Raw genomic sequence first — 144,179 nt, forward strand, 5'->3', positions numbered from 1 at the left:
ATAGTGGTCTCCTTTGTAGATGTGAAAGCTGGGGTATACAATGAGACTATTCGATCGCTTCAACACATTCCGTGTTTTCAACATGACAATGAGCATATTAAATATATTTGTAAATCATGTGATGTCCCCATCTGTAGTGAATGTATAATTTTTGAACACCGAAAACATGACTGCGAGCTAGCATCAGAAACCCGGAAAAGAAATGAGGAAAATTTCAACGTTTTGATGACATCTTCAGAGGAACGATTAAAGATATTGCATACGGCACAGAAGACTGTCAGACGTGAAGTAGAAAAACTCGAGAAAGATATAGACATGTTAAATGAACGAATAAACAAGGCTGTTAAACAAAGACCTGATAATGCGACAGATTTTAAGATTAAAGCAGAGCGCAAATTGGAAGCAATTGTTCAGTTCCACAGAGATAAGCTGGCTTTAATAGAAAAAAAACTTGTATCATTGAAAGAATCATACTCCTTCTGCAAAAATGTCACTGAATATGGAAGTGATATAGAAGTTTTTACTTTACAAAAAGATATGATTAAGCGTCTTTCGAAGCTAAAACTGACACAAGAAGTGGAAGATTATAACCATAAAGAAGTTAACCTTCCAGTTTTTGAGGTCATTTCCGATGTAGATTGTTGTCGTATGGTGCTTAGGCAGAATAGCGATATCCTGCTCACAAGCCAGTATATTCAGTGGAACCGAAATCACCCAGGGATACCAGCAGACAGAGACGATGATAGATGTATAAATACATTCAAACAATTCTTTTCGATTGTCATGTGGTGTGTTTGTTTATATCTAGTACACAAACTTGATAAACTTTTCAGATAAAACCGATTAACTGATTAAAATCTCCAACAAGGGATATATACTAAAACAAGGATGTACATTGTCCAAGGTCCAAAGTGAATATCCAGGACAACTATGTTCTTAAAATTCTTTGCATAAATCCTACCTGAATCAAGTTGCCATATTTACTATAAAACAAGTGATGTGAACAGGAATTGGACTGCTTCTTTCTTTAATTCAGTTTTCATAATGATCATTTAAAAAAACACACAACATAATGCTATATTTATGGTGTTGAATTGAAATTACATGCTGTCACATAGTGATTGTGCTTCGATATAAAATGGACAAAATATAGGTAAACATTTTAAAAAAAAAAATGTCATTCCTTCTCAATGAAGCCTGTGTTTAAAAACTGTGGAATATTCTACCTCCACTGACATTCATCAATAATGCAGGTGTAGTTTTTACCTGAGACAGCTGTTAAAAGGATTAAAATGTGCAGAAAAATTACTTTTGACACACTTGGCGTGCCATAAGGTATTATATTATATGCAGATCAGTGCATTTAGGGAATACGGAAGTTCACAATCTGCATCAAGCAATTGAACTATGATCAACCGACCATCGTTATCTGCTGATATTGTTATTCAGTATTTTCGACAACTGTAAGTAAAAGTTAGGACGCTGCTTAATATTCACGTTGATGCTTACTTTTCTTTATAATGTTATTAACAGTACAGCTATGTTTAAAGGTAAGAATTTGACTCGAGTTACACTATAAAACTTTGACTCGAGTTTAAAACAAAGTAGAATGATAGAAACTATGTATTATTATGCCTCTGATATTAAAAATCTTAACATGTCATTGGCTGAAACCACTATTTTATGTAACTATATCATGTCTCTTACTAACCTAATTTTGTCAACATGCCCCTTCGACGCGGTGTGTTATTGGTTTTAAATGTCGCGGCCATTTTTTCTTTGTTGTACGCTCGATAAAGTATCTCATGAATGCATACGTTGCAGTAATTCATTATTATTGTACATTAAGATAGCATCAAGAATGAATAATGTTATTAATAATCAATGTATACTTTTAAAAATCATCTACAGATAAATTCGTTAGGTAGACACCTAGAGGGTAATAATATGGGGTATTGGAAAAAAGGGCTCTGCTTTCGCCTCGCCCGATATGATTTTTTCTTTCAAGATCCCTATAAATTTAGTATCCGTATTACCCTTAACTTAAACTATTCCATCTGGAAAGTTTTGATAAATCTTACAACTGTGTCACTGTAACCTATCAACCGTATCCAAACGTCTCCGGTGATCCCTGAATACCAATATACTACAATGTACCATATCATGACGATTGATTCAAATGAAAATGCCATTTTGATAAAATGAGAATTACATAAGAGTCCTGGAAGAGTTTACAGGTAAATAGAAACGGCTGCTTTCTTCTTTCAGAAAATATCAAGGTACTCTACCCAGAATACATCCCTACAGTACTCACACAGGTTAAGGTATTGATGACGCAGTGTTAAGTATTTTGATTAAGATAACAAGGTGGAGTTTCTGTACAATTTGTTTCAGATTTGTCGTAAAGAACCACTAACACTTATATGATTTGTTGGGGAAAGAAAACTAACAAGAATATCTCATATCCATATTCTTGGATGCAAGTGTACTGGTGTGAATGATGTCAGGTGAATTTCCCTCAGCTTGAATAAAGGCATGTTTTGACATAGAATACAAGCGCACGTGTCGAACAATCCCCGTATGTTTGAAAACATAACAAATGTATCATAATGTTCAAGTACATTGGCTATGCATTGTATTTTAATTTTAAAATCTTTTCCTTTGTTCAAACGAAGACTGACACACATATTTATATGTTTATTTAATATCTAATATTTATAACATTTGAATAGGAACATTCTAATAAAATCAAATAACACAATATACAATCTTACCTGACCGCAACAGCAGCGTCACTCGAAGGATAGGTTTAACATTTTTAGCTCACCTGACCCGAAGGCTCAAGTGAACTTTTCTGATCACCCGTTGTCCGTCGTCCATCTGTCTGTGAACTTTCACATTTTCGACTTCTTCTCCAGAACCACTTGGCCAATTGCAACCAAACTTGGCACAAAGCATCCTTGGGGCAAGGGGATTCAAGTTTATTCAATTGAAGGACAACGCCTATTTCCCAGGAGAGATAATAATAAAATAGCAAAAATAAACTGACATTTAAAAAAAAAATCTTCTCCAGAACCATTGGATCAATTCAAACCAAACTTGGCACAAAACTTTCTTGGGTGACGGGGATTCAAGTTTGTTCAAATGAAGGGCCACGTCCATTTCCAAGGGGAGATAATAGCGAAATAGTGAAAATACATTGACGAATTTTAAAACTCTTCTATAGAACCACTGGACCAATTTCATGCAAACTTTTCACAAACTTTTCACAAAGCATCCTTGGGTTAAGGGGATTTAAATTATTTTTTAAAAGAGGTGCCATGCCTCCTTCAAAGGGGAGATGATAACAAAATTGCAAAAATAGGGTGGGGTCATTTAAAAATCTTCTCAAGAACCACTGGACCAGAAGAGCTGAAGTTTACATGAAAGTTTCCTGACAAAGTGTAGTGCAGATTCAAATTTGTTGAAACCATGACTCTTTGGGGTAGAATGAGGCCACAATAGGGAATCAAAGTTTTACATACAAATATATAGAGAAAATCTTCAAAAATCTTCCCCTCAAGAACCACTGGGCGAGAAAAGTTTACATTTACATGTAACCTTCCTGACATAGTGCAAAATCAAGTTTGTAAAAGTAATGCCCTGGGTGGTAAGTTGGGGCCACAATAGGGATCAAAGTTTTACATGAGAATATAAAAGGAAACTCTTTAAATATGTTGGTAACTCATGTGAGCGATGTGACTCATGGGTCTCTTGTATGTCTTGAATTCTCTTCTATTTTCAAATGAACTTTCTGTAGATTATTTATTGGCGATTTCAGTATCAGGTAGGGCTTAAGTGACCAATTACCAGAAAGCAAATGTTAGTAACAGTAATGACATATGTTTATTTACAGTTTTTGAAATAGAAAGTGTTTGAAAACACATTGCATGGAATAACTTATCTCCACAGACTGTAATTGTGAATATAGTGTTTACCATAAAGGTGCTGGTGAAAAATTAACCGACAATCGATGTGCGAAAATACTGTACATTTCGCGTGCCATAATTTATCGGTATGTTATCTGCTGTATTGCTTGTATGATATCGCAAATCCAAAACAAACCGTGATCTACGTTCGGTACTGACTAAAACCCGGTCTCGGTCCCGGTCTTCGGTCTCGGTCCCGTGACTAAAACCCTGTCTTCGGTCCCGGTCCCAGATACTTTTATTCGATAAAAACAGAATATATCAGGATATTTGAGCCCCATTTCTCAATAACTTACGTATGATATCTCATGCCTGCATTCTGATAGTAAATTGATCATATTATTTTCTTGTTTCGTAAAAGAATATGTGAAAACTCCGGGACCGGTGGGACCGAGAAATAAAAACAATGCTAAAAACCGGTCCCGGTCTCGACATTTTCCCTCAGTAGCTGCTTTAATCTACCTTTTCATAAAAAAGATAAGGACGTGATACTAAATGGCATCCCTTTGTATACATATATTTCTGATTTATTGTGTGTGTAGGTTTTTTATTCCAATATTCTTTATATTTATGTCCGAACCGAACTCAACTATACATGTACGTGACATTTTGTCCCAAATGATCGCGTTACACTACCTTTTCATAAGAAGATAAGGATGTAGAAGGGAAATAATATATATGTACTTATCCTGGTGTATTTGTTTGTAATTTACAGTTAGTTTATTTGTTCATTTATTTTATTTCTTCTATTCCTGTCAAAATCAGTTTTCAAAGATTCCTGTTTTGTATTCCGAACCCGATCTCTTTATATGGGTATATATTTTACATATATTTGTATATAACCAATAAATAATAAGTATAAAATATTTCTTCCTTTCTTATTTGATACTTAGTTTTATTTTATTTTATTTTTTTTTCATTTGTGGTTCTTTTAGATACAATGCTTTAAAAAAATCCACCTAATATATTTATAGTATCTATAAAAGTGTGTCATACATAGAGCACATGCTCACCAAAAATGTCAGATTCTGTATACTTATACAGAAAATACCCTCTGAGTTTAGATGATCTTCAAATAACCTATGGTATGTTTTACTGTAATATTATGTGGTAACTATATTTATTGTAAATAGCAATATAGGTATATGTACAAACATATATGCATTAATTATGCTGCACAAAACTGTTTGTTTCCTATTTTCCAAATATCTTATATTTCAAAGTGCATAAATTTGACATAAACTCACTTTACAAACAATGAAATCTACATTTATAAATATGCAAGACATACATGTAAATTCATTTAAGAAATAAATTTCAGATTCAAAAGTTATGACTAAGGTTAAAGATTTTCAAAAGTAGGTCAAATCTGAAAGGTGAAGAATTGCATGTAAAGAAAGGTCTTGTCACAAGGAGTACACATGTGAAATATGAAAATATCAACATGCATTCAAAAGTTATGCCGAAGGTGCAAGTTTTTACTGACAAACAGACGGATGGATCAAAAACTATATAAATGCGCCCCAAATATCCGATTACGGGGGTATAACATTTGCTTTTCAAAAGCATTATTCTTATATTCAGAATCTTTCTGGAAAGGGGCGGGGGAGGGGGTTGTTGACAAGAGTGCACATTAATTTTGTTTCGCTATCAACAACAATTATTCATCATGTTTCAATAATTATAATAAAATTTAAGGACAATATTTGGTTGGGTTTTTTTCCATTTCACTAATGAACATAATTTTTAAAGTACTTCATACATCATACATTCTGGACTCATATTTTGCACGTGCACTCTACTTTGTATTACTCTAATATTTACATAGAGGCTTTATTTAACAAATTAATGTGATTCTCACGATACACTCGTAAATGAGAGAGAGAGAGAGAGAGAGAGAGAGAGAGAGAGAGAGAGAGAGAGAAGAGAGATGAAGAGAGAGAGAGAAGAGAGAGCGCAATAACCCGCGTATACATGTACATATACAGAGACCCGGTTCGGAATACACCAACATTAAATTTGAAAATTTTATCAATCGTGTGGTCAGGTGTTACATATATATTATTTCTCTTCTACATCCTTATCTTTTTATGAAAGTGTAATATAACGCGTTCATTTGGGAGGAAAAAAATCACGTAGTTGAATTCGATTTTGACATAAAAAGGAAAACTGGAATAAACACAAACATACAATAAATCAGAAACATACATGTGCATACAAAGGAATGTCATTGAATATAACACTCTTATATATTTTTTAATAAAAAGGTAGATTAAAGCGGCTATTTAGAAAAATAAAAAATATCGAGACCGGGACCGGCTTTTAGCACTGTTTTTACTTCTCGGTCGCACCGGTCCCGGAGTTTTCACATTATTTTACGAAAGACGACAATAATATTATCAATCAACTATCAGAATGCAGGCATGATATGTCATATCTAAATTAATGAGAAATTGGGGCTAAAATATTCTGATGTATTCTGTTTTTATCTAATAAAAAAATCTGGGACCGGGACCGAAGACCGGGTTTTAGTCACGGGACCGAGACCGAAGACCGGGACCGAGACCGGGTTTTAGTCGATACCTCTACGTTCATATTAAAATACTAAAATGCGCGTCAAATAATCCCAACATAATGTATATATTTTAAAGCATTTTGACTTGGGGTTTAGATTGTGTTTACAAGCACTGATGCTTACACTGTATATCGGTTCTATTTCATATCATACAATTAAGGTAGCTCATTACACTAATTTTTTATTCAATGGCTCGTTAAAACACCTCTTCTGAAGTATGATTTCACCATCGAAAGAGTGATACAAGCTCTCACGTATTTTATATGAATTTTTTGTTATTTATCCTGGAATGATATAACAGGTTCTTTGTTTGTAAATAAGATACTCTAGAATCCAAAGTTTGCTGTGATTTGATGCATTATATGAATATCTAAGAAAACATGCCTAAACGACTCGGATAAACGGGTTCTAATTTCTAAAAAGTTGTATGGTCCGAATTTCGATAATTTATTTTCCACCTTGTTAAACCGCTATTAAATCATCGCATGTACGTATTTATGAGGCTGTATGACATGTCATATATTATTTCACCTGTTTTAAGGTGGATCGATCGTCATGTGATGTCATAGGAGTTTGCAAAAATCTTAATGAATTAAACTTTGCGCATGATAGGAATATATCTTTCTGAGGAATTTTATTCACTGGATATAATAAAAAATCTGGTAAACTATTATTACTGAAAAAGTTTATATTTTCCATAGATAATCAATTATTTGTGATTTTAAAAATGTTGTCAAGGGCAATAACTCCTATGCTGGAATTTCCTCTACTGGATGTCTATTATACATTGGTTTCCCTAATATCCACAATTAATCTATACATATTTATGAATTAACACTTTTTAAAAACTGTTGATATTTAAATTTTGTAATTTCAACAAGTTTTTATCTATATTTATTATTCTGTTTAACGAAAATGAGTGATTTTCTGATGTTGATGTATGCTTCTATTTTTTGTATGTCTGACATCTTTAAAAAGGTGGCAACATATATATTTTCTTTAGTTATTAATTAAATTAAGCTATATTGTTGATAAAAAAAATTCCAATTTTAACCATTAATATTGATAAGTCACATGAGGATGGAGCTACCTTAACCAGAATTACTTGATTTCAAATCGGTGTTTACTAACATCCGTCACTCGGCCATTTCAAGTAACAGTCACGTATACAGTTCAAACTTTTAGATCATCGGTGGTCTTATCTGTGTAAAACTGTGTATTTTGTTACAACAGTACCGTGCCATAAGTTTAAGAGAAATAAAACTATCAAATTCCTCATAGTAATTCTTTGTTTTACACTCTTTCAGCCTTAAAACATCATGTTGGGATTCCCCTGACGCGTGTGGGGCTATTTATAGACGCTTAAAAGACAATGTATAATTTATGCGTACCACATTATATTTACTTTTAAAATAATTTTCTCACTGTTTTTTTTTTTTTTAGTCCCCTACCGACGAAGTCGAGGGGACTTTAGGTTTGCGCTCCGTCCGTCTGTCCGTCAGTCCATTTTCCGCACTTTTTTGGTTGGACTTAGAAAAATAGCATGAATTATCAGTTTTCCGGACTTTTTTTGGTTGTGCTTGCAGATATTCATTTGATATTAGGTACATTGCTTTGCCATAACAAGTTACAGATCAAGTTTGAATTTCGTCTCGGTCCATTGATTTTTCATTAAGTTATGGCCCTTGGACTTAGAAAACTAGCATGGATTATCAGTTTTCCAGACTTTTTTGGTTGTGCTTGCAAATATTCATTTGATATTAGGTACATTGCTTTGCCATAACAAGTTACAGATCAAGTTTGAATTTTATCTCGGTCCGTTGATTTTCCATTAAGTTATGGCCCTTGGACGTGGAAAAATAGCATGAATTATTACTTTACATCCAAGTTTCTTATCTCTGTAGATAAGAATTAAGAATACTACACTCATTAAAACTTCTAGCATAGTAATACTACAATATAGCTAAATTATTCATGATCATCTACATGTCACAGTTTATTGACTTGGTTAAAGACCTAAACCTAATTATAAATTTGTCTTTTTTCTTGGTCTAGTCTCTACTCGAATAGTAGTTGATTTCCAACCATTCCTATCCTGGTTCCCCAATTTTCCCTTTTACCATAACCTACATAATGAACTTTGAATATTGTTGTGGTACAGTGATTTTTGCAACCGGTAGGGGACTATGTATTGCCATGCAATACTCTCAGAATGCTTGGGTTTGGGGGGGGGGGGGTGTTTGGGTTTTGTTGTTGTTGTTTTTACATGCAAATGTATTCAAGGGAAAGTTAATACCTTTAAAACTAATTAATCTGCTTGAAAGAATTAAGTACAAATATAATAAATAAACATCAGATCATACAGCTTTAAATGAAAATATATTTTTGAAAATTAAAAACGCTATTTGCAAATATTTTTTAAATCTATGGATAAAATCTTCAAAAAACATGTCATTAAGAAAAAAAGATAAATCAGAAAAATATGTTTAAAAAAGAAATTGAATTGAAATAGTCAAAATTCAGAAATATTACGAATTTTCAAATTTGAACTAAGGCCGATCGGAATCATAAACAAGAGGCCCATGGGCCACATCGCTCACCCGAGTCACCTTGGCCCATATCTGAAAACTTTCCATATATATTTGCATGTAAAACCTTAGTCCCTATTATGGCCCAAACTACCCTTTGCAAACTTGAATCTACACTATGTCAGAAAGCTTTCATGTAAATGTCAACGTCTTTGGCCCAATGGTTCTTGAGAAGAAGATTTTTAAAGCTTTTTCCTATATTTGTATGTAAAACTTTGACCCCCCCCCCCACTTGTGGCCCCATCCTACCCCCCGGGGGCCATGATCTGAACAAACTTGAATCTGCACTATGTCAGAAAGTTTTCTTGTAAATATCAGCTTTTCTGACTCAGCAGTTATTGAGAAAAAGATTTTAACTATATATTTGTATGTAAAACTTTGATCCCCTTTATGGCCCCACCCTACCCCCGGGGGCCATGATTTGAACAAACTTGAATCTGCACTATGTCAGAAAGTTTTCATGTAAAAATCAGCTTTTCTGGCCTAGTGGTTCTTGAGAAGAAGATTTTAAAAGTTTTTTCCTATATATTTGTGTGTAAAACTTTGATCCCCCTTGGGGCCCCATCTTATCCCCGGGGACCATGATTTGAACAAACTTGAATCTGCACTATGTCAGAAAGTTTTCATGTAAAAATCAGCTTTTCTGGCTCAGTGGTTCTTGAGAAGAAGATTTTAAAAGATTTTTCCTATATATTTGTATGTAAAACTTTGATCCCCTATTGTGGCCCCATCCAACCCCAGGGGCCCATGATTTGAACAAACTTGAATCTGCATTATGTCAGGAAGCTTTCATGTAAATCTCAGCTTTTCTGGCTTAGTGGTTCTTGAGAAGAAGATTTTTAAAGTTTTTTCCTATATATTTGTGTGTAAAACTTTGATCCCCCCTTGGCGCCCCATCTTATCCCCGGGGGCCATGATTTGAACAAACTTGAATCTGCACTATGTCAGAAAGTTTTCATGTAAAAATCAGCTTTTCTGGCTCAGTGGTTCTTGAGAAGATTTTTAAAGATTTTTCCTATATATTTGTATGTAAAACTTTGATCCCCTATTGTGGCCCCATCCAACCCCCGGGACCCATGATTTGAACAAACATGAATCTGCATTATGTCAGGAAGCTTTCATGTAAATCTCAGCTTTTCTGGAGTAGTGGTTCTTGAGAAGAAGATTTTTAAAGTTTTTCCCTATATATTTGTATGTAAAACTTTGATCCCTCCTTGTGGCCCCATCCTATCACCGGGGGCCATGATTTGAACAAACTTGAATCTACAATATGTCAGAAAGCTTTCAGGTAAATTTCAGCTCTTCTGGCCCAGTGGTTCTTGAGAAGAAGATTTTTAAATGACCCCACCCTATTTTTGCATTTTTGTGATTATCTCCCCTTTGAAAGGGACATGGCCCTTCATTTGAACAAACTTGAAAGCCTTTCACCCAAGAATGCTTTTGGCTATGTTTGGTTGAAATTGGCCCAGTGGTTCTGGAGAAGAAGTCGAAAATGTGAAAAGTTTAACAGACAGTGGACAGACAGACAGACGGACAGACAGACAGACAGACAGACGACGGACAAAAAGCGATCAGAAAAGCTCACTTGAGCTTTCAGCTCAGGTGAGCTAAAAAGTAGTCATAGAGAACATTGTAATCAGAAAACTATATTCCCCTGACATAAATGGTTCACAAATAAACGAATTTATAAGGGAAACAAATTTCTTTATGAACAGTGCATACAATTAGCAACAATATGATCATTTTAGCAATTTCTATCAATTTGGTGTGTCCAGGGGTCCGTGTTTGCCCAACTCTTTGTTTTGTATTCCTTATTGGATTGATCACTGTTCGTTAGCTTCACCTTTCTTCTGTAACTTTAAAATCCATAGATTTATTCATTTAAACTATGATGAATAACCTTATTATTTACGATTGTGCTTCAGAAAACAAAATCATACAGTTATTAATATATTTGTGTTCATTACGATGATTTAACTACCTGGGATTGATGGATTGTATATTGTTTAACGTCCCTCTCAATAATCTTTCACTCATGTGGGGACGTCACCATTGCCGTTGAAGGACTGCAAAAGTTAAGCCTATGCTCTGCGTTTATGGTCTCTGAGCAGGGGGAGGGGGTCTTTATCGTGGCATACATGCTGTGACATGGGACCTCGAATTTTGTGGTCTCATACGAAGGACCGTCCCATTTAGTCGCCTCGTACGACAAGCAAGGGATATTGAGGACAAATTCTAACCCGTTTTGATGTCAAAATTAAAGAAATGTTTTCTTACATACGATATGTATCCTTGATGATCAGGTCTTCCAACAATCTGTCGGAATTTCCACGAGCATGAATTGTGCTCCTTTATTAACTGACCAGTTTTTGAATTTTGTTAAAACAGGTAGTGGCAGTTCCATCACCAAACACTCGTCATCAGGTGTGAATGTCACGGGTCCTCGGAGATGACCTTAAAACCGGATGTCCCGTGTCGCAGTAAGTGTGGCACGCTAAAGAACCCTCACTGCTCAATGGCCTAAGCGCCAAGCAAAGGCCTAAATTTGAAGCCCTTCACCGGTCTTGGTGACGTCTCCATATGAGTAAATTTTTTTCGAGAGAAACGTTAAGCAAGATACAATCAATCAATCAATCAATAATTTTTATGAAGCAGAATTTATTCAAAAGCTTCTACATGATAAGAAATATTTTTTTGCTGTGTTCTCCACTTGACATTTAGATATATTGACGTTTTGTCTATTAAAACAATACTCATTGTCATGTATATGTTGACATGACATATCCCAGTGAACACACTACAGAGTCTTCCTCATCTGCTTTATATTTGGATATTTTGTTGAACGTAAATGTTAACGATAAACTAACGACTCAACTTTATATAAGACAAACGGAATGATTGCAGTTTCTCCATCTCAACTTCCCATATCTATTTAGAAACAGTCCATTATCACCTATATATTGTACTTGAGTCTCTCAACTGATTCGATATGCGAAAGCATGTTCTGTGTATGATCAATCTTTAAATAGAGACAGGCTACTGAAAATAAGGTGATGTTACAGAGGTTTTCACAATCTCGTTTAAAGTCAGCATTTTTGCGAAGTCTATGGACGTTGATCTTTGTTTTGCAAATACACGCTGTCATGAAGTCGAATGGTGTCTGAAGTATTTCACGCTGATTTTGACTACGGGTCACTCTCTTTACCTGATCACGGCGGGTGACAGGTCAACAGGGGATACTTACTTCTCCTAGGCTTCTTATTCCACCTCTGGGCTATGGTGTGTACAGGGGTCCGTGTTTGCCTTGTTAAAGTGACAATCTGATAAATTATTGTAAGATTTTAGGTTACTCAGAAAATCAATTCTTAATAATCATTAATAAAATGTGCACTGACATTTAGTCCTATTACAATATATTATGAAGCCAAAGGCTTAAGGGTGTATTCAAATTCAACTCGGGTTAAATTCTCGTATGTGCATGATACAATTTAGATTACCAGTGAAAATGTTAAAGAATATAACAAATCAAGGCATTTTTTTGTTTTCAGATTGAAAACCAATGGCTTCGATATCGTCTACAATTACTGATGAGTTTTTGACGTGCTCTATCTGTTTTGAAATTTTCAAGGATCCAAAAACACTTCCATGCTTGCATTCATTCTGTAAAGGTTGCATCGATGACTTCACAAAGAAAAGAGAGAATACAAATGAACACACCTGTCCAGTATGTCGAGAGTCATTTCAACTCTCTGATGATTTTGCAGGCAATTTAAAGACAAATTTTTGTCTGAAGAATCTTATCGAACTGGTGACTTCTAGCAAAGGAGTGAAGAAATTGTGCTCATTTTGCAGTTTAAATGGCAATCACATTGAAGCATCTTCACAATGTCTCACTTGCAAAGATTTGCTTTGCTATGAATGTTCGGAACATCGACATCGATCTACTACACTAACATTAAATCACAGAATTGTTTCACTTGCCGACGTGGCATCTGGAAAATATGATGATGAAATTCGCTCACAACAGCGCATTCCTTGTTTGGAACATAGCGGAGAGGACTTAAGATATTTTTGCGAAACATGTGACATTCCCATTTGTCGTGATTGCATCGTCCTTAGCCACCAAAATCATAAATGCATGGCCCCATCAGAAGCGAGAAAAAGAATGGATGAAAATCTTGGCACTTTTATGAGTTCTTTAAAGGAGAGGTTAGATAAATTTCAAGCTGCCAAAGAAAATGTAACAAGTGCTTTAGATAAACTAGAGACAGGAAAGCGGCAGATAAAAGAAAATTTGGAAAAGCAAGTAAACGACATAATAAACACAGTCATGGAGTCTCAAAAATCGGTAAAAACTGATTTTGATCGGATTGTGAAATCAAAGGAAAATATTTTACACGAAAAAAAGGAATGTCTTGAGAAAGAAAGGAAATCGCTTGAGGAAACGTACACGTTTTGCAGAAACATTCTAGATTGTGGAAACGATATTGAGATTCTCACCATGAAAACGGATATGAATGAATGCCTATCAAAGTTGCATTATTCCAAAAATGAAAAAAGATGCACCATTGAAGAGATTGAACTGCCAACCATTGAATCTAGCATTGACGGAAATGTTTTTAGCTTGGTGTTTCAAAGTGTGAAGATGAAGATGAGTGAAGATGATTCGAGTAAAAAGAACACAAGAAATGAAAATGCTGACAAGTGTACCGCGACCACTGATGGAAAAAAGAGAAATCCTGATCATGTCAACCCCAAATTATTACACACGTTTCAGGGAAAAGACACTAAAGATATTCACAAACCAAGTTACACAAGTGTGACATGGGTGGATGAAAACAAAATAGCAGTTATCGACCAAAGAAACCAAAAACTTAAATTTCTCTCCACGCAAAATGATAAAATTATATCAAAAGTCATCGCAAATTGTGTTGTGGCGAATTCTTTTAAGAGTGGAATGGCATGTAGAACATCTGAGGGCAAATTGTTTGTTTACAACAATTCAATGGACGAACAGACAACTTTCTCAGGAGTGTTAACTCTGATGACCTGTCATCCAAAATCACCTCAAATAAGCTGGATATCTGCATTAGATAAAATTTGTGTATTCGAAAAAGCCGAAGTCAAACAAATCGTCATCACCGATCCAAACAAAGCAGGCCTTTTAAGAAATCCCAAGTTCGGACACGTTCTAAGGAATGGAATGTTTGCTGTTTCGGACTGGGATTTAGATTGTGTGTTTCTAATCAGAAGATCTGGATATGTAGAGAGAAGAAAATATTGCAGTCCGGGTTCTATTTCTTCAGATTCAAATAATAATATTTACGTGTGTGATCACAAAGAGAGTCTCATTTTGGTCTTTAAATTGTCTGGAGAGACAATGCACACGTTTGATGTTGGATCCTGTGTCTATAATCCCAAAAGTATTGCCATAAACCAGGACGGTCGAATTTTGATCACAAATAAAACATCTGTCGTTTTGGTAACACTGAAATAATAATTGAATAGCTTGCTCCAATTAACATTTCGAACAAAAAATATGCCAGTGTTCAAAGAAGTACTTTCTAAACGTATGTATTTCATCTAGAATCTGTAAATAAATTCTGCAATTTTTTGTTAACACGACCTATCATAATTTGGGAAGTGCCTTTATGGACATGTGTGCCTGTTTTGGTTGTCATATAAAGTTTCATTAGAAGATGATTTGATTTGAAGATTTCGAAATGAATTGAATAATATTTCGACTGAGAGTAGCAGCAAGATGAATTTGTGAATCGCATAATCTCAATGTGTGGAATTTGTGAATCGAAGAAAATTACTAACCAAGAATAATCGAGAGAATGATTCTATGACAAGACCATAGTGATAGTTGTTATAGAATAATGAAAATGTTTACAGAATTAGAATTTAATACAGCGAAGGTACATAGTCAACACAATAATTTATTATGTAGTGACTTATAGACGTAATACAGAAATACATTGGGTCCATGATAAAACTTTTATTCGTGGAGATGTATCAATGAATCATCAGTCTTAACAATTCTGGCGTCATCATTGTGGTGACTTGCAGGGACTCCAGATACGACCATGTGTGAGGGAATATGAATTCATATAAAGTCAGTATTTACATTTGGTTTGGTATTATCATGAAAGTCTGCATGAAATCCTAGGGCATTTATTACAGCCGGAGTTGGCACACTGAAATTCATTCTAAAGGAATTTTAAGATGTTTTTGAGAAGGTATTAGTAATCAATAATTCATTCAAAAGATTGCATGGATTACTTCGACCTGACCTGCAGATGCTGTTGAGTGTATATTGAATTTAAGGACGAGAAACTTAATTCATGTTTTATGCAAATGCTGTAGCTGCAGAACTGTAGAAAAATATTAGGACGGATCAGAGAGCTACAGATCCATCCCTTGTAAAAACCTTCGATTTGCGGCGCACAAAAACATGCGCACGCTATATTCTTGTATTGCCGTCTCGTAAATTTAATACCAAAAATTCCTAACATATTTTCCTACTATGCTTGTGTCCAAACATACTTTCAAATATTAAAGATGTTTATATCTTTCAAGTGATTCGATACGTAAGAGCTTATTTTGCGTATGGTCAGTTTTTAAATCGAGGCAAGATACTGAGAAACAAGTTGATGGTGGAGGGGTTTCAACAGTCTCGTTTAAAGTCAGCATTTTGCAAATACTATGGTCTTTATAACGATCTAAATCGTCAATACAAACTATCCTTGGGTCAAATGCTGTCTGACATGTTTCATACTTGTTAGTCCGTTCTTAGCACACTGGTTTTGACTACGGATAACTCCGTTTATCTGATTAAGATATAGGACAGACGGATGGTGTGACCGGTCGACAGGGGATGTTTACTCCTCCTAGGCACCTGATCCCACCTATGGTGTGTCATGGCGTCCGTGTTTGCCTAATTCTCTATTTTTTATTGCTTATAGGAAATAGGAGATTGATTACTGTTGGTCATTTTCACCTTTCATATATGCTTAACTGAATATTCTTTACAAGACGTATGCGATTGATCACTGTTGTCTTCATTTATTCATACATGTACACAGAAAACCTCATAATAAATGTTAAATTGAATGTATTGTTTAGAGTATTTTAGTTTGAATGTGGCGAAGTACAGGAAAAAGAGTAATCATAGCTTGAATGGAGATTGTTATACATTGGAAACGTTTCCAAACTATATCTATGCCACTGAGATCCCGATTGGGGGTATAGATTTTGGTATTGTCTGTCATTTCATAACTATCATTTTGTTCAAAACTTTAACCCTGCTCATAACGTTTGAATGGTGAGGGATATGGGGATGCTTACTCCTCCTAGGCACCTGATCCCACCTCTGGTGTGTCCAGGGGTCCGTGTTTGTCCATCTATCTATTTTATAGGAGTTATGAGATTGATCACTGTTCGTTATCTTCACCTTGCATTTAACCATCGAGTTTGTATCTCTGCTGGTGGACAGTCTGTCACCGAGGATACTTGTCGCTCGATATATGTTCCTTCATGAATATACACAATAACGATACAATACTGGCTGACACGTCGCCCAGTATAAAAAGGTGTCACTCTGTGGAGTCTATAAGGGACACAGGCTCCTACAGATCGGTTGGTGTCCCTCGGATTATCCTTCGAGATATCAAAGATATGTCTTATGTACAATCGTCAGATTGTCAGCTTTGGTACAGAAACCAAAATTGTTATACCCAAATTAAACACTGTTATGTTCCTTTAAGAGATATTTTTGATAATTCCTTTTCAGACCCCATGTGTTCAACCTCAAAATGTTCTGCAAAAAATTGCAAAACTTGTGATATACTGATCACTAAAAATTCATTTAGTAGTAATCTAACTGGACGTAGTTTCTGTACCAAAACTTTTGATAATCTGACTTGTAAATCTTCTAACGTTGTCTACGCCATTGAGTGTAACCTGTGTGGCTTAATTTATGTGGGAGAAACTAAGGGTTCACTTAATAAAAGAATATCGGGGTACAGATTTCAAATTAATAATGGTGGTAACCAACTTCTTTACAAGCATTATAATGCACCGGACCACTCCATCTTGTCCATGCGGGTAAGGATTTTAGAAAACATTTACCATCACACAAACAATCCTACATTAAGCACCCTTTTTCGTAGACAACGAGAGGATCACTGCATCAGGACCCTAGGCACTGCATTTCCATATGGATGCAATGATAGTGTATATGATGTGGGAAATTTGACTAGTCCACAAGGAAATAATGTGAATGTGATGGGACTCTTTCCCAATACTCAAAGACGGAAACGCAGTCATGGACATCGTTCATATAAAAGACCAAGTATAAATGATGTCACGTTTGATTCACTTTTGCCTTACGTCAACAGACAATTAGGTCCACATCATATTCGTACAAAACTTTACTCTATTCCATTGAGAGTTTTACACACGTTATTTGAAGAAGCTATGGCTAGTCTATACCTGGATTTTTCAACACCTGAATATAGACTGAACTCTATGATTATGGATGTTACCTACCACAGGCTCTATAAACCAGCACGTACCATGGATGATATTCCTTCCAAATTATGCCGCCAGTTCCTTAAGCTCAAATTTACAAACAAAGGAATAGATGCCGTCAACATAAGCAACATTCTTCGTCATAAAAGGGTTCAGTCGTGTATTACAACTTATTTCAAGTTCAAGTCTACACTCTGTATTTCCTACAGCTATACTTCTACTATTGCATCCAAACTTTTTAATTATAAAGAAACTTTGCAGTGGCTTAGATATACACCATCTTATACGCAATCCACCAACATATTCTTGTTCTTCATCTTCTTTCAACTATAGTCCAGCTGGACATGTCATTACTGGTGATGTTGATATAGTTGAAAATGAGGACCTCAAATCACTTATTCTTAAAGATCCTAAATACAGAGAACCTCGGTCTTTTAATTGGCAACAGAACTTCATCTCTATTATGAGTTCTGTCGAAGATTATGCCAGACGATGGGCTAAATATGAAAAAGAAGAACTTGATACATTGTCAGAATGGGTTAAAAGCATGAGAGGGATATTAAAATCCCGCATTAGACACATGAAAACAAAAGTACGTACCATATATCCTTCTGTGTTTAGTAAACCAGAGGTGATAAAAGAATTAGATAGGTTACATGAGGAATATGTTTTGGTTTCAGCTGACAAAGCTAGTAACAACATTGTCTTTGTTTGTAAGGTTCATTATTACAACTGTATTTTAAACGAACTTGGCATTAATTCCACTTTTTGTAATCATACTTATACTCCAACTGCCCTTTCAAAAGATGAAATTCTTCAAAACCATGCTTCAATTTTAGACACATTTAATATCCCAGTCAATGAGTTACCGTATCTATACTGGATTCCTAAACTACATAAAACCCTTACAAACAAAGATACATGGCTGGATCCAGTAAGTGCTCTACCAAGCCCCTATCTTTGCTCCTCACGAAAATGTTAACAGCTGTGAAGGAGAAACTTCAAACTTACTGTGCGACTACATATTCCAGAAGTGGTGTTAATCAAATGTAAATTCTAAAAAATCTTCAAGAACTTTTAGTAAACTTGAAATCGCAGAATTTTTCCCAAATCAATAACAGGTATGTCTATTTGATATATCCCAGTGAACTTGTAATAAAATACATCATAATCTGCTTCTTACTTAGATATTATTATTATTCATAAAGAGACAAACTAACAACTGAACTTTTTAACAAACGGGATGACTTCAAGTTCTCCATCCTCAATTTCCCTTATTCATGTAGCAATATACAATTTTCACCTGTATATGATGTTTATATCTCTAAACTGATTCCATACACAAGAACTTGGTCTGCGTATGATCAGTTTTTAAATCGTTACAGGCTACTGACAAACAAGTTGATGTTACAGGGGTTTCTACAACAGTCTTGTTTAAAGTCAGCATTTCGCAAATTATATGGTCGTTATCACGATCTAGTTTGCCAATACAATTTGTCAGTGGGTCAAATACTGTCTCATGTGTATGGGGTCGTTCTATAATCACCGAATTTCACTACGGATAACTCCGTGTACCTGATCAAGATATAGGTCTCATGACCGGTTGACAGGGGATCCTTACTCCTCCTAAGCACTTGACCCCACCTCTGGTATTTCCTGGGGTCCGTATTTGCCCAACTCTTAATTTTGCTTTCCTTATAAGAAGTCATGAGATTGATCATTCTTCGTTATTTTCACCTTTTCAAATCTGGATTGCTTTTCTTTCCTTTGGTATAAAAGGTGAAGATAACGAACAGTGATCAATCTCATAATTCCTATAAGCAATACAAAAAAGATAGTTGGGCAAACGCCGACCCCTGGACACACCAGAGGTGGGACCAGGTGCCTAGGAGGAGTAAGCATCCCCTGTCGACCGCTCACACCCGTCGTGAGCCCTATATCCTGATCAGGTAAACGGAGTTATCTGTAGTCAAAATCAGTGTGCCAAGAACGGCCTAACAATCGGTATAAAACAAGTCAGACAGCATTTGACCCAATGATAGGTTGTATTGACGAACTAGATCGTTATAACGACCATAGAAATTGCGAAATGCTGATATAAATTGGTATAAAATATTTTTGACAAACGATAGAATTTGAAGGTTGGAGTTTTTGTGTCGTATGGGGCTTTAGTGAATTTTAAAGATATGTTTGGACACAAGTATAGTATTTGTAGTAATTACTCTGTTGTTAAGAAAGTTTCTTTAGTTATCATACCCGGAACGTTAGATATAGCCATCATTTGGGTTCCGGGTTACTAAATCTGCACTTCATTGTCTGCGAATGATAGTGATTACTATGTTGTTAAAAAGATTTCTTTAGCTATTGTACCTGGAACGTTGAATATTGTCATAGTTTGGGTTCTGTGTTAATAAACTAGTAATATTTTCATAAACCTAAACGCGTCAGAGATTGCTTGGTTAATGACGTCTTAAATATCCTTCATAATTGTGGACTTTTAAACATTTCGCAAAATGATACTTATAATCCAAATTGGCTAAATTAAAACTTACTTTACTCGATCAATTTAAACAAATATGGATTTCCGACTTTCAAATTTTATCAATAACTACGAACTATAAAATGTAAAAGGATGAACTAAATTTCGACAAATGAATATCCTGTCCAGAAAAATGCTATGATTTATTATAAATTTCGAACCTGTAATCACCACTTATTTATCAAATATGTTTGCTGGTGAAATGAACCCAAAGAAACAAGACTAATAGATGCGTGCAAAATTGGTGATTTTTCACCGCATGTTTAATTGCTGTAAGGAAAGCCATGTTTATCACCAAACCAAATATGTTTGAAATATATTATCACATTCAAGGATGAAAGGATATAAGGAATTCAAACAAGCGAACTTCTCAGAAAATTAAAACGTGCTTCCAGACATGACTACTCCAATCTTAAATTGCAATACGTGGTCAATCTCCATACTCACGCATACTTTTAAACACTTAACGATTTTTTTTTTTTTTACATGTACCATCACTTTTATGTAATATTATACAATTGTGATGAGATAAATAAAAAGTTTCACACCTATTGTCCTACTTATGGAAAAGGTTTGAAACTTGTATACAACTACTTACCCGATCGCAGTCACATACCATACGAAATTGTTATAAAACACTTTAACCTTTAAAACTGTGTGTTCTACCTGTACACCATAGCATATTTAGGAGACAGAAAATAGTCGTCAAAACACCATGTACTAGACCTTTAGAACTGAATCCAGAAATAGATATCTCAGACACTGCCTTGTCATTGACTTTGACTGTTCCCTTATTTTCCTCTTTTTCATTTTCTGAACAATTATTGGGGTATTTCCTCGACGTCAAATAGGTGGTGACACCTTCCAGGCCGGAACGAAACTTATAGTAAAAATCCCGGATCTCAAATTATGGTTTTAAGGGTATGTCGGAACACGAAATAGCCGGAACATAAAGTATTTGACCCCCGCCCTGGAGTCACAACCTCTGTCCAGGGATCATGAAAGAGGGTGTTGCACCGAAGCGGGAATTTTCCTTAATCGGAACTCCGTGCCAGCACTCGTGACGTAGAACTGACCTTCATCCATATCTATACTCTTATTGCGTATTTGCCATTTGAATACCTGTAAGATTCCCCAGTATTAAGGACAAACCTAATACGTTTTAGTGTCAATACATTATACATGTGGTCTAAACAAAAATTTTAAAAATTAAATTGTCTTTTTTTCTGAGTATCAGATACAATGTATACGGTTACCTGTTACAAGTGTACCAACTATTTAATATTCTACACTACTACAGTCCAGGAGCTCTTATACTCGTTATGTATGGCAACTGTTCATAACTCTGACCACAAAACAAAATATGGGATTTTATTACGCATTAATAAAGTTCGATGTACATGCACCTGATAACATTGATTCACCATTATAGCAATTTGCTACTGGAATACATATCATCTTATCCATTCAAACTGTTTAACGTTTATTTATCTTGTTTGGCCTTAAACATTTTCTTCCAAAGCTTTGCAAAGTTCACAACGGTTTTTCATAAAAGGCACCATGCCTTTGTCAAACACCATTCACTCAGAAAAAAACATACAAGTTCTCGTTAGCAACCTTGACTATTAAAAAACAGGTATTGCATGCTATATTCAGCGTGTTTATTGCGAGTCCTATTCACAAAATAAGCAGTGTCTAGGTTGGAAGCTTATTTCAAACTCGGCACATTGTAATAAACAGAGATTTGACACGAAACATTTAAATAAGTAGAAGTATGTTTCAATTAAGGACAAAAATCTAGATGGAAAACGTAATGTGATAAAAGATTTTGTTCGTGAGGGATTCGAACCCGGACGTTTTAAAAAAAAGAAAAACATCGTTACCTTTTCAAGTCGTTGACCTTACACACTGAACCACGCAGTAGACCATATATTTCTAAAGAAAATTAACGTACAGGTTAAGTTGAAAATAATATCAGTAAAGTCGTTTCGATTTTTTAAAATTTACAAAAGAATGCCCCCGTGAAACAAAATTTCAAAACGATAGTTTATTTTTTTAGTGGAAAACTTGAAGAACATGTTCGTGTTAAATTTATTTTATTTCATGGAGGCAGTTTTTCTGAAATTCGGGGACACCCCTCCATTTTAACGCTAAAAATCATATAAATCGCTTATTGCTTGATTTGAACTCGAATTTTTTGACTAATTTTTGTCAACACACGTCTTTTAAACTTATTTTCAAAAATGTTTGAATCAAGACATAAGTTCCAATTGGTTTTGTCATATATTTGAATAACAAAATTGGTCAGTTTTTGACAGTTTTGGACCCTTAAGGCCCTAGGGCTGCTAGAATCCTGCAATTTACAATTTAAGTCAATTTAAGTTTCAAAGATACATGTACATCATACTAAATATGAAAATAATTGGAATGGTAGCTATCAAGAAGTTAAAAATGTTCCATTGTTAAATTTGCAAATTTCGTAAACGGCTACCCGCTCCTTCAAAATATTCATTTGGTTTAGTATCAACAGCATTAAAGATGTTTTTTTAAAAAAATATGTTTTACACAAAAAATACTACATACAAAGTTTGGTTCCGCCCTAGAGTCATAACTACTACCCCTGGGGATCATAAAATCTGCAATTTTGGTAAAGGCATTCCTGCTCTACATCACTTTGGATTTAGTTTTTATTAAAGGTTTTCGGTTGTAGAGAAGGTTTTTGAAAATTGTTTAATTTTTGACAGTTTTTGCCTCGCTCCTTAGGCCTCAGAGGTGCAGGATTCCTGAAATTTGCTATCTAAGTCCTTCATGTCCCAAAGAGGCTTCAAAGAAAAAAAAATGGAATGGTAGTTATCAAGAAGTTAAAATGTTCAATTGTTAACGCACGACGGACAAAGATCAATTCTGTACTTGCTACGACATATTATTCACGTGTATTGTTATATGTATGTTGAAATGCATTGATTTTATATCCTCAAAATTGTATCTGTATGTCTACTCACCCTCTACTGTCTTATTTGTATATACATGTATTTGTAAATATTTTGTATTTATAACCGATGAGCTGTATAGCTTAAGGAAATAAAGAATCTGACTTAAAAAAAAAAAGTCACATGAGTTTACTCAGATGACCTAAATATTGGATGTCAATTTACAGGACATGTTTCATACAAACCGCGAACTCTGGTTGTGATTGATTGATTGTATCCTGTTTAACGTCCCCCTTGAAAAATTTTCCTCATATGGAGATGTCACCAACACCAGTGAAGGGTTTGAAATTAAGACCTATGCTCGGAACTTACAGCCATTGAGCAGTGAGGATTCTTTAGCGTGTCACACCTACTGTGACATGTGACATCCGTTTTTAGGTCAACTCCGAGTACCCGTGACATTCACACCTAATGCAGAGCGCTTGGCGATGGAACTGTCACTGTTTTTAACGACTTAGGTCTGTTGCGGCCGGGATTCGAACTACTCTGCCATCTTGGGAATATCAATTGGGATGATTCTTCGAATGTAGAACCCCTTTGCTACCCCCTTGCTTGTCGTAAGAGGCGACTAAATGGGGCGGTCCTTCGAACGAGGCCGCAAAAACCGAGGTCCCGTGTCACGGCAGGTGTGGCACGATAAAGATCCCTTCCTGCTCAATGGCAATAAGCGCCGAGCATAGGCCTAGATTTTGCAGCCCTTCACCACCGGCAGTGGTGACGTCTCTATATGAGCGAAATATTCTCTAGAGGGACGTAAAATAATATTCAATCAATCGAATGTAATTGTTGTAAAATGTACAATCTATCTCTTGCTTTGTTATTTATGCATATTTCTATGGATCATATATACAGAAATACAAGAATTAAGCGTCATTAAGTTCATAGCGAAGTCAGTATTCAACGTTAAGATTTATTGCACATCTGTTGACAACGGAAGTCTGAGTCAATTTTCAACGGGATCAGTATTCAAATCATAATCCACGGTTATTGTAACTCTGAGTCACATTGTGTTCGCGTTTATGGGGTGGGTTTTTTTTAACTCCAAAGCAAGAAACAACCAGGGATGTCTACTTTTCAATAATGTATAAAAGTGATTTCAGACTTCAAGAATTTCCTTTAAGTACCTGATCTCAACTAACTGACACCCTTTTATTTCAGTGAGGATAGATCCAATGTTTAAATGTCTAAAAGAAGATTATTTAAAATATACATGTATGATCTTCTTATAACTCTAAACCGAACCAAATGTTTTGTCATGTCTTGCATAATCTACACAATTGAACCTCCTGTATTATCAACGTATCTGTTAGTAATGTGACTCGGTTTAGAAATCGATTTTACGCAGACCATGGTGAACTGACATTCAGCAAGAGCAGACGTTCAACACCTGGTGCACTACTCTGCCATCTTGGGAATATTAGTTGTCATGATTTATCGAAGGTAATTGTTGTTTTTGTTGTTGTAAAATGCACAATTTATCTCTTGATTTGTTATATGTGCATATTTCTAAAGATTATTTATACACAGAAACACAAGAATTAAACGTCATTAAGTTCCTGTCGAAATCAGCATTCAACGTTTAAGATTTATTACGCATCTGTTGACAAAGGGCGTCTGGATCAATTTTCAATGCGATCAGTGTTCAAATTACAATTCACTGTCATGGGTCACATTGTGTTGACATTCAAAGCTAGAAACAACCAGGGATATCTACTTTTCAAAAATGTACAAAAATGATTTCAGATTTCAAGAACTTCCTTTAAAGGGGAATTGACACGATCGGAGCTGAACATTTTAAGAATTACCTTAATTATGCATTGTAAACAATAAAAATGGAAAAATAAAATTTTCAGCTCAATCGTGTCCATGCCCCTTTAACTTCCTGATCTCAATTAACTGACGTCCTTTTCTTTCAGTGAGGATGGATCCAATAGTTAAACGTCTAAAAGAAGATTATTTAACATGTGTGATCTGCTTTGAACTCTATAACGAACCAAAGGTTTTGTCATGTCTTCACACATTTTGTGAGGTGTGCTTGGATACATTGATACAGAAGTCCTTAGAGAAAAAACAGCTGCTATGTCCAATATGCCGGGAAATAATGCCATTAACAGAACAATCGGTGCCGGGTTTGAAAACGCACTTCGCATATAAAGATATGATTGAAGAAATAATAAGATCCAGAGGATCGCCATTGAAAGAAACATGCTCTTTTTGCATACTCCATTCGAAAGAGGTAGAAGCAACGTACAAATGTTTAACTTGCATGGATTTGCTGTGTGAGTTCTGTGCAAAAAACAGGCATACATATACTAGACAAACCGCAAATCATAAAGCTGTTCACGTCAGGGACTACTTGACGGCAAAGCACAAAGAGCAAATCAGTCATGAGATGCCCTGCGATCAACATCAAGAAAGATTGCGCTTCTTTTGTCAACAGTGTTCCATTCCAATTTGTGGGGAGTGTGCTCTTGTGGAACACAGATTCCATGATTATGTATCATTTGCAGAGGCAAGAGACATTGTTAAAGAGGAATTGAAGAAAGTTTTACAAATCTCGAAAGCAAAACAAGAAAAACGACAAGAAATTCACACGACTCTGGTATCTAAGTCGGAGGACATATCAACTAATGAATCGTTTTTATTAGACAAAATTGATTCAACTTATAGAGAAATTGAATCCAAGTTGAAGAATCATCGCCAAATCGTTGAAGAAGAAATAAAAAGAAAATCTAGACAGGAAAGGAAAAACGTTGATAATAACATTCAAGAAAATTTAGATATGCAGGACAATTTACAATCATCAGTCTTGTTTTGTGAAAACATGCTTTGCAAAGGAAGTGATACAGAGGTTGTTTTCTTCTTAGAAGAAATGAAATCGTGTTTGCTGAAATGCCCAGAACCAATGGAGAAAGAAGTTAACATTTCGCTTCAACGTTTGAAAATTGATTTAGATAGAGAATATAATGTTTTTCAGTTGGAGGATGTTGTCTTGGATGGAAACACATCTGGTGTAATGACGAAAGATGTAGACATGCCTTTAGAAATAGGCGTCAAAAACACAGTGTCAGATGAAGCGAGTTTAAAAAACACAAATGAAATGAAAGAAAAAAAGGCAACCAAACAATTGCTGACAGCACACATTCCCAAATGTTTGAAAATGTATGACCTATATGACAGAAATAGCATGGAAACACCAAGTTATACTTGCATCACATGGATTGACAAAACATCATTTGCTCTTGCAGATGAGCACAACCAAACAGTTGTTCTTGTTACAACTAATTCGAGAAATCTTCGAACCCATTCAGTAAAAGATATAAAGGCCATTGCAAAATTTGGTGATTTTCTTGGGTGTAAAATCCAATCTGGTAAAGTAACCATTTATTCCTATCCAGATTTTAAGTTAGAAAGAACTTTCAACGGAGCGTACGCTTTAACTTCGCGGTCATCAGAGTTGATATGGATAACAAAAGACACAATCGTAATATTCAACACAACTGATATTCAGGAAATGAAAATTTTAGACGAAAATGGTCGGCGTTTTCAATTTATTATGCCTCTTCATGCATGTTGTCTCCCCAATGAATCATTTGCGATCACAGACACACCTGCTAAATGTTTGTACCTGCTTGATAAGAAAGGTCAAATTTCATTAAGATACGTGCATTCAGGAGGCGTGGGTGCAGTTTCTTGTGATCGACACAATCGTATTTATATGGCATGTTATGAAACAAATGGCATCTGCGTTATCAACATACATGGAGAGTGCATAAAAAACATTTCCTTGACCTGTATTCTACAGAACCCTAGGAGTATATCAGTACTCAGTGAGGAAGGAATTCTTATTTCTAGTAAAAAGAACGTAGTTCTGATTGCACTAGAAGAATGAATTTTCAAACTTCATAGGGAACACTTTTATAAATATTGCTCTGATCCATAAACAGTTCTACATACATGTAGGAGAAATTGTGTACGTAATGTGATTGTTGGCTTATATGCTTTGTATTAAATGTCAAAAACAAAAAACAAACAAAGCAAAATCGGCAAACGAAACAATTAATCCCCTACTTTGAACTGTGTGACAACTGTTTCTCTATATAATTTACTATATACAGTGACATAATCGTGAATTATTATGAAGAATAGAATGTTTGTACGTGTTTATGAACAATAGACTTCATCCCAATTAAAGAAAGTTAATCGCTGGTGTCTTTTGAACTCTTTTATAACTTTGTATTGCTCTTTCAATTTGATTACATTTTGAATTTTTTTCAGAGGTTGATTAGTAATGCAACAAGGTTTTATGCAAATTTCCCTTTCAGAATAAACTCTGATTCGATAAAGTTCCAACTTTTTGAAAGCTGCTTGGTGTTCAGTTTAATTGTATATGATTTAGAACTTCCAGGTAGTTCGTCTTACGTCCCGTTATTTCGGATTTCAAACATTTCGGTTGAGCATCACTGAAGAGACATTATTTGTCGAAATGCGCATCTGGTGCATCAAAATTGGTACCGTATAAGTTGTACATTATGACCCCTAGGTCGAGGCCTCTGCTGGTGGACTGTTAGTCCCCGAGGGTCTCTACAGCCCAGTAGCTAAGTACTTCATTACTAGCTTGAAAATACGGATGTATATTTAATTGCTGTTATAAAATTTAGAAATTCATTTCAAAATTAAGGATTATCTCCCTCATGCATAGCTCTTATCCTTAGACGAATTTGACTCCACTTTTTGGCACGCTGTTTTTTGGCTATAATAGCTCTAAAACTTCATTGTTATTTCGGATTTCAAACATTTCGGTTGAGCATCACTGAAGAGACATTATTTGTTGAAATGCGCATCTGGTGCATCAAAATTGGTACCGTATGTTTTACATCAAATGATTAATTCATATACATAGATGCCACGAGCTGTACGTGAAATACCAAAAATCTTCACCTCTCATGACACTCAAGACCGTAATAGTGATGGTTCCGACGCCTATTGTGGCACGGGAAAACCGTTTTAAGATGCGTGACTCACTTCAAATACCGGGCGTTTAAAGACTTGACGCGGCACCTGGGTCAAGAATAGAATACGGACGTCCCGGATGATAAATGAGTACCTTTAACAACGATTAGAAAATAATTTTCTCCAAATCCTACGCATGTGACGAATTCATAATATACCTGATCAAGATATTGGGCTCACGGCGGGTGTGACCGGTTGACAGGGGATGCTTACTCCGCCTAGGTACCTGATCCCACCTCTGGTATATCCAGGGGTCCCTGTTTGCCCAACTCTCTTTTCTGATTTGCTTATAGGAGTTATGAGATTGATCAGTGTTCGTTATCTTTCACCTTTCTTTTCACCATTGAGCTTGTATTTCTGCTGGTGGATAGTCTGTTCCCGAGGATACCTGTCGCTCGATAAAAGGTGAAGATAGCGAACAGTGATAAATCTCATACCTACTATAAGCAATACAAAATAGAGAGTTGGGCAAACACGGACCCTTGGACACACCAGAGGTGGGATCAAGTGCCTAGGAGGAGTAAGCATCCCTTGTCGGTCGGTCACACCCGCAGTGAGCGCTATATCTTTATCATGTAAACGGAACTATCCGTAGTCAAAATCAGTGTGCCAAGAACGGCCTAACCATCGGTATGAAACACGTAAGACAGCATTTGACCCAATGATGCGAGGTTGTATTGGCAAACTAAATCGTTATAACAGCCATGGAATTTGTGAAATGTTTACTTCAATCGAGACTGTTGAAACCCCTGCACCTTCAGCTTGTTTGTCAATTTAAAAACTTACCATGTGCATGACTATACCCAGAACAAGCTCTTGCATATTGAATCAGTTTGAGAGCTATAAACACCATATGCAGGTGATAATGGAATATTGCTACATAAATATGCGAAGTTGACGATGGAGAAGCAGAAATCATCCAGTTTGTCATAAAGTTAAGTTGTTAGTTGGCCGTTAATGTCTACTTTCAAGAAAATATCTACGTATGAAGCAGAAGTGGACGACTCTGTGGTGTCTTTAAGTTCATAAGGATATATCGAATCGACATATGAATGAAAGTTACCATTGTTAATAGCTAAAACGTCGTCGATATATCTACATTTGTAAATGTCGAATTAAAGGCCACAACGAGAGATTTTTTTCTTCTCACGTAGAAGTTTTTGAATAAATTCTGCTTCATGGGTTATAGAAACAGGTCAGCTAACAAATGAGCACAATTCGTGCCTGTAGGAATTCCAATAGACTGTTGGAAGTTCCAATAGACTGTTGGAAGACCTTACTACCAAAGACTACGAAGATATTGTCAATGAGGAACTCCAGCATACTTTTTATTTCAACTTAAGAGTTGATGACTGATCACTGGATATGAATATTTCCGTTCTCAATTTTTGTTCAAGAAGCAACTGTCTATGATGTTAAAAAGTCTAGTCTATAATTTAACGTGAGGAATGGTCGTGTAAAGTGTTAAAAAGTGATAGGTTTTGATATTATTGATTTGGGGGAAATTTTGCAATTTCAAGTTTACTAAAAGTTCTTTAGAATTTTTTAGAATCCACATTTGACATATGTAGTCGCACAGTAAGTTTGAAGTTTCTCCTTCGTAGCTGTTAATATTTTTGTGAGGGACAAAGATACGGGCTTGTTAGAGCACTTACTGGATCTAGATATGTATCTTTGTTTGTAAGGGTTTTTATGTAGTTTAGGAACACAGTATAGGTACGGTAACTCATATTCATTTGACCCATTGACTGGGATATTAAATGTGTCTAAAACTGAAGCATGGTTTTGAAGAATTTCATCTTTTGAAAGGGCAGTTGGAGTATAAGTATGATTACCAAAAGTGGAATTAATACCAAGTTCGTTTAAAATACAGTTGTGATAATGAGCCTTACAAACAAAGACAATGTTGTTTCAAGTTTTGTCAGCTAGAAACAAAAGGTATTCCTCATGTAACCTATCTAATTCTTTCATCACTTCTGGTTTACTAAACACAGAAGGATAGATGGTACGTACTTTTGTTTTAATATGTCTAATGCAGGATTTTAATATTCCTCGTATGCTTTTAACCCATTATGATCTTATTTTCCTTTTCAAGATTTGCCAAAATAATTGATCGCTAATATTAAATGTAATGCTGTCCTTCTGTTCCATTTCACCTGTCGCCATATATTTATTTATTGTTTTACTACTGCATTGTCTTACTTTGTAGATTCATTTTCTTACAATAGCTGAGAATTAAACTTCCCATATCCTCTACCTCTATTACTTTCCTTGGTTTTGAATTGAAGCATAATTGCTGAATGGTCAGTTCTATACCCAGGAAGTATTTCAGTATCAGCTACTTTACTAAATATACATCCTGAAACAAGGAAATAATCTATTCTACTTTGAATTATAGGATTTGACCTTCTGCATGTATACTGTCTCCCTTCTTCATTTCAAATTCTCCAGGGATCAATAACCTCCAAATCTACCTGAATGTTTAATATTTTTCCATGTGCATTTGGATTGTTGAAATTTTTAACATTAAATGTGTCCTTTTCCTGATCCTGAACGACATTCCAGTCACTCAACATATTTTCTAACTTAACTATTTCAGTGTATGTGTTCTGAAAAAATGCTGGACTATCAGTATTTGGACCATACAGGTTGACTAACGTAAATCTTACATTATTTGCAGTAATATCTAGTATGATATATCTACCTACAGGATCTTTTTGTATAGAGTGAATTTGAAATTCAAAATTATTTTTAAACAGTATAAGAACTCCAGCAGAGCTACTAATATAACTAATGAAAAGGGATTTATAACCCCATTCAGACTATCATAACTTCTCAACATCTTCAATACTAGGGGTTTCTTGAAAACGAATAATAGATACATTTTTGCTTCTAACCAAATCAAAAACATCTCTACGTTTCTGACTACTTGATGGAAAACCTTTAACCTTCATACTTAAGATATTTAAGCTTTCAGCCTTTGACATGTAAAAATAGTTCTATACTTTTGATCCAACAAACTGTCAGTGTTATAAATAAGGATTAAGAGTTGACACATACATTCATTCATGCATACACTCATACTTTCACTTTGAAACACAAATACAGATAATAATGAAGTTTCAACTTTTTTAGGCATACCTTGCCTTTAGCCAAATGTCACACTCGTCCATCACAAGGCACCTCCTGTTATGTTCCCATATAAAGTGAGCAGTGTTCATACTCTAAGATTTCTGTTAATGTCATCCAACACATCCATATTGTGTCTTTTTCCGTTCTTATCTAATGCAAAGACATGACCGTTGAAAAACCACGCACTGTCCACCATGTGTTCTCTCTCTTCCGATCTCAGCTTTTGCAATAGTTTTGCATTCATGTTGGTAATGTGATCTACCATAATGAAGTTGTCCTTTAACTTTCCTCTTTTCGTAATGACCGCCTTTCTCACATCACTACTTACGAATTTCACAATTACTGGTCTTGGTTGATTCTTGTTGATGGAGGGGATTCGGTGAATTGCCAAAATGTCCCGCTCGTCTAAGTTGACCCCTGTTTTCCCAGCCACCAGTGTACAGAGTTCCTTTCAGATTCTGACCCTGATGCTCAGGCCATCTTAGAATCTTGACTTTTTAAAAAGAATACTGATGGTTAAAATTTGTCATACTAACTGCTGCATTTGCACGTCCATTGGTATCCTTCGGTTGCTTTTCTAGACTCGTAATCCCTTTTTTCAGCTTCATCACATTTTCCTTGTTAGTGTCATTGTCAATCTTTAAGATGTCCATTTTGTCGGATAACTGTTGTCTGGTCTTAGACAGTTCCTCACCATGCTGAGGTTTGTGGACTTCCAAGTCTGTTTTAAGTTCTTCCATAATCTCTTCCCTCGTCTTCTTAATCTCCTCTTTCATCTCACTCTTTAGTTCCTCTTTTACCTTCACAATTACACTCTTCATAATGTCTTTTATGTCCGCTTTGGTCACAAGTTTCTTAAATGTCTCTTAGATGGAGCTAAGGGTAACTTTAATATTGTCAGTCTCTGAATTTTCATTGTCTCCTGCAGAAGAAATCCTTCTCTGCTTGTTACCTTACGTGGTAGATTTATACTACCTCTGCTGTGACAGATGGCAATGCATCCACTGTATGTTGTTTGACATTGTGTTTACCAGTTCTTGTATCCTTTATCTCCTGTGTGGCCATTGTAATATTGAAACACTGTACTGCAAGTGCCTGGTCCACAGGTAGACTGGAGTGAACTTGGTTGAACATTATTCAAGATACACACAAGTTTTGGAAAGAGTTAAATAATTCCAAATTCCACATTCTTTTACATGGAAAAACAGCTCCCATCAAAGACAAACAGGTTATTAACACCTGACACAATCTTCAATTTATAAAGAACACTGTAAATAACTTAATTTCACAAGATAACAGGAGAGCCCTGTGCACACCTCCTCACTCAACAAGCATGACCTTTGAAACCTACGTTTTATAGTTAGCATTCATTAATGAATTAATTAATACGTTAGAACAATCTTCAGCTTGTACTAGAATACTCAATGTTGCAAGCAATTGTCCCTCACTGGCAGGTGACATCTCCTGTATAGGTTTAACGCCCAACTCTCTACAGAGTATGTTAAATATTGCATATGAATACTCGAGAAAATGGCGTGCAAATCTTTTTGTACTCTTCGTTTCCGAGCAAATGGCAATAAAATTAATCAAGACCAAATTTGGACTTAAGGTGACGATCCAGTTCCCTGTGTGGACTCTTGTAATCATCTAGGTATTATGCTCTTAAAGATATTGGATCCCCCTACCTTACCCCATTAACCTTAATTCATCTTTATAAATCCGTCGTCTTACTTTCCGTATTGTACGACTGTGAACTTTGGAATAATTTGTCAGCAACAGATTATCAACGTCTTCATGTCTTTCAACATTCCATGGATATGTAAATCCGCACAGAATCTTACACGTCAAACGAGATCCGATATCTGCGAAAGCCTTTTCAACGTCCTACCTATCAATGTGAAAATAGACGTAAGAAAAATCCTGTTTTTCGGACGACTGTGTCGTATGAACTGTGACGCTTTGCCAAAGACTGTTTAGTCCGGTTATTTTCCTTTTTTGTAAACCTTGGAAACTGCCAGCGAGGATTTGTTCCAGATATCCTCAATTGATTGTGTGTATATGATCTTCTTAAATTCCTATACGAGTGAGTATCTGACGGCTTCTTCCCTTCCAAATCATCTTGGAGGATTGATTGAATATTGTTTTACGTCCCTCTTGAGAATATTTCAATCATATGGAGACGTCACTAATGCCGGTGAAGGGCTGCAAAATTTAGGCCTATGCTCGGCGCTTATGGCCATTGAGCAGGGAGGGATCTTTACCGTGCCACATCTGCCGTGACACGGGACCTCGGTTTTTGCGGTCTCATCCGAAGGACCGCCCCATTTAGTCGCCTCTTACGACAAGCAAGGGGGTACTGAGGACCTATTCTAACTCGGACCAACTGTTATGAGATCCGCTTGTGCAAGTTCATATGCAAACTTCTCTCTAATTGTCCGCGAGAGTTCATGGATATTTGTCGCCTCTATGGCGCAACATTTAGTGACCTTTTTGTTCATATTGCCTTTCTTGCGTGACCACTTTAAGCATCCGTAGCAACTGGTGGAATGACATAGTCAATAGTTTCTACATCGAACTATCTGCTGAACTATGTGTTCTCACCGATTAAAGATAGTTTCCTTCCACTCTTCGCACACATTCTCCCCCCCCCCCCTCATTTTCGCCTCTCAATGAGGACTAATCCTTTCACTTTGGTGTTCCGAATGACAATGCAAAGACAAAAGACTGAAAGGTGAACGAACGGTGAACGCACGATGAGCACACGGTGAACGCACGATGGGCGCTTTGTGAACGGTGAACGCGAGCAATTGGTGAACGGCGAATGCAAGACTGTGAATGACGAACGCACACTGCACATATATATAGTAGGCGAACGGGGGAAATGGTAAAGTAGAACGTTTTAGGGACTGTATAAGTCTCAATTATCTGTTGAAAATTGAAATAAATTTATGGCTCCTTTATTTTTATAGCGAGCGAAGCGACGAGCCACTCGGATCACCTCGGTTGATTCCATTCCTAGATGTAGAGCCACTCGGATCACCTCGGTTGATTCCATTCCTAGATGTAGGGTACCGGAATTTGCCGAAGTTTGCCGAATGGCGACGAGCTCGCTCCAATGATTACACATTTGAATCACGTGGTTTGCTCTTAATCAGTTGAAAAATTATGAGTATTACCCGTAATGCTTCCGCAAAAATGTCACCGTTACTGCGGCATACTTCATTGACAACCCCGTAGATAAAACAAATAATAGTTTGGAAAGTACCACAAATGATTTTGAATTCCAGATAATATTCCCCATACCTTCGTACGTTTTGTTGTGGATAATTGCTTGGTTTGAAAGAAAAAAGTTTAAACAATCGCAGCTAATGATGACGTTACAATGCACTGTTTACATCTCCTGTGTTAAATGAATTGCCTAAAGTCATGTTGTAAGATGTTATGGGTCTTTGCTCGTCTCAACGGTCACACCGTAAACATATTAATGAAAATTGTTTCATTTTACATGCTTGTCTGAATAAATTATTATTTTCCATTGTTTAAAATTCAGTTACTCATTTGGAAATGATACGCCAATTGCAACTTATGTGAATCTATTGAAATTAATAAGTGTGACACTAAAGAAACAAAATTCAAACTATCTATTTGGCCTCTGCGAACACCCCGTTACATGGAAATGTAAAGGCGTTTGCTGTGATGGGTGTGACATTTTGCACCATCAGTCTTGCATTGAACTCTGCACACATGACTACGAATTACTAGAAAGATGTAATGTACAATGTATACGTAACAACATTCACCTTCCTTAGTTATAAAATCAATTTATCGAACATCGATTGCAGCATGGAGTCAGCTGGAACCGAATTATTCAGTCCACTAAAAACCAGTAGCCCTAAAAACCATGAGTGATTCAAGGAACACCAAAACCACAAGTAGTGTCAAGCCACCATCAACACCTATGGATGAAAACCCATTTTCAGTCCCCCCAAAAACCAAATATTAAAATTATGACTATAAACTACCGTAGCATAAAAGATAAGAGCCAAGAACTAGCCTTAGCCATTGACTACCTTAAACCAGATATTGTATGCGGGACAGTCCTGGTTAAAGGGCAACAAACCAAGGGGAAAATCCTTCACAAGACGCCATCAAATCAAGTGAAGTGTTTCTATCTAACTACAATGTCTACAGGAATGACAGGGGGATCCTTGGAGGAGGCGTATTTATACTAGTGGAAAAAAGCATCATATCGGTAGAACAACCAGAACTAGTAACCAACTGTGAGATAGAATGGGTAAAAATTAAAGCCGATAAAAACAAAGAAATGCTAATATCATCATTCTATATGCCACACAGAAATAAGGAAGACCTCACTGAGCTGGGAAATTCACTTGAAAAAGCAACATACAATACAAATACAAACACCGTCTTAGTAGGAGACTTTAACTGTCCAGATATTGACTGGAACAACATGTCAATCAAAGACGGATATAACAAGGAGATACAACAACTACTCATGGACATAACCAATACGGCGGGCCTTTCACAGATTCAAGACCAACCGACAAGGGGTGGTGATATATTAGACATCGTTTTTACATCAAACACGTGTGATAAAATCATCAGTTAGTGTTCCAGGAATCTCAGATCACGATATCATTGTTACAGATCTGGAGACAAAACCATACTACCACAAAACAACACCTAGGAAAATCTACATCTACTCAAAAGATAAATGGCAAGACCTTAAAACATCACTAATCAATCATACCGAGACAATATCAAATCTTCACTCGGAAGGGAAAAGTATTCATGAAATCTGGGATACTTTCAAAACAAAGATCCATCAAAGTCTAGACGAGCATATAGCATCCAAAGAATTAAAATCCAAACAATCGGCCCCATGGATTACACACAGGGAAAGGAAACTACTCAGAAAAGGCAAGACTACAATCAAGCAAAGAAAACGAAAAACTACAGACAATTCCAGAAAGAATGTAAATCAAAACTGAGGAAAGCCGAATGGAATTTCATTAATAACAACATACTAGAGGACTTAAACAACAACAATACTAAACCTTTTTGGAAATGCATCAAGTCGAGAGAAAAAAAACAAGACTCTTTCGGTATAGCTCCACGAAAAACTGGAAACAAACTGGTTACGGACAGCAAAGAAAAAGCAGAAATTCTTAATAGACAGTTCCAATCAGTATTCACCAAAGATGACTCTGGACCAATGCCACAAACGTCAAAGACGAGTAAAAATATCATCAAACCAATTAAGATCAATGTAGAAGGGGTTAGGAAATTACTAACTAAAGTAAACCCATCTAAAGCGTCGGGACCTGATAATATTCCAAACAGGATTCTTAAAGAATGTACAGAACAACTCGCACCAAGCCTATCTACCATCTTCCAACTCTCTCTTGACACCGGAGAGCTCCCAAAGGACTAGCGCGATGCCAACATCTCTTGCATATATAAAAAGGGAGACAAACATCAAGCCAAAAATTATAGACCAGTCTCCTTAACTTCTGTTCCCAGTAAATTATTGGAGCATATAATTTGTAGACATGTCCTGAAACACCTTGAGAGTAACAAAATACTAACATCATTGAATCATGGATTTAGATCATAACAACAATGAACAATCTTCTGACCAACTATGACAAAGAAATACAAACTGGAGTCGCCATTTCATACTTCTCTAAAGCTTTTGATACTTTTCCACACACCAAACTCCTCCATAAGCTCAGCCAGTATACAAGGTAATACTTTGTCATGGTTAACCTCGTTCCTGACAAAAAGAAACTGCGGACAGCAGTGGAAGGTGAAAATTCAAAGGAAGTAGCAGTGGAATCTAGTGTACCACAGGGGACAGTCCTCGGACCTCTGCTCTTTCTGTGCCACATCAACGACCTTCCTGACTCAGTAACATCCCAAGTCAGACTATTCGCAGACGACTGCCTCCTATACCGTCGCATCAATTGCTATGGAGACCAAGAGTAATTACAAACAGATCTAAACAACCTTCAGAAATGGTCCAAAGACTGAGGAAAGCGTTTTAATGCAAAAAGGGCTACATTATGAGCATCCGGCAAAAAACCCACAAAGTTCTACTCACTTGGAAACCATGTCCTAGAACAAGTTCAGGACAACCCCTACTTAGGCCTACAAATATCATCCGATCTGAAGTGGACAACCCATATGAATAAAATAACAAAAAAGCTCAATCGACACTAGGTTTCCGCAGACGGAACTTAATTAGCACATTGCACAGAAAACTGTATAAAGACAGCGTATATCTCCATGGTTCTATCAACTCTAGAATACGGATCCACCATTTGGGACCCTTCTCAGAAACAAGACATTGATAAACTGGAAAGAGTCCAACGCAAAGCCATCCTTTTCATAAAAAGAGACTACAGATCTAGAGAAGAGGGATACATAAACAAAATGGCCAAGGAGCTGGAATTACAACCTCTCCAGACCGGAAGAACCAGCTTTCGACTCATCATGTTATATAAGGTGGTTGAGGTGCTACCACCACAAAACTTTGTAAACAAAGCAAAACCAAGAAGACAAATTAAATTAAAAACTTCCGTTGACTGTGTAAACACAAACATTCTTTCAAACCAAGTTAAAAACAACATCAAGTGTCTAGAAACAACTACATCCAACACAAAACAATACAAATCTTCATTCTTTGTGGACACCATAATCAAATGGAACCAACTTGAAGACGATATATAGTGTGCGCTAAAACTGTCGAGACATTCAAAACCGCCCTCGTCAGCCTGTGTCAATAAGACCGACACTAGCTAGCTCTCACCGTCGTAGAAAAGCCAAAATTGGTAGCTTTGGCGTACCCGTACAAATACAGATATAGACTCTATATAAATTTGAAACATATTAGTCTTTATTAGATTTATGAAGTATCATTCCCTCGTGTTTTATAAATCTACGACAGATCATATATCTATTGAAAAGTGCCATTCATGTGATGAGTCCTAGATAACTAGACAGAGTTCAAAGTTCACAGAAATTCCTAGAGAAACTTTACTCACTACACCCAGAAATAGTTTCTCGAATTAGTACGAATTGATTTAATTATAAATGGTATGATGATATACAATAACTAAATATGCCAAAAGGGCAAAAAATATACAAATTTGGATAAAAACAAGATTTTCCAAAAAAATATTTCAACACATGAATAAAAGACTCTGGGGGATTTGAACTCGAGATCTGCGATTCACCAGACCAATACTTCAACAACTGAGCTACGATGATAGATATATTAATCGATCGAAACAAATAATTTTATAAAACATTTAAATCGCCATCTTGTGACGTGGTGTCATACAGAGTATAAGCTTTAGTGTAGTGAGCTACCTTAAATTAATCATAGAAATATTTTTTCCCTTTTCGTTATAATGATTTCGAAGTTTTTTTTCCCCACTTTTCAAATGAGCCTATCCATGTCAGTGATAGATTTACCCCCAAATTACAACATTTCCACTGTATATTTCCCCTGAAATCGAAGTAGATCTAGATCAATAAACAATAAACCCTAATATTGGTACGAATACTTTTACGTTCAAGTTATCTCGACTCTTCTAAAATATGCAAATAAACTAATGGCGGACTGGGAAGGATACCCTCTGCATGAATGCGTCTTTCACAACGATATTAGAAAACTCTCCCAATTACTACGTGTAAATGATGTGGCGCTTAAAGATATGCACGGTATACATTTTTCTGAATGTTTCATATCATTATGATAGAATCCTTCTATGAAAAATTGACCTGAACCGACATTGTCGGTACATTGTGTATGATGTTGGGCCTAGTCATAAGAAGTGGAGATTGACTTGTTGATGAGTAATCCCTCGATACTTAACCATAAAGGATGTTTAAACAATGTATTCCAGGCTTAATTAGCTATACCACTTCATGATGTTGTGTTAAAGTGTATTCAGTGGATGTTCTAACTTTTAAGTGAAAAAAAAAAATGTCTAGAAAAAAGAAATGTATATGTATAAACATTTGTAAATAGGCCATATATGATGAAGTAGTGTATATATGATAGAAGATGTACCTTGGTGTTGCCAGATTTTGATAATACGATAGCCATTAATCAGAATAATTGGGACAACCGGGCAATGGATTAGTCATCTGTTTTCATTATTGATCAATATTGTTTTAAATCTACCCCAGTGATTTTTCAACATTTTTCAAAAGGGTACTGTGGCTTTCAAATAGGGAAATATTTTCAACATTTTGATCAAATTGGGAAAACCTAGACATTTTTGTAAACATGCTAAATATATTAATATCAAACAAGAAATCAAACACAATTTGATTTCATTCTACTTTTATTTTACGTATATAACTTTCTTTTCCTTAAGCTCTTAAAATTTTTTGATTATTCTTTCTAAATCATCTAGAATTGACGTATTTTTGTCATGTTGTACATAAACTATTCATATTGAACTTATTTTTTAACAAACCCATTTTATTTTTTCACATTGAAATTATTTTTTAACTAAGACGTTTTTTGCCAGTTTTTATTATTGGGAAAAGTGCAAGTTAAATGGGGAAAAAATTGGTAATTTTTGGAGGGGAAAGGTCCGATATTCGGACCTATATTGGGTCTAAAACAATCACTGTACCCAGTCATTCATATAAAGTTAGATAAAATTTCATTCAAATTCATTAGTATAGATCTCTATTTTTAAAGCAAATGTTCTGATTAAATTCTCTAATTTTCAATAAGATGTCTGGTGTTCTATTTACAGAAGAATTATGATTAAACAAGATAGTGTTTGAAAATAATTTTTCATTGATCTTGAAATACGAATGACATCACTGTTAAATGTCATATTAAAACTGTGAAATATGAATGTATTGAGCATCAGGCCTTGTTGAACTTCAGCAGAAGTGAAAGTAATGGGTCTTTTGGATATGACCTTAAAGGGGCATTGACACGATTTGAGCTGAAAATTTCAAAATTTATTTTTCCATTTTTATTGTTTACAATGCTTAACTAAAGTATTTCTAATGGTCAACCAAAATTTGATATCAGTTGTTGAGTTATAAGTGAGATACAGCACTTGCAATTCTTTGTTATGTAAACAAGGCTCGTGCCATGTTTTTGTTTACATTATACTGTCAATAAAAAAAATAGCATTTTAAAAACAAATTGAGATGTGCCAAACACTAGAAAATATTTAATTGTGTTAAGAATTCACTTATAAATTGAAAAAATCTGCTTTAAACAAAACTTTTACTAGTTTATTTAACATATACGTAAACAAAAATGGCACGAGCCTTGTTTACATAACAAGGACTTGTGACCTCAGTATCTCCCATGTACATTGACTACTGACATTCAAATTTTTGCTGATCATTAGTAATACCTTAGTTAAGCATTCTAAACATTATAAATCAAAAAATAAAATTTGAAAAATTTCAGCTCAAATCGTGTCCATGTCCCTTTAAGAATATAGGTCCCTTTTCAATAGGCACTGGCAAGATAGAGAACCTCCATTGCTATGACCCTGAGCACCATGCATAGGTCTGAATAGATTTAAATCAGCATCAACAGTAACAACTGTTAAGACCGTTCATTTGATTCTGAAAGTTTACCTGATGTTTTATGGGGATTATATTGACTCGGATTGTTTTTAGATTTGGACTAAGCTTGTGCAAAGCTTTAAAAACTAAAATAATCATCCTGAAAACATGAAGAGTGGACACGATCGTTCATCTGAGTGTAGACACATGATGAGTGGACACTCGTTCATTTGAGTGTAGACACATGATGAGTGGACACTCGTTCATTTGAGTGTAGAAACATGATTAGTTGACACAATCATTCATCTGAGTGTAGACACATGATGAGTGGACAGTCATTTGAGTGTAGACACATGATGAGTGGACACATTGTTCATTTGAGTGTAGACAAAGTTTTTGGGAAGATAATATAAAATTTCCTATCGATTTGGAATTTAAACAATTTGTCAAGTCCTATTTTGGAAATGTTGGTTACAATTGTGTATGATACATTAAACTTGGATGTATGATATGATAGACCACGGTACAATATATTATGATATGATGGAGTTATTTACTATAGAATATATAATATGATAAACTCAGATATGATAGGTTAAGTGTATAATGTAATAGCATGATGGGAGAATAATTTAATTGCTGAGAATTGTGTACAATGTATACCACTTACTATTGTAATTACTAATTAACACAGTGACAGAGAACACTAAGTTGATAGGCCCCTGTTATTAGCTGTAAACATGAGACACTAGCTTGATGGACCCCTGCTATTAGCTGTAAACATGAGACACTAGCTTGATGGACCCCTGTTATTAGCTGTAAACATGAGACACTAGCTTGATGGACCCCTGCTATTAGTTGTAAACATGAGACACTAGCTTGATGGACCCCTGATGTTAGCTGTAAACATGAGACACTAGCTTGATGGACCCCTGCTATTAGTTGTAAACATGAGACACTAGCTTGATGGACCCCTGATGTTAGCTGTAAACATGAGACACTAGCTTGATGGACCCCTGATGTTAGCTGTAAACATGAGACACTAGCTTGATAGGCCCCTGCTATTAGTTGTAAACATGAGACACTAGATTGATGGACCCCTGATGTTAGTTGTAAACATTAGACACTAAGTTGATATGCCCCTGCTATTAGTTGTAAACATGAGACACTAGCTTGATGGACCCCTGCTATTAGTTGTAAACATGAGACACTAGATTGATGGACCCCTGATGTTAGTTGTAAACATGAGACACTAGCTTGATGGACCCCTGCTATTAGTTGTAAACATGAGACACTAGATTGATGGACCCCTGATGTTAGTTGTAAACATTAGACACTAAGCTGATATGCCCCTGCTATTAGTTGTAAACATGAGACACTAGCTTGATGGACCCCTGCTATTAGTTGTAAACATGAGACACTAGATTGATGGACCCCTGGTGTTAGTTGTAAACATGAGACACTTAAGTTGATATGCCCCTGCTATTAGTTGTAAACATAAACACTAGCTTGATGGACCCCTGGTGTTAGCTGGAAACATAAAACACTAAGTTAGTAAGTAGGCACCTGGTGTTAGTTGTAAACATGATATTATAGTTTGATTCTAAGTTTTATTATTGTTTTACAGGGAATACAGCTCTACACCTGGCTGTTATGTTGGGAAGAAAAGGTAGCATGTTAAAATATGTTTTATCAATTTCATTAAAAATATAAAGGAAAGAAGAAATATTACTGTTGCTAATTTAGATTATGGTGCAAGAAATGTTCATGTATAATGTCTGTGTTGTAGACTGTATCCAGTTGTTACTAGCACATGGGGCACCTGTCCGAGTGAAGAACATACAGGGCTGGACTCCCCTGGCAGAGTCTATAAGTTATGGCAGCAGACAAACTAGTATGATTTGTTTACAGGTTTCATTAATTTGTATATACTTGCTTTTCATTATTTTCAATCTACCAGAACTAACCACCATGTATCTGTTCTGTATTTAGTTTTGTGTCTGCTGAAGAAGCTTAAACAGCAATCCAGGGACACTTTAGAGGAGAGGAGGCCAGCCTTGATTCAGGCTCTGAGGGATATAGGAGACTTCTATGTGGAACTTAAATGGGATTTCCAGAGCTGGGGTATTGGGTCTTTGTAGAGAAATCTTGTTTAAGTGGATAAAGACTATTCTGTGTTGTAATTTCAGCCTTTATATATTGTATGTACACTGGGGAAAAAATTCAAGCAATCAATTAGAAAACTTGTATTCCATTTTATACAGTACCACTTGTTTCCCGTATATTGCCATCTGATGTTTGCAAAATCCACAAGAAAGGGAGCTGTTTAAGGTAAATTAATATCAATGTGCTGTGGAAAAAAGTGGCAGTTTGAAAGCAAAATGTATTTTGAAATCTTTCAATATTTTGTTGTTGTTTGTAAATGACAGGTTGGACACAACCTTAGTTGACTTCAATGACATGAGATGGGAGAGAGGGGACATAACTTTTGTTTTTGATGGAGAAGCTCCCTCTAATGAAGGCTTGACAGTTCTAGACAACAAATTACATGTTTTTCAAAAAATTAGGTCAGAGGTAAGGTTATTACAGAGAATTATAAGAAATGTCTCATAAATTATTGTTTGTGGGAAATTACGATAACTCTAAAGCTCATTTATTTCTGCTTTGTGTGTGAATGGTTTTTTCGCTCACCTGAGCCAAAGGCTCAAATGAGCTTTTCTGATCAAAATTGTCTGTTGTCTGTCGACGTAAACTTTTCACATTTTCATCTTCCCCAGAACCACTGGGCCAATTTCAACCAAACTTGGCACAAAGCATTCCTAGGTGAAGGGCTTTCAATTTTGTTGAAATGAAGGGTCATGCTCCCTTCATAGGGGAGATAATCTCAAAAAATGCAAAATAGGGTGGGGTCAGTTTAAAATCTTCTCAAGAACCACTGGGCCAGAAAATCGTAAATTTACATGAAAACTTCTTTACATAGTGGAGATTCAAGTTTGTAAAAACCATGACCCCCCAGGGGTATGTTGGGAACACAATAGGGGATCAAAGTTATGCATGCGAACATATATAGAAAATCTTTAAAAATCTAATTCTCAAGAACCAATGGGCCAGAAGAGTGGAGATTTACCTGAAAGCTTCCAGGTATAAAGTAAATTCAAATTTGTTCAGATCATGACCCCCCGAGGGTAGGGTGGGGCCACATAAAGCGATCAAAGTTTTACATGCTGATACATAGGAAAATCTTCTCTTGAACAATGGTCAATTTTAATCCAACTTGGAACAAATCATCCTTAGGTGAAGGGGATTCAAGTTTGTTCAAATGAAGGGCCATGAACCCCTTCAAAGAGGAGATAATCACAAAAATAGGGTGGATCATTTAAAAGTCTTCTTTTCAAGAACCACTGGTCCAAAAGAGCTGAAATTTATATGAAAGCTTTCTGACAAAGTGGAGATTCATATTTGTAAAAATCATGATCCATGGGGTTAGGAAGGGGCCACAATACTGAATAGGGGATGAAAGTTTAACATGCGAATTTATAAGAAACCAAACTTGGCTCAAAGCATCCTAATAGATGAAATTTGTTAATATAGAAGCCCTTATAAATTTGTTCTTTTATTGCTTTATAACAAAGTGTCTTTCTGTAGGAATCAGAACAAGAACTAGAAGATGAAGTAGACATATTGATGAGCAGTGACATCATGGCAGCTCAGATGTCCACCAAAAACATCACATTTTCACGGGCTCAAAGTGGCTGGCTGTTTCGAGAAGACAAAACGGTACGTAGTCACCACTAGACTGTGAGGCAGTGTGAAATGTGAAGCAATATAATGAGGGAGGTGGATACAGTCAGTCTGTATGACACTGAAATGTGAGGCAGTGTAATGAGGGAGCTGGGTACAGTCAGTCTGTACAACACTGAAATGTGAGGCAGTGTAATGAGGGAGCTTGATACAGTCAGTCTGTACGACACTGAAATGTGAGGCAGTGTAATGAGGAAGCTTGATACAGTCAGTCTGTACGACACTGAAATGTGAGGCAGTGTAATGAGAGAGCTGGGTACAGTCAGTCTGTACGACACTGAAATGTGAGGCAATGTAATGAGGGAGCTTGATACTGTCAGTCTGTACGACACTGAAATGTGAGGCAGTGTAATGAGGGAGCTGGGTACAGTCAGTCTGTACGACACTGAAATGTGAGGCAATGTAATGAGGGAGCTTGATACTGTCAGTCTGTACGACACTGAAATGTGAGGCAGTGTAATGAGGGAGCTGGGTACAGTCAGTCTGTACAACACTGAAATGTGAGGCAGTGTAATGAGGGAGCTGGGTACAGTCAGTCTGTACAACACTGAAATGTGAGGCAGTGTAATGAGGGAGCTTGATACAGTCAGTCTGTACGACACTGAAATGTGAGGCAGTGTAATGAGGGAGCTGGGTACAGTGAGAAGTACAGCTGATTTTTAATGAATAAGTTCATGGGAATTAAGCATCATTTGAAATCTTCCCTTTCCCAATTTAGCAAGTAAACTGCATGTTATCAATACCTAACAGAGATAAAGAATCTTTCCTACCAAAAATGTGCAAATGTAAGATATTCTTATGCTGTATTTCATAATTCAAAGATCATTCCTTGTCCTTGTTTTCAGGAAAGGGTGGGAGAATTTGAAGCTGATTTCTATGCAGTAAATGGATTGATCTTGGATTCCAGGAAGAGGTATTGAAAGTGGCTTTAGCTGATCTCCTATAGGAATTGTCCATATAGTGAAATCAGAATAGCAAGCAAGTCATGTGGAAATGTAAAGAAAACCAAAAAAATCCAATATTGCTAGATTTTCAGTCTTCCTCTTTACATGGAAAATATTTCAGTCTGTTTAAACTTCATTGTTTCTAAGAGTATTCATAGTTTTTATTCAGTCTGATTAAAATCAAACCTGTCACTTCGCTCTATATACGGACAATCACAGCGATTGTCCGTATATCGCTGGTGGGATTGCTGGTGAATATACTGTTCAGGTGTGAAGACTATATGACTTTTGTAGGAGGGAACATCTAAGTCCAGATGATGTCCAGAAAAACAAAGCCATGATGGAGAACTTGACCAAAGGAAATTGGAATAATTGTGAGGTATGGAAGGACACTTACATATTTGTGATGTCTAATTTGGGTTCTGTAGGGAAGATATGGAAGTCCCATACTGATTATTTACTGCGTCCATCTAACTGGCCGGCCGTCTGTTTGTCCATCAACACTTTTTAAGTAATCCAATATCTTCTGTATTTTTTAACCTAAAGACTTCATTCATTACTTGAGTAGACAATTGGTCATTAAAATTTGCCTATGTATTTTGAAGATCAGAGATCAAGATCGTAATGAGGTAGTTGATTTTGGATTGTGGGATGTGGTAAATTTAGTATTGAGGAATAAAGTGGACAATACACTTATACATAAGGCGGTCAAGCTCAGAGTAATTAGTGTGGGATTGTGTGATGCATTATGTTTTGCATTTTTTAACAGTCTTCATATTTAGTATGTAAACTGAACAGAGGTTACATGTAGAGGGTCAAAAATCAAGGTCACAGAGAAAATGGCATTGTAAGACATACTATTAACTTGAAAATCACTCAATATGCAGATTCAGTATACATGATGCAAGGCCATGCCTTATAGCCAGGTGCTTCAAGACTTCCTTAATTTTCCAATTTTCATTTATAAGGTTAATTTGTGTAAATGAAATGCTGTCATTTAAATAATGTTATTGAAGGGTGTTATGCATAGTGGTTTGCCGAATTGTAAAGTGTAAATTATAGTTCACAACCAGGAAATTAGTCCACAAATAGTGATGAAGCTATTTAACAGTCTATCTTGATTGGATTTATCCATGTGCAGTAAAAGCTGTCAAAGGGAATAGAAAAAATTACCCTTAATGACAATTTTGGAGTTGCTGAATATTCATTTCTCTTTGTTGAAATTTCAGTGAGATGCAAAAGATATTTGAGTTTGTATGCAGTGGCTGCAAGCTTTTATCATAGTATTCATTAGCATGTATTGCCTAAAGGAAAATTTTTAGTTGTTATGCATCAACTGGACCCACACAGAAGCATAAATCTATTGATATGTGTAAATTTAGAAAATACTTCAACAAATATTGAATTTTAAATATCTTTCAGAAGTATTTATTTGACGTTGTGGAAATATATAATACTTGCATATGTAATTAACACATGTAGTTTAATTAGATACCATAATAATTTCTTAATGTACATGTATATTACCATCCAATAAAAACAAAAAAATTATCTTACATATACAATATCATTTACATGACCAGTAATGGCAGTATGGAATATACATTATCATTTACATGACCAGTATGCAATAGGTACCTAAACAAGGATTCAAGGGGATACTAAACAGTCCTCCATTACAAAAGAGTTGATATCAACAATCTTGTGTTTTATGTAATGTTGTAGGCTTGTAGACACACATTGCATGCAATAAACTATTGTACATGCATATATCTTGATGACAAACTACATAGTGTTAGTGACATAAATGTTTATTTGTTTTCTCTGTTAAAGTGTGTCCTGCTCTGCTGTCCTCAAACATTTACACTCAATATACCGAGTACACTCAAACATCTACACTTACTATACTGAGTACACTCAAACATCTACACTCAATATACTGAGTATACTCAAACATCTACACTCACTATACTGAGTACACTCAAACATCTACACTCACTATACCACATACACTCAAATATCTACACTCAATATACCGAGTATACTCAAACATCTACACTCACTATACCGAGTACACTCAAACATCTACACTCACTATACCGAGTACACTCAAACATCTACACTCACTATACCGAGTACACTCAAACATCTACACTCAATATACTGAGTATACTCAAACATCTACACTCACTATACTGAGTACACTCAAACATCTACACTCACTATACCACATACACTCAAATATCTACACTCAATATACCGAGTATACTCAAACATCTACACTCACTATACCGAGTACACTCAAACATCTACACTCACTATACCGAGTACACTCAAACATCTACACTCACTATACCGAGTACACTCAAACATCTACACTCACTATACTGAGAACACTCAAATATCTACACTCACTATACCACATACACTCAAACATCTACACTCAATATACCGAGCACACTCAAACATCTACACTTACTATACCGAGTACACTCAAACATCTACACTCAATATACCGAGCACACTCAAACATCAACACTTACTATACCGAGTACACTCAAACATCTACACTCAATATACCGAGTAGACTTTGAGGACGTGTTGGTTTATATTTGTGTACCTGTATTTGTAAGAAAATACAAATCTATAATTTGAAACCAGTGTTTATAAGAAAATACTCATGTACATGTTTTAATTAAACCATGATAATTTGATGATAGTTTAGTGATGATAGTTTGGTTATGATGATTTAGTGATGATGGTTAAATGATGATAGTTTTATGATGATGATTTAGTGATGATGGTTAAATGATGATAGTTTTATTATGATAATTTAGTGATGATGGTTAAATGATGATAGTTTTATGGTGGTAGTTTCAGAGAAGACCTTCACTCCCAAATCCCGAGGAAACTAGTGTGAAGTGGGAGGAGTATGCTGCTGAGCCCCCTGGTACCCCCATGTGTCTGGGACGACCTTGGATTGCCAAAGGAAACACAAAGTCATTTAAAGCGACTGTGGCAATGGTAGTTGTTTTCTGAAGTTTCTGTTTCTGCTTGATTTGGGGGGGGGGGCTTCTGTTGAAATATGCAATTTGAATAAGTTAATATAAAATCATTATTTTCCCTTTAATCTAATTCTGTAAAAGTGGACAACCTTTCATTCACCATGCCACCTTGAACATGCTAATGATTCTTAAACCACAAGAATTTGACCCCACAATGATAAATAAGCATACAATATATTTATTATTTTTTTTTCCAGAGCAAGAGATTTCCAATGTCTATAGAAGTGTAAGTATTTTACAAGATCATGTGTTCACTGTTTATTAATCATTCCTACAATATGTGCTCCATAGTAACGGTTGCTATCCATAAGTAGCAGTATCAGCGACCCATGTTACGGATGCATGTACTGATGTTTTGATTGTGACTCTTTTATTCCCTAGATTGCTGGATGTGCTGGAAGTCATTGCTCCTTTTAAACAGTTTCAGAAATTACGAGAATTTATGACAACTAAACTACCTGATGGTTTTCCTGTGAAAATAGGTACAGCTAAATTTTAGTTTTGAGTAGTAATTTTTAGGTCACCTGAGTAAACTCAGGTGACCTATTGCAATTGGTTGTAGTCCATTGTGCATTAACAATTGAACATTTTTAACTCCTTCTTAATAACTACCATTCCAATTCTTTTCATATTGGGTATGAAGCATCATTGGGACAAGGAGGACATAAATTGTAAATTTCAGGACTCCAGCAACCCTGGGGCCCTAGGGGCGGGGCAAAAACTGCCCAAAATTGACCAATTTTCAAAAATCTTCTTCTCAAGAACCACACACGTGTAAGAAAAACTAAATGCATAGTGATGCAGAGCAGGAAGGCCTCTACCAAAATTGTAAATTCTCATGATCCTCGGGATAAGGTGTTCTGACCTTAGGGCGGGGCCGAACTTGGTATATAGTGTTTATGTGTAAAACACTCAAATTACATCTTCTTTAGTGTGGTTGATACTAAATTGAAAGTAAACAGATATTTAGAAAGAACAGGTAATCTTTTACCAAAATTGTAAATTTGATGATCCCAGGGATAGGCGTTTTGGTATCAGGGTGGTCAGTTATTAAATGTTTGAACAATAACTTCTTGAAAACTATCATTCCAATTCTTTTCAAATTTTGTATGAAACATATTTGGAACAAGGGGAACATAAATTGTAAATTTCAGGATTCCTGGGGCCTTAGGGGCAGGGCAAAAACTGCCCCAAATTGACCAATTTTCAAAAATCTTCTCAAGAACCGCACGCATGCTATTGATACTAAATTGAAACTAAATGGATAGAGCAGGTAGTCTTTTACCAAATTTGTAAATTTGATGATGAGTAAGGGTTCTGACCTCAGGGTGGGGCCAAACTTAAGTTTATAGTATTTATGTGTAAGTTTGCTGATACTGTATAAAATCTAAATGCATACTTAGGAATAGCAGAAAAGGATGTACAAATGGTGAATTTCATAACCTAAGGTTATGACTTTAGAACGAGCCCAAATTAGTCATATCTTTTGATGTTTTAATGTTAATACACCTATTATTTAAGACCTTTCATCAGTGTATGCACTTTTGAGGGCAGTGAAGTTTTAAGAACACATCTTATTTTATACTGTTGATGAACATAAGAATTTAGCTTAGATATTCAGAACAGGAATTTTTTTCTAGATTTCATAGCCCATGGAAGTAGTGATACTTTTTCACTAGTATTCAGGTGACCGACAAGGCCTGTGGGCCTCTTGTTGACAAATATTAGAAAGTAAGTTTCCCATAATTATACCCCCCACAACAAGTTGTGGGGGGGGGGGGGGGGTATACTGGAATCGGGTTGTCCGTCTGTCTGTCCGTCCGTCCGTCTGTAGACGCAATGGTTTCTGGGCTCTAAAGCATTATCCTTTCCACCTACCGTCACCATATCATATATATGGACTACCCATGGGATGAAGATGTTCCCTATCGATTTTGGGGTCAAAAGGTCAAAGGTCAAGCGCACTGGACATCGAAGTAGTAATATGGTTTCCGGGCTCTAAAGCGTTATCCTTTCCACCTACAGTCACCATATCATACATATGGACTACCCATGGGATGAAGATGTTCCCTATCGATTTTGGGGTCAAAAGGTCAAAGGTCAAGCACACTGGACATCGAAGTAGCAATATGGTTTCCGGGCTCTAAAGCGTTATCCTTTCCACCTACAGTCACCATATCATACATATGGACTACCCATGGGATGAAGATGTTCCCTATCGATTTTGGGGACAAAAGGTCAAAGGTCACGCGCACTGGACATCGAAGTAGCAATAGGGTTCGGTTTGTCATGCCATTTGTTTTTTACACTCAGAAAAGAGGTAGTTTATACCTATTAACAACACCCTTTGGGAGATTGGGGTAAGCGGGGGGGTATTCTTAGTGAGCATTGCTCACAGTACCTCTTGTTTTATTCACCATGTTGCCTTATCAGAGCACATGTAAATTACATATTAAAGCTGCAATTTTCATAATGGCTCCATATTTGTGGAATTCATGGTAAAGCCATGACCTTAATAAATGTGACTCACAAGAATTGTTGTTTTTTTTTTTTATTGCATGCAGTTCAAATAGTCACAGAAATGGAGAAATGCTAGCAAATTTTTAAAGATGTATGCTGAAAAGTAATTCGTCCCAATAATACTAGTATACAGTGTGCACTGTTCCAAATATGAAACGCTGCTGAGTGTGTTTTCTGTGAACAGCAGAACACGGTTTTAGTGCCAGGGACAAGACAGGCTATGTAGCTTCTCAAAGGTACATACGCTCAATTTTTTTGTTTGTTGAATCTTTTTAAAAAGATATCAATACCACAGTATGCTATATATGAAATGAAACAAAAAACTCTATTTGATATGCATACAAAAAAAACCCTACTAGTTGTGAAGATATAAACAAAACTAATTTCTAAATGAGCCAATTGTTGACCACCTGACTGTCTTATTAGCATGCTGAGTGTTATTTTACCAGCAGTTCTTGGATCTTTGCATATCTAACTACTCTTGTGTTTTACACATGATCTAACACAATGAATTTAGTCGGATACAGCTGTAGGTCCTTACTACTATACATATATAAAAGATGAACTCGATGTCAAAACTTACCACCGCTATTTTTTCTTTCTGAACACTTGTAAAGGTTGCCATGCATACATTATACAAATAAAGCAGACCAAATATGTCAGAGTTAAACTAGTCAAGAATGAACTTAAAATATCAACTTATTTCTTTCATCTATGCCGAAATCAAATAGACTATAATGTGCATAATTCATCATTAGCCGAGTTACAATGAAGTTGAACTCGGCTATTGGTTTGGTGATGTGGGCGGGCGGGCGTCAACAATTGGTTTCCGGATGATAACTCGAAAAGTTTACAATTTAATCAAATGAAACTTTGATATATTGTTGGGTACTAAGTAAGGAAGACCCCTATTAATTTTGGAGAAAAATGGTCAAAGGTCAAGGTCACAGTGACTGAAAATAGAATGAAAATTTCAGAAAAATTTGGTTTCCGGATGCTAACTCAGAAAGTTTAAATCCGAATCAAATGATACTTAAAGATATGGTTATGTACCAGGTAAGGAAGACTCCTATTGATTTTGGAGAAAATAGGTCAAAGGTCAAGGTCACAGTGACCGAAAATAGATTTAAAATTCCAAAAAAAATTCAATTTGGTTTCAGGAGGATAACTCGATTTTTTTAAATTTGAATCAAATGAAACTTGGATATATTATTGGATATCAGCAAAGCAAGGCCCCTATTGATTTTGGAGAACAAAGGTCAAGGTCACTGACCGAAAATAGATTGAAAACTTCAGACAAATTTGGTTTCTGGACAGTAACTCGAAAAGTTTAAAACTGAATCAAATGAAACTTGGTGATATTGTTGGATAGCAGGTTAGGAAGATCCCCTATTGATTTTGGAGAAAAAAGGTCAAGGTCACAGTCCTGAAAAAAGATTGAAAATTTTAGAAATATCTGAATCTGCATGATAACTCTAAAAGTTTAAATCCGAAAATTCACAATTATAAATATGCCAAATCATTCCCGACTTTACAATGTATCCCATGCAACTCGGCTCATGCACCCCTGGGTGCATTTATTGATTTTTTTCTATCTTTGTTATGAGCAGTAATTCGTTAAAAAGAGAATTCACTCTAACTGTGTATTACTGCATAACCATCATTCAGTTTGATATGTTCAACAATATATTGTTTTTAAAACATGAATTGTATGTACAAAAGTCATTGCTATAAAAAGATGAGAAACATTTATGATTACACAATTTCTCTTGTACAGAAATCCCAGTATTTCCCACAGTGACAGCTAAAGTGACCTTCACTTGTTTTGAATGGCGAGAAGACATTGACGATGGAATGTTTGTGATTCCTGCAAACTACCGTGAAGACCCAAACCGATTTCCGGATTTATGACAGATGATGGACTTTAGTTTGATGGACATGTTTTCCAGCGTTAGAAATGTGATAATCATCGACGGCAACCAGAAGGAGACGTACTTAGAACTGGCTGTTGGAATGGAGGTGCCCCTCACCAACCTGGGAATCTCTAGCACAGAGATGACTTTGCTTTTCTAGAGTATTTAAAGGGTAGAATTCAAAATTTTATTACCCACCTTCATAAATTTTAAGGTTTTGGATCGGGAGGGGGTGTAATGGGGTCTCTACTCATTTCCAGTAATCCTTTGGAAAAGGGGGGGGGGGGACTTGCACTTATTGCATTTATATTGTTAAGATTTATCATACAAAAATTAGACAGTTTGATTTTCACTTCAGTTTGATTTTAGCTATTGTCATTGTACATGCATTTCCAAACTGTAAAATTAAACCTCTAGATGGACATGAAAACCATGACTTTAAACAAATTTACCGATAAATAAGAAACTGTTAAAACGAACCAGGGAAATTTAAAACTGTATACAGTATTAAAATTTTATTTGTTGTAAAAGTTTTTAGAATAGCAAAAATATGCTTTATTGGGTCTCTATCAATCTAATTAAAATTAGATCCTATGATCCGCTACATAGCAATAGTAGATGAGCGGATCATAGGATCTAATTTTAATTAGATTAGTTTTCTAATTGGACAGCAACTGAAGTCTACAGCAGTAGTAATATTCAAATAAAAGTGTTTTTTTTATAGACTTAGAAACAATGGTGTGGGTTGTAACCACAGATTATGAAGTTGTACACTTGTTGAAATGCTTTCATTCTTAATACTTGCAATGGAGTTATATAATTTTATGTCACAAGTTACAGTTACAGCCTATCAAAATCTTTGTACTGAATTAGCAAGTTGTTTTTTTTTTATTGTTGAAGACTTGGGAATCAACAAAATCTTAACACTGTTGAAGACTTGGGAATTAACAAGGTCTTTGTACTGCAGAAAATTTATAAAAATATATCATATCTTTTACACACACATTCATACATTTTCAAGTCAAAGTTTAATTAATGTTTAATTAATTCTACTGATTTATATAGATAGAGGGAAAACAATACAAACTGAAAAATACCTGAATAGACAGTTCCATTCTGAGAATTTTAAACCGTGTGTGTATCTATAGAGAACAGAAGTCATATTCATCTGCTTCTCGTAAAGCTTTTACACCAGCAGGTAAATATTTAGTTGTAAGCTACATAGATTTCTTCAGCCAGAAAATGAAAATAAAATTCATTTGGAAAAATGAATGTACAAGAAGTAGCTGGTGATTAAAAGAAAACTGAATTAATTTAGAATAGTAACTAATTAATTATAATAATGTTGAATTGTTGTCAAAGTTTGTTGTTAAAATGTACTGCAGAATTTTGTAGCAGGTTGATTTTTTTGTGCAACAGGTTCCCCTGTCTTGGCAAGAGAGAGGAATATGCACATGTTGCTGATCAAAAAAAAAATAAATTGCTCATTACACACACCATATGATATGCAGTCTTTTGAGTGTTGAATAGAACATAAAATGAATAGTTAGATATAGAAACAGTAGAAATGGACGTTGCTGTCCTCGATGTGTACAAGCATTTTAGCAGAGTGGTGTATATTTTTACATGGTTGAGTATTTTGTTAATTTTAGCACAGAATTTTGTTTTAATTTCACTGAGGCGTTATATGATAGTGTAATGCTGATGACAAGTGATTCAGATTGCTGAGAATATATATACTTAGTTACATTTGTATTTACAGAGGTTGTCCGATTTTGCATTTCTGGGTATTTTATGGGAGCAGTGGTTTTGACTGTATGTTGTGTTTAGCGTTATGTATTGTATTACCGTTGTTCTGTAGACTTGATCTATTCTTATGGTTGATAATATGGAAAACAAGCTGGCCTTCTGCAAAATGTCACTGCCTTTTAACTTTATTGACAATTTTTTAATCTAGTCACTGCATTGTAAAAGGAAGATGTGTGCTAGATATGTTTATATTTCACTTTCCAACTGCAAAAATAGATAAAAATTCCTTGTAAATACAGTCACATGAGAATGATCTAAAGACATTAGCTTAGCTACTAACAAATTTTTCTACCTCCTATTGAAGAGTTCTTTATTTGACATTTGTACAGTTTTTGCCAAAATTTGGGCAAGTTTGAAAGTTTCCTTACTGTAGAGTATTTATTGATACTTATTTAGTGTTAAATCTAGAGAGGGCACACATATCATATGTTCAAAAGGGCACTTTTTGTTGTGGCAAGACAATTTCGGGGCACTTTCATTGTATCATACTATGATAGTAATAGAATGATCATTTAGCCTCTTTAAAAGTTAATACCTGCTGCCTTGATTTTAAAACTTTTCAATCAACCTTTCAATCAACTTTGTAAAATAAATAACAATTGTTTATATTAACAAAATTTTTTAAAAAGGGGCATGGCGTGGCGCCATGCTAGTTTGCTTTAGATTTAACTCTATTATTTACCAACATTGTGCACCTGGAGCATTTTTTAAAAATCTGTGTGAAAAGAGTTCAAACGATTACAGATGGTGTCTGTATAAGAAAGCTCTGAAAACAAATACCTAGTAAACACTAATAATTTGATGCTATTTTGGATTGGCTAAAAAATTTGATTTCTGCTTTAAAGAAAACCTGATTTTGACTTCATGTTGTGTATTGATATGTCATATGAATTTGAAAACAAAATTATAATGCATTGATAAAGTTATCTGTCCAATTTTCGCTATAATACGCCCCATTAAGAAAAGAATTGTAAGATTAATTTCTAAAGTAGTTCATTATCTTTTTTATGTAAACCCACAAGAATTGCATTCCATGAATTGATGCATATATATCTCCAACAATGCACACTGTGTAGGCCTTGTCTTATGTGTAGGTGTTAGCTTGGAAAAAAAATCTCTAGTCATATTTATCCCATACTCGGTATTGTAACAAGCTGAGGGAATTTTGTAAATGCTGAAACAATTTTTATTGTGTTATAAGATTTTGTTATTGAATTACAGATGATTTCTGTTCTGTATAGTGTTTGTGCTGTTTGACTTTCTAATCTGAGAATTTCAAATTTGATATATTTTGTTTACTATTATCTTGAAAACCTACCTAGAATTTCGTTTACTGTAGTAATGTATTGTGAAAATCCAGGGTTCCAAGTCATATCATGTATGTTTGCTGCTGCTAAAGAAAGATTGTCAATTATTTCAAAATTTTCAGGCATGGACATGATTTGAGGTGAAAATTTTTAAATTTTATTTTTCCATTTTTAATGTTTAGAGTACTTAACTAAGGCATTTCTAATGGTCAGCAAAAATTTGAATGTCAGTTTTTGAGGTACATGGAAAATACAGAGCTCACAATTCTTTGTCATGTAATAAGGCTCGTGGCATGTTTTTGATTAGGCCAAGTAAAATTAATTAGTAGATTATCATGCCCCCCCCCCCCCCCCCTGATTTTTTTTATTTTTCAAAATTACGATTTCCGGATATTTTTATGTCCGGTCCGGTATCGTAAACATACTTTGTTTCACTTTGCCTTTTAGAAACCCAAATACACATGTAATTATGATTTATAAAGCCTTTTCTCAATGAGAGAAGGCATTTTCGAGGTCAAGAATACCATGGCGAAAAATAAAAATTAAAATCCTCCCACCCGCCCCATTTTTTTGTGAAGTTTGAATGATAATCTACTAATTAATTTTACTTGGCCTTACATAGGTTAAATATTACTAGTAAAAGCTTCATTTAAAGCAGAGTTTTTCAATTTACAAGTTAATTCTGAACACAATGAAATAGTTTCTAGTGTTTGGCACATCTCAATTTCTTTTAAACATGCTATTTTCTATTAAGCAATGTAAACAAAAGCATGGCACAAGCCTTGTTTACTTAACATTTTAATTAAGCATTCTAAACCTTAAAAATAAAATTTGAAAGTTTTCAGCATCAAATTGTGTCCATGCCCCTTTAATATAAAATCTGGTCCATTTTTCTTTTCTTTTTTTTCAATTAGGTAAATCACATGTACCTTTGTACATGTTAAAGGCCAGAGTTATTGTTCTTCTGTACACTGTTCTTGTTTGTATTTAGTCGCATTTCAGTTTTGTGAATGACTAATAAAGTTCTCATTTCCAATTGTTTGGTTTTGGAGTTTAGGTCAGTTTTATGTTTTCATATTTATAAAGTTCAATATAACTATTAGTGATGACCAAGTGTTTGTAAATATAAGCAGGCTGTCCAGTGGCCCTAACATTCCTTTAAAATATCGTAATTATACCCCCCGCAACAAGTTGTGGGGGGGGTATACTGGAATCGGGTTGTCCGTCCGTCCGTCTGTAGACGCAATGGTTTCCGGGCTCTAAAGCATTATCCTTTCCACCTACCGTCACCATATCATACATATGGACTACCCATGGGATGAAGATGTTCCCTATCGATTTTGGGGTCCAAAGGTCAAGCGCACTGGACATCGAAGTAGCAATATGGTTTCCGGGCTCTAAAGCGTTATCCTTTCCACCTACAGTCACCATATCATACATATGGACTACCCATGTGATGAAGATGTTCCCTATTGATTTTGGGGTCAAAAGGTCAAAGGTCACGCGCACTGGACATCGAAGTAGCAATATGGTTTCCGGGCTCTAAAGCGGTATCCTTTCCACCTACAGTCACCATATCATACATATGGGCTACCCATGGGATGAAGATGTTCCCTATCGATTTTGGGGTCAAAAGGTCAAAGGTCAAGTGCACTGGACATCGAAGTAGCAATATGGTTTCCGGGCTCTAAAGTGTTATCCTTTCCACCTACAGTCACCATATCATACATATGGACTACCCATGGGATGAAGATGTTCCCTATTGATTTTGGGGTCAAAAGGTCAAAGGTCAAGCGCACTGGACATCGAAGTAGCAATATGGTTTCCGGGCTCTAAAGCGTTATCCTTTCCACCTACAGTCACCATATCATACATATGGACTACCCATGGGATGAAGATGTTCCCTATTGATTTTGGGGTCAAAAGGTCAAAGGTCACGCGCACTGGACATCGAAGTAGCAATATGGTTCGGTTTGTCATGCCATTTGTTTTTTACACTCACAAAAGAGGTAGTTTATACCTATTACCAACACCCTTTGGGAGATTGGGGTAAGCGGGGGGTATTCTTAGTGAGCATTGCTCACAGTACCTCTTGTTTTTTTTTAGTTTTTGCTAAAATTCCTTTAAGACTATTGAATTCAAGGGGAAATCCTAACCAAAAAAAGCCCCGATTTTTCACGTTAATCCCTTTTCACTCTCTTTCTGGGGGGGGGGGGGGGGGGGGGGGTTATATTTCCACTAGCAATTTTGAAAATGTAAAAAACTTCATTTGACCAGTGGATCCCTGTGTGGAGCTGTTTATTGGTTGTGACTTTGCTTTGTGACAAAGATGTGACTTTTAAAGGTATACATATATGTGCCGTAATTTGTAAGATGTTAAAAACCATACCAAAACTTTGTCAATATGCCATTGGTTAAGAGATTAAAAATGATACGATTTGGCAATTTCGACAAATAATAAATGGCTATTTAAAGGAGTTCTGGTATATTCAATGTCAGGTAGTGACGTTTATGGTGGTTGTGCACGAGAAAAATATAAACAGCGTGGTGGTTACGGTATATAGTCGTACTGAGTGGTGATTTCATGTTAAACATAAAATTTAACTTCCCTTCCATTGCTCAAATGCCTCAAAATGATTCTTTTTACCCTGTTTTCACCTGACTATCGCTAAATGTGCCCGGTCAACAGCCTGCATGCCGTACACGATCAATCGAAACTCCTCAAATGTCTCGCACATTTGACAAAGAGGTCGAGGTCGCCGTTCTCGTGCTCCGTTCTTAGAGTCGCAAACGCATGAAACGACGAGATATGCGCACGAACGTGTTCTTTGTTCTTCGACCACACTACCTACAGAGGTGGTGTGAGTTCTTGCACCTCGAACCCGTTCTCGGGTTGCGTACTTGGCGTTCGGGGTCGACAGGAATTTGTACTCATACGAAGAACGGCGATCTCGAACGCACTCATAGTGCGCAAGACATTCGAGGAATTTGTACTTGTACGAAGAACGACGATCTCGAACGCACTCATTGTGCGCAATACATTCGAGGAGTTTCGATTATGTACGTGCGCTTTCAGACTCGCTATCATATGTTGCCTTGTAGTTCCGCCTGCAACGTTTCGTGATAATAAATATTTCAAATTAGATCAAATGGGTGATTCCTATCTGACCCGGAGAATACATAATAAACAAGAAAATAACTTCCGATTGAGTTAACTTGCATAAACTATATAGCCTGATATTAATTAATGTAAGTAAGTCATGAGTTCGGAAATTCTTAATTTTAGCCCAAAATTTTCGTAATTGTATCTTTAAAATTATTATTATTAGCCCTTATTTTTTTGTCAGAGAGTGCTGGACAGCCTGTATAAGTAGATTATCATCCTTAAATGGTAACAGGGGTGTGACTGAATTCCTCAGAAATCAGAGGAAAACTGGTCAAAAAGGGAGGAAAACACCTCACCCTACCTGGAAAAATAACCTTTTTGCGCTTTAGATCAAATCCAGAGTGTTTCATTTTCCCCCCCGAAAATTGAGCAAATCGGAGGATTTCCTCTGAAAAGAGGAAAAATCACACCCCTGTGGTAAGGAAATTTTCAAATGCCAACTTTACAACCTTGCAATTTACTGTGCAAAGCTCCGACTTAATTGCTACGTAGATTGGGACTCGGATAAAGTTCATTGGTTCGAAAAATTTACTAGAAAATCTCTTCAGAAGTATACATTTATAGATAGAAGGAGGTGTTGTGCTGGGTATTTGACGTCATCGTTTCGGGGCCTGCCAATTAACGACAACCAATATATAATATATATACACGACGTGCAAATTATCTCTTAGATTTCGAGAAATTATAGAGCATTGTATTTCCTTTGCTCTACAGTAGGCTGTAATCGCCATTTACAAAACACGGACAAGTCACGGATGCACGGAAATAGAAAAAAAAAAAAAAGTACAAATCACGGATTCATTTTACATGGATAATAAAATTGTCCGTGCATTTTTTAATTTATAAAATCAGTTGATTTGTGACTTCGAATATACTTTGAATTGTTTTGTGTACACCCCAGGGAATATGTATAGTTAGAATCTATCAGTCACGGAAATTTTCAGTGCATTGTGACGTCACCGTAATTGTTTCGTCAGAAACATTTGTCCTTGATTTGTATGCAATATTTCCGTGATTCCTTCATTACTATAGGATTAAACATTCTTTTTGAAGAATTTATCGATGTGTAAACTCCGGACATTTTACTCACAAACTGAATAAAAGTGCGAAGCACTTTTATGTTAAGTTTGTGAGTAAAATGGCCGGAGTTTAAACATCGATAAATTCTTCAAAAAGAATGTTTGATTCTTATAATTCCAATTCATTCACTTCATTAACAACTGCAAAAATTTGAATAGTTTCCCCGCACTATGTTATTTGTTTTCAGGCGTGTATGAATACATCGTGTTTTCGGATTTATTGATGTGTAAACTCTTGTTCAGCTTTATTTTTGTCCAATCAAAACACTTGTAATAAATAACATTGAAATTATATTATAATAAACATGTAAAAACTATATTTTTTTCATAATACAAGTATTTTATCATTATTTCATATAAATTCCGAATATACAGAATTTCCGTAAACTTTGGTATCCGTGACTAAAAAAAATCTGTCCGTGATTTGATAGATAATACAAATCACGGATTCATTTTGCACGGATGATGACAATTTCCATAAATTAAACAAAAAACAAAAAAAAAAAAAAAAAAAAAAGGTATTACATGTGTACTGACTTGTATTTGACTTCTTAATTTGTTTAGTACTAAGTGTTGAGTCCACCAAAATACAGCTCCACTGCGATTGCAATTGCATAAACACCACAGTCACTTCCATTTTTCTGAACAGTAATATTTTGTTCCGGAGAATACATTATATTTGCAATGCTCATTTGAACAGCGGACGAAATCGAATTTGACATTGCACTGTCATAAAATTTTACAGATAAAGATATGAAATTGACATTCCGTTTTTAACAAAATTTACGGATCAATAAAATTGAAAACTAGAAACACATTTATCATTATTTATTACGTTCGTAAACACATAAAATCACGGAAATTGCATATTAAACAAAAACAAAAAGTCACGGACGATTTTTAAGTGACGGATTCACAGACGATTTTAAAGTCACGGACGGATTTTTTTAGTCACGGATTCCAAAGTTACGGAAATTCTGTAAATTGTTCTTATTGAAGAATTATAAGAAGTTACGATTAAAATAAAATATTATTCTTGTATTATGAAAGAAATATAGTCTTCTGTCTGTAATTTAGTGTAAATTTCGCATGTTTATAACAATTGCAATGACGTCACAATGCACGGAAAATATCCGTTACTGGTAGATTCTACCTACATATATCCCCTACCTACATGCATAAAAAAATTTCAATGTATGTTCGAAGTCATAAATCAATAGCATATTCTATATTTAAAAAATGCACGGAAATTTTTATCATCCGTGCAAAATGAATCCGTGATTTGTACTATTTTTATCTATTTCCGTGCATCCGTGACTGTCCGTGTTTTGTCAACCTCCGGCTGTAATCAGCAGAGACTGAAGAGGCGGATAGATTATAACGTGAAGGAGGGGTAGAGGAAATAGTGGGAAGAGGAAGAAGTGACACCCCCTCCAACCGACACTTACTACAGACAATCGACGGAAAGTACCAAACCGATTAAAATTATCACTATATTTCATGTAAAGTGAGGTGGGGGTTTTTCCACTTTAGAATGTTGTTATCCAGTTTAAAATATATAAAAATTAAAACTCAGAACCGGTCTGTAGGCTCTCACAATAAAAGTACATGTAACCCAGTAGTTTCTTACAATATTTTTATTAGCTCACATGAACCGAAAGCTCATGTGAGATGTTATCCGTCGTCCGTCTTTAAAATTTTCACATTTTAAGGGCCATTCCCTCTTCAAAGGGGAGGTAATCACGAAAATGCAAAAATAGTGTGTGGTCATTAAAATTTTTCTCGAGAACCACTGGGCCAGAAAAGTTCAAATTTACATGGAGGCTTTCTGACAACGTGCAGATTGAATTTAAGTTTGTAGAAATCATGGCCCTGGGGAGTAGGGTAGGGCGACAATAGGGGAGCAGCGTTTTACATGCGAATATATACATCTTCACAAGTCAAGGGTTATTGATTCGTTAACCCTTGACCTGTGAAGATGGCGAATATAGAGCGAAAATCTTTTTTCTGAAGAACCACAGGATCTTATATTTACAGGGCAGGTTCCTAATATAGTGCAGATTGAACTTTGTTAAAAATCATGCCCCCCGGGGTAGTGTGGGGTCACAATAAGGGATCAAAGTTTTCTATGGGAGTATATAAGGAAAATCTTTTTCTTAAGATCCACTAGTCTGGTCCCCGCCCCCGCCACTCATTGACCATTCGTTATTGGGGTCCCCAATAACGAATGATCAATGAGTGGCGGGGGTGGGGGACCAGACTATGTGATAGTCGGTTAAAAAGCTATATAGAGCTTGTGTTGACTTGTTGATTGTACATGTATATAGTGCCGACTTTTAAATAAAATTTACTTAAATTTATAATTTAGAACCGAAAAAGTAACATTTGAAGTAAGAAAAGTAATATTTGAAGTTTTGTAAGTTCATAAGATAAGTACAAAGCTTGCAGGACGTCAATCAAAATATATCATACTGATGTAAGAAGATCCATTCTGATGACAGTTTTCTTCTGTATGTAATGTACCTATTATAATTCCAAAGTGTTAAGTACGAGTAGCTCGATTCTTGGTTCTGTTGAACTGTATCTTTAATAGAAGTAAAGTCAGTCAGTAAGTAAATTTTAATTAAAATCGGCATTGTGTACAACATAAACAAATAACATGAGCGCTCTCTCTCTCTCTCTCTCTCTCTCTCTCTCTCTCTCTCTCTCTCTCTCTCTCTCTCTCTCTCTCTCTCTCTCTCTCTCTCTCTCTCTCCACTGTACCGGAATCCGGTTTTGTCGTTTATACACACCTTAGATATTCACTGCGGGACTGCATTGTTGACACAATGGCGAGCGCAGATGTAGAAAACGCAGGCCTCGACTCGTCGGACCTAAGTTTCATTAAAAACATAATGACAGATTCAAATTCTGTTCATGAAAGTATAGACAAGAGTTATTCAATACCAGGCGCACAACTGTCAGATAAACAGACGTTCCGCAGTAGGGAAGGGAACGCTGTCAATGCATTCCCGGTGTTAGTTGATTTTCGGAGATTACTACAACTCGCACCTAGCCTTGCGTCCCTATCATGCGATGGAGACAATGCAATGATACACGGGGTAAGTATAAATAAGTAATGGGGACGATTTTAATAAACGACAATTTCTCTTAGAAATTTGCTGACAGGACACATCCTACTCCAGAAAAGTCAACAATTAAATTGTTTGGTTTTGAAGTCAACAAATTGTTTGGTTTTGAATATTTTATGTGCTTAAATATTTTGACACGCTATATTTTAGATTTGAATCAAACAAGGGAGAAAAGTACTGATCTCGACCATCAAAATTGATAGGAATTCCTAAAATAATCATATATTAAATTGTTGTTAATTGTATATATATGCACTTTTCACCAAGAAATTAGTTTACTTTATAATTCATTCAATTTGTAAACCATTTCACATCAAGGTAATGTAGTTTTCTGATTACAATATTTTCTATGACCACTTTTTCTTTATAATTCCTATTGGGTTTGGTTCAAATTTGAAAAATCACATTTCTGAATTTTCTGACCATTTGATTTCAATTTCTATTCTATTAAATATTTAATCTTTGATATGTCTTTTTCTAATCACAAAAAATTCAAATAAAATGATTTCGATCTTTTATCACTCATTCGATGGTGAAATAAGAGCAGTGTTTCAATGAGCTTTTGAATCAAATGTTGGTGTAATGAGCTATTTTAAACTGTTCTGGGGTATATCAACAGTGATTAAACAGAAGATTTCAAAAAGAATTAATGCAATATCATAATTTTGAGGTAGGGGAGGGGTAGTGAAATGGGCTGGGGGTACGGAGCGAGTGTCTGGAGAGCTATTGTCATGACTCTAGCAGGCATCATCCGGGGTAATCGTAATTGAGTAATCGTAATCGATTGTAATCATTACTTTTTTTCAAGTAATCTGTAATTGAAGCTATTTTCAATTACTTGTAATCGTAATTCAATCGATTACAGCTAAACTTTGTGGTGTAATTATAATTACTTTTTCAATTACATTCAATTACTCTACACTGAAATATTGTCATTTTGTTAAAGTTGGAAATATAGTTTAAGTTCCTGGCAAGGCTGTTTAAGTCAGTGAATCAATGTTCTGCATTGCTGGAAGAATCTTTCGTCCTGAGAGATGCAGACTGAATGATGAAACTTTTCAAAAACTCATGATGATTAAATGTAATTCTATGTGACTTACAGGAGATTTGATGTCTCACAAACAAGATGATATTTGTATGTTCAGTAATTAAATGTAACATCAACATTTCTTTTTCCTGTTTTGTTTTTATATACATGTATATATATATTAAAAACCTTAAAGTTATCGATTATTAATCGATTACATCCTCTTAAGTAATCGATTGCAATCGATTACAGAAGAAAAATGACTGTAATCAATTACACAAATCCCCTCCTCCAAGTAATCAATTATTAATCGATTAGATTTTTGAGTAATCATGTCCATCCCTGGACTCTAGTGTCAACATCACACTTTAAGGGAAAAACTTTAAACCTTTTGAACCAAGGGGGATAATTAGAGTCATGACAAGCTACATAGTCTTCTGGCTGTTCTACTTTCTCTATCTTACAGTGATTGGGATAAGCACGCGCCCTGCGCCATAGTCGCATTAAATAAAAAAAATGGCACATAGAATATTGAAACACTGCGCCGTTGTGGCGCACATCGTCGATATACCTAATTTGAGCTTTTCCCCACTGACTTCGTAGATATACGAACTTTTCAACTTTTGAGCTGATCCCCCAATTAAACTATATCGATTAAGTCCTTGAAAAATCTTTATCGCTGTTAATGCTTTAGTAATAGTACAACTTTACGTTCTTTTAAGTGCAAGTATGACTTAGATTTCCTCAGTGTCTAATCAAACAGTAAAAGGTTATCTGATTGGTTAATACCATTAAATTGCAATTTTAATACACATGGACTGGAGATGCCACAGAAAAAAATTCTTAAGCCTGACAAAGGGCAAACTGACTTTAATTTTCGCCTTAATGATCAGCCAATATTGGCAAGTAGACACTGTAGGAGCAGAAGGAGACGTTGACGCGGACAATCACGATGAGAATCCTTACTTTAACAAAACGTAAATTTAACACAAATAATAAAAGTAAAGTTATCTATGACATTGGAATCTGTCAGTAGTGTTTAGAGTATAATTTACAGGTCTCTAGGACTTCGTCCTTTTAAAATGTCTCATAAAAATTTCATATGGCGCATTCATTTTAGAAATGTCACATTGACAGTAGCTGGTAATGCACCATTGTCAATTTAAGCAATTTGCTTATCCCAATCACTGATCTTGATAATGAAATCTGACATAAAATAATACATGTAGTTCATATGCCTCTATTTTCATCTAATACGGAAGATCGTAAATATCAATTTACAATGGTAATAAACAATGCATTTTCAGACTTCATCCAATCATGTTTGATAATGCTATTGGCTCTTTGTCTTAAGCATCATTTTCATAGGGAGACTTGGGTGATGTCCATATAATTTTTATACCATAGAAATAATTGATTTTTACAGATCATTTTGACATATCAGATAAAGTTTTAATGAGGGTTGGACGCATATACATACTTTCATTATTTCGTGATCATATTCATTGATTTGCTCAGTCATGTACTGTGATTCAATTTCTTTCTGAAAATTTAAATTGTTATCTACAATTCAGTCTTCACGAAAAGGTTTTTGAGATACATGTTTACTAGCCATACTAATTAATGATTTGACAGATTTACTGGCTAAATGTTCTAACAAAAATTTTTCTAGCTTTTAAAGAATTTAAAACACAGAGATACTTTAAAAGAATTGTAATAATTGACACAAATCAGATTCAAATGCAAATACTCAGTCATAGATTTATAAAATCCAAGCAATTGATTGATCCCAGATTTTTAACCAGCCAGACAAGCTATTGCTAAGACATTTTCTACAAGCCAGTAATGATAATAATCTTGCAGAGTCGGGCATGTTTAATCTGCACTGTTTGAATGAAGAATGAGCATGGCATTGTAATTTTATAAATCTATTACAATGTATGTACGCCTTTCATCAGTATTGATGTTTTCTCCTCTCTTCCTCAATATGCATGTTATGTTACTTTTAAGTTTAAAATATCTTTTGAAGCTCATCTTTTACTTTTAAGATAATACCATTAGCTCACCTGAGCCGAAGACTCAAGTGAGCTTTTCTGATCAAATTTTTTTCGTTGTCTGTCAGCGCTGGCATAAACATTTCACATTTTCATCTTCTCCAGAACCACCAGACCAATTTCAACCAAACTAGGCACAAAGCATCCTTGGGTAAAGGGCTTTCAAGTTTGTTCAAATGAAGAGCCATGTCCCCTTCAAAGGGCAGATAATCACCAAAAATAGGGTGGGGTCATTCAAATCTTCTTCTCAAGAACCACTGAGCCAGAGGAGCTGAAATTTACATGAAAGCTTTCTAACATTGTGCAGATTCAAGTTTGTTTTTAAATCATGGCCCCTGGTGGTAGGATGGGGTCACAATAGGAGATCAAAGTTTTACATACAGATATATAGGGAAAATCTTTAAAAATCTTCTTCACAAGAAACACTGGGCCAGAAAAGCTAAGATTTACATGAAAGCTTCCTGGCATAGTGCAGATTCAAGTTTGTTAAAACTATTGCCCCCGGGGGGTAGAATGGGGCTACAATAGGGGATCAAAGTTTTAAATACTAATATATAGGAAAAAATCTTTAAAAACCATTAGGCCAAAGAAGCTAGTTTACATTTGCATAAAAGGTTCCTGACATAGTGCAGATTAAAGTTTGTAAAAATCATGACCCCGGGGGTAGGTTGGGGCCACAATAGGGACCAAAGTTTTACATGCGAATATATATGGAAAATCTTTAGATGTGGGCCAAGGTGATTCAGGTGAGTGATGTGGCCCATGGACCTCATGTACTCTGCGTTAACTTGGGCAGCTTTTCAGTAAACAAGCAGTTAGTTATAGATCTAGTGAGTTCAGGCACAGTTTAGCGTTGTTTTTGAAATTTGAAAGGTAGGGAGCAAACAGAGGAAAAAAAGTGTCATTATATTTGTAGGAAAAATCTTAGTTACCAAGAAAAATTGTTCTGCCCAAACCCCAAAATTATAAAGGTCCAGTGTCACCCCGACAGGGAGGGTGGGGGGATTATTCTTCAGTACATGTATGAGTTCAATTCTGGGTCAGGGTTACCAGCTAATAAACTGATCTTTGTATGTACTAAAAACAAATGTTTTATGTGATAATAACGCGATAAGTACATCACATGTCAAGAAAACGGGAAGGGGGGGGGGGGGGGGGGGGGGGGTTGCTGCCTTTACGTGTCTTGCGGTCACTACCTAAATTCTGATTATTTTCATAATTTCATAGCAGTCGGTTGTTTAAATGACTCAAGAAATCTCATTAAGTAAATATCCACATGAGTGCATATGGTAGAGGAAATGAACTTTTTTTGTTTTATCTTAGCTACCAAATATCAGAAATTAAATCCAATAACTCATGTTATTGGTAGTAGCTATGGCATTCACTTGCAACATTCTGAAAAATAATATTTAAGCCATGCAGGCAGATATTTTTGTATCAGAAATGAGTCGTCTTTAGCAAAACTCTAACCCTGAGTTGCGCAAGTGATGCATAATTTTCGTAACTTCTGTATCTGAAGAGTTCCAAAATTATTTAGTTCCGATATTCCATATTTGCATGTAACTAGTGAGAATGAAAATTCTGATATGAAGAAATATAGCATGTTTTTGATGATTATTCTAATGAATTGATCTTACTACATTATCCATGTTACTTACTGATATATGCATGTACTCTACATGCTCTATAACAATTGTAATTAAGTTGTAATTTCATAAAGGATATGTAAAAAAAAAAATGCATTAAGGTAGCTTAATACACTAATTTTTTTATTCAATGGCTTGTTAAAACACCCGTATGAAGTGTGATTTCACCATCTAGGAGATTCCTCACATTATCTGGAAGATTCCTTACATTATCTGGGAGATTCCTCACATTATCTGGGAGATTCTTCACATTATTTGGGAGATTCTTCACATTATCTGGAGGATTCTTCACATTTGGGAGATTCCTCACATTATCTGGGAGATTCTTCACATTATCTGGGACATTCTTCACATTATCTGGGAGGCTCCTCACATTATCTGGGAGATTCTTCACATTATCTGGGAGGTTCTTCACATTATCTGAGAGGCTCCTTGCATTTTCTATGAGATTTTTCACATTATCTGGGAGATTCTTCACATTATCTGAGAGGCTCCTTGCATTTTCTAGGAGATTTTTCACATTATCTAGGAGATTCCTCACATTATCTGGGAGATTTTTCACATTTTCTAGGAGATTCTTCACATTATCGGGGAGATTCCTCACATTATCTGGGAGATTTTTCACATTATCTGGCGGATTCTTCACATTATCTGGGAGATTCCTCACATTATCTGGGAGATTTCTCACAGTATCTGGGACATTCTTCACATTATCTGGGAGATTCCTCACATTTTCTGGGAGATTCCTCACATTATCTGGGACATTCTTCACATTATCTGGGAGGCTCCTCACATTATCTGGGAGATTCTTCACATTATCTGAGAGGCTCCTTGCATTTTCTAGGAGATTTTTCACATTATCTGGGAGATTCCTCACATTATCTGGGAGATTTTTCACATTTTCTAGGAGATTCTTCACATTATCTGGGAGATTCCTTACATTATCTGGGATATTTTTAACAGTATCAGGGGGGATTCTTCACATTATCTGGAAGATTGTTCACATTATCTGGGAGATTCTTCACATTATCTGGGAGATTCCTCACATTATCTGGGAGGCTCCTTACATTATCTAGGGGGCTCCTCACATTGTGTGACTACTGCTCTTCTTAACAAATTTGAAGCTGTCTAGCAAACTCTACTGTCTTCTGAGAACCCTTATATTGGTTTGGTTGCAAACAGGAAAACAAAGAAAATTTATATTTATTTGAATCAAAGATGTTTTCAATAAACCATAAATGTTGATGATAGTAGATAGTTTTAGTTAGTTTGTACCTGTATTTGTTTGATCCTGTTTACAGATCAGCAACAGGGACTTGCTGCATGCAGTGGTAGGCCTCTATGATGTCTCTCTGTCTGACATGACACCAGATGTCCTCTACTCATCTGTTTGTGATAAATGGGCAAGGACTGTCATCCTGGTCAGAGATGTACAAGGTAGGAAGTTTAATTCATCAGTAGATATAAGCTTTTTAGCTCACCTAAGCTAAAGGTGTGCTTTTCTGACAGAAGTTTGATAATTTTTTGTTTTCTATAAACTACCTACTACCTATCCTCTTTGAGCCATGGTCGGCTCATAAGGCTTGACAGCATCTTCCGCCATCTCATTCTGTCATTTGCTACTGTGACTGCTTCGCTCCATGTTTGCCATCCTAGTTGTTCGCGTTCTGCCTCTGCACTTCTTCGCCATGTTGTTTTTGGGCGGCCTCTCTTTCTCTTACCCTCTGGGGCCCATGTCAGGGTTACTCTGGAGTTGTTGTCATGTGGTTTCCTCAGAGTATGTCCTATCCATCTCCATCTTCAGCATTTAACAATTTCACCTACTGGGCTTGTCCTTGTTCTACAGTATAGTTCATCGTTACTGACTTTCATGGGCCAGAAGATGCGGAATCCCTTCGTAGACATTTTCTCTGAAAAGTTTCCAATCTGGTGACATCACTTTCATTCAGTTTCCACATTTTTGCTCCATAGAGTAGCACAGACATCACATTGCTGTTAAATACTTTGATCTTTGTTGCTCTGCTGTATTTGGTGGACTTCCAAAGAGGATTAAGCATTGCAAATGCATTCCTGGCTAAACTCAGTCTGTGCTTGATGTCTTCTGTTGTCCCTCCTGTCTTGTTGACAATAGCACCAAGGTATGTGAAAGTGTCCACATCCTCAACGTTTCTTCCCTTGATTGTGATAGGATTGGTTTCCTTGTTGTTAATTCTCAACACCTTGGTCTTGTTCGTGTTGATCTGGAGACCAATACTTTCAGCATGTGTACACAGTCTTTCGGTCTTTTCCTGCATGTGCTGGTGCTTACTAGATAGGAGGGCAATATCATTTAATAACTTTTAAAGTGATGACTTATAAACGATGCTGATTGGTTGAAAAATTCGTTTGATTTCTCTGTCAAAATTTCGTTCGGAGTTCATCTGCACTAAGCACGCGGAACTGCTTTTCTCTAGAATGCGTCTTCCCCGTTCTAATTTTAGCGCTATTTATAGAACGGGATTTTCCACATAAGCATTATATATAACGAAATGCATTTGTTTGATTTTTGTTTTTCATTGCTATAAAAAATTAGCACAACTAAAGATATGAATAAAATACAAATTGATTTAAAGAAACAACATACATAGGCGATGACGTGGCAGAATAGTCAATTTGATGACGTAGACCACTTACTGGTAGAAGTAGACAGATTACACGAGTTCCCGGTATGAATCGTCTGCTTTACGAGATCGATAACATGACGGAGCAAGTGGCGACTTCTGATCTGGTAAATATCAATGAAATTGAACTGCGTTATATGGGGCTCAGTCAATGAGTGCGTTTTGAACGTTTTCCTCGATATTGAAATGGAGCCGAATTGCATTCCACCGTTCCAACGACACAACCAGTGTTCAACGTCTCCTCCAACATGATGCAGCATAAATCCAGTCACCACTTGTTATCTTCCTTTATATTTAATTCAGCTTTTAACCATTGCACCTTTAATTTGGCGAATAATCCATTTAAATCTGCACAGTAACTGTTCCTGACCTGAACGCACAGCCATGCCATTTTGTTTTTATTCTTGCCTATATGTATTCCTACGCGCCATTTCAAAAACGTTAATTCAAGCTTTTTGATGGGAGAAACTATTTGTTTTTCTATCTTAAAAACATAATTAAATGATAAGAAATAAAACTTATAATTCTTTGTTTGATGCATGTATCAAACGAAACATTGGACGGAAAACTTTTTCATCAATGCGCTATGCGCATTGATGAAGTTTTCCGTCCAATGTTTCGTTTGATACATGCATCAAACAAAGAATTATAAGTTTCATTTCTTAATATCATCAGTGTAATCAAGATCTTCTAGCTGGTTGATAAACTTCCATCTGATGCCTGTTCTCTTCCCGTTAGTGGTATTCTTCATAACCTAGTCCACAGAAATTATAAAAAGGAAGCCTGACATCACACATCCCTGTCTGACTCCAGTTTTGACTGAAAACCATTCTGATGACTGTCCATTGTTGATGACACAGCTACTACTACCATTGTACATCTCTTTAATCATCTCGATAAAAAGATTTGGAATTCCATATGACTTCAGGATCTGCCAAAGCTTCTCCCTGTCTAGGCTATCGAAGGCTCCACGGAAGTCAACAAAGTTAATGTACAAGGATGACTGCCATTCAATGCACTGTTCTACGATGTTACGTAGTACAAAAATCTGTTCAGATGTTCCATGTCCTTTCCTGTATGCTGCCTGTTCATTTCTCAACTTTTCTTCTACTCCTTTCTTAACCCTCTCTATAAGAACCCTGCAGAAGACTTTCCCTGGTATGGAGAGCAGTGATATTCCTCTACTGTTGTCACACCTTGTAAGATCATCTGATTTTGGTATTTTAGCAATCATCGATTTCTTCCAATCGCGTGGCATACTAATGGTTTTCCTTACATTCTCAAACATATGTAGCAGTTTCTTGGATGTTATCACACCTCCAGCTTTTAACATTTCTCCATTTATGTTGTCTACACCTGCTGCTTTACCATTTTTCAACTTCTTTATTGCATGCCTCACTTCCTCGTCTGTAAAAGGGCCAGTGTTGATTTCCTCGATGGTTTCAATGTTGCTGACATTTATCTGATTGACACCTTCATCCTCATTACACTGGTTTTCAATATTCAACACCTCTTCAAAGTGCTCTTTCCATCTTTTAAGTATCTGATCAGCGTCAGTGAGTAGTTTGCTGTTCTTATCCCTTACTCCTGATGTTGACTGCCTCTTCTTATTACACAGCTCTTTGGTAATCTTGTACAGAGTTCCCATATCATTTCTGTTTGCTGCCTCCTCTGCCTCCTCAGCAAGTCCATTGATGTAATATCGCTTATCAGCCCTAGTCCTTTTCTTCACGTTCTTGTCCATTTCACTGTACCTCTGTTGTTTAATGGCACGTATGTGCGTTGTTTACTTCACTCTTCATCTTTTTCCTTTCATCTATTGCTTTCCTGGTTTCATTGCTGATCCACTCCTTATGCTTTCTACGTTTCTTGCCTATGATCTTTTCGGCCGTCTCTGTGTAAACTGTTGTAAAGTTGTCCCACTCTGCTTACATGTTGTTCTCATCTATAGTATCCTGCCCTTCTAGTGCTTCAAACCCTTTACTTAATTCTAAAGTGAACTGTTTTTGGATGTCTTTTTGTTTTAATAATGCGGTATTGTACGCTACTCTTTTGCTGTTGTTTCTATCTCTGTGTCGTGATAATCTTAGCTTCACTTTTCCAACTTCTAGATTGTGGTCAGTTCCAGCATCTGCTCCTCTCATAGATCGTACATCGGCAAGAGATGTATATCTGCCATTGACAATGAAGTGGTCAATTTGATTTCTATCTCTATTGTTTGGTGAAGTCCATGTGTATTTATGTATGTCCTTGTGTTTAAATAGCGTTCCTCCAATAACTAGGTCATATTCCTCACATAATTCAACCAGTCTTTCACCATTCTCATTGATGTCACCCAGGCCTTCTTTCCCCAATACTTTCTTGTGATCCATGTTGTTACTTCCCACCTTGGCGTCTTCATCTCCTATGATAATTAGCATATCATGTGTAGGTGTTGTCTCAATCTCCTTCTGCAGTTGTTCATAGAAGGCATCTTTTTCTTCTTCATCATCATCATTGGTTGGGCTGTAGATTTGTATGATGGTGACTTTCACATATTTTGAGTTGAATCTAGCACTCATGATCCTCTCATTTACTGGGTTCTATTTGATTAAGCACTTCCTGGTCTCTGGGCTTAACATGAGTCCTACGCCTCTATGATGTTGGTCTTCCGATCCAGAGTACAGGATTGTCTCTCCAGTGTTAACCCTCACTTCTCCAAACCCAGTCCATCTCAACTCGCTTATACCGAGTATATCAATTCTATAAACTATTCAGGTTTATATGACATTGGTCCAGTGCCCCCAGGGTCATGAGAGTATATCAATTCTATAAACTATTCAGGTTTATATGACATTGGTCCAGTGCCCCCAGGGTCATGAGAGTATATCAATTCTATAAACTATTCAGGTTTATATGACATTGGTCCAGTGCCCCCAGGGTCATGAGAGTATATCAATTCTATAAACTATTCAGGTTTATATGACATTGGTCCAGTGCCCCCAGGGTCATGAGAGTATATCAATTCTATAAACTATTCAGGTTTATATGACATTGGTCCAGTGCCCCCAGGGTCATGAGAGTATATCAATTCTATAAACTATTCAGGTTTATATGACATTGGTCCAGTGCCCTCAGGGTCATGAGAGTATATCAATTCTATAAACTATTCAGGTTTATATGACATTGGTCCAGTGCCCTCAGGGTCATGAGAGTATATCAATTCTATAAACTATTCAGGTTTATATGACATTGGTCCAGTGCCCCCAGGGTCATGAGAGTATATCAATTCTATAAACTATTCAGGTTTATATGACATTGGTCCAGTGCCCTCAGGGTCATGAGAGTATATCAATTCTATAAACTATTCAGGTTTATATGACATTGGTCCAGTGCCCTCAGGGTCATGAGAGTATATCAATTCTATAAACTATTCAGGTTTATATGACATTGGTCCAGTGCCCTCAGGGTCATGAGAGTATATCAATTCTATAAACTATTCAGGTTTATATGACATTGGTCCAGTGCCCCCAGGGTCATGAGAGTATATCAATTCTATAAACTATTCAGGTTTATATGACATTGGTCCAGTGCCCCCAGGGTCATGAGAGTATATCAATTCTATAAACTATTCAGGTTTATATGACATTGGTCCAGTGCCCTCAGGGTCATGAGAGTATATCAATTCTATAAACTATTCAGGTTTATATGACATTGGTCCAGTGCCCTCAGGGTCATGAGAGTATATCAATTCTATAAACTATTCAGGTTTATATGACATTGGTCCAGTGCCCTCAGGGTCATGAGAGGAAATAGAAATATGAAAATGTGAATAGGTTACTTTACTTCTTATGCAAACTTTCATGTGAAGAGTGAAAATATGAACAATGGCCTCCTTAAGGTTACAAAAATCCAGAAAAAATATCTATAAATGATAAGTGTTTTGACAATTTAAATCAATCATAGATCCACTGTAGATATATGTTTTTAGAAATTTTTATATCCACTGTCCTTAAATGATTGTATTAGTATTTAGATGTTTGCTTTTCTTTTTTACTTTTAGCTCACCTGAGCCGAAGGCTCAAGTGAGCTTTTCTTCTCAAGAACCATTTGGCCAAAGAAGTTGACATTTACATAAAAGCTTTCTGACATAGTGCAAATTCAAGTTTGTAAAAATCATGGCCTCCAGGGTTAGGTTGGGGCCACAATAGGGACTAAGGTTTTACATACAAATATATATGGAAAGTCTTTAGATATGGGCCAAGGTGACTCAGGTGAGCGATGTGGCCCATGGGCCTCTTGTAATGTTTATGTAAGCATTGAAGCTTTTTGGTGTAACATCTCTTTAAAGTTTTCTTATTGATGAAACATTTCAGAAACTATTGAAGACTTAACAAAGAGAAAGCCAACAAGAAGAAATCTCGCCAAAAAAGAAGAGGAGGAAGATGGAGAAGGTGAAGATAAATATGAAGAGGAAGAAGTCAGTCCCAGCAAATTTGCTACCGTATACAGCGATACAGAATCAGAGCCCGAGGATGAAGAGGAGTGAGTAATCTCCCCTTAATAAACACCAGAGAAATTTAATGGGAATGAAAAGTGGAGGATATGTACAACAATAATCTGAATTGAAAACTTTCAAATTTACTTTATTTAGTCAAAAATGCAGTTTTAGTAGAAAGAAATCTGGGGGGGGGGGGGGGGGGATTACAATCCCTGTGTGATTCCAACACATGATCTACAGTTCTGCAGTTGACAGTCATACGTTGACACTACTGAGCTACTTAGATTGGCAATGATATTTAAATGAATAGACAGATATTGCTGATATTTATATTTTCATCAAACATGGTTTAAGAGGAAGTCAGCCATTATGACTATGTAGTATACCCCCTTAATTGACAATTATTTCACAATACTTACATTTCCCTATGTTTTAGTAGTAATTAACCTTTGCTGTTTTATTGTACATATGTATTGTATTTCTCAATATAAGGAATTGCTCCTATGGTTTTATTGTTTACATATATCGCTGTCATACATACAAACTAGACATTTTATTAGGTCACCTGAGTACTCAGGTGACCTATTGCAATATGCAATTTCCGAGTTGCCCAATAGTTCTTTCCCTTTGCGGAACTCTTATGCACAGTGAGACGCAAAACATACTATTGTCCACACGCGGTGGGTACAAATGCTTATCGCTGCCTTCATATATTGCTTAAAGGCCGATTGTCAGACACCATGCGACCACCCAAACTGCAGGGCACACAATATTAGTAAGTTTATAAGTATTTGATAATAAAATAGCTCAAACAAAAATCGATAATCACCATCTTTCTTTGGTTAAAATATCACTCATGTAAAAGAGGAAATAAAATAATAATTTCACATTTGATTTAATGGCAAATATTATTCTTGATATGATCAGTTTAATGTATACCAACAGCTGGTATAAACAAAATTTACACTTTCATTACTTTTATACGTTATTATATAGCTAGTCTATAATATATGTACACATCTTGTACCCACCCAAGCGTTCAGCAGAACACTGAACATACCTCCATCACAGAAGAGCTGATATCTCGGAAGTTGCGTATTGGTTGTCGTCGGTCGTCGTCCGTCGTGCGTTAACAATTGAACATTTTAAACTTCTTCTTAATAACTACTAGTCCAATTCTTTTCATATTTGGTATGAATCATCTTTGGGACAAGGGGGACATAAATTGTAAATTTCAGGACTCCAGCACCCCTGGGGCCTTGGGGGTGGGACAAAAACTGCCTAAAATTGACTAATTTTCAAAAATCTTCTTCTCAAGAACCGCACTTGTGTAAGAAAAACTAAATGCATGGCAATGTAGAGCAGGAAGGCTTCTACCAAAATTGTAAATTTCATGATTCCCGGGGTAGGGGTTCTGACCCCAGGGTGGGGCCAAACTTGTTATATAGTGTTTATGTGTAATTATAAAACACTTAAATAACATCCTCTTTCGTTTCAATATTGATACTAAATTGAAACTAAATGGATATTTAGAAAGAACAGGTAGTCCTTTACCAAAATTGTAAATTTGATGATCCCAGGGTTAGGAATTTTGGTATCGGGGTGAGGCCAAAATGGTCAGTTATTAAATGTGTGAACAATAAACATTTTCAACTTCTTCTTGATAACTGTCACTTCAATTCTTTTCAAATTTAGAATGAAACATATTTGGAACAAGGGGAACACAAATTGTAAATTTTAGGATTCCTTCACCCCATAGGCCTTAGGGGCGGGGCAAAAACTGCCCAAAATTGACCAATTTTCAAAAATCTTCTTCTCAAGAATCGCACACATGTAAGAAAAGCTAAATGCATAGTGATGTAGAGCAGGAAAGCCTTTACCAAAATTGTAAATTTCATGATCCCCAGGGTAGGGGTTCTGATCCCAGGGTGGGACCAAACTTGTTATATAGTGTTTAAGTGTAAAACACTTAAATAACATCTTCTTTAGTGCTATTGATACTAAATGGATAGAGCAGGTAGTCTTTTGCCAAAATTGTAAATTTGATGATCCCCAGAATAAGAGCTCTGACCCCAGGGTGGGGCCAAACTAATGCCTCGTTCACACGGATGCGCATTAAATTTTACTTCGCATCAAATTTGATGCGAAGTAAAATAATGCGCATTAAATTAATTCGAATTAAATAGCGTTCACACGGCGGTAATATTTAATGCGAAGTAAACTAATGCGCATTAAATTCGTATGCATCTCTATTAAAGGGTGCGCGAAATAAATTAAAGAATAGACTATGTTATTGAAAATTATTTTTATAGATATTTTAATGAATATTGTGTAGATCTATACAGAATTCTTTGTTCAAAACGCGATATAGGCCTACATGTAGTATACTACATGTTTACAATTTAGGCCTACATACATAGTTCTGATCTACACATAAGGAGTTTTTTGTCGTGTTTATTTATATGTTCCCAAGAAATTACTTGTTATTTCCTCCGACAACCAGCATTCAATCTAGACAATCTATTGTTTCTTCATGGGCCCAATTTTAAAACTTCGGAACTTCTTTTTCACCATTCCGCTGATTACTGTTATGACGTAATTTTTAATTACTAATACGTATATTATAAGTCTACTGTGACGTCATATGGTATAAAAATTAACAATGAGCGGCATATGTTTTAAAAAATGTAAAAAAGAAAATCATATTATCACTATTTTAAAACATTGTTGTCGTATTTAAAAACAATTCCTTCCACATGTATTACTCAGTATGCCTATGCAGAGCACAGATTTACGTCTGACATTATCTAATGACATGCTGTTTATACATGTTTTAGTGATTATTATCATTTTGCTTAGTTTTTTGTACAAAACTGACATTAATATATATAGCTGACCATGGGTATGATGCATGTGACCCAAATTTGCCTTTACGCATGCGTGTACATTTAATGCGAATTAGCTTCGCTTAGCGTTCACACGGAGCTAATGTGAAGTAAATTTAATTCGCATTAAATCGCGACGTCAATTTTAATTCGAAGTAAACTAATGCGCATTAAAATCTCCGTGTGAACGCGGTTCAGATTTAATTCACATTAACTTACGTTTAATGCGAATTAAATTCTTCGTGTGAACGAGGCATTAGTATACACATGTAGTATTTAAATGTAAGTTTGCTGATACTGTATAAAATCTAAATGCATACTTAGGAATAACAGAAAAGGATGGACAAGGAATGATGAATTTCAATCAAAACCCAGGGTTATGAGTCCAAATTAGTCGAATCGTTTGATGTTTTAATGTTAATACACCTATTATTTAAAGCCTTTCATCAGTGTATGCACTTATGAAGGCAGTGAAGTTTTAAGAAGACATCTTGTTTTATACTATTGCTGAACATTAGAATTTAGCTTGGATATTCAGAACAGGAATTTTTTTCTAGATTTCATAGCCCATGGAAGTAGAGATACTTTTTCACTAGTATTCAGGTGACCGATAAGGCCTGTGGGCCTCTTGTTCCTTATATATACAGTGTAATCTCTAAACCAGTAACTGAATATAGCGAATTACAATTAAAATGAACTGATATGATAGCATCATTAAGACTGGTCTTTAGTACTGTGAAAAAGATATAAATGTACTGTACTTATGTATGAATGATAGAAATGAATTTGCTTAACTTTTGAAGTGATGAGGAGGATTTCTCCAAAGGAATAAACAGCTTTATTCAGAAGGCAGCAGAGAGACGTACACAACAGAAATCCACAGACACATTGTGTGAGGAACTGGTGGGGATTGAAAACAGAATCATAGGGGCCATCACATTTGAGAAAAAATACATGTAGGTGTCTCCATTTTTAAACTAGAGTTTAGAACCCTTACTCTTATATGTGGCAGGATGCTTGCTTGTAAGTTGGTTGTCATTTTTTTTAAAAAGTTTTTTTTTTCTCGAAAAATTAGGCTAATTTCTCACAGCAATCTGAGTTGTCAATTTCATGTCGAGATTCTGTAATAATTTGCTTGGTTCTTAATCCGTTTTTCATTTATGGCCATTTTATTTAATTTACAACAATAATGCCGAGAGATTAACGCCCGTCTTTAGACAGGACATATTATGGTACAGCGATGTCTGTACGTCCGTCCATCCATCTGCCCATTTGGAGTTTTCTGTTTCTATTTTCATTTCTCTATTACATATCAAGCTGAAACTTGCTATGTAGCTTCTTTGTGGATCACTCTAGATCATGTTGCAATTTTGATCCATTTCAACCTCTTTTGCAGGAGTTTGGCCCCTTTATTTGAAAATTATTATTATTATATGGAGAGTACATAATTTGTCCGGCTAACTCCTCCCACAATTTTCAAGTGAAGACCATCTTGTTTTACAGAGTGTTTGTATGGATATTGAAAATGTGCATGTGGCAAGGATTTTGATTTTCTTCAATTTTTAAGAAATTACAAGTTGCTGAACTTCGTCCGTTTTGAGAAAATATTGCAAAGACAGTACACGATTTGTTCTGTGAAACCCTCCCACAGTTTTCAAGTGAGGATCATCTTATTTTACAGAGTGTTTATATAGGAATTGAAGATGTGCAAGTGGGAAGAATTTTGATTTTCCTCAATTTTTGAGAAAATCACAAGCTATTGAACTTAGTCAGTTTTGAGGAATTATTACATAGAGAGTACATGATTTTGTCTGATTTTCCTTCCACTGTTTTCAAGTGAGGTCCTTCTTATTTTACTGAATATTTGTATTGGTATGGAAGATGTGCATGTGGCAAGGATTTTGATTTCCTCCAATTTTTTAGAAAATTACAGGTTGTTGAATCTAGTCGTTTTGAGGAAATATTGCATAGAGAGTGCATGGTTTGTCTTTTATCTTTCCTTCTATAGTTTTCAAGTGAGGACCTTCTTATTTTACAGAATATTTGTATGAGTATGGAAGATGTGAATGTGGCAAGGATTTTGATTTTCTTCAATGTTTAAAAAAATTACAGGTTGTTGAACTTAGTCCTTTTTAAGGAAATATTCATATTATGCGAAGAAAGTATGTCACACCCTGATGATGGCTGACACTACCTGAAGCAAAGTTCTAAAAATTATGGCTTAAGAAAAACACCCTATGTAAGCATTTTCATGGGTGTATTATGTACCATTTGCTGTACTCTTGTTTTATCATGATGACATTATTGATTTTACATGATGACATTATAGATTTTACATGATGACATTATTAATTTTACATGATGACATTATAGATTTTACATGATGACATTATTAATTTTACATGATGACATTGATTTTACATGGCATTGACTTTACATGATGACATTGATTTTACATGATGACATTATAGATTTTACATGATGACATTGATTTTACATGATGACATTATTGATTTTACATGATAATATTATTGATTTTACATGATGACATTATTGATTTTACATGATGACATTATAGATTTTACATGTATGAATAAGAATGAAGACCTTGTATAGAATACCAGTAAGAGTTGCATTCTCTTGTCATGTGACTTAATTAGTTTTTTTTTGTATGACCTATTCCCTTGACAGTAAGATTTTAAAACATACTTTTCTTTTTTTTTGAAGACAAAAAGACAGGGTCATTCACCTGACACTACTCTCAGTTCGAAAACGATACCGAAAATTTGGAATTGGCAAATACTTGTTGCAGGTTAGTATCAACTTCATTACCTGTATATGTAATGGATAGGTTGATGTTGTAATGAATATGGAAAAATCCTACGTTTACCTCTATTTAGGAAGATGGCGATAGATTGCCAGGCCAATTACACTGAAATTATCCAAAGTTTCATTGTCTAAATACCCCCATAAAGCAAGTGATGTATTCATAATACTGCGGTAAAATAATAAAAAAAAAATGAAAAGAGATTTTTATGATCCAAATAACTTTCTGTACAATCCAGGTCTCTTTGTAATGTAAGCATTAGTTCCTATGTGAGTATATTTCGATACATCGTCACAAACCACGTCAATTGTCTCACTCTACACTACGTCATTGAGATAGGGTAGGAACTTCCGGACTCAATAAGAATGGCTAGCAACGGTTTTATAGATATTGAACTTGTAAAGGATTAATTTAGACAAAACGTTTGTGAATATAAATCTATTCCAATTCATAAGCTTATATTTACTTTTCCAATGTTTTTGCCTTTGATATCTTCACCAACTGATAGCCATTTCCTCATGAATGTGATCACCATGGTGATGCAGTTATGAACAATGTGCAGTCTTGCTAAATATAGTAAGCCTATTTTAGCGACTGCAAATCCCGACAGAAAGGAAAGTACAATATCAATATAAAAAATAAATTTCACATTTGAAAATACATGAGGGTATGAACTGCGATGCTTCCAACAGCATACTTTTCATGAAGCAATAATGCGCCGCAGGAAGTATGCCAGCATGAAGCGTTGCAGTTCATGCTCTCATGTATTTTCAAAACTGAAATTCATTTCTTAATTAAGTAGTAACATTCTTATTACAAATAAAATAGAAATTGACCTCTGTTTAGGAGGATGGGGATGAAATTGACATCTGTTTAGGAGGATGGGGTAGAAATTGACCTCTGTTTAGGAGGATGGGGTAGAAATTGACCTCTGTTTAGGAGCCTGGAGGATGGGGTAGAAATTGACCTCTGTTTAGGAGCCTGGAGGATGGGGTAGAAATTGACCTCTGTTTAGGAGGATGGGGTAGAAATTGACCTCTGTTTAGGAGGATGGGGTAGAAATTGACCTCTGTTTAGGAGCCTGGAGGATGGGGTAGAAATTGACCTCTGTTTAGGAGCCTGGAGGATGGGGTAGAAATTGACCTCTGTTTAGGAGCCTGGAGGATGGGGTAGAAATTGACCTCTGTTTAGGAGCCTGGAGGATGGGGTAGAAATTGACCTCTGTTTAGGAGGATGGGGTAGAAATTGACCTCTGTTTAGGAGCCTGGAGGATGGGGTAGAAATTGACCTCTGTTTAGGAGCCTGGAGGATGGGGTAGAAATTGACCTCTGTTTAGGAGCCTGGAGGATGGGGTAGAAATTGACCTCTGTTTAGGAGGATGGAGGATGGGGTAGAAATTGACCTCTGTTTAGGAGGATGGAGGATGGGGTAGAAATTGACCTCTGTTTAGGAGGATGGGGTAGAAATTGACCTCTGTTTAGGAGGATGGGGTAGAAATTGACCTCTGTTTAGGAGGATTGGGTAGAAATTGACCTCTGTTTAGGAGGATGGGGTAGAAATTGACCTCTGTTTAGGAGGATGGGGTAGAAATTGACCTCTGTTTAGGAGGGTGGGGTAGAAATTGACCTCTGTTTAGGAGGGTGGGGATGAAATCGTAGATGATTGAAACAATGGTCATTTAATGTTTTATTTATAGCAAAGATGAGAAAAATAGGTACTGGTTTTGATTAATATTAGTGTTGTTTTTCATATTACATGATTTGTATGAATATGTCATAGAATTGTAATTATAGAATTTGTTTGCATGGGGAGTCGGGTATTGATAATGATGTTTATTTCAGCAAATCCTGGAACCCGAGGTTGTGGGGCATTATGATGCTATCGTTGTTCATGCAGACAATGGTGCTGTAGAATTTTTCCAAAAGTTTGGTTTTTCTGATGATATTGTCCTAAACAGCCGATGGAGGTATTCCTTATAAACATGTTTGTTATAAGTATGTTTTACTGTGTTTATCAAAATACAATGAAATATGTTTGAAAATATTCACATACAGGTTCTTTTGTTATTTTTCAGTGAGTTGGCAGAACAGTTCACAAACTGTACCCTCATGTCCTATCTCCCAGCCTTCTCTGGTAAGTCTGGATTGTCAATTAATAGAAACATGTCCTGTCTCCCAGCCTTCTCTGGTAAGTCTGGATTGTCAATTAATAGAAACATGTCCTGTCTCCCAGCCTTCTCTGGTAAGTCTGAATTGTCAATTAATAGAAACATGTCCTGTCTCCCAGCCTTCTCTGGTAAGTCTGGATTGTCAATTAATAGAAACATGTCCTGTCTCCCAGCCTTCTCTGGTAAGTCTGGATTGTCAACAGAAACATGTCCTGTCTCCCAGCCTTCTCTGGTAAGTCTGGATTGTCAACAGAAACATGTCCTGTCTCCCAGCCTTCTCTGGTAAGTCTGGATTGTCAATTAATAGAAACATGTCCTGTCTCCCGGCCTTCTCTGGTAAGTCTGGATTGTCAATTAATAGAAACATGTCCTGTCTCCCAGCCTTCTCTGGTAAGTCTGGATTGTCAATTAATAGAAACATGTCCTGTCTCCCAGCCTTCTCTGGTAAGTCTGGATTGTCAACAGAAACATGTCCTGTCTCCCGGCCTTCTCTGGTAAGTCTGGATTGTCAATTAATAGAAACATGTCCTGTCTCCCAGCCTTCTCTGGTAAGTCTGGATTGTCAATTAATAGAAACATGTCCTGTCTCCCAGCCTTCTCTGGTAAGTCTGGATTGTCAATTAATAGAAACATGTCCTGTCTCCCAGCCTTCTCTGGTAAGTCTGGATTGTCAATTAATAGAAACATGTCCTGTCTCCCAGCCTTCTCTGGTAAGTCTGGATTGTCAACAGAAACATGTCCTGTCTCCCGGCCTTCTCTGGTAAGTCTGGATTGTCAATTAATAGAAACATGTCCTGTCTCCCAGCCTTCTCTGGTAAGTCTGGATTGTCAACAGAAACATGTCCTGTCTCCCGGCCTTCTCTGGTAAGTCTGGATTGTCAATTAATAGAAACATGTCCTGTCTCCCAGCCTTCTCTGGTAAGTCTGGATTGTCAACAGAAACATGTCCTGTCTCCCAGCCTTCTCTGGTAAGTCTGGATTGTCAATTAATAGAAACATGTCCTGTCTCCCAGCCTTCTCTGGTAAGTCTGGATTGTCAATTAACAGAAACATGTCCTGTCTCCCAGCCTTCTCTGGTAAGTCTGGATTGTCAATTAATAGAAACATGTCCTGTCTCCCAGCCTTCTCTGGTAAGTCTGGATTGTCAATTAATAGAAACATGTCCTGTCTCCCGGCCTTCTCTGGTAAGTCTGGATTGTCAACAGAAACATTTCTCGTGCACTTTTCTTGCAAGCATCATAAGCGTAACAAAATCTGTAGACACATTTATATAACATGTCCATCAGATCTAAAGCTAGAGGAGAGAATTTCTTGATTATTCTTTTCCTTGTCCAACAGGACACACCCTGCTGTCCACTCTTAAGATCCCAGGCTTGGAGGTCTTTGAATTGGAGCAGCAGTTTAACAAATGGTAAGTACCAATGTTACAAATGTTATACTAAACAGCATTGATTCGAAAAAAAATTGCTTATTTAGCTACCATAAAGTACACCACAATTCTTTGACCAGGTACAAATGAAAACCCGCAAACAGGCTATTTTGTCCCAAATCACGAAACGGGTGACTCTACAACACTCCATAAATTATACACCCCCCCCCCCCCCCCCCCCCCCCCCACTGTTCTCAAGTCTGAATTATCAACGTTTTATGGCAATAATTGACGGGACTGTGATATACATGTTTATCCTGCCTCTGATAAAAATCTTGGAATTTCATTGGTTGAGATTAATACAACATACAACAACATCATGCCTCTTAAATTACTATAATGCTGATATTTTCAATATGCTCCTTCCACGTGGTTTACTGACCACATGCTCTGTGTACTATATGACATCATGAGAATACGTATACCCTGTCACCGGAGTCAGTGCATATTATGACGTCGTAGGTATACGAAAACAAGAGAATTCGTTTTTGAATTTTCAGTTTGTTGAAAAACTTGTTTTTATCCTGTTGTTGATGGTTTAAATATTGCAGCCACTTTTTCATTTTTGTACGTTTGATAAAGTATTTCAAGAATACTACATTGCAGTCATTTATTATGACAGCTGTACATGTAAATTTAGGAAAGCATCAAGAAGGAATAATGTTAATATACCTTTGATTGATATACATGTACATACGTAAAATCATCGACAGGATAAATTCGTTATGTAGACACTTAGAAGGGTAATATGGAAATATATTGGGGTCCTTAGGGGGGAAAAAACATATTGGGCTCGGCTTACACCTCGATCGCCCAATATGATATTTCTGCATTATCCCTCTATATGTAAGTGTCTACATAACTAATAATATTACCCTGGCAGGGTTTCTTTTCAAATACAATGATTAATGGAGAAGACACATTTAAGTTAGAAACACTGAAATGTTATTTGATGTTAGTTATATTATGCAGTTTAATTCATGTTTTACTTCAGAGGAATATCAATCCGAGGAATATCCTAATTAACGGACACACTGCAATAAAATCAGCTTACATCAATGATCATCTGAGAATTTTCCTGTGTTGTCTCCCTTCACACCAATATTAAGACATTTCTGTGGATTCATTCTCTCCATCTTAAACTACGTCTGTGGTGTAGAGAGAACCCATTTGCATCCATTTCAGTGCATTGTAAATGTGCTCCGGTTTAGAGGAGTCTTTTTTAAAATCTTCCTTTTATTCGCTACAGGAAAGAGAAAACGACCGAGGTTTACCAGCAGCAGGTGTCGATAGTGATGAGGATGAAGCACGAAATGATTCAACTCAAGTGCATGGTCAGCAAATAGTCACACTGTATTTATCAGCTTTATCTGGCCTGGAAATCCTTAAAAGTTTTAAAAGTTTTATTTTATTTCCAGAATGAAAAACAGAATCAGTTGATAGATACATTGATTATGGAGAATGAAAGACTGAAGAAGGAGAAACTCATGATAGGTACCTTATGATAGTAACATACTTATATATGTAATTGAAACTTGTACACCTACATGTAATAGTAACTTAATTATTGTAACACACTTATACATATAATCAAATCTTATATACATACATGTAACTTACTTATTGTAACACACTTAATACATATAATGAAATCTTATATACATACATGTAACTTAATTATTGTAACACACTTATAGACATATAATGAAATCTTATATACATACATGTAACTTACTTATTGTAACACACTTTGACATATAATCAAATTTATACACATACTATACATGTATTTGTAATAGTAACAAATGTCTGTCTAAAAGTGTCACATATTGTCAGTAGCTCTAATTTTTGTCATGTCCAAAGGTATGTCCCACAACCAACAGTAGCTCGAATTTTTGTCATGTCCAATACTGTATGACTGCTTCTAGACAGGGATTGATTTTTATGAATTTGATTTTTCTTTTTGTCACAGAAAAAGAATATCTGGACCATCGCCTGTCTGCAGCGAGATCAGCTCTGTATGAAAATGACAAAGGCAATGACAGTAGGTTTCTTTTTCTGATGGATAGTCTCTTTATGGTGCTGCAGGGATATGTATTGTCTCTTTATGGTGCTGCAGGGATATGTATTCTTTAAAAGAAGATTTGTTGCTGTCTTTATTTAATTCATAATTTTATATGGTGTGTTATGCTGTCATTTAGTTCAATTTTGTAGTAAACAAAACTGGAATCAGTTATTTTTAACATCTTGAAAAATCGATTGGTTCAAACTCATTCAAAGTCTGAAGTAGCAGGGATTTTTTTAACCCTTGAATCCAGGGGCCAGGGCCATCAAGTTTGGGAAAAATAGCGATATTTGATTATATTGGGAAATTTGTTCCATACAAAAAATAAGAAAAACAAGCAAAAAGTTAACCATTTCATATTTTAAAATTTATCATCAATGTGGCTGGCTTAAACAAGCTTTAATTTCCGGTCTTTGTCAGAGAAAGAACTGTCACAAATTTTTGGCAACAGAGTGACACTGATGTTGGATGACCCCACATGGCATATTCTCATCAAAACAGCCATCATTTGGGAATTTTGAATCATCATTTCGGGAACAACACCTGCTTTTCAGCATTGGAAATGGGGCCGAATTTCGGCCCTCTACAGACCCTAAAAAAATCTCTGAACTGTAGGTGCTGTTAAATCCTCAACAAGAACAGCTGAATGGGCTATATTTGCTGATGTAGAGTAGATATTCATTTTCCACCTCTACAAGGAATATAATAATCACATCAAATGTCGATAAAATAGTTTTGATTTGAAATGGTGTAAAAATTCACAATAAAATGACATATTAAAATAAACCAATTAGGTGTATGTATTTGTTATGGAATACTGTAAATGATGGTAACAAAGTGCCAAGAACAACTAATTTTATTTTCCAATGCACTAAAATGTTGCTCTGTCATTGAATAATATGATTTCTGTCTCTGGTGACAAGCTCCTCTAAAAACTGAAGCAGTTACAACTTCACCATGCCCTCTGTGGTCTCCATTAATCTGCTACGTTTCTGTAGATTGTCGGTAACAAAAATAACTAGATTAATAGTTTCATTATAAGCATGATTTGTCTTATCTATTTATTATTTCTGTATTATGTTATCCTCATCGGTTAAAGTCATTTATTACAAGCATCTCCTTTTTAATTGTTTTAACTGTATCCTCATTGTAATCAGTTGATCCACTTGATCAGTAGCCCGTTGATACTTGTGACTGCTATTAACAAGTTTTACACAGTTTATATATTTGAAGACGTAATGTGTAATTCAATCTGGAGAACTTTAATTTGAGGAATATTTTATTCACTAATAAGTGAATGGGATTGAGCATCCGGCATTGCTGCATAGCCTATTTCAGCCCTAATAGAAATACATCTTAATGTAGTTCCACCCTCCTGTGACGTCATAAGATTTCACAAAGTCAATGATTTAATAAGATTTATGCATGACATGAACATAAATTTTGTTTGAGTTTTTTTAGGTCACCTGAATTCATTCAGGTGACCTATTGCTATCTGTTTTTGTCCGTCGTCGTGCGTTAACATTTGAACATTTTCAGCTTCTTCTCTGAAACCCCTGAACCAATTTCAACCAATTTTGGCATATAGCATCTGTGGGTGGAGGGGAACAAAAATTGTGAAATTCGTGGTCCCTGCCCCCCTGGGGCCTGAGGGGTGGGGCAAAAACCATCAAAATGAGTGTAATTTTAAAAAATCTTCTTCTTTACTCCTGGACATCAAGAAGCCAAACTGTGGGCATAATTATAATGAGCATTGAGCCCTCTACCAAAATTGTGAAATTCATGGCCCCTGGGGCAGGGGTTCTTGTGTTAGGGTGGGGCTCTATTGGTCATATAGTGAAAATGTAGAAATTCTTTGAAAATCTTCTCTGTCTCTGGGTATTAAGTAGACAAACTAATAGCATGGTAATGATGATCAAGGATGCCTCTTTATACCCCCCGCAACAAGTTGTGGGAGGGTATACTGGAATCGGGTTGTCCGTCTGTCCGTCCGTCCGTCTGTAGACGCAATGGTTTCCGGGCTCTAAAGCATTATGCTTTCCACCTACCGTCACCATATCATATATATGGACTACCCATGGGATGAAGATGTTCCCTATCGATTTTGGGGTCAAAAGGTCAAAGGTCAAGCACACTGGACATCGAAGTAGCAATATGGTTTCCGGGCTCTAAAGTGTTATCCTTTCCACCTACAGTCACCATATCATACATATGGACTACCCATAGGATGAAGATGTTCCCTATCGATTTTGAGGTCAAAAGGTCAAAGGTCAAGCACACTGGACATTGAAGTAGCAATATGGTTTCCGGGCTCTAAAGCGTTATCCTTTCCACCTACAGTCACCATATCAAACATATGGACTACCCATGGGATGAAGATGTTCCCTATCGATTTTGGGGTCAAAAGGTCAAAGGTCAAGTGCACTGGACATCGAAGTAGCAACACTCAGAAAAGAGGTAGTTTATACCTATTACCAACATCCTTTGGGAGATTGGGGTAAGCAGGGGGTATTCTTAGTGAGCATTGCTCACAGTACCTCTTGTTAAAAATTGTGAAATTCATGGCCCCTGGATCAGGGGTTCTGGTGCTAGGGTGGGGCTCTATAAGTCATACAGTGAAAATGCATTATTTCTTTGAAAATCTTCTTCTCTGTCCTTGGGTATTAAGTAGACAAACCAATAGCATGGTTATGATGAGCAAGGATGCCTCTTTCAAAATTGTGAAATTCATGGCCCCTGGGTCAGGGGTTCTGGTATTAGGGTGGGGTCCTATTGATCATATAGTGAAAATGCATTTTATTTCTTTGAAAATCTTCTCCTCTGCTGCTGGGTATTAAGTAGACAAACTAATAGTATGATAATGATGATCAAGGATGCTTCTTTCAAAACTGAAATTTATGGCCCCTGGGTCAGGGGTTCTGGTGCAAAGGCGGGGCTGACCACATAGCTATTCAATGTTTCTTCCATCCAAAAGTAAAATTCTTATATTTAAACACAAACCTAATTCAAACATTGGAAGGTTGTTACATGATACTCAGGTGACCTATAAGGCCCCTTGACCTCTTGTTTAAATAGCTATTGTAAAAAATCTTATTAACCATAAAATATTTCAAACATCTGAGTTATATATGAATAACCAATGATATGGTTCAAAATTTTGAATCCAAGGGCAATAACTCTGTTTTCATTACATTATTTACCAAGTCCATTATGCGATAGATTTCCTTTATTTTTCACAAACATTTTGTATAATTTTTAAAGAAACACTTTCATGAAATTGTTATGAATACTATTATATCGTTTTAACCAGTTTTTGTGAAATTTTGATAATGCTGTTTATAGAAAATTGCAATTTTCTGACATTGATAACAAGTATATGTGTGATAATTGATAAAAAAAAAAATTATCAATACCGCAACATACTTATTTTATCATTTTTATTTGTTTCTAAGATATATTATTTGAAGAATCAACAATCAAATATAAGATTGAACCTATCATTCTGGAGGGGTTGAATTACCTTAAATAAACAAATTTTTTTATGTTTATTTTTTCTGGGGTGGATGGATGGGTAATCTTATCATGATCATGTCATTACAATGAATTAGATAGATATGAAGATCCATCTTTGGATCAGAATGCAAGAATCAAGCTTCTCAGGGAAAATTCACCAGTTATACCTGGTGTTAGCAGTAATAAATACTGTACAAACTATTTCACAAATTTCCTAAACCTATTTTTTATTGCATAGCCATCAATTGTGATACTGTTGATTTCACAGAGTGTGATCTGATTTTCCGGATCACCACACTATGGTTTTCTGATTCCGTATCAGTATCCTCTGAAACTGATGACGTCACAATGCATCAACGCAACATCTCGACCACATCAAACAAAGTATAATTTCACTGTATGTCTGTGTTACATTCATTATCTTATAATTAAAACTGGATTAAAATATATAAGGCAGTACCCGGTATATGATAGACTAATCATTATTACAGTAACTTGATCCGAAGAGTTGGATCACGTCTTGTTGAAAGGCGCGGATCATCAGATCAAACTCAGCGTCGTATGTGATCTGAATAATCACGCCTGTCACCTCGACATGATCCAACTCGTCAGATCAAGTTACTGTAATAATGGTATATATGTATCATTTAGTCATTAAGCACAGTCAAAATAGCCCTGTAATGGTAGTGACAGGGTCCAGGTGTTGTGGTAATTTGTGAATAGAGAGTTCTGTAATAGTAGTGACAGGGTCCAGGTGTGGTGGTAATTAGTGGATAGAGTTCTGTAATAGTAGTGACAGGGTCCAGGTGTTGTGGTAATTAGTGGATAGAGTTCTGTAATAGTAGTGACAGGGTCCAGGTGTTGTGGTAATTAGTGGATAGATAGTCCTGTAATAGCAGTGACAGGGTCCAGGTGTTGTGGTAATTAGTGGATAGAGAGTTCTGTAATAGCAGTGACAGGGTCCAGGTGTTGTGGTAATTAGTGTATAAAGAGTTCTGTAATAGTAGTGACAGGGTCCAGGTGTTGTGGTAATTAGTAGATAGAGTTCTGTAATAGTAGTGACAGGGTCCAGGTGTTGTGGTAATTAGTGTATAAAGAGTCCTGTAATAGTAGTGACAGGGTCCAGGTGTTGTGGTAATTTGTGGATAGAGAGTTCTGCAATAGCAGTGACAGGGTCCAGGTGTTGTGGTAATTAGTGGATAGAGAGTTCTGTAATAGGAGTGACAGGGTCCAGGTGTTGTGGTAATTAGTGGATAGAGTCTTGTAATAGTAGTGACAGGGTCCAGGTGTTGTAGTAATTTGTGGATAGAGTTCTGTAATAGTAGTGACAGGGTCCAGGTGTTGTGGTAATTAGTGGATAGAGAGTTCTGTAATAGCAGTGACAGGGTCCAGGTGTTGAGGTAATTAGTGAATAGAGAGTTCTGTAATAGTAGTGACAGGGTCCAGGTGTTGTGGTAATTTGTGGATAGAGAGTTCTGTAATAGTAGTGACAGGGTCCAGGTGTTGTGGTAATTAGTGGATAAGAGTCCTGTATTAGTAGTGACAGTGTCCAGGTGTTGTGGTAATTAGTGGATAGAGAGTTCTGTAATAGGAGTGACAGGGTCCAGGTGTTGTGGTAATTAGTGGATAGAGTTCTGTAATAGTAGTGACAGGGTCCAGGTGTTGAGGTAATTAGTGGATAGAGAGTCCTGTAATAGCAGTGACAGGGTCCAGGTGTTGTGGTAATTAGTGGATAGAGAGTCCTGTAATAGCAGTGACAGGGTCCAGGTGTTGTGGTAATTTGTGGATAGAGTTCTGTAATAGCAGTGACAATGTCCAGGTGTTGTGGTAATTTGTGAATAGAGAGTTCTGTAATAGTAGTGACAGGGTCCAGGTGTTGTGGCAATTAGTGTATAAAGAGTTCTGTAATAGCAGTGACAGGGTCCAGGTGTTGTGGCAATTAGTGTATAAAGAGTTCTGTAATGGTAGTGACAGGGTCCAGGTGTTGTGGTAATTAGTGGATAGAGAGTCCTGTAATAGTATCAGCAGGGTCCAGGTGTTGTGGTAATTAGTGGATAGAGAGTCCTGTAATAGTATCAGCAGGGTCCAGGTGTTGTGGTAATTAGTGGATAGAGAGTCCTGTAATAGTAGTGACAGGGTCCAGGTGTTGTGGTAATTAGTGGATAGAGAGTTCTGTAATAGTATCAGCAGGGTCCAGGTGTTGTGGTAATTAGTGGATAGAGAGTCCTGTAATAGCAGTGACAGGGTCCAGGTGTTGTGGTAATTTGTGGATAGAGTTCTGTAATAGTAGTGACAGCAATGTGACTAAAGTACAGACCTATATTATTATATATATAGGTCTGTACTTTAGTCAGATTGTAATGACAGCTGTCAGGTGTTGTAATTAGTGGATAGAGTTCTGTAATAGTAGGGGCAGGGTCCATGTGTTGTGGTAATTAGTTATAAATCACAGTGTACTCTGTGTAATGCAGGAGTATAAGAGATATTCTGATTGTTCGCATGGCAGTATTAGTTGCTGATAATTAGGGCAAAATGATGTCAGTATAAACATTGATCTGCCTGTAAATATCTGAAATATTGCATCAATTTAGTCATTCCGACATTGGGAGTGATATGACATTTTTTTTTCTGAAATAAAATTTTGAAATGTCGTTGCTTTGATATTTGTGCATACTCAAACACAAAGAAAATAATTCAGAGTATGGCAAAGCATACTGGTGTTAATAATTTCATCAACATATCAATAATGCACATATTTAGACACATTAAAGATTTAGTTAAAGCATATATGGCAAATGCGTAATAATTAATATCATAAAAATTCAACACAAGTAATTTTAGGAATAAAATGCAGGGAGAAATGATTGTACAATCATGCATCAGGTGATGATAGACTTTTTAGTCAACATCGAGTTCAGCATTGATTAACTGATGTCACATCTCATTAGACGAGTAATTTCAGAGTTCAATACTTTCAGAGTGTTAAGGTTACTGTTGTAAGTTATTAAGGTTTTCTGCATCACTGTGTTTTACTGGGTCCTTGCACTAAATTACAGGAACCTTTGACAGTCACAAGACACCAGTTTGAGCCTTGGGTCTGACAAAACATTGTTGCCCTCATCCCCAGTCAACAAATGAATGCTATTAATTTAATCCTACATCATTTAAAAAGTGACAGAGAAATCCAGTATCACACCATTAGATTATGAACTCTTAAACAGATCAGCAAGGTTTTGACAGGCTGTATTATCGTAAAGGTTTCCCGTCTGAATTGCATTAACAGGCTGTATTATGGCAAAGGTTACCCATCCGAATTGCATTAACAGGCTGTATTATGGCAAAGGTTACCCATCCGAATTGCATTAACAGGCTGTATTATGGCAAAGGTTACCCATCCGAATTGCATTAACAGGCTGTATTATGGCAAAGGTTACCCATCCGAATTGCATTAACAGGCTGTATTATGGCAAAGGTTACCCATCCGAATTGCAATTGACACTGATTGCCACAGCTTGTAAAAGTAATGATGTTCCATTAAACGTAACAAATAATCAATATATTGATCTGTTATGTGTTGAACTGTCCAGGATCATTCTTCTATTTGAATTTATCAGCAGTACATTATAATTGACACAAGGTGATGCGAAACTGGAAAATTTGATGTTTCATTTGAGATGATTTTATTCAAAAATTTTTATTCATGATATTTCAAAGAAAAGGTATGTCTATTGTCCACTTTGGTGTGAATATTAAATTGTCAATTCAGTACAGTTCAGGTGGGGTATTGAAAATCTAACAGTACCTTACATAAATATTTCCCAACCTACGGAATTACGCCTGTGTACAGCTGAATGCTGAAGCCTACATGCACGCCCAGTTGAATGGATTTGACATGTGTGTGGAATGATTAGTGTCTCATTTTAACTGTACCTGAACCTTTCAGTAAGAACTGCATCATTGTTTTACTTATTTAGTTATTCCGCGCGGATTCTTGCCAACAGGTAGGTGTCCTAATTCACTGATGCCCCCTGCTGATTTATTAATGACATCCATGTATTCTCTGATCATATAATGCTTATTTACTTCCTAACATATTATACTTTTGCATGATGCCATCGGCTCCTTGATATTTATTTGCCATGGTTTTATTTATTTTGTTTTTGGATTTTGGGTTTGTTGAAGCTTTGTAATTTCCTAATATGTGGCATCATTATTTCAAGCACAAAATGTGTTCTTCCAGTTTTCAGGTGGGTAACAAGTACCAAAAGGTGTGAAAAATAAGAAAATAAGATAGAATGTAATATGATGCCTATTGTTCAAGTACGAAAAGGACTGTTAACTGAAGTCTAAACTTGGATCGATCAACCTGTGCTAGTCTTTGTCATATTTTATGTACTGTAGAATGATCTGATTATATACAGGGGATAGATCTGCATGTTACTGTACAATGTAGTGGTAGCTGTTTTATGCAAAATTTTGTTTGCATATTTCCTTTAACTTCACACAATAATGTTTATATTATATATATATATATATATATATATATATATATATAAAGCACTAAATAATCACAACTAGGTACTGAAAATTTTCGCCCCAGCCCAGGGTCGAACCAGCGACGTACGGCACCCACCGCCTAGCAAGATTGTCAAACCAGTGCGTAAGTCCACTCGGCCACAATGACTTCCCTAAAAAGGAAGCTTTGTTATGCTCCTAAAGCGCTACTTATACACACTGATGCAATCCCACACAGTCGCTGTGTCATTCAGTGTTTAAGATATTTTATAAGGAGAGTGGATCTCTCGATGCAATTGTATAGAATATTTAATATAAAGCACAAACAAACAATTATAACACCCAACCTTACGTTTACCCCTAGGATCTAAACGATACATGTGAAAATCAATTAATTAATATATAAAACACTAAATAATCACAACTAGGTACTGTTACCTAGTTGTGATTATTTAGTGCTTTATATATTAATTAATTGATTTTCACATGTATCGTTTAGATCCTAGGGGTAAACGTAAGGTTGGGTGTTATAATTGTTTGTTTGTGCTTTATATATATATATATATATATATATATATATATATATATTATACTCAAATTACAAGGAAACACACGTACTCACAATTTGTGTATAAAACTACAACCATGCAGTCATATGATGTTTATTTCCAAGGCTTTTCCCCGAGATTTCTGTGGTCGATGCATGACGATGGAGGTCACGAAAATCTAGTTTTCCGTATATTATGTTACTCTGTTTTTGTGGCCATTTTCTCACAATATATCTATCAGATACTCGCAAACATCATTTCTAAAGTACAAATCAACAATACAGATCTAGATATAATAAATTGTTTGGAATTGTAACTGTTTTTCAGATGAATGTAAATACGTGCAGTATTTCTATTGTATTAGATATAGCTGGTGTAGATTTAATTGATTTATTATTAATTCCAGATGATGAAGATGAAATTGACACCAGTGATTTAATTTCTGGCCTACAAAAAGAGGTGGATCTAATGGATTTATCCATTAAGCGGGAGAGACTTCAGTCTCTGGTAGACTCGGACCCCATCACCAGGAGTAAATTCACCACAGTTGGTAAGACCATTAATTAGTGATCACTGATTCATAACTTTTTTTTATTACAATGACTTTCTTACCTAGTATATATACAAAAATTTGCAGATTACCTATATAGCATCTCTTAACTTTACATAAAAAATGCATTTAAAATAGATTGATCCTCGTATGATGTCATAGATTTTTGCAAAAATCTTTATCCAAGTCATAACTGCGCAAGATAGAAATATGTCTTTCACAGAAATATTCATTTACTGGATAAAATAAGAAATATGGTGAACTATTGATAGTGAATAGTTCATATTTTCCATAGATAATAATTTATTTATAATTTTAAAAATGTTGTCAAGGGCAATAACTCCTGTGCTGGTATTTCCTCCATTGTAATGTCTATTATACAATGTTTTCCCTAATATCCACAATTAATTTATACATATTTACAAATATGCAGTTCTTCTAAACTGTTGACATTAAAATTTTGTCATTTTGACAAGTTTTTATCTATTTTTATTCTGTTTTACTATATAATGTTTGATTTTCTGATGTTGACCTATACTTCTGTTCTTGTATGTCTGACATCTTAAAAAGGTGGCAACATACACATTTTCTTTGGTTATTAATTAAATTAAACTATATTGAGTGGAAATTAATACAGTTTTTCCACTTTCAACCATTAATAATGATAAGTCACATGAAGGTGGAACTACCTTAATTGTGAGTACAGAATTAAGGACATAGGATAAAAAAATTCATTGTAGAATTTTGTAAAACTATTTGTAAATGTATATTAATATTGCTAAATTCCCATATTTACCACACAATTTTCCAATAAAACTTCTTTTAATTTTGAATTATTCACACATCTTTACTTGAAAATTCAATAGAAAAACATTACCCCAAAACTGAAATCCCTCAAAAGCATCTTTTTAATTAGTACATTTCATGTATTAAATGAATGACCAATTTACATTGTTGTTTGATCAAATAACAGAAAATCCCATGTAAACACAGACAAACCCTACTTCATTTGATGAGTCCAAAATCTTGGTTATACTATGACCTTTAAGTAAAAATTTGAGAATGACTAGAAAATTAGTAAATTATTGAGATAATCAAAGAAATAGTTTCATGTATATGCTATTTCTATTTTTAATCTTTATCTTGTTGTAGGTGAAAGTCAGTACATGTCGTTTCCCACCACCAAAAACAAAAAACAGGGCGAACCCTACGACCACATGAAGGACGCGGCATTCTTCTACGATGTGACGGAGCAGTTTAAAAAAGGAATGAAATCTGATAATCAAATCAAAGGCAGCTATGAAGTCACATCTATTTCAAAGGTTTACTGGATTCTTGCTCTATATTTACTAGGGCTGAAACGATTCACCGAAATATTGATACTGTTCAATATAAACGCTCAATTCAATATTCGATTCATTGCCTCGATTTTCGGTTCAATACGTTTAACGGGTTCAGTAAAATACTTCAGTCTCGGCCAGTACATATTATTTCTACCTGCATGAGGGACAAAATAGCGTCAAATAATGTTCAAACTGTTTGCCTTGAGGTTGACGAAAATAATAATAAACTATATCAGTTTAAACTACAGCAAACAGGCATCTCACCATTTGGCAGTTTTGCTTTTAAAATTATGATTTTGAATCTTGATAATTGATTTTTTCTTCAATGTTATTGTTGGTTTCTTCAGTAAATTGTATTGTATTGAAAGTATTGAATCATGGCATAAGTATTGCAATATGTATCGTATCGCGAAGGGGGCTAATATTTACTGACTTTTTACTGTATAAATTTTTAAAAGTAGATCATTAGTAATTAGCATATTCCCTAAAATCACCACAAAATGACTAATTCCTAGCAAAGCTTTAGTAGAAATACACCATGTGATGACTAATTTCTTCCTTGATTTTTAACCAATGAAAATGTTTAGTAGACAATGTTTTCTAAGAATCGCCTGACTATTCACTAATGCATATAAATTGATTATGTGGCATGATAGATTTTCATACAAAATGGTTGATCTTGTTAGATTGTCGAGGTTGAATTGATAAAATGGAAATTTTGAAATTTGATATTAAAAAAAACCCAAACAGATTAAATACAAAAAGTTAGTATTTCAGATATTTAGCTTTTTCAAGATATTGAATTTGCATCAGTATGACAAAACAGTTTAAAAGCAAAATTCTATTTCACCTTGGCCGGGACCATTTATCTTATATATGTGTATGTACTTTATTATTAATATTCACAAATATTTGTTGCTTGCAGATCTTTTAACCTTCATCAAATCATATCTGATAAATGAAAGAAAAATTCAGATGTTTTGTGGTTTTATGTATGCAGTATTGCAAAATTAGTTTTTGTTCTGAAAATAGTCAGCCTAGCAACAATTCATGACTTCCTGTAGATCTTAGAAATGTTAAAGTCTCTTAAGTATGTATACCTTACAACTTTCCCTGAAATAAGTAAATTTCTTACATTTTCACTTATAAATCTTTACACACTGATTTTGGGCTCACAGTGGGTGTGACCGGTCGACAGGGGATGCTTATTCCTTCTAGACACCTGATTCAACCTCTGGTATGTACAGGGGTCCGTGTTTGCCCAACTCTTAATTTGGTATTCCATATGCAAGGTGAAGATAACGAACAGTGATCAATCTCATAACTCCTACAAGCAATACAAAATAGATAGTTGGGCAAACACGGACCCCTGGACACACCAGAGGTGGGATCAGGTGCCTAGGAGGAGTAAGCTTTTCCTGTTGACCGGTCACACCTGCCGTGAGCCCTATATCCTGATCAGGTAAATGGAGTTATCTGCAGTCAAAATCAGTGTGCCAAGAACGGCTTAACAATCGGTATGAAACACGTCAGACAGCATTTGATCCAATGTGAGGTTGTATTGACGAACTAGATCATTATAACGACCATAGAATTTGCGAAATGCTGACTTCAATTGAGACTGTTGAAATCCCTGTACCATCAACTTGTTTGTTAGTAGCTTACCTCGATTTAAAAACTGACTATACCAAGAACAAGCTCTTGCATATTGAATCAGTTGGGATATATAAACACCATATGCAGGTGATAATGGAATATTGCTACACAAATATGGGAAGTTGACGATGGAGAAGCTGAAATCATCCCGTTTGTCATACAGTTGCGTTGTCAGTTTGCCGTTAATGTCTACTTTCAATAAAATATCTTAAGTATGAAGCAGAAGTGGACGACTCTGTGGTGTCCTTTATTTCGAGCTCACAGGGATATATCAAATGGACATATGAATGAAAGCTATCATTGTTAATAGACAAAACGTCATCGATATATCTAAAAGTCGAATTGAAGGTCACAGCGAGAGATTTTTTCTTCTCACGTAGAAGTTTTTGAATAAATTCTGCTTCATATGAATATAAAAACAGGTCAGCTAACAAAGGAGCACAATTCGTGCCCATGGGAATTCCAACAGACTGTTGGAAGACCTGATCACCAAAGATCATGAAGATATCGTCAATGAGGAGCTGTAGCATATTTTTTATTTCAACTTCAGATATTGGAGTCATGAGATTGATCACTGTTATCTTCACCATTTCATATAAGTAGATAATGCTGTAATGTGCATTACATAGTAGCCTAAATTCCACAACAAAATCAGATACTATGGAACACATTATAACAAAATGATTTTTTTTTTGTTTGGTTTTTGTAGATCAGAATGACGGTTACTATCAAATAATTTATAATGGAATTTCCCTTACCATGTAATACAAGGAGATAAATTAATTTAAAAGTCCATTAAATGTAATGGTCCCTGTTATCACTATAGCGAATCACAATATTTTAATGGAGGCTTCAACGTTCAATATGCACCCAGTTTGTTATACTAAATATTTAGGAGTAGAGAAGAGTTTTTTAAAAGAGAACAAACATTGAATGCATTTTCACTGTATGATCCATGCAGCCCAACTCCTTATGTACAGAGGAAATTCAGGACAGCTGATGAAAGTTACCATTGATAGGTTTACTGTGTGTAACGATAAAGAAACTTTAGTAGCAGTCATTTTACTCACCCTGTGATAAAAAAAATGATGTATTTTACATAACTCTTATCAGCACAAATTCATATTACACCCTGCACACATTTTTATTTTCCAATTGATGAATTCATAGATATAAAATTACAACAATCATTGAAAATTAAAAACCTGAACTATAGTAATTTTACAATTTTAGATGTTACACAACTGAAATGTATTTAATGTTGCAGGCGACATTATCGGAATTGTATGTGGAGAAGTACCGAGAGCAAATCAAGATTATGAAGGATCCATCGCTGATAGCTGATCTGTACTTCTGTGGGGGCCTGGAACACCCCAAGAGGCTCAACGACATCCTCAAACATGGCTTCAAGGAATCAGGTCTGTACTTAATAACATCCTCAAACACGACTTCAAGGAATCGGGTCTGTATTAATTAAATAACATCCTCAAACACGACTTCAAGGAATCAGGTCTGTATTAATTAAATAACATCCTCAAACACGGCTTCAAGGAATCAGGTCTGTACTGTTAATATTGTTTAGTCAGATATGATTCTCAAATGTCTTGGAGATCTACAGGTATAAAAATCAAATTTTAAGAAATCTTGATGATTTATATATGAAATTAATTATTGGTTCCATGAAAGGTGAAGATAATGAACAGGGATCAATCTCATAACTCCTATAAGCAATACAAAGTAAATAGATGGGCAAACATGAACCCCTGGACATACCAGAGGTGGGATCAGGTGCCTAGGAGGAGTAAGCATTCCCTGTTGACCGGTCACACCCGCCATGAGCCCTACATATTTGTATATCTTGATCAGGTGAATGGAGTCATCCGTAGTCAAAATCAGTGTACCAAGAACGGTCTAACAATCTGTATGAAACATGTCAGACAGCATTGGACCTAATGATAGGTTGTATTGGCAAACTAGATCGTTATAACGAACATAGAATTTGCGAAATACTGATTTTAAAGAGACTGTTGGAACCCCTGTACCATCAACTTGTTTGTCAGTAACCTGCTTTGATTTAAAAACTGACCATACGCAGAACAAGCTCTTGCGTATCGAATTAGTTGAGAGATATAAACACCATATGCAGGTGATAATGGAATATTGCTACATAAATATGGGAAGTTGATGATGGAGAAGCTGAAATCATCCCGTTTGTCATACAGTTGCGTTGTCAGTTTGCCGTTAATGTTTACTTTCAATAAAATATCTAAGTATGAAGCAGAAGTGGAAGACTCTGTGGTATCTTTTATTTCAAACTCACAGGGATATATTGAATCGACATATGAATGAAAGTTATTATTGTTATTAGATAATTCATCGTCGATATATCTAAAAGTCAAATTGAAGGCCACAGCAAGAGATTTTTTCTTCTCACATAGAAGTTTTTGAATAAATTCTGCTTCATATGAATATAGAAACAGGTCAGCTAACAAAGGAGCACAAATTGTGGCCATGGGAATTATTCCAACAGACTGTTGGAAAACCTTATCACCAAAGACGAGAAAGATATCGTCAATGAGGAACTCTAGCATATTTTTTATTTCAACTTCAGAGTGCTTGTACATATTTTCTGGCAAATAGAGAGTAAACATACACCTGAAATCATCACGTTTCTGATTTTAACAAAATATCATCACCAAATGTCATCATTTTATCAATTGCAGATTTTGTTTATGGTGAATTTGGAAGAGGACTGTATTTCTCAAAATATCCCTCCAAAGCCGCACAGTTTTCTGCGGTAAGCATTGAAATATGAATAACATTTAAAAAATTATATAACTTGTATTATATTTTTATTAGGCTTATGGTTTCATGTGGGTTTTCATATTGAAACAAAAACAATGTTGCATTGTATCGAAAATATCTCTAGTGTTGCGTTGATGTTATTTCATGCAGTTTAGTATTGAGATTATGTTAGGAAGATCTGTATGAATATCATCTCAATTCTATCAATGTTATTTTGCATAGCTTATACAGTATGGTATTGATGTTATCGTAGAACAGTATCTTATTATCTCATAATAGTATCGTATTGAGTTTATCTTAGAGCAGCCCTGTATTAAGTTTATATGCAATAAGTGTATTCAAAGAAATATATAGGATCTCCCATGGTTTGTGGTTTGATATGATTTATATTCAACGAGTTGTGTGTTTTTTATCCCCAAGCCTTGGGTATAAATCATATCAAACCACAAATCATGGGAGATTCTTTTTATCACATGTTAACAACCCAACCCTGGGTTATTCATTTACGTTACTGCATTGTTGGGAATTTTGCTTCCTGACATTTTGTAAACAAACTGCATGCGTAAAATTGGCGTTTGTTTGTGACGTCAGAAATGGAATAGGAAAACATAGTATAATAATTAAAATTTATGTAATGGGTGATATCCACTGGATAAAAGAGTAAATATGTGATAAGAATATTCACAGACACAATTAGACATTCACAGACATAAGAAAACATACCCAATACAAGTAAACATTTACAGATACATTCAAGTAAACATTTACACACACAAGTAAACATTTACAGACACAAGTAAACATTTACAGACACAAGTAAACTTTTACACACACAAGTAAACATTTACAGACACAAGTAAACATTTACAGACACAAGTAAACATTTACACACACAAGTAAACATTTACAGACACAAGTAAACATTTACACACACAAGTAAACATTTACAGACACAATTAAACATTTACAGACACAAGTAAACTTTTACACACACAAGTAAACATTTACACACACAAGTAAACATTTACACACACCAGTAAACATTCACAGACACAAGTAAACATTCACACACACAAGTAAACATTTACACACACAAGTAAACATTTCCAGACACAAGTAAACATTTACAGACACAGGTAAACATTTACACACACAAGTAAACATTTGCAGACACAAGTAAACATTTACAGACACAGGTAAACATTTACACACACAAGTAAACATTTGCAGACACAAGTAAACATTTACAGACACAGGTAAACATTTACACACACAAGTAAACATTTGCAGACACAAGTAAACATTTACACACACAAGTAAACATTTACACACACAAGTAAACATTTACACACACAAGTAAACATTTACACACACATGTAAACATTTACAGACACAGGTAAACATTTACACACACAAGTAAACATTTCCAGACACAAGTAAATATTTTCAGACACAAGTAAACATTTACACACACAAGTAAACATTTACACACACAATTAAACATTTACAGACACATGTAAACATTTACAGACACAAGTAAACATACACACACACATGTAAACATTTACAGACACATGTAAACATTTACACACACAAGTAAACATTTACACACACATGTAAACATTTACAGACACAAGTAAACATTTACACACACAGGTAAACATTTGCAGACACAAGTAAACATTTTCAGACACAAGTAAACATTTACAGACACAGGTAAACATTCACAGACACAAGTAAACATTTACACACACAAGTAAACATTTACAGACACAAGTAAACATTTTCAGACACAGGTAAACATTTACAGACACAGGTAAACATTCACAGACACAAGTAAACATTTACAGACACAAGTAAACATTTACAGACACAGGTAAACATTTACAGACGCAAGTAAACATTTACAGACACAAGTAAACATTTACACACACAAGTAAACATTTGCAGACACAAGTAAATATTTTCAGACACAAGTAAACATTTACACACACAAGTAAACATTTGCAGACACAAGTAAATATTTTCAGACACAAGTAAACATTTACACACACATGTAAACATTCACAGACACAAGTAAACATTTACACACACAAGTAAACTTTTACAGACACAAGTAAACATTTACAGACACAAGTAAACATTTACACACACCAGTAAACATTCACAGACACAAGTAAACATTTACACACACAAGTAAACATTTACAGACACAAGTAAACATTTACAGACACAAGTAAACATTTACACACACAAGTAAACATTTGCAGACACAAGTAAATATTTTCAGACACAAGTAAACATTTACAGACACAAGTAAACATTTACACACACATGTAAACATTTACACACACAAGTAAACTTTTACAGACACAAGTAAACATTTGCAGACACAAGTAAATATTTACAGACATAAGTAAACATTTACACACACATGTAAACATTTACAGACACAAGTAAACATTTACAGACATAGGTAAACATTTGCAAACACAAGTAAACATTTGCAGACACAAGTACTGACACAAGTAAATATTTTCAGACACAAGTAAACATTTACACTCACTATGAATTATTATGATGACATTGTTTTCTTTCACAGCTTGGGAAAATTCTGTTAGTGGAGGTTGGCCTTGGTAACATGGAGACTGTAACTAAACATGACAAAACTAGAAAATCGCCCAGCAGTTCACAGTTTGATTCCATTATTGTAAGTTTGGGGTGATGTATAGTTTATCATACTTAGAATGATTTGTGGAATTGAGAACTAAGAGAGATGAATGGGTTTTGGTTCTGTTGTTTAACGTCCCTCTTGAGAATCTTTCATTCATATGGAAACATCACCGTTGCCGGTGAAGGGCTGCAAATTTCGGCCTATTCTCAGTGCTTACAGCCTTTAAGCAGGGAGGGATTTTTATCGTGCCACACCTGCTGAGACACAGGGACTCGGTTTTTGCGGTCTCATCCAAAGGACCGCTTATGACAAGGGGCTTTGGTATTTTAAGGGGTGGTCCTTTGCTGTTTACAGGTGAGGGGGTAGAGGGCCTTGGTCCCTTAATGTTCACAAGGCAGATTTCCCTTTGTAGGGTTAGGGTTAAACCCTAATCTCACATGTCTGTAGAATCTATACTGCATGTAAAATAAAATAGATAGAAATATTTCAGTGCTAGGATTTATTATCTCATCACCAAAAAGAAGTACCAAGAATTAGTGGATAGAAATATTTCATTGCTAGCTAGGATTTATTATCTCATTACAAAAAAAGTATTAATAATTAATGGATAGAAATATTTCAGTGCTAGGATTTTTATCTCATCACCAAAAAGAAGTATCAAGAATAAGTGGATTGAAATATTTCAGTGCTAGGATTTATTGTCTCATCACACATAAAAAAGTAGTGATGAAACATTTGTCGCCGATGATCGATTGTCTGTCGTTCAGAGATCTATGATGCTACTAATCAATTACAAGACACTGACATCAGTTAGGGTTATAGTTTTTTATCCAATTGCCCATCACTATCAAGAATATAGTATCCTCATTCACTTATCCCTGTGTATGCATGAATATCAATCTAATTAAAATCAGATCTTCTCTAACCATTACACTGGGGAAGGATCTGACAGCATTTCATTTGAGGTCATGCTATTGACCCCAGTCTCATGTATAATTGAATTAATATTCGACTAATAATGATAGCTTGACAAAGAATCAAGGACCAATCAGGATTCATTTTACCGAATCGTATCTGGATTGTAAATAAACAAAAAATGGCATTGATCCATGAAAATTTTAAACGAATTCCAAATATCATCGTTAAAAAAAGAGCATAGGAAGATCTTAGGTATTATACATCCATATCGTTAAAATATATTTCCTGTGGCATTATAACATCGCTCATGGCTACCGCCATCTTCAGTTATTCTAACATACTTCTCAGTTACGATATAACAGCAAACCTTTCATGTTAGCGAAAGTCGTCATTTGATTGGTCAAGTGTGAAAGGTGATGTAACATGACCTCAAACACAATGCTGTCAGATCCCTCTCTAGTGTAACGGTTTGAGAAGATATGATTTTAATTAGATTGGCATGAATATATTTTGGACGGTGTATAAAGATTTCATTTTGTGCTAGTTTTCAGTTTAATACAGTAAAAAGGACATATGAAAGAAGATGTCTATTGATTTCTGGTTATAAAGGTCATAGGTCAAGGTCAAAGTTACTGAATGGTTTACATTGTGAGGGGATGTACCATTTTGTGGTGCCATTGTTTAATAATTGTCTGGTGGCTAAAATCATCTGATAATTATTTATCATTATGTGATGAATAAAATTATCTGATGAGTATTCATTATCTGTGATTATAATTATCTAATGAATATCTATTATTATGTGATGGCTATAATTATTTGATGACCATTTATTATAATCTGATGATTATCTGAGGACCATTTGTTTGCATCAAATAACTTATTATAATTTTATGGTGAATTATCTGATGACTATTATTATCATGGGATGACTATTTACAATCATCTGATTACTTTTATTATCATTAGATGACTATATACAATTAGCTGATGACTATTATTATCATTGAATGACTATTTACAATAATCTGACGACTATTATTATCAATAGATGACTATTTACAATCATCCGATGACTATTATTATCATTTGATGACAATTTACAACCATCTGATGACTATTATTATCATTTGATGACTATTTACAATCATCTGATGATTATAATTATCATTAGATGACTATTTACAATCATCTGATGACTATTTACAATCATCTGATAACAATCATGTAATGACTTATTATCATTAGATGAGTATTTACAATCATCTGATGACTATTATTATCATTAGATGAGTATTTACAATCATCTGATGACTATTATTATCATTAGATGACTATTTACAATCATCTGATGACTATTATTATCATTAGATGACTATTTACAATCATCTGATGACTATTACCTATTGGCTACCCTTGCTTATCTGATGACTATTATTATCATTAGATGACTATTTACAATCATCTGATTACTTTTATTATCATTAGATGACTACTTACGATCATCTGAAGACTATTATTATCATTAGATGACTATTTACAATCATCTGATGACTATTATTATCATAAGATGACTATTTACAATCATCTGATGACTATTATTATCATTAGGTGACTATTTACAATCATCTGATGACTATTTCAGACCCCTGGTCGTCTTCAGAAGTCCAGCGAAGAGGGCAATATAGTCCACAATGAGGAATATGTTGTGTACAACCTCACACAAATCCTGCCTCTCTGTCTCATCAGCTACGCAGGGTCCTGAGAAATTGTGCGGGATCAGGCCTTCTCCCTGTAATATATCACAACTCCCGTCCATTGTCAGTGCTAGATGCGTTTGCTGTCTGAAGAAATGTATTTTATTCATTCAAGAGACTTTCTTCATTAAGTACATTTCAGGCATTGTGTAGAACAAACATTTTTGATCAAGATCAAAGTTTTATCTTTGATGGTTTATGTATAAATCACAGTTTGCAGTCACTAGTCATATTTCTGTCCATTTGTAGCGAGTCTTCGTTTACAATTATGGACTATATCAATTGTGTCTGAAGGACAGCATTCTATTTTTATAATCGTACATTTATTCAATCAAAATAAACTTCTCTTTTCCTGAAGATAGATTTTTACTGCAGCAAAATTTGAAATAATCACTACATGGTCTAAATGATATGGGTTTTTTTAAGGTCACCTGAGTCACTTAGGTGACCTATTGCTATTGGTCCGTCGTGCGTTGTCCGTTAACAACTTGACCAAATTTGATATCTATAGATGAAGGAGACTGGAAATTGTAAAATTAATGCCCCCCCCCCCCCCCCCAAGGAAACTTAATTTTGGGGGTAAAAAGTGTAAAATTGATGTAATTCTTTTAAAATCTTCTTCTTTACTGCTGGGCATCTAGCAGAGAAAGTGAGTATATAGTAATGATGAGGAAGGAAGCTTCTACCACAACTGTATATTTCATGATCCCCGGGGTAGGGATTTTGACTTCAGGGTGGGGCCAAACTTGGTATATAATGTTTATGTGTAAAACACTTAAATAACATCTTTAGTGCTATTGATACTAAATTGAAACTAGATGGATATTTAGAAAAAGCAGGTAGTCCTTTACTAAAATTGGAAATTTGATGATGCCAGGAGTAGGAATTTTGGTATCCATGTGGGGCCAAAATGGTCAGTTATTACATGTTTGAACAATAGAAATTTTTAACTTTTCCTTGATAGCTACCATTCTAATTCTTTTTAAATTTGGTATGAAGCATCTTTGGAACAATGGGGACATAGACAATCTGATTAAAATCAGATCCTCGATCCGCTCCTCTTTTTTGTAGCGACAAGAAAAAAAAAGAGGAGCGGATCGAGGATCTGACTTTAATCAGATTGGGGACATAGATTGCTACTTCAGGATTCCTGCACCCCTGGGGCCTTAGGGGCGGGTCAAAAACTGAATTTTTGACCCCAGGGCAGGGCCAAACTTACTGTATAGTGTAAATGTGTAAAACACTTAATGTAGTTCCACCCTCCTGTGACATCATAAGATTTCACAAAGTCGATGATTTTATAAGATTTATGCATGACAAGAACATAAATTTTGTTGGAGTCTTTTTAAATAGCTATTGTAAAAAACCTTGTTAACCATAAAATATTTCAAAAGTCTAAATTATATATGAATAATCAACTATATATTTAAAAATATTGAATCCAAGGGCAATAACTGTTTTCATTAAATCATTTATTAAGTCCATTATGCGATAAATTTCCTTTATTTTTCACAAACATTTTGTATATATTTTAAAGACAGAGTTTCGTGAAATTGTTTTGAATACTATTATATCGTTTTAACCTGTTCGTGTGAAAGTTTGATAATGCTGTTTAATGAAAATTGCAATTTTCTGATGTTGTTACAGGTATGTGTGCTGTTTGATAAAATTCTATTAATACTGCAGCACATTTATTTTATCATTTTTATTTGAAGAATAAACAATCAAATATAAGATTGAACCTATAATTCTATAAGGGTGGAATTACCTTGATAAGTAACATCTTCTTTAGTGTTACTGATATGAAATGGAAACTAAATGGATCTTTAGAAAGAGCAGGTAATCCTTTACAAAAATTGTAAATTTGATGATCCCTGGAGTAGGGGTTCTAACCCCCAGGGTGGGGCCAAACTTAGTATATAGTATTTATGTGTAAGTTTGCTGATACTGTATAAAATCGAAATGCATATACTTAGGAATAGCAGAAGAGGATGTACAAAAAATGGTGAATTTCACAACCCAGGGTTTTGACTCTAAGATGGGGTCAAATTCATCATATCTTTTAATGTTAATACACCTATTATATTATGTAAAGCCTTTCACCAGTGTATGCACTTTTAAGGACAGTGAAGTTTTAAGAACACATCTTGATTTATACTGTTGCTGAACATTAGAATTTAGCTTAGATATTCAGAACAGGAATTTTTTTTCTAGATTTCATAGCCCTTGGGAGTAGTGATACTTTTTCACTAGTGGACAGGTGACCAATAAGGCCTATGGACCTCTTGTTTCAAATAGCTTTCTTTCTTTCTTTTTTATATTGAATCTTTTTTCCAAATGGCTCTCTTTTTTTTTTCTATAATCATCGTCAGACCATTTTACTGTAATGTGAAGTCACATGCAAGATTAGATAATTTTTTTGCGGAGAGAGTATATATCAGTAGGTGAAAAAATGTAGATTGCATAATATTTTCATAATTGTACACTTATTCAATCAAATTAAATGAAAGATTTTTACTGCAGCAAAACAATTGAATTTCAAAATTTGAAACAATCACTACAAGGGCTAAATAATATGTTGGTATTTTTAGCTCAAGTGAGCTTTTCTGATCACCTGTTGTCAACCTGTCTGTCCATCTGTAAACCTTTTTACATTTTCAACTTCTTCTCCAGAACCACTCAGCCAAATTCAACCAAGCTTGACAAAAAGCATCCTTGGGTGAAGGGCTTTCAAGTTTGTTCAAATGAAGGACTTTGCCTCCTTCAAAGGGGAGATAATCACAAAAATGCAAAAATAGGGTGGGGTTGTTTAAACATCTTCTTCTCAAGAACCAATGGACCAGAAGAGTTGAAATTTATAGGAAAGCTTCCTGACATAGTGGAGATTTAAGTTTGTTAAAATCATGGCTCCGGGGGGGGGGGGGGGGGGGGGGGGGGGGGGTAGGTAGGATGGGGCTACAATAGGGGATCAAAGTTTTACAAACAAATATCTAGGGAAAATCTTCCTCTCAAGAACCACTGGGCCAGGAAATTATTATTACAGGAAAGCTTCCTGACATAGTGCAGATTCAAGTTTGTTAAAACCATGCCCCCCCCCCCCTCCAGAGGGGAGGATTGGGCCACAATTGGAGATCAACATTTTACATACAAATATAGAGAGAAAATCTTCTCAAGAACCATTTGGCCAGAAAAGTTTACATTTATATGAAAGCTTCCCGACATAGTGCAGATTCAAGTTTGTAAAAATCATGGTCCCCTGATGTAGGTTTGGGCCACAATAAAGTTCAAAGTTTAACATGCGAATATATAGGGGAAATCTTTAAATATGGAATATGGGCCAAGGTGACTCAGGTGAGCAATGTGACTCAGAACCTCTTGTTTCAAATAGCTTTCTTTCTTTTTTGAATAATATGTTGATTTTTTTCCAAATAACTTTCTTTGTCAGACCATATTTTTACTTTAAGATGGACTCATGCAAGATTTGGGGGGTTACGGAGAGAGTGTGTAAGTATATATACCAGTAGGTGAAAATGACTGGCACTCCACGTAAAACGTCGAGTGTGTGGTGAAAACGTACATATTGCACATGTTTATTCATTGAAAATATAAAGTATTTACAATTTTTAAAAAGGTGAAATTATAGATATTAGATTTGACTGTACATGTATTTTGTGAACGATGGGTTTAATATTTGTTTGATTTTGAACAATCCTATCTTTGATGGGAAACACCTGCATACCTTTTGTATGAATTTTAAATGGAAACGGAGAAAAACAAAAATATCTGTTGAACAGTATATCTATAGCTTTCATAACTATAGAGGGAATAGAAGAAGCACTGGCTTTGTGGTATTTAAAGAAAACAAAAGGAATGTCACTTTCCTTACGATCTCGCTTGACTGTTGAATTTCAAGGTTTTAGTTATTGTACTAATTGTATCCCGTATTTCACGTGAAAAAACAGAAATGGTGATTTTTTTTTAAAAATATGCTCCGTTTTCATGTTATTTTTGGATGAGTTAAAATTTCATGACAATCATGTATTCAGCTGTTGTTAGTCCATTGTATAAATTTCATGTAATTTATTGGTACAGCGTCCAGAGTAAAGCGTTGTACAAATTCTATCTAAGTTAATGGTACAGCGCTAGCGTGTTATTGCTTATTGTCATTCTGTAGTAATGCGTTGTAACATTGTGCGAGTTGTGAAATCTTTTAATTAGTTTTATTTTCGAAAAAATATGTATGAATTAAACAGGACAATCAGTATTTCTTGAAAATATTTTTGAATATCACCTTTAGCCTTAACACTCTAGACACCGCAAGCTGATTAATTTCATATAGAACTGCCTACGTATTTGACACCGCAAGCTGATTAATTTCATATACAATTGTAGATTCAGCATTGAGGATTTGAAGGTTCGCTATCTTTCACGGAAAGAGTTTACGAACCGCCGAATTCTCAATAGAGAATAAATTATCAATACTTATGTAGTTGACGTATAAGATGCTTATGCAGTCCTCGCAGATTCAATCAGTTTGCTGATAAAATGCAACCCAGATTCTCAGGTCGGATTTAGTTGTGATGGTAACGTCTTGCGCCAGGTATCGAATTTCCAACTTGAACGTGAACAATGATGTTTGATGTTATCAACTTTTTCATCATTCGAGGGTTTCTACAATGTCTGCTGGTATAGTTCTGGCAGAGGATGGCGGTATACGATATAATTTTAGTTCTGGTAGACGTGCAGCACGGGGAATTTCATCATCACTTGGGCGTTAAATTGGTTCAAACTTTGCAGCCGCGCTTGCCTACAATAAAATTATTTCCACGTTCATAAGTTTGACCAGACAGCATTGTGTAGATGCACTGAGACATAAATAGGTTTACCTGGAGTGTAGTTTACCTGATACCGGGTCCATTCATTATTTAACATCAACATATGGAATGCAAAATGCAGGATTTTGTCTCTTTCAATGCATGCATTTCTTCATTTTGTTGTGAAAAAACAAAATATTTTTTTGAGCTCTAGATTTTCACGACACCAGGACCTTGACGGTTTTGAATATCCGGATGTTGGCACAGAACATATTTGAACATCTTTCTAAAAATATGTTCGTATGAAGAAGAATCGTGAGTCACAGATGGGTTCATTTAGGGTAAAATTTCCTCCTATATTACACAAATTTTCCTAACTTGTTCATTAAAACAGATACTGGGGGGAATTTGTTTTATCATGTACAAGTATGTACTCTGAAATATTCAAAACAGTTATTTTTCCCCATGAGATAATAGGACTTTGGATGGGACTAGAATTCGAAATTCCATGAAAGTTTCTGAACACCCAGGGTCTGAATGATTAATGATGTCAAAGATTTCTTCAAGAGAACTAAGATTTCAGTTCACTCATTCATTATGAGTCGTCTTTCATCCTTATATAATTCTCGAATTTCTGTTACAGCGTGCTCTATCATTGATCGAATAGTCCATTTTTAAAACGTAATGGATCGTGATCGGACCCGCCAAACCCCCGGGTTTTCTCTTCGTTACAGTGTATATGCATATGTAACGAAGAAGAAACCCTTGGGTCCCGACGATGCTGCGAACGAATCAGAACTACAAATTATTCATTTAGGGGGAAAAAATATCCAACATTTCAATAACTGAAATTGTCAAATGCCATTTTACATTTTTCATGGCTTTCTGTTGTTACTTGCAAACTTAGAATATCTCCATTTCCTGTTAATCCTGTGTCAAATATCTATATTTCTGGTTCATTTGCACTGTAACACGGCAGTGGTTTTTTTTTTTATTCATTGTTAAAACTTTAAAATTCACTGTGTTAAAATTACGTTTCCTAATGTCGGGGGGAGGGGGGTCAAGCTACGTTGACAAGAAAACATGAATATACCATTATGTTTCGTACTCTAATGCGAAATTATATTGGATTTTTCCCGGTATTAAGTGGGTGTTTCTTTGTAACCGAATTTTACCTCAGGATAATACCTCTTCAATTGTGTACACTAGTTATCTGTTTGGAAATCGACTGACTCGTCTCCATCCAACCGTGCTTCAAACTATATAAAGGCAGCAAAATTGCGTAATGTGACCCCCTTTCAAGTTTTACCTTTAAAACATCTGAACATCAGTTGAGTGAAAAACGTTAAAAGTCGCACAAGATGGGGAACAAGGGAAGCAGACTAAATCCAAAGACCGTGGAAGAATTACAGAAACACTTGGGATCAGAATTAATGGATGAAGACATCAAAACGTGGTACCAAGATTACAAAGAGTCACTGACCCCGGGCAAGACCCAGCTGACGCGAAAGGACTTTATAGAGGTGTACAATAAACTTTTTACTGGGGATGCTAAAGAGTTCGCAGAGCACGTGTTTCGAACGTTCGACACGGACGGAAATAACATGGTGGACTTCCAGGAATTTGTGGTGGGATTGTTTGTGTCCAGCAGCCAAGACATGGACAAGAAGTTAAACTGGGCTTTCCGTGTGTACGACATTAACGGGGATGGTTATATTACCAAGGACGAGATGAGCAAGATCATTACGGTGAGTATGTACTTTATCTCCGAGAGACTCGCCTCAGACACCAGAACAAGCTCAATGTTATCTGATAGACAGCTATATTGCATCCCCACCTACTTTCATTCTTTAATGTGTCTGGAAGGTGGTTCATACATAATAAATTAGGGAAGTGTCCTTTCAGTGGATTCATCGGAAATTTGTTAAATTCATGTTGAATTTTTTTTTTTTTTTTTTTTTTTTTTTTTTTTTTTTTTTTTTTTTTTTAACCCAAGACTGTTTTGCTCCACCTCAGTTTGATAATGCTTCTTGCGAATATCTGTCTAATCTAGCTGATGGAATGTCGATACCCCCAATGGCATTAATATTTATAACGAATGCGGAAGTTTATCTTTTATGTACATGTATGTAAGTATATAGCAGATACATTCATTTATCTCTTTAATATTTCCTGAAGCATTGTATGTTTAAATACGTTGAAGTTTGAACACTTGCAGTGTTAATGAATACGGAGTTGTTGAAGTTTGGAATTCCTCAAATTCTTGTATAAACAGAATCAAAGTTTTTTTCCCAAGAAAATCAGTTTATGATAATTGCATGACCCTTCGCTTGATCGAGTCTGCAAACGTTTGGACGAAACTTCTCATAGATTTCAATGAAAGGGGTTTTACTTTTGTTCTCAGTGACCAATCACATTGAAAGAATGGCCTAGCGTGGTCACCCAAACTCACTTTATATTGAAACCATACGGCCAATCAGTGGTTGTATGCTCCATCAAGGGAAGTGACACGCTGTTATTGGGACGGTAGAACCTGGTTTTTGTCCGTACATAGTCATATATTAATTGCCGCGGTTCATTATGTATACACGTGTACCGGACTGAAGTCTTCAAACACCAATGTGCTTTACATATGCTATCTATCACGTTTTGTAGTCAATATGTAAGATGACGACCGCTGCTGTACAGTCTGTAGACCAGCTGACCCAGGAGCTTTTCTCTGACTTGGATGTCAACAAGGACGATAAAATCAGTTACGAAGAATTCCTGGAAGGGGCCTCCAAGAATGACTTCGTAATCAATCTATTGCAGCCGGACCCGGAGCCCGACTCTTAAAACATATCGGGCACACTTCCTGGTAAAAGAGTCGCAACCATTTACGGATTGTGCACAGATCATTAACATATTTTAGCATTAAACTGTGGACAAAGATCTTATGTTCTGACAAGTCATTCCGGAAGATTGTCAACCGATTTCAACGCTTAGCAATTTATAAGATTATTGTTTGATGTTTTGGGTCAATGTTTAAAATCAATGTATTGACCTCGAAAATCTCTTCCTTGTTGAGAGAGAGAGCTTGAGAGGTTAATGTGAATTTTACTGAGTGCAAGTTGATTTTTGTAAATAATCATTTGCGACAATACACCAGAGGTGGTATGCAGATTATTGGAAGAAGAGAAAGAGAGAATATTTGAGCGTACTCACTCTTCCTGGTAGAATAATCCATCAGTTCACTTAGGCTATAGGATCAGATAAAACCCTAAATTTTTTGATCAGTTAAGTTTTCGTGATTCTACATGCTGCCACATAAGACATGATTACTGCGGGTATGCCTGCATCCTCACAGTGTCAACTTTTTGTGATTACGTACATCCTCACATCCCCACAATGTCAAGGTTTTGTGATTACGTACATCCTCACATCCCCACAATGTCAAGGTTTTGTGATTACTTGCACACATCCCCACAATATCAACGTTTTGTGATTACGTACCCCGTCACACAATATCAACGTTTGGTGATTACGTACCCCGTCACACAATATCAACGTTTGGTGATTACGTACCCCGTCACACAATATCAACGTTTGGTGATTACGTACCCCGTCACACAATATCAACGTTTGGTGATTACGTACCCCGTCACACAATATCAATGTTTGGTGATTACGTACCCCGTCACACAATATCAACGTTTGGTGATTACTTACCCCGTCACACAATATCAACGTTTGGTGATTACGTACCCCGTCACACAATATCAACGTTTGGTGATTACGTACCCCGTCACACAATATCAACGTTTGGTGATTACTTACCTGTATGGAGTACATAATCACAAAACTTTGACACTTTGAGGAGGTACGTAATCACAAAACCCTGACATTTTGAGGATATGTGGAGGTACATGTACGTAATCAATGACACTGTGAGGGTGGTATGCCTGCTGATTATTTGAATTTTTTGTCTTTGTCTGTTAATCCTATGTTTATCAGTTCGCTCTTTTTTTTCAAAGTGCTTTTGTGAATTTTACGGAGTACAAGTTGATTTTTGCACTGATGACCATTATTAATTAACTCGTCCCTGTTTGAGGATAATTATATCCCCCATTATCTCTTCACGCTGTGAGGGTCAGTCCATTGGACGTACTTTTTGATAATAGTACACCTTGTAGTTTGCAATGAATATATGTTTGTAGATTTAGTGCCAGCCTTTTTGTACTTGTTTTACTTATGTACAGTTCTGTTTCTAAGCACAAAATCATACAGTTCACAGACGTGTATTAAATACACCAAATACATCAGTGGCGGATTTAAGGGGTGCAGCTCAAAATTTTCAAATTTAAGGTGAATTGTGGTATTTTGTTCAGAAAAATATACTAAACGATAAAAGAAGCAATCATTTCTTCCACTCCCGGAGAAATAAATGACAAAATCTTTTGTTTCTTGAATTACTTTATTGGGAGAAATTAATTTTTCCCCAAGCCCATAAAATTCGCGTCATTTGACTAATTTCACTAATTAAAACTGATAGAAAATAGTAGAAATGACTTATATAGGAGACATATTTCAAGCCAAGACCTTCGCCCTGGACCCACTGGGGGGCCTCAAGGCGGCCCCCAGACCTCCTGCATCATAAAGTGCCCCCCCCCCCCCCCCCCAGTAAGCGCAATTCCTGGATCCGCCTCTGTACGTATAGAAAACGTAAGAACACTCATCTATTACATAGACGTTCACATCAATATACACATACAATGATACTGCGAGTACAGTGATGTACACAACACACATTATACCATAAGTGTTCTAACATAAGCATATGTACATAGATATCTCAAGGAGACGGCTTATATAGGCGTTGTCTGCTGCCTAATCCTTGGTATGTTATTCATAATAAAATACTGTTTAGATTGATATGTACATTTATATTGAACAATGAACATACATTATATTATGATATGCAATTGGTTACATGCGCTATGAGCATACATTATTTAGATTGACAGTAGCTTTTTTGGAGAAAGATACAAAGATAGTGAAGTTTTTTGTTGTTGCTAAGTAACTGATTACCTTATCCAATAATATTTTTTTAAATGTATATAATACGCCAATTACTATACTATGGACATTCCAAAATAAAGTGATATTCACCTTCGATTTTGTTTAGATTACAAAATTTGCAAATGCACATATTGAGATTGATCGCTGTTCGTTATCTTCGCCTTTCCTTTAACCATCGAGCTTGTATCTCTGCTGGTGGACAGTCTGTCCCCGAGGATACTTGTCGCTCGATAAATATACACAATAACGAAACAATACTGGCTGACACGTCTATGGAGCACCACATTAACATAAACTCAAATGATTGAAGATAACTTCAATTATTTGAAGATATCATCAATTCAATTATTGCTCTCATGAATTGAATTAATGCGCGCATAAATTGAATTAATGGGAGCAATAATTGATTTAATGGGCATATTAATTCAATTATTGCTCTCTTCAATTCAATTGATGCGCGCATCAATTGAATTAATGAGAGCAATAATAGATTTGCAGCGTGCATTAATTCAATTATTGTTCTCTTCCATTTAATTGATGAGAGCATCAATTTCGTAGAAATATTGCTCGCAATAATTAATTTAGAGGTCGGTATAAATAATATAATGATCTCTTTAATTCAATTGAAAATATCTTTTAATTATTTACAATGCCTTTGTATAAGGAATTATTGCACGCATCAATTCTTTTAAAGTGAGCAACAATTCAATTAAAGAGATCATTAATTCAATTGTGGATATGTTGAATTGAAGATATCTTTAATTATATAGTTGCTCTCTCTAAAAGAATTATTTATTTCTTCAAATCAATTAAAGATATCATTAATTCAATTGAAGAGAGCAATAATTGAATTAAAGCGCGCAATAAATCAATTAGTGCTCTCATCAAATGAATTAATGCGCGCATCAATTCAATTAGTGCTCTTTTCAATTGAATATTGTAGTGCGCATCAATTCAATTGTTGATATCATTAATTCATTTGAAGAGATCATTAATTCAATTAAAGTGCGCATCATTCAGCTGAAGAATTAATGCTATCATGAATTCAATTAAAGCGCGCAATAATTCAGAATTGAAGATATCATTAATTTTTTTAAGAGATCTTTAATTAAATTGTTGCGCACATTAAATTAAGATATCTTCAATTATTTTAGTTTATGTTAATTTGGCGCTCCATAGACGTCTCCCAGTATAAAAAGGTGTCACTCTGTGAAGTCTATAAGGGACACAGGCTAAATTCTTATACCCAAATTAAAGACGGTTATGTTCCTTTAAGAGATATTTTTATGATTCCTTTTCAGATCCCATGTGCTCGATTTCAAAATGTTCTGCAAAAAATTGTAAAACTTGTGATATACTGATCACTAGAAATTCATTTAGTAGTAATCTCACTGGACATAGTTTCTGTACCAAGACTTTTGATAATTTGACTTGTAAATCTTCTAACGTTGTCTACGCTATTGAGTGTAACCTGTGTGGCTTAATTTATGTGGGAGAAACAAAAGGTTCACTTAATAAAAGATCGGGGCACAGATTTCAAATAATTAATGGTGGTAACCAACTTCTTTACAAGCATTTTAATGCACCGGACCACTCCATCTTATTCATGAGGGTAAGGATTTTGGAAAAAAAATTACCATCACACAAACAATCCAACACCTTTTCGTAGACAACGAGAAGATCACTGGATCAGGAATTCTATATGGATGCAATGATAATGTAAGTGATGTGGGAAATTTGACTTGTCCACAAACGAAATAACGTGATTGTGATGGGACTCTTTCCCAATACTCAAAACGGAAATGCAGTCATGGACATCGTTCATATAAAAGACCAAGTATAAAGTATGTCACGTATGATTCACTTTTACCTTACGCCAACAGACACATATTCGTACAAAACTTTACTTTGTTCCATTGAGAGTTTACATACGTTATTTGAGGAAGCCACAGCTAGTCTATACTTGGATTTTTCAACACCAGAATGTAGACGGAACTCTATGGTTATGGATGTTGTCCATCACAGGCTCTTTAAACCACAACGGGTCATGGATGATATTCCTTCCAAACCATGCCGCCAATTCCTCAAGCTCAAATTTACAAACAAAAGAATAGATGCCGTCAACATAAGCAACATTCTTTGTCATAAAAGAGTTCAGTCGTGTATTCCAACTTATTTCAAGTACAAGTCTACACCCAGTATTTCCTACAAATATACTTCTACTATTGCATCCAAACTTTTTAATTATAAACAAACTTTGCAGTGCCTAGATATAGACCATCTTACACGTAACCCACCAAGTGTTCTTGTGCTTCGTCTCTTTTAACTATAGCCCAGCTGGACTTGTCATTACTGGTGATGTTGATATAGTTGAAAATGAGTACCTCAAATCACTGATTCTAAATGGTCCTAAATACAGAGAACCTCGGTTTTTTTAATTGGCTACAGAACTTCGTTTCTATTATGAATTCTGTCGAAGATTATGCCAGACGATGGGCTAAATATGAAAAAGGAGAACTTGATACATTGTCACAATGGGTTAAAAGCAAAGAGGAATATTAGACATATTAAAACAAAAGCACGTATCATCTATCCTTCTGTGTTTAGTAAACCAGAAGTGACAAAAGAATTAGGTTACATGAGGAATATGTTTTAGTTCCAGCTGACAAAGCTTGTAACAACATTGTCTTTTTTGTAAGGCTCATTATTACAACTGTATTTTAAACGAACTTGGCATTCATTCCACTTTTGGTAATCGTACTTATATTCCAACTGCCCTTTCAAAAGATGAAAGTCTTCAAAACCATGCTTCAGTTTTAGACACATCTAATATCCCAGTCAATGGGTCGAATGAATATGAGTTACCCTACCTATACTGGATTCCTAAACTTCATAAAAACCCTTACAAACAAAGATACATTGCTGGATCCAGTAAGTGCTCTACCAAGCCCGTATCTTTGCTCCTCGCGAAAATATTAACAACTGCCAAGGAGAAACTTCAAACTTATCGTGCGACTACATATGCCAGAAGTGGTGTTAATCAAATGTGGATTCTAAAAAATTCTAAAGAACTTTTTAGTAAAATTGAAATCGCAACACTTTTCCTAAATCAATAACAAACCTTTGACTTTTCAACACTTTACACGACCATTCCTCACGACAAATTAAAGACTAGACGTTTTGACATCATAGACAGTTGCTTCTTCAACAAAAATGGAAAACGGAAATATTTATATCTAGTGATCAGTCATCCAAAAAATTACTTTGTTAAACACCACTCTGATTCCATGCACAAGTACTCTGAAGTTGAAATAAAAAATATGCTAGAGTTCCTCATTGACAATACCTTCATGGTCTTTGTAGATCAGGTCTTCCAACAGTCTGTTGGAATTCCCATGGGCACGAATTGTGCTCCTTTGTTAGCTGACCTGTTTCTATATTCATATGAAGCAGAATTCACTCAACAATTTCTACATGAGAAGAAAAAATCTTGCTGTGGCCTTCAATTCGACATTTAGATATATCGACGATGTTTTGTCTATTAAAAATAATAACTTCCATTCATATGTCGATTCGATATATCCCTGTGAGCTCGAAATAAAAGACACCACAGAGTCGTCCACTTCTGCTTCATACTCAGATATGTTATTGAACTTAGACATTAATGGCAAACTGACAGCTCAATTGTATGACAAACGAGATGATTTCAGCTTCTCCATCGTCAACTTCCCATATCTATGTAGCAATATTCCATTATCACCTGTATATGGTGTTTATATCTCTCAACTGATTCGATACGCAAGAACTTGTTCTGTGTATGGTCAGTTTTTTAATCGAGGCAAGCTACTGACAAACAAATTGATGGTACAGGGATTTCAACAGTCTCGATTGAAGCCAGCATTTCGCAAATTCTATGGTCGTTTTAACGAACTAGTTCGTTAATACAACCTATCATTGGGTCAAATGCTGTCTGACGTGTTTCATACCGATTGTTAGGCCGTTCTTGACACACTGATTTTGACTGCGGATAACTCCGTTTACCTGATCAGGATATAGGGCTCACGGCGAGGGGTGACCGGTCGACAAGGGATGCTTACTCCTAGGCACCTGATCCCACCTTTGGTGTGTCCAGGGGTCCGTGTTTGCCCTGCTATCTATTTTGTATTGCTTATAGGAGTTAAGAGATTGATCGCTGTTTGTTATCTTCGACTTTCACAGACTACATTCTGTTTGACTGTAATGGTCTTTATTTGTAGCCAATTTATGTGAAGATAACCTATATTTCGATAGATAGTGAATAAGGTTTGCCAGGATATTTTTCTGAAGGTAAATACTGCATGCATATCGAATGTTTCCAATACTATTCTGAATCACCGTCGGAATCACGGGTTTCCCCCCGTTAAACTGAATGCAGAACTCGTGGGATCCGCCGATAATTCTGCTTCTTTATTTCCGTGAGCCACAGGCTCATTGGATGAACACATGATACAATTATACAAACAAACGGAAAATAGGATTGTGGAGCATGAGTATACAACAATGTTACAACGAGGTACAATTCAAATTAAACAAATAATTTATATATATATATATGTATATGATATGATTTATTTTCCAAATTAGGGCCCTCTTGGGCATACAGCATACATGATTGTTAATTTTTCAATGTGCAATGTTTATAAAAATGATAATAAAAAAAGGAAGAATAAAAAGCAGAATATGCACTATTAGTGCGAGATCAAACAATGTCCATTACATGAGAACTACTCCACTGTAATGCAAAATATATCACGGGACGGTGCATTAGCACTAAGTCAACATGTCATGTTTACAATGGGTGCATATGTATAAACATATTGGTTTGAACTTTCACATGATTCATACATTTTATACATTGTATTGTTCCTTTAATCAAGTCGTAAAGGTCAAGACATTTGTACAACACCATACCTGGACTGCGATTTTAATGTACAAGCATTGCGCTTACTTTGAATGTATGCAGCGTTCAGTAGAGGAAAAGAAGTACCCCGATTTTCTAATCTGTTTAGATATTTCATGATATTTTTTACAACATCAAAATGTAGTGGAAACCTGCCAAGCTCGGATAGTGTTGCAAAATCTGAGCTTTTTCTATGAAGACCTAGAATAAATTTACAGAATTTCACATTTTAATTTAGAGTAAAAATCATGTAAGGAGATATTGCGATTGGGAAAAAAAGACAATTAAAAATCCCCCAAATCTCACTGCCATAAAGTAAATATGACTTGATTGTATGATCAAAGACATGAAGGGATGTTTTAATGCTAGATTGTAATGATAAAAAGTCTTTATGTAATTTGAAATATGTTTTCATTGCCTTTTTGTACAGATCCCCTTGAGCATTAGAAAAATTTCCAGCTCTATTGAAATATATTCCCAAACATCTGTAAAAGGAGACACACTGTATTTAGTTAGGGGGGGGGGGGGGGCAAAGTAGCAGATTGACATTCCCGTTGAACTTGCTTGTTAATTTTTGGACACTGGTTCGGCTGTCTTTAGTGATGATATAAGTTGTAGAAAATATATGTCTTCAATTTTTTTCAAGTTCTTTATGGCGGCCATTTTGGATTTTCAAAATGGCGGATGTCAAAAACGTAAAATTCCATTATCTTGGCTTCTAAATGACCTAGAGTTTCGATTCTGGTGTCCAGTTGTACAATTTTGGGGATAGAGAATCGAATGAAACCTCCTTTAATAACCTACAGGGGATACAAATAGGTTTTTATGGCACAGCCCAACCAGTGTCCAAAAATTAACATTTGAATTCAACGGGAAAACATTGGCCCCCTACTATATTAGTTAAGCCCCTAGAAATAAGAATTACACATCTGCACTTATCCCAATTGAGTCGTTAACTTTGTTATGTTGTTCACTTGTACACAGGGTGTATACTTTCCAACAACCATGCGCATAGGGACGTTTGTCTTCTTTGCAGTGGACAACAGTGACTTCAACGAAGACACACCTGATGGGAAGCGGACACTCCATGCTACAGCCTGTGCACTAGCTCTTCCAACGGCGGAAACATGCACCCTCCACAGATGAACATAGAACACTGAGACTACATGACTGAAAGGTCAGAGACTGCTCACTCAAGGATCTGACTGCTCCAGACTTTGTTCCTTGCCATACATCAAACCAACAATCTGCCACAGGTACCACGTATAGCTTCAAGACATGGTCAACCCCAGATGTCACCAAGCCGTACTCTGCGAAGGACACAGTGTGGCTACTTTCACGCACAATCATGCGCACAACTGAAGCTAAGGACGTCCAAGACGACATCATCCCACCAGATGACCAGCTGCAAGCTGCAGAACCCCAGCATGCTGACACAGTCATCCACGATCCAAAACAACCACTTGGCAGTAGGATCAGGCATCACGATATCCCAACTTGGACAGCCTACAACTCACTGCTCTCCTCTTCGAAGCCTCTGACAGAGGTCAACGCCCTGCCATTGGTAGCAACCTCAGCCCATGAATGGCAAACACTGATAACAGTCTTGAAACAGACACAGCAAATCAACTGCATGGTCATGGGTCCCGATAGTAAGACAGTGATCACCTTAGACATGGGCCTGTATGAGCAAGACAAACAGCTGGAGATGACCAGAGATGACTGCAAAGGCAAGTGGGTACTGCGACTAGGGAATATGCACACTGTGATGGTTGCACTGAGGGCTGCTGGGAATGCCATAGAGGACAGTGGTCTTGACGAGGCTTGGTTTGAAGCTGATACCTATGGCCCAACAACGACCAGACAAATACTGGAAGCCAAGCACATGAAGAGGGCTTTGGAGGCCCATATCACCACTGTCCAAGCCCTCTTCGACCTCTATGTGGACGAATTCTTCCAAGAGCATCCCCATCTGAGGGGCTCATGTACCCAGTCAGCACAACAGGTTGCGCAGAACAACATGCTAGCTGTCCTCGAGTCAAAGTCCTGGAGGCCATGGCAAAGTTTGATGAGAGGAAAGAAGCCAAGAGTCCACTGTTCGCTGTTTGTGCGGCGCTACATGCGGATGATGATGGTGATATACACATTCATCCGTGCCACCCGTGATGGACAATTTGAGCTTCAACTGCCTTCACTGGATGAGATGTGCATATACTTCTTCACACATGACAAACAGAAATATGCCAGACTGGCTCCCCGGTACCTTGCAGAGATGAAGGCCCTGCAGATGACAGATCCAGGGATCTACCAAGAGTTCATGGATGGGAACTTCAGTGTCCATAAGAATGAACTCCCCTTCTGTGCTGTAGGTGTGAACCATGCACTGGAGCACAGGGAGTCTTGTGGGCATTACCCAGAATGCCAGTGCCCGCGAAAGGTTCTTTCTGACAGCACCAGAGATGAGTAGGCTTGCTGAAGAAGCCCGTCAGATGGCTGGCTCACAATCAGCTACACGCAAGGAGCACCACGACCTATCAACCAGTCTGGGCTAGGCAGGAAGACAACAATCGTCGACTGAAAAATGTGATCAGAGAGTCCATGAATCCCATGACGCATGAAGGTGAAGACCTGACGAATATCATCACCAGGGTGGTGATGCCAGCTGAAGTCCAGAAGGATGTCTGCAACCAAGATGAGAAAGTGACATTGAGGCATTTGTATGCCAGTTGTATGAGCCTGGTACTACAGTGCTGGATGTGGGCAAGCTGAGGTGGAGACTGTTTACCAAGAAACAGCTAGAGGCACAGAAGCTGCCACCAACACGGGGAGCTTTACATGAAGCCATTGCTCGTGAACATTTCCAGGCCATGGTGTGGCATCAGGATCATGTACCGGACCCCCAGCTTCCACAACCAACAGAACATGGATGGAGAGCAGAAGGAGATCAGCTGGTGCCCATCACAACCAAGGACTCTCCAGCCCCAGCTGCCATCACACATCTAATCTTGCTGCTCATGCAGGTCTCAGCATCTCAACTGTTCTGAGATGTGTATGTGTGGGGCAGATGAAGAGGTATGTGGTAACACGGGTCAGGAGCGCCCCATGGGAATCGATGATGAGGAGGAGGATGGAGATCCTTCAATGTAACAATGAACACTGCCAACTAAAAATCTTGCACAAAGATACTACAGAATTATATAATCGATTGTTAGGCTATCATTATCACCATAATGGAGAGGTGGGGTCGAGGTATATAAAACAAATTCATATATGAATGTGTTTTTTCTAGACATGGTGTGTATGTGTGCGTGCGTGCGTGCGTGTGTGTGTGTGAAATGTTGTAATTGGATTTTGAGAACTTAACTGATAAAGATTATTTCTAATTGATTTGGTTCTTACAGAGGCGATAGACGCCTTGTTCGGTGTTTGTGTATTGTTATTGTATATTGTTGGTGCAGACGAAAGCAACTTTTCTAAATCTTCGGACGAATAAATATCCTGTTATCCTGTTTTATTCATTTCTCAAAACCCAGAAGTTTACGTTTTAACACTAAAGTCCAGCCTTTATGTGATTTAGAAGTGGAAATGGTGGGAAAAAAAGATATATATGCGTTGGCATACGTGCGTGAAAATCAAACATGGCCGCCATAACAACCCTTTCGATCATATGTAGGTGTATAAATGTGTTTTTATTGGATTAAGTATCCGCAAATACGTACATTTGGACACCAAATTTAAAACTCTAGGTCATTTAGAAGCCAAGATAATGGAATTTTACACCCATTTCCACTATCTTTCAGACATAAAAAAAAATGTTTATCAATTGTTGCCATAATTATTGTAAAGAACATTTTGGACTATGTAAGCATGCGAAGAAATCTTAAACATAACCCCATATAATGTCGTTAATCATGTAATGTCTAAACTAACTGTTGTGACCAATCATAATACTTGCCCATGTTACCTCAAAGCGGGATTTCAAAAATCAAAATGGTTCGTTAAGCCCACCTGTATACAGCAAAATCTTAGAAGAATATACATAAAGAAATATCTTTTTTTTAAAAAGTTCATTTTCAAACTCATTATTTTCAATAATTGTTCCAATACAAGGACGAAAATGTAGATATGGTTTTTGAGGCTATCCTTGGTTGTATAGTTTTAGATCACCTAAGCTGAAAGCTGATCACTTTTTGTCCGGCGTCCGTCTGTCTGTCTGTCCAACATTTTATACTTTCAACTTCTTCTCAAGAACCACTGGTCCGATTTCAACCAAACTTGGCACAAAACATCCTTGGGTGAGGGGCTTTCACGTTTGTTTAAACAATGGGCCAGTCCCCCTTCAAAGGGGCGATAATAACGAAAATGCAAAAATTGGGTGGGGTCACTTAAAAATCTCAAAAACCACTGGACCAGAAAAGCTGACATTTACATGAAGGCTCTCTGACATAGTCCAGACTTATGTTTATCAGAATCATGATCCCCGGGGGTAAGGTGGGATCACAATAGGGAATCATGATCCCCGGGGGTAGGGTGGGATCACAATAGGGGATCATGATCCCCGGGGGTAGGGTGGGATCACAATAGGGGATCATGATCCCCGGGGGTAGGGTGGGATCACAATAGGGGATCATGATCCCCGGGGGTAGGGTGGGATCATAATAGGGGATCAGAGTTTTACCTGCGAATATAGAGAAAATGTTTGGAAATGTTCCCAAGAACCACTGGATCAGAAAAGTTGAAATTTACATGAAAGCTTCACTGACATAGTGCAGAATCAAGTTTCTTAAAATCATGACCCCCGGCGGTAGGGTGAGGTCACAATAGGGGATCAAAGTTTTGCATGTGAATATATAGTGAAATATTTAACAATCTTCCTATCAAGAACCACTAAGTCAGAAAAGTGGTCATTTACATGAAAGCTTCCTGACATAGAATATATTCAAGTTTGTTCAAACCATGGTTCCCGGGGGTAGGATGGGGCAGCAGTAAGGAATCAAAGTTTTATATGCTGATATATATAAGGGAAATTTTTTAAAACTATCTCTTGAACTATTTAAGCTAGGGCTTTCATATTTTGTATACAAATTCTTTACGGAAAGACCTTTCATGTGATTCAGTGGTGTGTGATCTTGACGTTTGACCCGTCTTAATAAAGATGTGACCTATTTAGTATGTCTTGAACTATTTAAGGTAGATCTTCCATATCTTGAATATAAATTTCTTGTGGCAGGAATTTTCATTTCATATCATACCCTTTGACCTTGTTACTTTTAACTCACTCTTTAGAAAACATAACCTATCAAGTATATCCGGAACTATTTTAGGTAGGGCTTTCGTATTTTGTGTATATAGGTCTTTTATGTCAAGATCTTGTGACACAATCGTGTTTGATCTTGGAGTTTGACCATCGTCGCAAACCACGGCCAATATGTACGACCCTCTCCCATCTGGAGAGAACTATATGCGGACTCCGGACCGTGGGTTGAGACGATGGAGTTTGACCTACCTTTTAAAAATCTTGACCTAATTAATAATTTCTGAACTATTCAAGATAGCTTTCGTATTTTGAAATTTGATTCTTTATGGCAAGACTTTGTTTTACTTTGGAGTTTTACCTTGTGACCTTGAACAACGACAGGGCCAAGATGGCTCAAGTGAGCGATGTACCTCTTGTTCTTAATTAAATATTCTAAAAACTCCAAAATATCCGATATCCTAAGTTGAATTTTCTTTATAAAAAATATATCAATTTCTGTATCAATTTGCTCATTATGTTATTTTCCTCTAAAATTTGAATTATGCATTTTGAAGAGATCTTAATATGTATCAATTTTACATTTAAAATTTGCTAATGACGGTCCATGCATGTTTTTAAAATTGTAAATCGCCCTGTACACAAATATATCAATTACAATATATTTTGTCGAGATTTAGTAACAAATAAGTCATCTTTAGAAAAAGTATTATTAATTTTTGTAAAATCTCTTCAGAAAAAATTAAATAGGGCACATTCTTATCACGAAAGTTTAATTTCACATTCTTTTTAACTGGTGTCTGATAACCTATATTTTGACATTATGGAGAGAGAGAGAGAGAGAGAGAGAGAGAGAGAGAGAGAGAGAGAGAGAGAGAGAGATATTTCCTATTATACCATGAACAGTAAGAAATTTTGTTCCTTATGACGAAATATTAAAGTTTCAAATAAATAAATTTTAAGGGGAAAATTTACTTCACTGTTTGGTACTATCTTAACTCGAAAGAGGGTGTCCAAAACTTAATGTTCCACACTCTACGAGTTTTAATAGCATGGATACGGTAATTGACCTTTTTTTAATCGATCATACTTCTGAAGGTGGACCGAGTACCGACAAGGATTTCCGTGGTAGACATCCTGTTCTATTTGTAAAGCTTTTCAAGGCCCGAATATTTTGTCTGATTCATTAGAACCATTCGATTGCACAATGGTACTGTAACACGAGAGTAATGCTTTTCAACTTGTCGTTAAGTGAGTTTCATGTCAACATTGTAGATTACTCAAACTGAAACCAGCACTTTTAACACATTTTGAAGAAACCAGGAATTTTAACAAACTTTGAAGAAACAAGCAATTTCAACACATTTTGAAGAAACCAGGAATTTTAACAAACTTTGAAGAAATAAGCAATTTTAACACATTTTGAAGAAACCAGGAATTTTAACAGACGCTTTGAAGAAATAAGCAATTTTAACTCATTTTGAAGAAATCAGCAATTTTGAAGAAACCAGCAATTTTAACACACTTTGAAGAAACCAGAAATTTTGACATATTTTGAAGAAACCAACAATTTTGACATATTTTGAAGAAATCAGCATAGGGATAAACATATAAATGACTAATAAAACATTTATTTTGTACAAAACTAAGAGAAACATAATAAATGATACGTTAGATAACCGCTTTTACGATCACCAAAATTACACATTCATGTGCCTGCTTTGAGGTAAAAAGTGTTTGAAATAATTAAATACTGACCGGTGTTATTACCGAAATATATAATATAGAGAAATTTTCATTGAATTAAATTTTTTTGACAAAATGGCAGCTTTAACACGTAATACTACTTTCGTATTTGTTTAGGGTTTAATTATATGGTAATATGTTCAATATAAATTGCACAAAATGTATGAATCGTCTTTGAATGTGTGGATTTGATTGATCGCGGCTCTTACGTCCGAAGGTTGAGTACAATGTAAACCCGGAAGTGAATAAGATATCCACATAAAAATTTCATGTCTGCATTTAAACTTCAATTGTCATTGAAAAAAGCTTATTCACACCTGCCCTAAAACTACCTGGTTGAAATTTCTCCTTCGAGCGTACGTAAAGCCGGTGATGGCGAAGAACCTGTTCCTATTACAGTAATTACCCGCGAGAAAAGCATGACACTAGGATACTAGATTCGGAACAGTTTATGCAGCATGAATGCATGATATAATGACTGCTTTAGATTGTCGCCTCGAGTTAAATAACCATTAACAATAGCAAGAGATTAATGGTAGGAAAATATGTATAATTTGTAAAAAACGAGCATTGATTCAGTCTCAAGAATTTGATGCCATAGAGAAAGAATACAGAGAAGTCTTTTCATTTAAAATTGAAGCTTTGTATTCCTTCTGGTGAAAAAATTACTTCACATTCTATAAATTATCGATAAGCTGGAACAAATTAAAAAATAAAATTCTGACCAAGATCAGTTAGTTAGTAAGCCTCTACATTCGAAAACGGCTCTCCATTATGGTTGTATAGAGTATCGTGTCACTGGTTATAATAATTTCGGGTACAGTGGGGGATTTAGAGACCCCCTCCCCCCAAACGGTACATAACACGCCCGTGAAAATGCTTACATAGGGTGTTATTCTTAAGCCATAATTTGTAGAACTTCGCTTCAGGTAGTATCAGCCATCATCAGGCTGTGAAATACTTTCTTTGCATTGTATGAATAAAGGGTCTTAGCTTAAAACTTTGACAAGAGGTAGATAGACAAACCTAGAGTTCTTTGTGTAAAATATTTCCCCAAAGTTCAACGATCTGTAAATGTTTAAAACATCAAAGAAAATAAAAAAAATGTTGAGAATCAATATCCTTGCATTATGCACATCTTCAGTTATTTACAAAGATCCTAGCTTGTAAACTGTGAGAGGAGTTAAGGAGGTACTCTACATCGTCACAATGGCTGACTTCCTTTTAAAACATGAATAATAGCAATATTTGTCTATTCATTTCAAAAAAATATCACCTAGCTGAGTAGCTCAGTAGGTTAGCAAGTCAACTGCTGAACTGTAGATTGCGGGTTCGAGTCCAGCAGGGGTTTTTAAATTTTTTTTTCAGATTGCTGTTTACTAAAACTGCATTTTTTGACAAAATAAAGTAAATTTGAAAGTTTTCAATTTCAAAATATTATTGTACATATCCTCCACTTTTCATCCATATCAAATTTCTCTGGTGTAGCATACCTCCTTAAAAGGACAAACCATGTCCTTTATTTAATATAATATTTCCTCAAAACTTACCAAGTTTAACAACCTGCAATTTTCTCAAAAACTGAAGAAAATCAAAATCCTTGCAACATGCACATCTTCCATACCCATACAAATACCCTGTAAAATAAGGTCCTCACTTGAAAACTGTAGAAGGAAAAACAGACAAATCATGTACTTTCTATGTAATAGTTCCCCAAAACTGACAAGTTCAATAGCCTGTGATTTTCTAAGAAAAAATTGAAGGAAATTAAAATCCTTGCCACATGCACACTCAGTCTGCACACCTTCAATATCCATATAACACCCTGTAAATAAGAAGGTTCTCACTTGAAAACTGTGGGAAGAGTTCACCAGACAAACTATGTACTCTCAATGTACTATTTCCTCAAAACTGACCAAGTGCAATAATCTGCAATTTTCTCAAGAATTGAAGACGATCAAAATTCTTGCCACATGCACATTTTCAATACCCAAACAAACACTATGTAAACAAGATGGTCCTCACTTGAAAATTGTGGGAGGAGTTCACCGGAGAAATTACGTACCCTCCATATAACAATAATTTTCAAATAAAGGGGCAAAACTCCAACAAGAGAGGTCAAAATGGATCAAAATTGCAACATGATCTTGTGATCCACAAAGAAGCTACATAGCAAGTTTCAGCTTGATGACAGAGAAATGAAATTAGAAACAGAAAACCCCAAATGGACGGATGGACAGACCTTGCTGTACCATGTTGCGTCCAGTCTAAAGACCGGCGCATAAAAATGAAACTCCAAATTTGGCACCCAAAATGGCCAAGTGTTTTGGCTAATAATTGACATTCAAATGTAAACACCCCCCCCCCCCCTCTTCCCTTTCGGAAATCCTGGATCCGCCACATAAGTACACATACAGAAACCAATGTAAAGCACTCACACATCAACAGACATCACATGGTTATACTAATCTCACATGATTATACTAATAAAACACTCACACATCAACAGACATCACATGGTTATACTAATCTCACATGATTATACTAATAAAACTCTCACACATCAACAGACATCACATGATTATACTAATCTCACATGATTATACTAATAAAACACTCACACATCAACAGACATCACATGGTTATACTAATCTCACATGATTAAAGAGATATATAACATTGCATCTCTTCAGTCTTACACTGATAACGAACATGTGTAGCATTACTTTGGTCCATGTTTTATTGTACTGAAACATTTAAATACATGTAGATAATAACATTAGTCACCAAAATAAATTTAAATGCAGCATTTTTATATAGGTTTATATCATATCAATGTATAGTGCATACATGTACAAACATAATGAACAAAGAAATTGAATACAATGTACATTACATATACATATGTGTATATTCTATGAAACTGGATTTTTAAAATTGTTTTTATTTCTTCAATCCCCCCCCCCAGAACTCTGTTTTATGCTATCCACTGTCAGAGTAGATGAAAAGGGAGGTTTAGGAAGAAGGAGAGGGATATAATTGTGTCAAGAAGACATTTTTAGATTAAATTCAGAAAGAAAATCATTGTGCAGGTTTGATTAATCATCACAAACAGTGTATCTCCCTGCATCTGGCTCACATCCTGAACAAATCCACAAAGAGGATATCAAAGTTTATAAACTTTAGCACTTCATCACTACAAGCAAGAGGCAAATAAGAAAATGGGCATTTCCCAATATCACAGGAAATTTATTATAGAAGACAATTATAAATGATCAGCAAAATGCTCCCCCCCCCCCCCCCCCATTCCTTGATGTCAGTAATTCTGAGATCACTATAGAGATCAGCTAAGAGGACAATCCCAAATTGATCATGGGTCCAAGATAAATATGTTCCCTCCTCCTCAGTTATATTTCATTCTCTTTGGTCAATATCCTTATTTATTACTCCAGTACTTTCTTTGCTCAGTCAGAAATCTTCCTCACTATGAATGCTATGGCAATCACTGTTTTAAATGGAGCTGCTAGTTTGATAATTTTTCAGAACAGACCAACTGAAAAACTTTCTGTTTTCTCAATATATAGTAAACATTCTTGATTTGTACATTATTCATGTTTAATGATGCTCATTGGTCAATCTCTCTCCATGATTACCATTTAAGTGGAACATTTAGCGAGACACAAATTTAGCAATTTTCCCATATTTAGCAAGAGATTGGTAACTTTATAACTCCAGGAAAGATAACTGTTACCTACAATATGGAATAAATTGTAAGCAACATTCAATTTTAGCGATCTCAACACCCTCACTAATAATGCCAAAATTAAATCCTTGCTAAAAACTCTGCTTAAACAGTATTTACCAATAGAATTTCCACACAAGAACATTATATGACAAAGTAAATGCATTTATGTCCTCCATACACCCCAACCTGAAAGACTCCATTTTTATTCTAATGTGAAAGTAAATCAAATTTAGTATATTGGTAAGGCAATTACATGTACACCACTGCTTACTAAAGGAAAAATGCTTTCCTAAGCCATTTTGCATAAATCATTCCATACAGAAAACAACGAGCAAGAACCTCTGAACACGTAGATTTGATAAAAAAATCAAAGTACCCCCCCCCCCCCCCCCCCCCCAAGTTGTGTATTTAATTGCTGTATCAACTATCATGTTTTCATCTGCGATTCCATCTTTCGAGTTTACCCTTATTAAACTGTAAGCAAACTGTGGGCAAGGGTGGGGTCTGTTCATTGTCGCTAGGCAACAAGGGATCTGATGTGGCATCAATGGTTGGAATGTCCTGTAAATAAAAAAGTTTTTACAGAACACACTGAACTTACTAATGATCAACAATGAATTGTAATCAAGCTACAGTAATAATTTTGTCTCCGACATTTTCCTTCCAGATTTGACAGCTGAAAAGTATAAAGTTGTGTTGTATAAAGATCTACCGATAATCAAGGAATGAATTTAATTTTGGGGCATATCACACGATATAACATGGTTTGAGTCAGTTCTGCAACGCGGATTATAAAAAAAGAAAATTCACCCAAACAAGCATAATATGCCCCATGATTAAATTTGCTCCTTATAATTTAATGCAAGAAGACAAAAGTACAAGTATTCAATTAAACACTTATAAACACAAACACCGATGAAGCGTCGAGCTGTGAAGGCAGCCATCTTGTCACTACAGAGCATGTAATTTAGGCATATTTATCAAATTCGAAAACACAGTTATTGACGGTGAAGTTTGCTACAAACTTCATAACAGAAAATATGTGTAGGCTACACATGTATGAAGTTTGCTACAAACTTCATAACAGAAAATATGTGTAGGCTACACATGTAATGCATATTTTACTACTGCCCTCTGCAGTCGCTCTGCTTTTGATTTTATGAAGATTTTTTTACTACATGCAGCTATACTGGTGTTTATTACAACAAAGCCAAATTTCACCTGGATACTGAGGTGCCCTCGGACAAGGAAGTGAAATGATGCCCTCGGACATGGAAGCGAAATGATGCCCTAAGACAAGGAAATGAAACCCGGATATTGAGGTGCCCTCAGACAAGGAAATGAAACCCAGATATTGAGGTGCCCTCAGACAAGGAAATGAATGATACTTTATTACATGTACAGTAAAACACAGTTATAGCAAACCCTTATAGCCAGCAAAAACAATTTGAAATAACCTAACTTCATTATACAGCAAAACACAGTTATAGTGAACCTCCAGAGCCAGCAAAAACAATTTGTTATATTCAAACTTCATAATACAGTAAAATATGATTATAGCGAACCCCCAGAGCAAGCACAAAAGTTTGTTATAACCAAACTTCATTATACAGTAAAACATGGTTATAGTGAACCTCCAGAGCCAGTGAGAAACAATTCAATACAAACAAACTTCATATAGAATTTTGTTATTTTTCTCTCACAGGGGAATAAATATCAATCTGCTGTAAGCATGAATTCATTATAAGTGTGTTTGTTATAAACATGTTTTACTGTATTCACCCTGCCAATCTGATTCCGCAACAGTGTAGAATATTAAGTATTACACATTTTATCCAGAAATGTACCTGATATTGAGATATAAAATTAAGCAGTCTTAAAGACAGCTTCCTGCTGGAATGTAGTAACTCTTGTAGGCTGAAAAAAAATTAAGAGACTTGTATATTCATCTGAAACATATATCATCTTATTAACAGATAGGTGACAAGGAAATTATGTAAAATAAAGGAAAACACGTACCCTTCTTGTTTAAACAGGCCAAAGTTAACAACCTTAGAACAAATTTCTTTGTTGAGACTAGAGTCAAACAATGGAATGCCAAAATAACAGTCCAATAAAACCCAGTGTTCCTCCTGACTTAAGTCACATGACACTTGACTCTTCGGGAGATCTAGTCTTAGATGATGTTTTAATGCCTGTGCACTAGATTTCTCCACTGAGTCACTTTCTAATTCAAGCATGTCAATTTCCATAGCTAACACATCAGCTGATTGCTGATCTTTCACCCCATTGGACGGTTCACTGCTTTCCCATTCACTGGCTACATCTCCAACGAGGAAGTCATCGTCCTGGTCGTCTCTCCATACTGTCTGGGACTCCCTGCCCGTGTTTAGCAGGGTGATATACCCACACGAGTTTTTTAAGTCTATTTGTTTAGATACTGTCTGTATTGCACTATGTTTCTGGTAAGCACCACTTGAGAAATCACCTGTAAGAGATTTTCATCTACGTATAAGACATTGTTTTTCTGTGCAGAATAAAATTCTCACTGTGGAATCAAATAAATTCTCATTGTAGAATCAAATTCTCACTGCAGAATCAAAAGCAAATGATGAAAACAAACTATGATAACGAAATGTTTGCAGGTGATCTTTGTCAATTTGGGGCTATTTTATCATTTTTTTGGGCTTTTCAAAAAACCTTCACTCACTTCAATATCTAGACTACACAATACAGAACAAATCTATATTGAAGTTAGACTGTACAGTGTAATTCTATATACTGGAGTTACATGTACAGCGTAATTTTATATACTGGAGTTACATGTACAGCATAATTTTATATACTGGAGTTACATGTACAGCGTAATTTTATATACTGGAGTTACATGTACATGTACAGCGTAATTCTATATACTGGAGTTACATGTACAGTGTAATTCTATATACTGGAGTTACATGTACAGCATAATTTTATTTACTGGAGTTACATGTACAGTGTAATTCTATATACTGGAGTTACATGTACAGCGTAATTCTATATACTGGAGTTACATGTACAGCATAATTCTATATACTAGAGTTACATGTACAGTGTAATTCTATATACTGGAGTTACATGTACAGCATAATTTTACATACTGGAGTTACATGTACAGCGTAATTTACCTGAATCTTCCTTCGCAAATGGGAAAGCCACTTTGACTGATTTTCCCTCGGATTGCCATCCATGTGCCTGTGTTAAACAACAATCACTAATACTATCATCAAAAACTTACACAATCAGAATTTTTAATAACCACAGAATGAGGAATAGTCATGTAGCTTATGTACTCAACTTTCAGCAAAAAAACCAACTGACATGCTACTACTATATGAAAGTTGGTTTAAGACCCTTACCTGGACTAGAACTGCAGAGTGAGTGAGAGCATCATTCAGGGTCAGGAGAATATTTGATGTTGCTATAACGCCCGGGTCATGTCCCCAAGTTGTCACAAGAAGTCTGTCATAATCCTTCAATATAAAACACAAAAATCTATTACACCAATCAATATAAAAATCACTCTAAAGGTGTAATGACTTAACATATTTCACCGGAGCAACTTACGTAAAACATTTTAGGAAGTCGACGTAATTTAGTTCCCTTGACCAGTAAAAGACTCGGGGGTCCACAGCCAGTTATATGGTAAATGTACAGTTTAAACCACACAGAGTTGACCTGAAAACAGAAAATATGATTACCACATACAGCTTTATAATCTTTGTGACTGTATGAACAATTCATTGTACTGTAAACTTATTCTAAATGACAGAAATGATAATAATCGAGCACCATTTTCACCCTGCACTACGACTGAATATATGCAAGCCTACTATAATGATGATTTAGTTGTAGTCTTCCATGTTAAAGATGCTAAATACAATATACAACATAACATAATACATTTACAAAACATAATCGAGCACAAATTTCATTTTCACCGTGCACTACGACTGAATATAAGCAAGCCTATGATGATTTAGTTGTAGTCTTCTATGTTAAAGATGCTAAAAATAATATATAACAAAACGTGATACATTTACAAAACAAGATTTGGACTAATTTTCAACCAGTTGATATATAAAACAACTGACCTCTGGAATGGCTGGCCCAATGTGTTGAGGTATGCAGCTACTGACGGGACGAATCTCGTAACTCAGCGGGGCCATCGACACTAGTAAACTGTTCATGAAGATGTCGGTCAAAATCAATCAAAATTCATCTAAAACTTTAATAATTGTAATCACATGTATCTAAATATTTACATTTCCCAAGTTTTTTTCCTTTGATATCTCTACCAATTGTGATGATAGTCATTTCCTCATTGTGTTGCAGTTGTGAACAATAAGTGTATGAATACACATAAATATAGAGTGGGTATCTTAACGACTAGGAATTCTGACAGAAATGAAAGTGGAATGAACACTGTAAATATAAGAAATAAGCTTCAATTTTGAAAATACGTTTAAAAATTGAACAGCAATTTTGAACTGTTCATGGTCAATATGAACGGCTGTGGATTTGAGGCAAATTCTGTGAATCGCTAGCCTCAAATCCAAATCCATTCATATTGACATGAACAGCTCAAAAGTGCTGTTCAATTCTTATATTTATATTCATTTACTAAAACACCATTTGTTTACATTGCTTCTATAAGTCATAGAATATTTTGTTGCATAAAATGAACTCCTAAGATCCTGTCACAGTCGTATTGTGACGTACGTCAACACATAGACATGACGTCACACTTCATCTCACCCTGCCTTTTATCAACATTGCACGGTGCACTATATTTTGGAGGTAGGAGATTACAAAATTAAGATGATAATCCACGTAAGTTCACAGTCTTAATCTAAGGTGTGACATTGTGAGATCTTTTTGACACATTTTGTATTTTTTCAAATCATTATGCTCTCTCGGTCGTGTGCTTTAAACTAGTTCATAATCCGTTCATAGTCAATGTGAACGGATTGTGTCTTGCACTGAAATTGGTTGCTTCATAGAGGAAAATGTGATTTGTAATATAAATATAGGAGTATGAACTGCAACGCTTCACGCCCGCATACTTTTCATGAAGCATTAACACGCTTTCTGAAGTATGTTCTCATGTATTTTTGAAACTGAAATTCATTTCTTAAATGACATCTTAATTACGTTATAACATTTGATAAATCTGTAATATCACAGTCAATAAAACCAGCAGCACTATTCTTGGCACCATGCATAAGAAATTACAGAATTCATCAAGTATGAAGCCGACTACTGAGTCTATACAATGACACAGATAGTACCTGTAGTTTCGGTTCAGTACCCTGGCTCTGGTTGCAGAATCCAGGCCCAGCAGGCTCTCGCATCGAATCAGGTCCACAGCCAAACCATTCCCGTTCTCTGTGTCCATGTTGAGGTCTTTGTTGTATCGCAGGAAGCGGACTGTGTCCCGCAGTGTCAGAGCGTGAACAAAGTACCGCCGTGCTTCACCCTCAGCTTCTGAACCAACCTAATAAAAAAATCTACCACTTTTAATCCCACGATTAACAAAAGTACCATAAACGGTATATATTATGCCCATGAGAAAGTTGTATAGGGTGTTTTTATTATAAGATGTTACTTTTGTGACATTGAATAGCAAACAAACTGACAGATATATAAAAATAATGTTTGCATTATAGGAATGTTTGATTATCTGTAAAGATGAAAGGCCCTGGCAATGGGTGTTTTTCTTAAGTTATGATTTGTAGAACTTTACTTAAGGTAGTATCAGCCATGATCATGAAGCTTAGCTTCAAAACTGTGACAGGAGGTACATAAACAAACCAAGAGTTCTGTGTGGAAAATATTTCCCCAATATCAACAAGTTAAACAATGTGTAACTATTTCAAACATCAAAGAAAATTAGAAAATTGATGAGAATCAAAATCCTTGCAATATGCCCATCTTCAAGTTGTTTACAAATGCCCTAGCTTTAAAACTGTGAGGAGTTAAAAAGATATGCACTCACTGTATAATACAGCGTATTTCCTAAAAACTTATTAAATTCAACCTGTAATTTTCTCAAAAATTTAAAGAAAATCAAAATCCTTGCCACATGCACATCTTCCATACCCATACAAATGCTCTGTAAAATAAGAAGGTCCTCACTTCCAAATTGTGGAAGGAGTTAGATGGACAAATTATGTACCCTCTATACATCATTAATTTTCAAATAAAGGGACAAAACTCCTGCAAGAGGTTGAAAATGGTTCAAAATTGCAACATGATCTAGGGTGACCAACAAAGAAGCTACATAGCAAGCTTCAGTTTGATCTGAGACAGAGAAATTAAAATAGAAAGAAAAGAAAAAAAAAACTGAACAGACAGACAGACGTAGCTGTACCATAATTTGTCCCATATAAAGACGGGTGCATCACAAGAAACTATTGTGATGTTTCATTTCAAGCTGATGCTTTCCTTGACGAATGATGAACAAGACTTGCCTTCTCAAGTTCTGCCAAGAAGCTATCCAAAGATTCGTCACTTAACTTCCCAACTTCAAACATGGTTACTGCATGACTTTTCAGGCCCTGAAATCATAAACACCAATTAAATTTCCATTTCAAATTAAGTTATCTCAAGAATCTATTAGTACTAACCCAAGTTTCTTCAATATTGTCCCAAATTAAACTGTCCAATTTTTGAAAATTCCTCCAACACTAATTTAAATGGTATGATTAGATTTGAATGTCACACATATTGTCGTACCGGCGATAAATTTCCCATCATCAGAAAGGCAGTTAAAGTTGAATCAAACAGGAATGCAATCCTTTTTATTGCGCTGCTAGTAGGACTTGTGTCTTCTGAAATACAATACATGTATCATATGATTTGCCTAAATGTGTAATTTACAGAGTAAATACAATATTGTATAATTAGCCTATGGTTCTATATTACAGAATAAATACAATACTGTATAATTAACCTAAGGGTCTATTTTACAGAACACAATATTGTATAATTAACCTAAGGGTCTATCTTACAGAATAAATACAATATTGTATAATTGACTTATCGGTCTATATTACAGAATAAATACAATACATGTATTGTATAATTAACCTAAGGGTCTATCTTACAGAATAAATACAATATTGTATAATTGACTTATCGGTCTATCTTACAAAATAAATACAATACATGTATTGTATAATTAACCTAAGGTCTATCTTACTGAATAAATACAATATTGTATGGCATGCTAAAGAGTCTATCTTACAGAATAAATACAGTGTACAATATTGTATGATTGGCCTTTTATATATTTATTACATTGAGATCAGGATCCATGAGAACTTTATTCCATTATTTAATATTCTGGGAGGTCAACAACAACAGAATCATGAATCTGAAGTCAACTACATATACAACTATAAAACCGTACACAGTCCATGGATTCACACCAGATATCCCGAGTCAGAAGTCATTGTATCCAGTACCCAATTTTACCTTAAACCAATAAATCTATGATGTCAGAGTTTGGTATGTACATTGTCAGTCCGATAACATCATGGGATCACTCACCCATGACAGTTTTATATGTACATTGTCAGTCCGATAGGATCATGGGATCACTCACTCATGACAGTTTTATATATACATGTACATTCAATGATTGTCAGACAATATTAAAGAATCACTCACCCATGACAGTTTTATATGTACATTGTCAGTCTGATAGCATGAAATCACTCACCCATGGCAGTTTCCAGAGCACTCTTATTTGCCTGATTGTTTGTGTCTAGAGATACCGGGTTATTGTTGGCTTCCAGTAAGGCCTCCTCTGATGTTTCATTCCAATCCAAAATTATCTGATCCTTGGTCATTCTGCAAAAAAAAAAAATCCTAATTAAAGACTGGTTGTTTTTAAAGCTGATGTCACTATTTGCACATTGGACAATCCATTGTCGTCCATACAACACAACTACAAGTTTGACACAGCACACATAGGAAGTAAATTCGCTGATTAATGCAAGATTATAAAATGTTACAGCAAAGTTCTGTAATCTGTGATGTACACAATGTGTATGCGCCTAAACACAAACACAATGGACATGTTTGTGAAACACTATGTTCCAGAGCTGAGTTGTGTTCACCTGTGACAAATTTGACCTGGATCTTTATCACCCAGTACAGTCTCTATTTTGTATTTGACAAATGTTATGAAAAAGGTTAAAGGTTAAAGTTGCAGACTGACAAAATGACATTAAAAAAGATGATGTAAATAAAATCCTACTTTTTATTTGTTGGCTGTAGTTCTCTCCAGGAAGAATGGAGATCTTCAGCATGGACATTTTCCGCTCCCTTCTTCTTGGCAAAACCGAGTCGACAGTACATAGAAACAGCGCTCTGAATGCAGAAAGACTTCAATCAAGTCCCTGTTACGTATTGCTAAAAACTGATTTATTGCCATATCCAGCTGAATTACATACCTTTACCAGCAGTAAATCAATCTGCAGTACATTAGCAAGCTGTAAAAGATATTACACAAGATCAATATAGCACAAAAATAATCAACATAGCACACAAAAATAATCAACATAGCACAAACATAATCAACATGGCACAAAAATGATCAACATAGCACAAACATAATCAACATAGCACACAAAAATAATCAATATAGCACAAAGATAATCAACCTAGCACAAACATAATCAACATAGCACAAACAAAATCAACATAGCACAAAAACAATTAAAATACAGTACCAAAAACATCAGGATTTGCACAATTTCTGAATTTCAGCAAATTCGTAATTTTGTATAGCCTTATGTTATCAAACAGTCATACTTAAGGCATCCTTACCTCTGCTACCGTAGTATGTTCATCAATGGAGACGAATATTTTATACAGCAGAGTTTCTAAGTAGTCTCCGAGAACTCGATTCATCACAAATCCCTCCAAAGGTGGCACTATACATAGGAAATTATTATTACATGTGAGGAACTTATATACACTTTATAAATTGTAAATTTAAACATAAAAATTTCTTAAATTATTTAACTACGCTGTATTTCATCATCACATTGTATACAGTATTACAATAAAAAAAAAACCATACTTCAAACTAGTACATAAAATGGAAACATAATAAGACCACAATACCAATCGATTCAAATTTTTGAAAATTAAATCTAGACAAAGAAAAATGGCTATGAAACCTACCTATAATATAATCGTCATCATTTATGAAACCTACCTATAATACAATCGTCATCATTAATGGGCACATTGAGGTAAATCAATCCTTTCCTATATAAACCTGTAAAAATAAAACATGACTTATCTCGTATCATAATCGATACCTGGTAGTTGACACATTTATACACAGAAATCACAATCAATACCTAGTAGTTAACAGAAATTTCTCTTTGGTACATGTAACAGAAATCTGCACTTAAAATACAAAAAAATATTACATCCTAAGAGTATTGTCAGTCATTAAAACTGCACACAAGTTACAATGTTTTGCCTCAAAATTTAAAAATGATGGAACTTAAAAAAGCGGGGGTTATAGAGATAAAATTTTTGAATTTTCATACAAAATTTTAGATAAATTAAATTGGACTAACATTCTGTTTCGAAAAATACAGTTGTATATCTATCAAACAAATTACCAAATTCACAAAATTTTACTAATCCCAAGTTACTACATGTAGTTATATCATAATCCAAAGGTATAATATTGACAATATATATTAGATGAATCAGATATAGACAAATTGTTCAGATTTAGAGCTTTTTGATTAAGCAATCCCTCCACCACAAAACATAGTCCTTACCAAACCTTTCAAACTTTGAATGGATATTTCAAAAAAAATTCAACTATTCAGGTTTAAGTATATACAATGCATGTATATATTTTAACAAATAAAAAAAGCATTGAGCCAGTATCTACACATACAACATCCTGCACAGTTGTGTTCAAAGGCTAAGGAGCTAACTTTCCCCCTAAAATAGAATAATTCAAATTCATGGGGATCAATTTTCATGGATTGTTGAGATTTTAGATTTCGATGGGATCTAATTTCGTGGATATGATTATTGTGCATAGAGACATTACGTAAATCCAATATTTCATTGTGGTTTGAAATTTGTGGGATTGCAGTACCTTTGAAATCCCCAAAAATTGAACCCCCATGAAATAAAATGATTTTATTAAAAGTAATCGGTCTTTATAAGAAATCTACACATAATTATGTGAAACTGAAAACTGACTTTGAATAATTTTGTACTCTATCTCTCCAGCAAGCTGACTTCCCCTCTCACAGTCTATTATAGTGTCAATCACACTCTTCTCAGAAACCGAGCACATCTGAAATAGAAGAAGATTTTCAATTCATACTATGACCCAAAAAAGAGGCCCATGGGCTACATCACGCACCTGAGTCACCTTGGCCCATATTTAAAGCTTTTCCCTACATTTTCGTATGCAAAACTTTTTACAAACTTGAATTTACATTATGTCAGGAAGCTTTCGTGTGAATGTAAACTTCTCTGGCCCAATGGTTTTGAGAAGAAGATTTTCAATGATTTTCCCTATATATTTGTAAGTAAAACTTAAATCCCCTATTGTGGCCCCATCCTACCCCGGGGTGTGTGTGTGTGTGTGTTATGATTTTGAACAAACTTGAATCTACTTTATACTAGGAAGTTTTCAAGTAAATCTCTACTCTTATGGCCCTGTGATTCTTGAGAAGAAGACTTTTAAAGATTTTCCCTATATATCTGCATGTCTTTGATCCCCTACTGTAGCCTTAACCTATCCCTGGGGGCTGTGATTTTTACAAACTTGAATCCGCACTATGTCAGGAAGCTTTCATGTAAATGTTAACTTTTCTGGCCCAGTGGTTCTTGAGAAGAATATTTTTGAAGATTTCCCTATATACATTTGTACGTAAAATTTTGATACCCTATTGTGGCCCTATCCTACCCCTGGGGGGGGGGGGGGGGGGGGGGGGGGGCATGATTTAAAAAAAAACTTGAATCTGCACTATGTCAGGAAGCTTTCATGTAAATTTCAGCTCTTCTGGCTCAGTGGTTCTTGAGAAGAAGATATTTAAATGACCCCTATTTTTGCATTTTTGTGATTATCTCCCTTTTGAAGGGGACATGGCTCTCCATTTGACCATACTTGAAAGCCCTTCACCCAAGGATGCTTTCTGCCAAGTTTGGTTTAAATTGGTCCAATGGTTCTGGAGAAGAAGTCAAAAATGTAAAAAGTTTACAGACAGACGGACAGACAAGTAAAACTCATTTGAGCTTTCAGCTCAGGTGAGCTAAAAGAGAAGAGCAGATCGAGAAGCTGATGTTAATTGGGGATTTTCGAGTTCTTCCATGCCCGTGTTTATTCTGCATTTAGTTACTATTACGTCATA

General features: G+C 35.7%; 6 protein-coding genes across 10 annotated transcripts in view; 5 read left to right on the plus strand and 1 right to left on the minus strand.

The window, feature by feature from the left end:
* The first annotated feature begins 889 nt into the window (after window positions 1-889).
* On the plus strand, window positions 890-16,247 carry LOC125669240 (E3 ubiquitin-protein ligase TRIM56-like). 4 transcript variants are annotated; one of them, XM_056164314.1, is made up of 3 exons: window positions 890-1,550; window positions 11,520-11,611; window positions 12,680-16,247. In XM_056164314.1, the coding sequence occupies exon 3, from the start codon at window positions 12,691-12,693 to the stop codon at window positions 14,626-14,628; it is 1,938 nt and encodes a 645-aa protein (XP_056020289.1). In that variant the 5' UTR covers window positions 890-1,550; window positions 11,520-11,611; window positions 12,680-12,690; the 3' UTR covers window positions 14,629-16,247. The 4 variants fall into 4 exon arrangements, with proteins under 4 accessions (XP_056020289.1, XP_056020288.1, XP_056020290.1 ...); XM_056164313.1 differs by having other exon boundaries at window positions 890-1,463; XM_056164315.1 differs by lacking the exon at window positions 11,520-11,611.
* Window positions 16,248-24,310: 8,063 nt separating this feature from the next.
* LOC125672112 (uncharacterized) lies at window positions 24,311-27,403 on the plus strand. Its single transcript, XM_056164316.1, has 2 exons — window positions 24,311-24,635; window positions 25,112-27,403. Exon 2 carries the CDS (start codon window positions 25,117-25,119, stop codon window positions 27,085-27,087), a length of 1,971 nt encoding a protein of 656 aa, XP_056020291.1. The 5' UTR covers window positions 24,311-24,635; window positions 25,112-25,116; the 3' UTR covers window positions 27,088-27,403.
* Window positions 27,404-38,958: 11,555 nt separating this feature from the next.
* LOC125668604 (ankyrin repeat domain-containing protein 13C-like) lies at window positions 38,959-57,314 on the plus strand. Its single transcript, XM_048902902.2, has 13 exons — window positions 38,959-39,089; window positions 42,547-42,588; window positions 42,709-42,813; window positions 42,912-43,043; window positions 43,184-43,250; window positions 43,349-43,493; window positions 44,565-44,696; window positions 45,566-45,633; window positions 45,959-46,043; window positions 48,539-48,688; window positions 48,927-48,955; window positions 49,111-49,211; window positions 53,027-57,314. Exons 1-13 carry the CDS (start codon window positions 38,981-38,983, stop codon window positions 53,158-53,160), a joined length of 1,299 nt encoding a protein of 432 aa, XP_048758859.1. The 5' UTR covers window positions 38,959-38,980; the 3' UTR covers window positions 53,161-57,314.
* A 6,005-nt stretch (window positions 57,315-63,319) lies between these two features.
* Window positions 63,320-111,437, plus strand: LOC125668607 (uncharacterized). 2 transcript variants are annotated; one of them, XM_056164318.1, is made up of 18 exons: window positions 63,320-63,624; window positions 69,683-69,818; window positions 75,397-75,565; window positions 79,210-79,362; window positions 81,134-81,218; window positions 83,075-83,199; window positions 83,308-83,366; window positions 84,739-84,811; window positions 86,079-86,163; window positions 86,248-86,323; window positions 86,802-86,873; window positions 94,382-94,408; window positions 95,877-96,020; window positions 97,173-97,342; window positions 100,287-100,437; window positions 101,743-101,816; window positions 104,427-104,534; window positions 107,062-111,437. In XM_056164318.1, the coding sequence occupies exons 1-18, from the start codon at window positions 63,352-63,354 to the stop codon at window positions 107,179-107,181; spliced, it is 2,100 nt and encodes a 699-aa protein (XP_056020293.1). In that variant the 5' UTR covers window positions 63,320-63,351; the 3' UTR covers window positions 107,182-111,437. The 2 variants fall into 2 exon arrangements, with proteins under 2 accessions (XP_056020293.1, XP_056020294.1); XM_056164319.1 differs by lacking the exon at window positions 94,382-94,408 and having other exon boundaries at window positions 63,322-63,624.
* A 1,622-nt stretch (window positions 111,438-113,059) lies between these two features.
* Window positions 113,060-117,139, plus strand: LOC125668606 (neurocalcin homolog). Its single transcript, XM_056164320.1, has 2 exons — window positions 113,060-113,735; window positions 114,643-117,139. Exons 1-2 carry the CDS (start codon window positions 113,349-113,351, stop codon window positions 114,820-114,822), a joined length of 567 nt encoding a protein of 188 aa, XP_056020295.1. The 5' UTR covers window positions 113,060-113,348; the 3' UTR covers window positions 114,823-117,139.
* A 14,567-nt stretch (window positions 117,140-131,706) lies between these two features.
* The window catches only part of LOC125668717 (protein FAM91A1-like), a 17,940-nt gene continuing 5,467 nt past the window's right edge, over window positions 131,707-144,179 (minus strand). The window contains exons 5-20 of the mRNA XM_048903071.2: window positions 143,020-143,116; window positions 142,001-142,063; window positions 141,607-141,713; window positions 141,231-141,269; window positions 141,035-141,147; window positions 140,495-140,625; window positions 139,507-139,601; window positions 139,242-139,328; window positions 138,060-138,265; window positions 136,863-136,950; window positions 136,336-136,446; window positions 136,128-136,241; window positions 135,897-135,963; window positions 134,749-135,217; window positions 134,577-134,646; window positions 131,707-133,290 (exon numbers count right to left, since the gene is read on the minus strand). Coding sequence (XP_048759028.2) covers window positions 133,165-133,290; window positions 134,577-134,646; window positions 134,749-135,217; window positions 135,897-135,963; window positions 136,128-136,241; window positions 136,336-136,446; window positions 136,863-136,950; window positions 138,060-138,265; window positions 139,242-139,328; window positions 139,507-139,601; window positions 140,495-140,625; window positions 141,035-141,147; window positions 141,231-141,269; window positions 141,607-141,713; window positions 142,001-142,063; window positions 143,020-143,116 — 1,983 coding nt within the window. The 3' untranslated portion in view covers window positions 131,707-133,164. The remainder of the gene's footprint in view (window positions 133,291-134,576; window positions 134,647-134,748; window positions 135,218-135,896; window positions 135,964-136,127; window positions 136,242-136,335; window positions 136,447-136,862; window positions 136,951-138,059; window positions 138,266-139,241; window positions 139,329-139,506; window positions 139,602-140,494; window positions 140,626-141,034; window positions 141,148-141,230; window positions 141,270-141,606; window positions 141,714-142,000; window positions 142,064-143,019; window positions 143,117-144,179) is intronic.

This window comes from Ostrea edulis, chromosome 4 (genome assembly GCF_947568905.1).
Source record: "Ostrea edulis chromosome 4, xbOstEdul1.1, whole genome shotgun sequence".
Taxonomy (NCBI): Eukaryota; Metazoa; Mollusca; class Bivalvia; order Ostreida; family Ostreidae; genus Ostrea; species Ostrea edulis.

Excerpts from the sequence above, each read along its gene's own strand:
- LOC125669240 (XM_056164314.1), top strand. The coding sequence starts at position 12,691 with ATGGCTTCGATATCGTCTACAATTACTGATGAGTTTTTGACGTGCTCT.
- LOC125672112 (XM_056164316.1), top strand. The coding sequence starts at position 25,117 with ATGGATCCAATAGTTAAACGTCTAAAAGAAGATTATTTAACATGTGTG.
- LOC125668604 (XM_048902902.2), top strand. The coding sequence starts at position 38,981 with ATGGCGGACTGGGAAGGATACCCTCTGCATGAATGCGTCTTTCACAAC. Across the intron at positions 48,689-48,926 it reads TTAAAGCGACTGTGGCAATG|AGCAAGAGATTTCCAATGTC; the intron begins GTAGTTGTTTTC and ends TTTTTTTTCCAG. Across the intron at positions 49,212-53,026 it reads TGGTTTTCCTGTGAAAATAG|AAATCCCAGTATTTCCCACA; the intron begins GTACAGCTAAAT and ends TCTCTTGTACAG.
- LOC125668607 (XM_056164318.1), top strand. The coding sequence starts at position 63,352 with ATGGCGAGCGCAGATGTAGAAAACGCAGGCCTCGACTCGTCGGACCTA. Across the intron at positions 81,219-83,074 it reads TTGGCAAATACTTGTTGCAG|CAAATCCTGGAACCCGAGGT; the intron begins GTTAGTATCAAC and ends TGTTTATTTCAG. Across the intron at positions 86,164-86,247 it reads TGATTCAACTCAAGTGCATG|AATGAAAAACAGAATCAGTT; the intron begins GTCAGCAAATAG and ends TTTTATTTCCAG.
- LOC125668606 (XM_056164320.1), top strand. The coding sequence starts at position 113,349 with ATGGGGAACAAGGGAAGCAGACTAAATCCAAAGACCGTGGAAGAATTA. Across the intron at positions 113,736-114,642 it reads AGATGAGCAAGATCATTACG|TCAATATGTAAGATGACGAC; the intron begins GTGAGTATGTAC and ends CACGTTTTGTAG.